The 126,911-nt window shown below is 34.6% G+C and overlaps 6 protein-coding genes across 15 annotated transcripts; 3 read left to right on the top strand and 3 right to left on the bottom strand.

The window, feature by feature from the left end:
- The first annotated feature begins 15,045 nt into the window (after nucleotides 1–15,045).
- LOC129002161 (serine proteinase stubble-like) lies at nucleotides 15,046–39,520 on the top strand. Of its 3 annotated transcripts, none has more exons than XM_054429762.1 (11): nucleotides 15,046–15,089; nucleotides 27,306–27,613; nucleotides 28,110–28,418; nucleotides 29,294–29,507; nucleotides 30,286–30,890; nucleotides 32,469–33,362; nucleotides 34,885–35,071; nucleotides 35,705–35,822; nucleotides 36,592–36,898; nucleotides 37,630–37,761; nucleotides 38,585–39,520. In XM_054429762.1, exons 2-11 carry the CDS (start codon nucleotides 27,308–27,310, stop codon nucleotides 38,744–38,746), a joined length of 3,234 nt encoding a protein of 1,077 aa, XP_054285737.1. In that variant the 5' UTR covers nucleotides 15,046–15,089; nucleotides 27,306–27,307; the 3' UTR covers nucleotides 38,747–39,520. The 3 variants fall into 3 exon arrangements, with proteins under 3 accessions (XP_054285737.1, XP_054285738.1, XP_054285739.1); XM_054429763.1 differs by lacking the exon at nucleotides 32,469–33,362 and adding an exon at nucleotides 32,033–32,107; XM_054429764.1 differs by lacking the exon at nucleotides 32,469–33,362.
- Nucleotides 39,521–40,839: 1,319 nt separating this feature from the next.
- LOC129002165 (uncharacterized) lies at nucleotides 40,840–64,953 on the bottom strand. 3 transcript variants are annotated; one of them, XM_054429768.1, is made up of 13 exons: nucleotides 64,883–64,953; nucleotides 62,884–62,992; nucleotides 60,998–61,184; nucleotides 56,996–57,131; nucleotides 55,354–55,568; nucleotides 51,013–51,073; nucleotides 48,575–48,703; nucleotides 47,795–47,898; nucleotides 46,513–46,690; nucleotides 46,162–46,244; nucleotides 45,163–45,229; nucleotides 44,621–44,645; nucleotides 40,840–43,082 (listed from the first exon to the last, which is right to left on the bottom strand). In XM_054429768.1, exons 2-13 carry the CDS (start codon nucleotides 62,918–62,920, stop codon nucleotides 43,048–43,050), a joined length of 1,257 nt encoding a protein of 418 aa, XP_054285743.1. In that variant the 5' UTR covers nucleotides 62,921–62,992; nucleotides 64,883–64,953; the 3' UTR covers nucleotides 40,840–43,047. The 3 variants fall into 3 exon arrangements, with proteins under 3 accessions (XP_054285743.1, XP_054285744.1, XP_054285747.1); XM_054429769.1 differs by having other exon boundaries at nucleotides 46,513–46,687; XM_054429772.1 differs by lacking the exon at nucleotides 62,884–62,992 and having other exon boundaries at nucleotides 64,883–64,937.
- A 2,672-nt stretch (nucleotides 64,954–67,625) lies between these two features.
- LOC129002170 (N-acetyltransferase 9-like protein) lies at nucleotides 67,626–73,183 on the top strand. The gene is made up of 6 exons (XM_054429780.1): nucleotides 67,626–67,833; nucleotides 69,192–69,301; nucleotides 70,955–71,011; nucleotides 71,274–71,414; nucleotides 72,092–72,186; nucleotides 72,991–73,183. The coding sequence occupies exons 1-6, from the start codon at nucleotides 67,757–67,759 to the stop codon at nucleotides 73,114–73,116; spliced, it is 606 nt and encodes a 201-aa protein (XP_054285755.1). The 5' UTR covers nucleotides 67,626–67,756; the 3' UTR covers nucleotides 73,117–73,183.
- A 452-nt stretch (nucleotides 73,184–73,635) lies between these two features.
- On the bottom strand, nucleotides 73,636–87,564 carry LOC129002164 (dynein intermediate chain 3, ciliary-like). Of its 2 annotated transcripts, none has more exons than XM_054429767.1 (13): nucleotides 87,544–87,564; nucleotides 85,394–85,593; nucleotides 82,497–82,658; nucleotides 81,433–81,551; nucleotides 80,881–81,023; nucleotides 80,137–80,207; nucleotides 78,710–78,892; nucleotides 77,813–77,956; nucleotides 76,904–77,112; nucleotides 76,018–76,153; nucleotides 75,131–75,277; nucleotides 74,322–74,516; nucleotides 73,636–73,751 (listed from the first exon to the last, which is right to left on the bottom strand). In XM_054429767.1, exons 2-13 carry the CDS (start codon nucleotides 85,574–85,576, stop codon nucleotides 73,638–73,640), a joined length of 1,806 nt encoding a protein of 601 aa, XP_054285742.1. In that variant the 5' UTR covers nucleotides 85,577–85,593; nucleotides 87,544–87,564; the 3' UTR covers nucleotides 73,636–73,637. The 2 variants fall into 2 exon arrangements, with proteins under 2 accessions (XP_054285742.1, XP_054285741.1); XM_054429766.1 differs by lacking the exon at nucleotides 87,544–87,564 and adding an exon at nucleotides 86,534–86,641.
- Nucleotides 86,961–108,185, top strand: LOC129002162 (dnaJ homolog subfamily C member 10-like). Its single transcript, XM_054429765.1, has 14 exons — nucleotides 86,961–87,337; nucleotides 88,805–88,958; nucleotides 91,359–91,572; nucleotides 92,552–92,763; nucleotides 99,106–99,321; nucleotides 101,617–101,714; nucleotides 102,200–102,320; nucleotides 102,939–103,065; nucleotides 103,691–103,909; nucleotides 104,660–104,938; nucleotides 105,311–105,447; nucleotides 106,228–106,367; nucleotides 107,056–107,254; nucleotides 107,713–108,185. Coding segments are annotated over exons 1-14 (2,334 nt in total). The 5' UTR covers nucleotides 86,961–87,335; the 3' UTR covers nucleotides 107,929–108,185.
- A 2,288-nt stretch (nucleotides 108,186–110,473) lies between these two features.
- Nucleotides 110,474–124,226, bottom strand: LOC129002167 (keratin-associated protein 19-2-like). 5 transcript variants are annotated; one of them, XM_054429774.1, is made up of 7 exons: nucleotides 124,193–124,226; nucleotides 117,957–118,089; nucleotides 115,844–115,876; nucleotides 113,426–113,557; nucleotides 112,271–112,363; nucleotides 111,552–111,611; nucleotides 110,474–111,023 (listed from the first exon to the last, which is right to left on the bottom strand). In XM_054429774.1, exons 1-7 carry the CDS (start codon nucleotides 124,211–124,213, stop codon nucleotides 110,596–110,598), a joined length of 900 nt encoding a protein of 299 aa, XP_054285749.1. In that variant the 5' UTR covers nucleotides 124,214–124,226; the 3' UTR covers nucleotides 110,474–110,595. The 5 variants fall into 5 exon arrangements, with proteins under 5 accessions (XP_054285749.1, XP_054285751.1, XP_054285752.1 ...); XM_054429776.1 differs by lacking the exon at nucleotides 113,426–113,557 and having other exon boundaries at nucleotides 110,475–111,023; XM_054429775.1 differs by lacking the exon at nucleotides 111,552–111,611 and having other exon boundaries at nucleotides 110,476–111,023.
- Nucleotides 124,227–126,911: the final 2,685 nt, after the last annotated feature.

The following is a 126,911-nucleotide window of genomic DNA, read 5'->3' as shown; positions in this document are numbered from 1 at the left end:
AATCTACTTCCTCACTGCCTTCAGCTGGAGCCGGATTTGGTCTGCTTCAAAAGGCAAGTAAAAAAATTACTCCTGGCCAAGAGTTACAGTGCCCGTGAATGTGTCGCTGATGGGTTTAGTTAAGTTTGAGGAGGCTTGTGATTCATTAATCTTGTTAGATTTAAGAACAATGGTTTTATTTCAATTTTTAGACGTAAAGATGTATTTTGTTTGACATGACCAATGCAAATCTGTTTTTGTTACTTTGGTTGAATAAAGGAGTTATTGAGTTATTGAATGATACCTAGCAATTTCATTTTTTATTTGCAGTTACACATTATTGCACTTGCGATCAATTAAATCCGTGATGTAAAGCACACCATTTTTAATATCACTTGGTTTTACTTAGAAACCGTGATCGGAAATGTTTGCAGTATTTGTAAACAACGTTTAATGTAAACATATCAGTGACAGCTAGAAAAAATTATCCTTCCAAACAGAAGAGCGGAATTTCATAAGTAACGTAAGTGGTAAACATTGGGAGAAAACTTAACAAAAATCGCACAAAATTAGGTTTTTCACGTCAGTTATTTTATTTCAAAAGTAGTGAGGCCATATTGTAATGGTTAAATACTCTCGCCAGTCCAGTGAACACAAAAAGACTATTTGAATCCCGACCCGATCGATGCTCTCGTTTTTCAGGGGAAGGCCGCGTAAAATACCTTCTGGGCCGTGACAGACAGACAGACAGAAATTGAGACAAGACCTGTTTCGGCTTCTTTAATGTATAAAACGTAAAAATAGCCAAAAATATATTATTATGAGCAATGTATAGACAAAACACTAATTTCATTTATATAGATAGAATGCTTTGTATATTTTAAGTGTGTGTTTACCCTATTTCCATACTCCAGGAAATGTGTTTTGTATATCTAAATCCATCCTTAGCTATAGACTTTAGAACATATGTTACACTGTTGAGGTGAGGTAGACCTCGGTTCCATACATTACAACATGCGACGTATTGTTGAGGTGCTTATCCCAAGTTTCATGCTGTGTTACACTTACTAAGGTGTATATTTATTGCCGGTTCCACCTTTCCTTTGTCCAAGGTGGCGCGACATGGCATGACTCTGTCTAAGGTTGGTCTCGGATGAAAGTGAATGAGCTTTCACTGAACCCACGAGTCCGACCCCGCGTTCGCCATACCTTACGTAACCACAAGTCATCCCGATATATCGCTAAATGCTCTGAATGCAAATAAACATAATAGGCTGAGGTATTATGTTTTATAAATATTTGTATAAGTTTTCGAGGATGAAAAGAAAAATGTATATAGTTGGTTCTCTTTGAGACATAAAAAGAGGTTTTTCCAATCGTTATATCGTAAAACCTTTTTAAGTATATACTAAACGGACATTGTTAATGGTATTTCCATAACAATATATAAAATTACTTTTACAGCATGTTTACAACGGTATGTCAAAAGATGGATTTATATTTCAAGATTTAGCTCTAATTACTAGTTTGTTTGTATAAGGGCATATTTTTTCGGAAGTTGAAAGAACTCAAGAATAATGCCAAAAATATTAAAATCTGTTAAAAATTGCTGACAATTTTGTTTTGGTTATGTAGATAATACGTTGGAGAAGCGTGTGAAGAAATACACTTTAAAAGTTATACTTGCATTATAAGGGTAATTTTATTCATACCTTTATAGATAATTTTCTTAATAGGTCCATAGAACCCAGTACCTGAAATCATGTCGATTTTTATTGTCGAATATTACATCACTCTTTAAAGTCCATTTGACAATGTGCAATAATTGTAGTAAAGGTGCAATTAATTTTAACATGGCTAATGTAACATCACTAGAAGATATACTATATACCTATGTCTTAATATTTTAGATATAAAAAATAGCATACAGCATAACGTTTGTTTAGATTGACTGTATTTTCTGTAGACTGATACACTTTTTATAAAACGTGTGGTTCAACTTAATGTCTGTCCGTAATTGTTTTTGCGCATTTAATATTGCAAAATATTCTGCCAATCATTATATCACAAAAACATACACTCATGTACACACTTTTTCGTATATTCTTTCTTGATTTCACATATCTATTCCATCATCAGCCCAGCTGACACAGCGTCCAGGATGACAGATGGTGACAAACCTTATGTAAATCTCTGCTAATTGTCACAAACGAAGACCTCAGTTGAGCAACTGACGCTGACGACGCTAGGAGGGACTTCAAGCGAAACGTCTGGTGTCACCACAGCTGTCCCAGAGGCTTGGGTTCGGCTGAACCGCTAAATATAGATTTTATAACATCCTAAAGTTGACAATCACAAATTTAAATTTCCTGAGCTATAAAATCAAACGGTTTCGTTCAAATGTCAAATGTTTCAACAAAACCTACAACTACTGACATTTGTGATAGGAACAGCCTAGTTTTGAGGACTAACAGGTATAAAGTAAAAACAAACTATATACTATCCATTTATTTTTTTAATTTAAAAATAGTGTTATTTTAGACGAGGTCAAAAATTTGAAGGGATTTTAATTACTCTATCTAGACTATATGACATTTAATATATGAAATTAAAATAGGTGACTATTTCATAAATACGTTTGTCGCTAAACATAAATGTAAAAAATTCTGTCATAAAAACTTTCGGCCAGCAATTATTTCTCAAAGCATTATATAAATTTTCAGATCCAATCATCCACAAAATCTCATTTGCTTTCTTTCTGATCTCCTTGTTTACATCTTATATTAAGTATTAGTTACAGCTTGTAGTAGTTTCGTAGTTGCAGAATCGCCGTAAGACTGTTGTACCACATACAATATTTACTCTTTTGTCTGTGGTTGTGCTGTGGGATTGTCTTATGAAACAGAACTAATCAGATCCAGTGTCGCCATTCATCTTGACTTTCTACAAAATCAGGAAACTCTCCTGATCCATTAATATCTGGTTTGCTTAGTTGGGCAGACGTTATACAATTTTACCTTACTAACTGAAAATTTAAAAGGTCGCATGTTCCAAAGCATACCGAGCTGATGGTCTTGCATGTTGCGAGTCGGGATATATTTGGCAAAGGCTGGATAGTACCATTAACGATATATACCTGTAGGTATATATAGTCAATGATAGTACTGGATACATTACTGTAGTTGCTTCATGCAATGTTTGAAAGCAGCAGTGCTGTACCAGCATATGCATACCGAAATAACGAGGACTAACAAATCAAAGAAATGAGTGTTTCATCATCAAGCTTCCTGTTATTCAATTCAATTTACTGTCTTCGCTGACTCTGGTCCGTGACTTCGTATCCTCTTATTGTTACTATACATTGTACAGTATTTCACTATTCCTACTGAGCTGAGAAATCCTTTTTGCCAAGCGTCATGAAAATAAACAATTCGTGAGCAAAGTAATTACATCAACAAAGTTCGTTATCGTGGTAGATAACTAACTTTGTTGATCCCATTCAGTTGAATCCGAATCATATCCAACAGGAAACAGAGATATGTGTCCCTTTGTATCCCGTCGAATTTCAAACATCCCTAAATTTATCACACTTGAATATCCTGATAATCACATTCATCTCAAGTCAACTGAAAGTTAAACTACAATTTATGAGCATTTGCAGAAAAGTTTCCCCAAAAGGGTTCTTTTAGCATCACACTATCACATACCGTTTACCATTTTTCATACTGACAGTGACAGTATATATTTGTACCTTATCGGCTTCCAAAATAGCCCGCTCCATTTTACAAACCCCACAAGTGAAGCCTCGACGAGTCATCTGCATCTCAACCTTGGGTTACGTCATCACTTTCTCTCCTTGCTGTCTTTGTCTACTACGCTACTGTCTTGACGGGCACTGGAGACAACAATATAAAGCCTTGGAAGATAATTTTGGACATTACAGTGAAGACATGACATGTTGGTATAATATTATACTATTAGATTTGTGTAATAAAAGCCTTAGTTTCAAAATAGAATATTGGATGTTTCTTTTGTTTTTAATATGTAAACTTATCATTTGACATTTTTGTGATCCCATAAGTTGTTTCGATAAACATAAACAGAAACTACGGTATCTTTTACAAGCTATTTTCGAAGTTCAATGATTCAGAGTTTTAAAATATCGTTATGTATACTAGAAATAAATAATAAACCTAATTTTAAATTCTAATATTTAACCAATATTTGAATTTGACATCAAGTCAATATTTGTTATCACTCACACTCACATTTTGAAAATATACTCCAAAACTATTTCTAAAATAGAGGCATTGTTTTTTTAAATACACCGGTAAGGACAAAACTCCTTCTGTATGTTTAGAAAACAGCATCGGCTATCCTAGCTCGACTCAACTGCCTCAAGGCCTTGAATGATCAATCTACGTATGTAAGGTTAAGTTCAGTGATTAACAGGGTCGTCAACCATGCATGATTCATGAATTTCTCTATCATTCTCGTTGACTACTGAATCATGCGTAGTTTAGGTGTACTATCGCATTGTTTGCCTTAGAGACGCGGTTCTTCGATAATGTGGGTCGAATGGTTTTATTACTAAGAACTACCTTCAGCTGGGTATCTGGGTGTTTATGGTGCTCGCGGTAACCAGAAGGTATCCAATCGAACTCTGAGAAAAGTCAGTAGCTTTTATGGTTCAAAACTGGGCCGTGCTATCCTTGGTCTTTGATAGCTAATAAGCACTTGGTTTTAGTTAACAGAGCTACATTTCTACACTCTCCTTGTATTGTATTAGCTCTGGACACACATTGAAACGAAGCTGTTTTGATAAAGGCATTAGAAGTTCAGAGTCTGTAGTATGTGTCAAATTTAAATACTCCAAATGATAACAAAGCTTTGAAATGGAGTAAAATCTAGGTTTGCAAGATGATATTCGTTTTGTAAGTACACGTGATGGCTAGAGGATTTACCCAAAACATCCTAATTGAAAGGTTCACTGCAGAAACAAGAGTTGAATTTTGAGCGGATTATAGTCATTAATGTATAAGGTATGTTTACTAATTTCTCTATGATAATGTGAGAACTTGACTCAAATATTTATTATGTTAGTAGTTGTCGTGTGAGTATCATTTTTGTTACCATATTTGATTAATTATTCTTTCAAAATAATTTAACCCAAACCCAAACCATTTCGTCCGTGTAGGTGAACGAAATGAAAAATCGTTATAAATTAAATTAAGAGTACAAAGTGGACTTTTTTAACAACAATGAAATGTTTCAAATAATTTTAGTGCACAGAGTAAATAAAATAATCATTATTAACACTATTATATTTTAAAATGATGATCTAATTGCCTACAATTCCTTTTTGCACGCTGGTTAACCAGGTCAGCCGGACTTGCCAGCTGCCAGCTATAACTGTTACTGTGGTGTTAGGTCACTATAATGGCAGAAAATCGACTCACGGATCTTCTTGCGTCACAGTGCCAAATACTAGGTCCGGTATACGAATGTTGTTATTTGGCTCTTAGGTCGTCTTCAAGTGTGATGCATGTTTTTACCTACTTGGATTATATGGATTTTAATTACGTATTAATTCAAACCTGTACCCACAGGTAAACACAGCAAGGTACGTTTTGACAATAAATGTGAATACATCATGAAAATGCATTTCTGTTGGAGGATGCCTACTGCTACCTTATCGCCGTTTTAGCCTAGTAATGCCCTTAAAAAGGTCGAAATTACTTCCCAAAATGTTTTTTTTTTACACAAATACTATGACTTACAAACGTAATAACTTCATAATATGAAATAAGTATTTTGTATAGATTTCACTGTTGTGTCTATTCATTGTTCATCGCTACTCATGTACTTGGTACAGTATATAATTCATTCAAACTCAAAAACACTGACTAGATTGTAGAGTAATTGGACGATTATTATCAGAATGTCTCCAGATAAATCTTGACATGATTTGAAACATTTGAATGCTCGACGCGGCACGCTGCAGCCAAGATGAATGGAGTAAATGTGTAAATGTATGTCTTTTACTCCATACATCTTGCGCTGCTGATACTACGTTATTGTCGTCTCCATCTAGACTAAGGAACCACAATGGTGCTCTATTATCAGTGGTACTAGGCAACATGTGAGAGCATCTTGGTGATTGAGTAATTATAATGTTGGTCTTCAAATCGTTGCTGGGCTTATCCCGAGTAGAATCGAAGCCAAACAAAAACTAGATCAAATGTAACATTGGTGTCTTACAATGACGTTAAAACACTTGACGTTCAACCAATTCCTGAACCTCGAGTACATGGAGACTCAACTAATGAATTTTTAAATCTCATACGCAATACTTCTAGAGGAACAATGCTTTACTTGTTCTAATAAACAAAGACTGTTCCCAAAACCAGATCCATTCATCACCCGTGGAAGGTTCAAGGCCCAGCTCTGTCTTTAGCTCGGGAACTGGAAGGGGTTTGGCGGGCCGCAAGACGGGAATCCCCCTTACGTAATAGTTGCCTCACATCAGTGGGTCATCGCGGCTATCAGATGTAAACAATGCGGTGACTTACCTGCCAAACGTGCAGTGATATTACTTCATCAAGTAACGGTTAGGACTTACCAGATGAGCAGGATGTTACAATGTTTGTGATTCTATTATGTATGAATTCAGTTGAAATAGATGTTTAGTACAGTAAAAATATGTTTTGACCCCAAAAAAATTAGCACAACAGGGGAATTTGGTACAGATGTTGGGTGTACCTTCCTTTTGAACATACTAAAAGTCCCCTAAAATTGAAGCTGTGCTACGGCCGCCATATTGGAAAATGGCGGCAAATTTCTGTATTTTTCGCTATAGTGACTTTATTATTAGAGATACAGGAAAAAGCTAAATGTACAAAATGTAGGTCATCTAAAAATACACATTTTTTGTATTTACCATCTTTCTCTAAACCCAACGGTTTTTGAGTTATTTGTTATTAAGTATATTTAGTTTTTTTCTATTTATCAAAAATAGGTGAAACACATGGAAATTGACCGTTACGTTAATTTATCCTATTTAGTTAAATAGTGTGATACTATAAAATCTAAAAATGTAAGCTTATTTTATGAATAAAAAAACTCCGCCACAGCAAACCTGCAGACTCAGCAAATTTCCATTTGATTAGATGTTTTATTAAAAAATGTATATAAATAAAATTAGGTTCAATAGGTACTTAGGTTTGCTACTACAGGTAGGTTATAATAGTGTGTTTTTTAAAAGTAAAATATCAATACCTTACTATAAAATAACTAATTTTCCAAGTTTGATCAAAATATATCTATAAACAAGCAAACTGCAACGGTTAACTAATTCATAAGAATAGCATGGGAGTTTTAAATTTACAATAAACAAATATTTGAGTATACAAATTTTGGTCGTGTTTACTAAAAAGATGGCGAATGGTCACGATTAGAATATTAACCAAATGGGTTTTCAAAAGGAGATGGAGCCTGTTATTTAAGTAATATTAATTCGTACCAAGCACCGAAAATATTGTATGCAGTAAGGTAATCTACCATATTTTGTAAAGTACACAATAGTCATATTAATATTTTATCTTCATTTTTTACCCATTTAATAGTTAACATTTTAGTATTTTGATGGCACCACCACACTAACTAACTATACTTGACATCCCATTGTAAATTTGGAAGGGTGTTTTTCGTGTCTAGTTCATGTTGGTGACTAAGTATGGTATAGTATAGTTAGTTTTATTTATCAAAAATCGGTGAAACCCATCGCAATCGACGGTTACTTTCAAGGTTTACGACAATTATTCATCCCACTTAGTTGATATCAGAGTGATAGTAGTAGTGCCATCAAAATATTAAATTGTTATTTTATTAAATGGGTAAAAATGAGTATAAAATATTATTGCGTAGTTTACAAAATATGGTTGATTTCCTCACCGCATACAATATTTCCGATACTTGGTACGAGTTAATATTACAGTACTTAAATTACTTGCTTCATCTCCTTTAGAAAACCCCTTCGGTTAGTATTCAAAACGTGGTGAATAATCGCCATATTTTTAGTAAACACAACCAATATTTGTATATTTAAATTTGTAAATTGTAAATCTTAAGCTACCATGCTATTATTATGAATTAGTTAACTGTTTCAGTTTGTTTGTTTATAGATTTGTTATTTTATGCTAAGTTATTGATATTTTACTAAAAAAAAAAAAAAAAAAAAAAAAAAAAAAAAAAAAAAACTATAATAACCTACCTGTAGCAGCAAACCTAGGTACCTGTTGAATCTAATTTTATTTAAATACAATTAATAAAACATCCAATCTAATGGAAATTTGCTGAGACTGCAGGTTTGCTGTGGCAGAGTTGTTTTACTCATAAAATAAGCTAAAATTTTAAGATTTTATAGTATCACACTATTTAACTAAATGGGATAAATTATCATAATCCTTGAAAGTACAGTAACGGTCAATTTCCATGTGTTTCACCTATTTTTGATAAATAGAAAAAAACTAAATATACTTAATAACAAATAACTCAAAAACCGTTGGGTTTAGAGAAAGATGGTAAATACAAAAAATGTGTATTTTTAGATGACCTACATTTTGTACATTTTTAGCTTTTTCCTGTATCTCTAATAATAAAGTCACTATAGCGAAAAATATAGAAATATGCCGCCATTTTCCAATATGGTGGCCGTAGCACAGCTTCAATTTTAGGGGACTTTTAGTATGTTCAAAAGGAAGGTACACCCAACATCTGTACCAAATTCCCCGGTTGTGCTAATTTTTTTTAGGTTTATGGAATTTTTATCGTATTTTTACTGGACTAGTTATACTTATCCAAGAAATTGGGACAGTTTTACAATTAATCTTCTAGTGATTCCACAACAGCTGTTCATTTATGCTTTTGGAAACCAAGTAAAAATAATTTTTAAAATAATTGTTTAAGTGTATGGAATAAAGTAATGGTTGTACAACATGCGTACTTTGTACGATATAATACAGACAATACTCAAAAAATATTGTATATAGCACACTACCATTAAAATGTCAATAATGGCACTTGCCTCTCACTAAAGAAATGTATAACAAGCTATGACAAAAAAATCAAGAACCATAGGTTTACTCAATTATTTCTGTTTGCTAAAGGGTATAAACTTTCATATAAATGCTTAATGACTAAAGGAAATTCTTTGAAGTGTATTGAAAAGTGTCATCCTACAACACACACAGGATGGCCACATGGAATTTCAAACATCATTCAGCAAGAGTAGTGAAAGGGTGGCCAGCTTGTACGTTAAAATGTTTCACTATTAACTACGTGAGCAATAGTATAACCAGAACTTTAGAATAATCAAAACAACCACGATAAGTTGCTGATATTGACTCATTATAAGGTTGCTTCTGTATCTGTGCAATTACATATTTATAAAAATTAATGGAGGGTTATCACCTACATCATTTGTTAAGACAAATGACAAGGAACGCAGAATACCCTGTTGTTTACTTTAAAAGATTAACGTTCCCAGCTACACCTCCACGTGCACCTCCTGGTCGCGGACCCAGGAGGACGAAGGCCTGACGGGAAGTCCGCCTCCCAACTAGGTGAAGGTCTACACTAAGGCGAAGAAAGGCCTTCTGGAATCCCGAGGTTCGTGGAATGTTGCGAGTGCTAGATGTCCGAACTGTAATGAATAATGTTGTAAACCTATTTTCCGTGTCGAGCTGGTTAAACCTAATTTTGTAAGATTTTGATTAATTTTTGACAGTTTTAGTCCTTTTGGAACTCATCTCAATTTTCTGTGATATCGACCATTCAAATAAACATGCTAGACCAAACTAACGTTAAAATGTCACAACAGTCAAAACACAAACACTTAGGCAAATACGTTGAGAAACGCTTATTGTCATCTCACAGACTCATTCGCCACTTTCTCAATTAAAAGTTTCTCAAGTCTATTATCAGCTGAGCCATGAGCCCTGAGTCACACATGACAGTGACATAAGATGTTGTACAAGCTTGTATCATAACAGCTGACCACAACAATGCCTCCGGATATAGCCCCGGGTACTTCCGCTGTCAAGTCTTCACTTTCACTCAGTTCAACATTGGCAACACTGATTCCGTTTTGCCACTGCATCCGTTGACTTAATGGCTTGGTAAAGCTTTTAGTATGGTGATATGGTTAGTTGATAAATGATGTGTCGTCCTAGCCTTTTGCCGTCGGTCTAGTCAAAAGCGTTAGGTTCAGTAAAACAGCTGAAGCCTAAATGGAAGATTGACGTTCACGCGCAATTTTGAATATTTATAGTTACCTCCACAAGTAGTTCTTAACGCAGAGTAATCATAACGTTAAAAATCTGCAGTTAGGATCTATTTTGGATGAGTAACGATTGGGCAAGTCGTGGCACAGGGATGCCCAGAGGGGGGGGGGGCGCTCAGATTTTTGTTTTTTGGCGGGGATTTGGGGGGGGGGTTATTTTAAATTGCCATTAATAATTTAATAAGATTTTTATTAAGTAGAACTAAATAGTTTTGTTTTGTTAAATACATACACTACTTGGGGGTGACGATGTATTCGCTACCGCGGAGGGATGTCAAGATATTCCGCTGGCAGAAATTTTGTTCTATTTTCTTCCGTCTCGAAGCGGCTACCTGGTCTTGGGTTTGGCCATTTGTGACTATTTCTTAATTTCAAAATTATCCAATATCTTTCGTGGCTGTTTCATCGTCCCCATAATTTTTCTATTGGAATAAGAGCGCTCCTAATAAACATTTTTGTATTGACAAGTTATCTGGATATTATATTACGTATTTCCTTAAGAAAATCCTTTAAACGTTGGTTTTAGTGTGGGGCAGGTGGCTATTTTTTTATTTGGGGGGGGGGTTAAAGAAAGGGGCAGTATGAAATGGGGGGTTGCGCCCCTGACCTTGGGAAATGGGCTCCTCTGATAATAATATTAATGATGCTATTTAACAAAAGGTCAATGTTAGGTAGTAACAAGACCAGGATTTGGACCCTTCATTTGAAAAAACGTGTAAACATTCCAAAGGCCTAAAAAGTTAGTAATGAAATATAAATAGCACTAAAAGACGATTTTTTTATGAACGCCATTTGACGATTTGACGAAAAACGTATAGTAATTCAGAATGTTAACATCAGGCCACCAATTTACAGTTAACAGTGACAAAAGTACACTTCTACAATGTAGGTATAGAAATTTTCTAAATTTGGGTTTTTTCATATTTCCACCCTTAAGCCATTACATAAAACATTTTGCTTATTGAAACATTGTAGCAAAATTGAAGGTTATGGAGAAAATTGTTAAACTGTACGTTAAATATTGCCATGTTATTCTTATGGGAGAAAGATAGCGGTTGTTATAATTTGCTTGTTTAGGAATATATTATGTTGATCAAAATTGGCAATTTTATTTATTTTATCCCGTAGGCTTACTATTAACATTTTATTAGGAGAATTTTCCCTCCCCCATGGGAGAAAACCTAAGTACTCATTAAATCTAATGTCATCTAAATTTAGAACAGATCTGATACGTTAAGGAAATATTTTAGTAATGATATAATCAGGCAACTGGATATGCAGCTTTGCTGTGAAGTTGGTATTTGTTACAGTACTACTATTTCCATTCAACAAAAATTCATATTTAGGGTGCACTTAGATGTATGAACTGATCATTTAAGTTTAATATTTACAAACATGTTAATTATATAGCTTCATGCTATTTTCAAGCATCAACCTTCCTTAACAAAGTTGATCTGAATACAGTACTAATAGGTGTTAAAGGGGTCGTAAAAATGTTACTTTTAAAAAGCGTTCACGCTGTAATTTCTAGACATATTTAAAGACTAAGAATAAGAATTGTTTCCCTATGGAAAAAAATACAATTTTACCGTAGTCACTTCGAAGAAAAATTTGTTTGATTGTACATCAAAAGTTATTTGTGTAACTAGTGGGCGAAGTGTCAAAAAGACAGTTTGCGCTCGCGTCACACATTATATTTTTCCTACAGTTACTATTAAAGTGTATAAATAATTAGTCTTTCAAACACTGTACAACACGTTTTTAGGTTAGGTAAAACAAAACATTGAACGAAATGGGAAACGCTGTACCAGCTGATCGTAGTCGTGGTATCTTCAAGTGTTGCCAACCAATTTCCAAGCGTACACGGATTACGTGCATAATAACAGCACGCTGTTTTGTGTTGTTTGGTTGGAATACGGGAGTGCGACAAAGTAAAAACTGTGCGGCAAAGTAAGTAGAATTCGCAACTTGCTGTACTATAATCAGTGCAAGGAAGCTCACTTTGTCGGGTGACAGTAGAAAAAATATTGTATGCCAAATTTAGCCAATTGTTTTGATGAAATGAAAGATAGCACAAATCTACAACTTTTTTTATTGTAAGAGGGGGTCATTAAAGTGTACCAGCTGAGTAATATAATAATTACGCCGAATTGACTGTTTTAAACCGAATAAAGAAAATATACGGAGAGAAACCTGCTAGTCATATATATATATATATATATGAATTTGAACGGATGGCGTTTTTGGCCTCTAGGGACCTCAAAACGAAAAAGTAAATCGGTCCCGGGTCCAGGTCTTACCATGAGTACTACGGTAATAGCTTATTCCCTATATGGGAAATTCGCTAAAATGAGTGATTTGTATACTTTCCTGTCGTAGTGGGTAAAAAAAAACTTTAAAATGGCACCTCATTTTATGAAAATTGGTGAAGAATTAAGGAAGTTATGGTGTACCGACAAAAACGTGCTTTAGAAATTATAATATATTTAGATTATTCAACTGTAAACATATCACTTGGGTTGTACTATTAGGTATCAAAATACACTAGGTAAAGTAGCATCCGCCCCAGTGTAAGAGCTGGAAGTAAGTTAAATAGTGTTGCTTGAATATAATAATAATTTACAAGATATTTTATTTCATGAAAATAAACATAAGTAAAAGTGGACGAGACCTATGTAACACTACGATGAAACAAAAAGAAGAAAACAACATCCACCCAATGTAAATATGATTTTATAAAACGATGATAATAACTTGGGTTAGCCTCGGAGAGAGAAATTCGAAGGGGACTCTTTTAGAGACAAGAAAAGAAGATAAGCCAAAAGGCATATAAAGATAAAGGCAAAAAGCCAAGCTGGCGCATAAAGATAAAGGCAAAGAGCCAAGCTGGCGCATCAAGATAAAGGCAAAGAGACAAGTTGGCGCATCAAGATAAGGCAAAAAACCAAGCTTGCGAATAAAAAAAGACAAAGAGTCAGGGTGGGGTTTCTTAAAATGCCTCAAAGAACCTGAGTTCATCACCTGAAAAAAGCTCAAAAAACTCAACGATATAAACGGGAAAAAGTTTACGGAAGAATAGAAAAATTTCGGAAGAAAATATGGTAAAAGAAATGGCACAAAGTAAGAAAAGAACCAGAATACAAAGTCCAAAAGGAAGGCAGGAAGATTAAGCCTAAGGGAAGGTTACAAAGCCAGTCAGAAAGCTTACAGATCAACACATGAAAAAGCTAAAAGCCAGGGCGAAGAACCGGAAATGTTTCATCCTAGAAATATCCGGAAAAATTTATATGTAGGCGGATCACCCGAAATAAGGCTCAGAACCGATAGGAGTACCCCAAGAAACCGAGAGAACCGAGAAAACTCTCCCAAAACTAACCAGGTGATTATGAATGAAGGTTATAAATGTGTAAAGATCTACGAAGGACCTAAATGGGAGATTCTGCTGAGAAGCATTGGACCCAGGGGGTACAAGATCCATACAATTAGGGTTGGTTTAGGTTTTTAGGTATGATTAGTCAATTCTCTTCCTGTACTAAGCAAAACTATACTAATAATCTCAATAAAATCTTCATGCATTTAATAATAAAATTTATAAACAATAAAATATGTCTTATAGCTTTGACTAAATGCTTATAGTTAAATAAAAGAGTTTATACCTGGTACTGTAATGGGATATTAATCCACTGGGCTTAAAACCCGTGTTTCTTGATTTTCCTATATAGTGAATAAGCTATTACCGTAGATCTGACGGTGAGACCTAGATCTATGACATAGACCAGGGACCACTTTAATTTCAATTTTATGCCCTAGACTTTTGTTCCTACTCTCTCAGATCCTGGTGACAAAGTGGTTCAGCGTACATGGTTCCTCAGGGTTGCAACAATATTCCAATATTCCCTCAGATCTTGGTGACCCAGTGGTACAAGGTCCAGGGTTACTCAGGGATGCACCAATGTTCCTAGACACCTTTATATCCTAGTAACCCAGTGGTACAGGGTCCAGGGCTCCTCAGAGTTGCATCAATGTCCATAGACTCCCTTAGATCCTGGTGACCCAGTGGTCCAGGGTCCAGGGTTCCTCAGGGTTGCATAAATGTCCATAGACTCCCTCAGATCCTGGTGACCCAGTATTACAGGGTGCAGGGTTCCTCAGGGTTGCATCAATGTCCATAGACTCCCTTATATCCTGGTGACCCAGTGGTCCAGGGTCCAGGGTTCCTCAGGGTTGCATCAATGTCCATAGACTCCCTTATATCCTGGTGACCCAGTGGTCCAGGGTCCAGGGTTCCTCAGGGTTGCATCAATGTCCATAGACTCCCTTAGATCCTGGTGACTCAATGGCCTAGGGTCCAGGGTTCCTAAGGGTTGCATAAATGTCCATAGACTCCCTCAGATCCTGGTGACCCAGTATTACAGGGTGCAGGGTTCCTAAGGGTTGCATCAATGTCCATAGACTCCCTTAGATCCTGGTGACCCAGTAGTACAGGGTACAGGGTTCCTCAGGGTTGCACCAATGTTCCTAGACTCCCTCAGATCCTGGTGACCCAGTGGTCTAGGGTCCAGGGTTCCTCAGGGTTGCACCAATGTTCCTAGACACCCTCAGATCCTGGTGACCCAGTGGTCCAGGGTCCAGGGTTCCTCAGGGTTGCACCAATGTTCCTAGAGTCCCGCCTGGACTTCCCTCACTTTCTCCACTGTATAAGACGCTGCTGAGCCTAGCGACGCTCAGTCAGTGGAAGTGTCTAGTGTGAGAAAGGAACCCGAAACAGGTTTGTGTTTTTTGTTTACTCTCTTTGTTTATTATTATTTTGTGTAAGTTAATTTATAAAAATGGAAATATTTTTAAGTACATATTTTTAGAACCAAGCAAATAATGTATGCTGTTTATGTTATTTAATTATTTTGCCATACCTTTTAGGAATTAAATGCGATGTTAGAACTTATTAAATTTAAGTAAAATGCGTGTAAAAGGTTGTATAATAATATTTGTAATTTTAATAGATCTTTAATGTAATGTGTTAAATATTATTATCACATTGATTTTTTAAATAATATTAGGCAAACTAATTTATCAAAGGTGTAATAGTTGAGGACTAGTAACTAATCCTTTGATATCCTAATGTATTGGAAAACTAAATCAATTGTAGAAAAAGTTCGTAACTATACGCTCAAATGTTCAATATCTAAAGCTAAAACAATCGATTGGCTATTTTATTAATAGTTGAGAATAACTTAGTTAGGAACTATCAGTATTTATAGTTTCATACTCAATATAGCCATTAGTAAATCAAACAGTTCAGCTTTGTTAGTTTTATTAAAATAAGGAAATTAATCATTAAGAGCTTTTTTGTGAATCAGAGCCCCTTGTTTCACGATATGATAAATCAACCAACCATACGAAGCACCATAAGAAAGCACGAATAAATAAATATTAATCTAATTTTAACCTAGAAACTTCTTTATTACCCCCATAGGCCTAGAAAAGTTTCGTAAGCATTGAAATTACATGTAATGAAATAAATGTTGTGAGTGTTTAGTAACCTAATATTATAAATGTTTTATATAAAAGAATGTATTGTTAAATATGTTACCTCAGGGTTCCCTGGACTGTTTATTAGGCGAAAGTACGATAACTGCAATGAAACATATTGAACATCTGCAGTATAATTAATCAAACTAGTTTTTTTTCACAATCACAGTGTAAAGGTTTTATGTACTATGTTTTCTCTTTATCTACTTATTTATGTAAAATATTTATGACAGGAGGAACAAGCTTTATTCAAACACTAACGTTGTGGTTAATCCAACCAAGAGTACATTAATTATAGGACAATTTGTGTTAAGTTTAAAACTACATCCTTAAAAAAACCTTTAGTGATTATAAAGTATTTATTCTAATCTTTCTTATTACAAAATCTAAGATTTGCGTTTCAGAGGAACCAACCATATTCCTAAATTTTAGAAATTATAATACATTTATAAAGTTATTCATTCGCGAAATGAAGACGGTGATGATTTAATTACTGAAAACACAATGAATAGGTGGATTATAGTTTAATAGTATTCTACCTTCTTTGACACCGTCTAAAATCCAATCTAAAAAATTAACTTGTTAATAAATACACCCTCATCAATAAAATAAATAATAAATAAAATAATAATATAATATAAATAATAATAATAAAATAATAAATAAATAATAAAATAAAATAATAAATACACCAAATGATCATATTATTAGTAGGCCTACTTTGTGATGTTTTGTATAGTTCAAAATAATATAACAGCAATTTTATTATTCTATTACTTCTGATTAACAATATAGAAGCCCAACCACCATACTAAATACATTAACGGTATTATATACTTGTATAGCTACATTTATTGCATCTTCTTTGTCGCACCTCAAGTGATTGTTCATTATATTCATACTGAAATATACTGTAGAACTGGAGTTTTGTTATTTATGTTACTGCATTGTTGTTATTGGGAAGTCAAAATAATATAAGTTATTGCTTTAAGCTCAACTATGGGGCGACTTAGATTTTTTAAGGAATATGAATTCTATTGAGCCCTCTGAAAACATTAAGCCTATGTATATAACGGGTAACGTTTCGTGATTAATATCGATGTCCTGCACGACAGTTTTACGGCTTTATGATATCTAAGTAACTGAACTAGTACACACCGTAGTCAAAATAGTTTGAATTTTAAATCATATTTACTTAACTGATGTGATATATATTGCCTGTTGTAAATTTTTATTAATTAAAATTGTCTTTGAAACAGATCGGTATTTACTCTTATTTTTTACGCTAAGCTTGCGTGGTTATATCTAAACAACATTTTGTTATCCCGTTTCTTAAAGTATTTGTTCGGTTACCATTGAACTCTACATCCAAAACTTTAAAACCACACACTTAGAACACCTAGAATAATACCAAACCATTTTTTTTTTACTTTCAGATCTTTTCTCAACAATGTGTTTTCCTCTGTCACGTCGTAGTGGTAAATTTTTCCTCGTCTTGAATTCCAAACGCAATACACTAATAACAATTTTCCTATTATACGTTCTTCATTGTTATATCATACAAAACATATAATCCATGAACACTAGTCTACCCACTCCAATTCCCCATTTCCCCAAATTGTTTCCCCATTTCCCCGCATACATGAGTTTATCGGGTGAGGAAGTATGGTCGTGTTTACTTGAGATGGGTTGAACGATCGGCGAAAGTGACTCTCTCACTTTCTCGTGGCCTTCAGCCTTCGTCCGGTGACGCGGGTCGACCATGGCCAGCCAGGGAGGGGACAGAGGGGAGGGAAGCGGTGATCTCAGACTACGCAACTGAGCTTTGAACAGGAAACGTTTAGCGAATAGCGGTAATAGCGGAAACATGTCAAAGGAAAGTTATTGAATCATAGACTGTCATGCTGTGTTGCTAGAGCATATACGATTACTGAAATAAGGCTCGGCTACTTTAACGAGGTAGCGGACCAAAAGTAGCTGAATGGAAGGACACGAATGAGACATAATTCTTATGGGGTAACTACACACGGTGAAAGACTGCCTTTCGAAACTGTGCTTTTAGGAGTACGTACGTGCAGTTGTCTAGACGATCAAGCAGACATGAAGTAAACAATTTAACTGCGAACACGTTTCAACGTATTGAATATATTACTGTATTGTTTCTTAAGCTGTTTGTCATCATAATATTTGTACCGTACGGAATGAAGTGACTGTAATTACGTTCTTTAGTATATTTATTTTTACTGGTTCGGTAATTCTACAACAAGTCTACTAATTTATTTCCAATCAAATAATCAAACTAATAATAAAATCTACTAACGACTAAAACAGAATAATGTGTTATCTAAAAACCACCCAATTTTAAAGAAGTGTCAACAAAACAAATTTTTCAGACCAAGCATCTATATTCATTATTGGATGAAATTAACAAACTCTATAAAATAGTATAAATTATTATAGCCTACTCACGTGATTTCTTCATAAATTGCTAATGATAAAAAAGAGTTATTCTATTTAAATTAAAACTTATTCTTAGTATAAAGCAACGAAATTCATAATTGATACGATTTGAACTTCATTCTTTAATTAACCTATAATCAGACACAATCCAATCCAAAACCACAACCATATCCCGATATTTGCCCTATTTAACACCTAGAGACTACGACGGGTGGTTTGACTGAAGCGCTTCAACTGTTGTGTCGACAGATTAATCAGAAATTGTTACTCAATTGTTTTATCTTTTCTCTGCGTTTATGATTTTCAGCCAGCAGAATTTTAATATCATAAAAAAGTTTCAATTTTAATATATTTCGAATAATATATCGGTGTTCGTCAATGAAACGACGTGCTTGGGAAAATACACACTAGACTATATTATTCATGCATGCTAGTAGATTATAATAATTATGATTTACGACCACTGTAATATTTTGGGCTAATAAGCCAGACATTTTTGGTTCAAGTTCGGCTATTGCGGTCCCTACTTGTTAATGTGTCATCCTTAATTTCTTCACGGTTTTTAGGTAGCAGAACAGACCAATGGTCTCTGGAGCAGAGCACTTGAGATTTCGTTTTAAGCATAGAAAGATTATGTTTTCAAACTTTTTGGTTAGAGATCTGTTGGTTCTGATATGATTTCAGTTGCGGAAACTCCAAATGCATTTATTTTATCCTTCCCTGTGATCAATGCTATAGGATCTATACTACAAATTCCCACTGCATTTTTTTAACTGAATTTTTTTGTACATTGATGAATGTATTTCGTTATGTTTCAATTCGGATTAAAATCATTTGTCCATTGTACAAAGATATTCAAAAGAGAATATTAATGTATTTACACGATAATATTACTCAAACGTAATAACCGTGGCAGTATCATTGTAGATGTTAGCCTCCAGATTGCCAAATAATATTCAAATACCTGCTAGAATCTCTAGAATACTACATTTTTGTATTTCGTTGATCTGTTTTAACTATTTTTCATTTGTCTTTTTAAATTGATAACAAGATTCCAGTTTGCCCGCCAAAACAACGTAGTGGTTCTAAAAATTCAAACTATTCACGAAATATGCCTGTAGCTGTACACAACCAAGCATTTAAAATTGTGTCGATTGTATAAAACAGATGGACTGAAAGTTTGAACTAATTCTAACACCAGAGAGGTACAAGGCCTAGACGTCTCGTACGGTACACACACACACACACACACACATCCACAAACTCTTTCTCTGTCCTTGACCACTTCATAGACTCTTTCTTGATCTTGAGTCTTCCCGCAGGGAAAGTGCTGACCCATTGTTAAATGTAGTAGGCAGATAAGTTTCTCCTCGTTTCCCATCTATGATAACGTGGGATTGGTCTTTGTCTCGATGTGGAGGCAGACAATTTGGCACTAGAGGTTTGTAGTCATTGCTAAATTTATATGTTCCTTAGATTACTATAAGATACAGAAAACCTGGTCTCATTTAGTAGGCCTAAGTGCATTTCTTTTAACATTCAATTTGTAAACTGGTTTTGCACATTTAAATTTTGATTAGTGTGAAACTTACAAATTGTCATGGAGACTATGCACGAACTGCAATCTTATGTACAATATCATAATATTGGGTCTGACTTAGGGGAGGTACAAATGAGGCATTTAGTTCAAAATTCCTCCGTGAACAGCGCTGTAGTAGAGAGCACTTTGGCAATAAAGGTTTACTAACCTCAAAAATAGTTCTGTTCATAAAATAAAATTATAAATGCCTCAAATTCAATTTTACTATTTTTTTAATTATAAAATTAAACTATCATAACCTAACCGAACTAACCAAACTTGCTGATAAAGAAATAATATAACAACAGTTTAGTAATCGGAAAAATAATTCTGTTTATTAAATAAAACTAGAAATTGCTCAATTAAAATTTTATAATGACTTAATAATAAAATTAAACTGTAATAACCAAACCAAACCAACCAAACTTGCTGATAATAAAAAAATCTTGGGCAAAAAGTTAATGCTATCAGCGGGATTCGAACCCGGGACCTACAGTATATCAGCCTGGCACGCTAACCATTAGACCACCGAGGCCGATGGTTAACGATCGTTTTGTTACGGTAATGGCGTTCCCTCAGCTAATAAGAAGCCCTCAGCTGTCATCGTAGCCTCTTCTATACCTCCCCTGAGTAAATACCCATAATATTTATCAACATTACGAATTTTTGGAACCGGTGAAATTAAAAGCGCGTGCAAACAAACTGAACTGAAGCACTATTCCACCGACAAAAGCTATACTTTTTTTGACGTTTTATTAGCAAATTGTGGTGGTCATGTTTTTTTTTATTTTTTATATCTGAATATAGACTGAATTGTTCTATTTATATATTTATAATTTCGGTCGAATATAAAATCAGTGTTTCTTCCCAACAAATGTTTGAAACTTAAAAACTACTGTACCTAGAATGTTGCTTAATATTGACGTAATTGAATTAAACTTGACAGGCTTACCAATCATTATTATTTTACTATTATTATTTACTATTATTATTTTTAATTTTTATTTTTATTATTTATTATTATTTATTTTTTGTTATTTTTTATATTTTTTATTATTATTTGTTATTATTTACTAGATAGATTTATAGAAGACTTCCCATTCTCATGTTAAGCTGTAGAAGTTTTATGGTAAAAATATACCTAGTTGAAAGAGCAGTAGAGTGCTCTAATGTCAATTACTGATTTTTTTCGGATACGCCAATTTTTTTTTATCCAAGCTAAACCGAAAGAAACCCTTACTGTAGACTATAAAATCTAGTATGTCACATCAACGATAATAATACGAAAAACTTAGCGAGAAAATATAATTTTGACTGTAGTATACTACACTCTTTGAATGGCTTCAACAAGCCATATGCGAAAACGAAATTGCTTCAGCTGGTCCATGGGTCATGATGTATGAGATGAGTTTATCAGTAGGTACCTACCTAAAGGTCAATAATATTAAGTACAACAAACCATTATGTACCTACTCTAGTTCTCTATCAGCTCAAAGTGTCGTCATAGCTGTCATTACAGGAGTTACCAAGCTGTGGTCCTCTCCTTGCACCGTGGTTTCTCTCTGATGATATGGCACAAGGATGCACTTATCAATAACAGACTCGAACCTTGAACTGCGAGTGTTCGTCCGTGTAATCGATTTCGACGTCCTTGTTGCCGGAAGTCAATTTCTATTTCCACATCCGGTTTGTCTGTCTCCTGCACGACGTCCGGTGAGAAATTGTATTCATTGACTATAGATACTTTACCGTGAGGTAGACATTCCATCTCTGAGTTAAAAGTTGTAGCTAGTTTATAGAATAAATTAACTTAGTTCGATCGAGTTACTTAATGTGCAAAATCACCGAATTCTTGTATCGGACTGTCTGGGCAACTTTCATGTTGCCATCAGGTACAGTACCTCAGTAACCACGTTTATACTTCAGTATGGAATCTAAAAGAGGAATCCGAATTTGAATAGTAGCTTACTAGTTACTGTATGAGAAGCTCATTCGGCTATGGGTTCTCTTTTATTAAAAATTTTAATCAGCATTTGGGATGTGTGCATCAATATCTAACGCCAATGGTTGTATTCAACAATTAAAACGAATATGAATATGAACGTGAATGGAAATGTTTTGTGTTGTTTTTCATCGTAGGCAGTTTATTTTTGAATATTGAACATTTAATTCAACATTAAACGTTTAGGGAATGTTAGACTGCACATACTAGGCTTGTATTTTAATTTGCAAAACTGTGACCTACTAATAAACAAACAATGCCAAAGTAAGCCCGGTGTTATCGTCTTGGGACTGATGAGCTAGACACAGCTGTTCGAAACCATCGAAGTATATAACACAACATACTTCGATGTTCGAAACCCGCCTTCTCACTGTCGTATCACTGCAGTCACCACACCACATGTTTGCGGGGTGGTGGAATTTTATCCCCCTGGAATTTCACCCCCTGAGCAAACCTGACGTCCCAGCTTAGGGGGTAAAATTTCGGCCGCAAACCTTTGAGTTGCACAACATGAGAAATGTGGACTTAAAGGTAAATTTTCACGGTTGTGAATTTAATCAGAACAAATCAAATTACAAACCCTATAGAGTGGACGGGACGGAATTTTGTACCGGGAATTTTATAGAATTTAATGGAAATAATAAATTTTTACATAAATGGCGTTTTTAGAAAATGACGTTTAAACAATTAACTATTATTTACCGCTTTTTATTAGCGAATTTCCCTATAGGGAAGTAGCTATTACCGTAGGTGGCACGGTAAGACCTAGACCCGGGACCGATTTACTTTTTAATTTTGATGTCCCCAGAGGCCAAAAACACCATTCGTTCAAATTTGTATATTGTATATATATAGACTTGTATATATATATAGTATATATATATATTGTGTATATATATTGTATATATATAGACTTATATATATATAGACTTATATAATATATATATATATATATATATATATTACTAAGCAAATCAAAATACCACAGTACCCTAAAAACATTTTATTTTATTTATTGAAACTAATAGGTTATATACTATACTGTGATCATGGCATTAATGTCCGAAACATGTAAGTAATATAAAATAAAATGTTTTTAGGGTACTGTGGTAATTTGATTTGCTTAGTAACATTTAAAGTAGCCCTCATTGATGTATACAATAACAAAATATATATATATATATATATATATACGTCCGTGAACGCGATAACTTGAGTAATTTTTGTCCGATTTTGATGAAATTTGGTTTAAAGGTGTAAAGCGGAATAAACTTGAATGAGTTCGCGAACTAGCACGATCGGACCATGGGAACGGGGCTTTACAGGGGGTTTTATGGGGTAAAAATTGGTTTTTCTTACTTTTGACCCTCAAAACACAAAATTTCCCGATTTCTCTTTAGACCTTTTTAAAGAGCTTAAAAAAAACAAATAATTTAGTATATAAAAGAATTTTTTTTCGATTATTAGTAACGGAGAAAATTAAAAAAAATTGTAAATTTAAAATTCCCATGTTATTCTTATGGAGAATATTGTCAAATGTTGTAATATGCTTGTTTATGGATATATTTTGATGAAACTTGGCAAATTTATTTATTTTGTACTAAGCTATCAATATTTTACTCAAAAACACACTTTATTAGTTTCCCTGTAGCAGCAAACCTAGGTACTCGTTAAACCTAATGTTATTAAAATATATTTAACTGAAAATCAATTCAGACAAATGGAAATTCGCTTAGTCGGCAGGTTTGCTGCGGCGGGGGTATATAATTGTGTCATTAATTTGTAAACAAAACATTGAAGTAATTCAATAAATCAATTATCAATGCATGTACAAACTTTAGTTGTCCTACTGTTTCCGTGAAATGCAGTAAAACAATCGCCATATCCTCAACACTTAGAAAATTCTATGACAAATCCTAGGTTGATACTGCAAAGGTTGTTGTAGAGTTTTACTTAACTCCATAATCAATGAAACAATCTAGAACAAATCAATCAAAACTACCCCATGTGCTTAGATATGGAATTTAATGGTTTGGACCAGCTGTCTGAAATTGCGCTCTGTCAATTTTCATTAGACTCCCAAATCAACGAGGGTAAAATTCCCCCGCGAACAAACTTGAGAGCGCTCAGACTGCATCATAGTGGCATCAGATCTGCTCTGGGGGTAACATTCCGGTGACCCATGTTTGCCCGTGTACTATATAGTAACGGTACTTTACTAACTGCATATCGAGACATAGACAAATTTAGTTTTGATAAATCATCAATGTTGAATAATGAAGTTAACAACCAAAAGTCAAAAAGTATCCAAATGTTTACAATTTACGTTACTTTTAGGTTGTTATTATCTCTATATGGCTTTTGTCTGCTAATTAAACTACAAAAGACAGTAAAAGATTTTATAAAAATGTATTATTTATCTTAAACTCAAATGTCGATGGTTGAGACTTAAAGAACAATGTTACCTTTTGAACTACTACTTCGATATATTTAGTTTTATCATGTCAATCTAATTACAACGGAATTACATTGCCGACACAAATACATTCGCAAATGCAGTTATTTTTGGGCAGCGATTAAACTCCTACCCAAGTCAGTTGAGACAATCATACAGACATATTCACTGCAATCACAACGGGTCACTTTCGATTAATGACATACAATTTCTCCGTTTGACAGAGCAGCACACATCAATTTGCCAACGTCATGTAGGAGGACAAAGCTGTATTTGTGTCATAGGTAGGTGAGACAAAACTCTCACTGTTGCCCAACCTGGCACAACAAAACGTCCATTACAGCTGTGGTTGCCAACAGATTAGCACTTCGCAGCCAAACATCGGCTTGTTGAACAAACAAAATGCACTTCCGCTGCCGGGTGGCGAAATATTGGCAACACTGTGACATCACAGTCATTTGATCCAAGCATTTCCCGCTTCACAATTGAGTGATTTGATTGTGTAAAAACTAAAGTTTGTTGATTGTTTGTATAGATAACCTAAAGGTAAGAAAACGTATAATTTCGATCATCACGTACCATCTTTGATATGTATTTACCGTCTTGTGAGTCAATAGTATAGGTTTAAATCTAACAAGTGTTATTAGACGTATTTTTTATTATTTCAGGTAATATAATAACACGTAACGATGCTGATCAAGAAATTATTTTGTTTGTATGGACAACAACAGAAAACTAGTAAAACCCTAGGTTCAGAAATGGATATTTGTAAATTAGAATTATTCCTCCCACTTTTATGTATAACTGCGATATTGTTTGAACGACTGAAGAAATATAGTTCACCTTAAACTGGTAAATTAATTCTCAATAATTAAAGGAGTGACGAATTAGGCCTACTCATAACGATTAACATACCGTTACGCCTAAAACTGCATGGGACCGGGTTCCGGACCTTTCTAATCGTATGTTTATAAAAAATGTAATACAATGAAATAAAATTAACTTTCATAAAAGTAAAGTTAATACTGTACTACAACACGCTTGGATCATGTCAATACATTCATATAAGATTACGAGTCTTGAACCCTTATACGAATACTACTGTACATAAATTTAAATAATTTGTATTGTGAAATAAATATTATGATTTAACCGAAATGTTTATTACTATTATGGTTTAGTAAGCTTAGAAAAACTCATTAACGACAGTAGCAAACAAAATAGATTATATTGTTTGCACCATAGTTTAAAGAAATATTTAATGCATTGTTTTTGCATATTTATAAGGTTAGTAGGCCCACATTTTCTTTGTATAAATTATTGTGCCGGTTAAGTGGGTCATAGCAACTACTAATAACTCATTTACAACTGACTTTTCCTAACCAAATTATTATATAGATGTATTCTTGAGGTGATCGATAGTTCTGTAAACAGCACACTTTGAAAGCCGCTTTAGGTGTTAATTTAGGAACTTTATACAATTTAGAATTATATAATTTAATAACTAAGAATAATATTAGAAGGCAAAAATAAAACTAAAGTTTGAAATATGATAGCCTACATTCTTGTTCTATAAAAACTTATGTAGTTCGCTCCCAACCTCAAATTTAGACCCAGATGCATAGGCTATTGTTAAATGATTGATATGTAGTTTACAAAGACCGGGTTTGTAATATCCTACGAAAAACGTAAAACACGCTTAAGAAACGTAGACTTCAACTTCAACATACAAGGAAGACAAGTCTATAGAAATCAAAATCTCGACCGCCTACACATTCAACTCTAACGGTCTCAAATTTCGCGCCAAATGAGTTTACACGCGAATTGCGATAAGACTGGGCGGCTAAAGGTGTTATGGGCAGAACAGCTCTCACCAGCCCACGCGGGTTTCTACCAGGAACTGTTGCATAAACTGATCCTCCTACTGTAACAGTTGATGTTTCATCAAAACTTCGTCACTTTCATCACGGCCCAATAAACATGAGATTGGCCAACCTATGTCAAATGATTGATCGAAATTCAAAACTTATCTTTAATGTCAGAATAGTCCTTAATTTTCAAAAGTCTTTAATTGTAAGAGATGAAACAGCGAATAAAAATACTCGCGAAAGATTTCAAATAGTCAACAATAGGCTATTGTAATTTTCTGTTTAATACCGTTTTTTTACACTTGTTTATAACACGAGATTGCAATTTTCCTGGTGTTTGGTGTTTGCCAATTTTCTCTGAGAGAACAAAAAACGTTCTACTCTCATCTCCATGGTTTGGTCGTCTGCGTAAAAACTATTATCCTTTAGGAGCAACCACGAATACTAGAACGTCATTTGTTTATGTTTATGATCCATACCGGTATTTTTCTAGTATTCGTGGGAGCATTCTACAAAATAGTTTCTTTACTCACGTGCACATGACCTGAGTGCATCTAAGTGTCCTGCTTTTAACTGCTTTGTTACTGAACTCTTTGAAGAGCACTTTCATCTCTAGCTTATATTTATGTTTTCTCTGGTTAATTAGTTTTTACACCCAATAATTCACCTACCAATCTTGATACCTATTGAAACTTAACCCTTCAGCAACAACTTCCATTTATATATGTACCAGCCTATATTGGATGAAAAACAAAAAAATACTGTACTTAATTCTGGCAGTCTGTATAAGAGCATGTTTTAAAGTGTTTATTTCTTTATTAAATAGTTTATTAACTCCAATTAGCAATGTATTACAAATTATACTCTGCCATTGTCTGTAAGTGTTTTGTCCTATGCACTTTTTCCTAAATAATGTTCTCAGGTTAGAGTAAAATTATGAATACATGTCCACTTTGTAAGACACTCCCTTACGAATCACTCTCGATCCAATACTCAATATTATTCATGTTGAATTTTAATCAAAATCTGCAAATTGCTTCTAGTATCTTCACCGTGTTCACCTAATATCTGACCTCCTGATATTGTTACAGACATGAGACTCCTGGCACTCACCCCCCTGCTGCTGCTGGCCTCCGCTCTAGCAGACGATGACTCCTGGTCCTGGGGCAAGCAGAGGTCCGAGCCTGGAGACCAACTGACTTCCGCCCCCTCCGCCTCTGGCTCCACCTCCGTCACAGTCATAGAGGACATCCTAGAGTCTGGCCGAGCGGGCAAGTCCCTGGAGGGGTTCGGCCAGATCTACGAGGACCCTGATGTCCAGCAAGCAATCACAGCTGGCAACGAGACACAGGCCAGACACTACATCAAGGAGCGACTGTGCGGTCTTGGGCTGATGGCGGTAAGTTGAAGTTTTTTTTTTCTCTTAAAGATTGGATAACAAGAGTTGTTACAGTTGTGGTGTTTTAAGCTTCAGAGGAGTTTATCACAATTAAGTAACCTAAAGTCTTATATAGCAAATTAATTCTTTAAAAATTATTATAGAAAATTCTTATGTAACCAGTATATCTCAAAAAATTAAGTAAAACCAACATTATACAAACTCTCAAATGTTTATGAATTTGCTATAGATTGAGCCTGTCCTATCGCACCAAACTCCGAGTTGCTACAAGCAAGTGGCTAGCAACACACCCTTATATTAATACTGATTGGGTATTCCATTGGTCTGAAATGTAAAAACATAAAGACAAAAGAAATGTTTATTACATCATGTTACTTCCTCCATGATAACTTAACAGCATCAGTTACTAATGAATTGTGTTTTCATGTTGTATTTTATCCCAGAGTGTTTTTGACAAAAATAGTGGTCCAGTTCTAACCTTACAATGATATTCCAGTGTGAGTTGGATGCTGAAGGCAAATACCTTGCACCTCAAGACCTCATCTACGCCCAGCCAGTCCACATCAAACCTGTGGGTCGACCCATCCCTGCCGTGCCAGTAGGGGGCACTTCTGTAGGGGGCTACGGTCCCCCACGACCAGTGCCTCTTCCCCCTCGCCCAGGGTACGGCCCCCCGCCTCCTCCACTGAGACCTTACCTCAAGAAGCCTATTTATGAGCCAGAGGACAAACCTGTGGTCGTGGTGGGAGGCACAGGTGGTGGAGTACAGACTCATGTACACCATCACTACCATCATGGAGACAAGGTAAACAGCAAATAGGCCTGCTTGATCAAATAACTTACACACTGTGAAAAAAATTACAAATCCAAACTGGGATGTACAAAATTAGTTATTAAAACTGGTCTTAGTATGTAACAGAACCAAACGAAATCCCACTTCATTCTATACTCACATTCTTATCATTCACTCATATTTTGGTTTTAAATACGCCGCGGGTGAATCACGATCTCAATGGTATAATATGGTGCATGGATTGTATTATACTTTTAAAGTTTATTAGGCAGATAGCTGAGTGATTAAAGTGCTAGCAATCAAAAGGTCACCGGATTGATTCTGAGAAAAGTCAATAGCTTTTTTATGGTTTGAAACGGTACCCAGCTGTTCCTGATCATTGTGCCTTAAATAAATGCTCTTGACTGTTGAACCAGCTTATCTTAGTCAGTAACAAAAGCTACACAGATCATCTTGCACCATTCAACACTCATTCTTCACTCATATTTAGGTTAAAATACGCTCCTACTAAGGAAGGTGGCGTCCCCATCTAAAATAATTAATCATTGATAGGGAACTATCCAGGCCAGTTACTTCTTGAAACCAAACAAATTTGGAGGTGACTAAAACTCTTACTGCTTAAGACATAAAATAATGATATTTTGTATTTTGTTCGAAAATCTCCTACCTAAACATGAGTTGTGATATATTCTGAGGTACAAAACATCTTAACCATAAATGATTCCGAAATTAAACTTTATGGAATGTGTATTTTAACCAATAATTCTTTATCTCATATCACTCCGATAACAACTTTATAAATAATATAGATATACATATATATACACAGAATATTCAGGTATCCACTCTTGACTCACTCAACCTTCAAATTCAATATTTGTCTCCAGGTTGGTCTTACCGGTGTGATTGACACAACTCTCGACACAGCTCCCTACGGAAGCTATGGAACTCCTTCCATCTCCGGACCTCCTCCTCCCGGACCTCTCTATGGCAACTCCATCTCTCCCACTGGAGCAGGGGGACTCTACCCTAGTGGATCTTCCTACGGCAAACCTGACTTCTACAAGAAGCAGCTCAACCTCAAAGGCTCTTACTCTTCTGGTAAGTTCACAATGGTTTCTGTAGTGACTCCATATACATAAACTCCTTGGATTAAAAGGCCATTCAATCTCTCTATCAATCTATTTTAAATCTTCTTTTGCCCATTTTCAAAATTTAGCTTTATCCATCATCGTATCATTTTCTTACTTCTTTAGTCCATATTCATGGGGCTATCTCAAAACCTCTTCATGTTTTTGAACTCCAGTGTTGATCAGACTAAGCATTATGTTCTTTCTCTGATTAGTACCTTAATTATAGGTACCTAATTTGAAAAGACACCTTGATTACTTGACAATTACAATGAAAGATGCACTGATAGTCAACCCATTTAAATTATAAGGACAAGTTAAGTTTTGGATTTTAAATTTACAAGTATATTTGCCAAGCACAGTGGCTCTGATAAGGCAGACAATGCTTGAGACTGATCTCAGGTACTGCTGTATCTTATCTTATCTCTGTCGTCACCACTGACTAGTTGATGTGGCTTTGACTTAATGACTCTGTAATCTGTAATGGTGTTTTGCTGTCCTTAGATCACCACACAGTAGTCAGTACAGTACAGTAGTCTATGGTGACAAGTAGTCAAGGGTTATTATAATTTGACAAATAAATACAAATTTTATAAGTTCTGTTAGTTTTTAATAAGTAATAAGTAATAATAGTTTACAAAAAGCTGGTATGGAAAGGTGGTATGGAACAAAAAGCTTGGTAATTATTAATTATAACCAGTCGTAAATTGTATAAATATCTGTTGAACCCTAAAATTGTATGGTTACAGGAAACGGATTGACTGGATCCAGTTCTAGCTACTCACCTCCTTCCAGCTTCAACCCCAGCAGCAGTTACAACCCCTCCCAGACCTTCAACACAGCAAGTTCCCTCTATAGTTCTGGAAGCTCTAACTACAACCCGGGAAGTTCCAACTACAACTCTGGAAGTTCCAACTTCAACTCTGGAAGTTCCAACTACCCTGGAAGTTCCAACTACAATCCTGGCAACAGCTACGTCGCTTCTACCAACAACTACAACCGTTACCCGAACTACGAGAGTCCACGAGTGGACAGTGATTGTTTCTGCGTCCCGTTCGATCAGTGCTTGCCTCACGAGATTGCTCGGAAGGAGGACGGATACTTCATCGACCCAAGGACCAACGGTGGTTCTACCATCGAGGCTTTGGGACCAAACGATGTTGTGATCACAGACGGAAACGGAACCATGACTGTTGTGACAAAACCTAAGAGAGAGGATACGGAGAGCAAGAAGGAAACTGAAGAAAAGAAAGAAGAGGAGAAGAAGGAGGAGAAGAAAGAAAGAAGAAGGAGAGAGGCTTCTGATGACGCTGTGGCAGAAGCAACAGAAACTGAAGAGAGAAAGCACAAACCTGTAAGTAAACATCAGCATGACGTAGCTAGATCTTGAATAGATTTTACTAGTTAAAATCTCAATTTTTATGAAATTTTAACTATGTTTATGATTAGTAATGTGTGTTAAAAAAGTTTACGCCACACTACATTATTTTGACGAACTTCCCACGCAAGGATTTAGTCCAGAAAACAGCTGTTTGCCGCCAGCTTATTCAAATGGGGTTTCATTGCGTACTACTGTGCTGCAATGAGTTTTGCCGGACACCAATCAGCTGATTATACTATATTTAGGTGACAATGAATGGTTATAAACAAAAACATAACCTCTCTTAGAGGTTTTTTAGTCCTTTAGTTGGTGAAAATATATTAGGATTTGTACAGATTTAGTAGTATGGCGTAAACTATCGTACGTAACTCGTCCAAAATGTGTGTACCGGACTCGTATGGTAATCCCGTACTCGACTTCGTCTCGCACGGGAACGACCACACTCGTCCGGTAAACACTTATTTTCAGGACTAGTAACGTAATATACTATTACCAAAAGGTAAACTAGAATAACTAAAAAAGTAGATATCCATATGCCATATCTTAGTTTAATATAACTGTAATTCCATAATAAAAAAGAGAATGGTAGCCTAATTTGGGTAAAAAATTCAACCAACTGTTTAACATTTTTAACCCACTAAAAAATTTTTGGGGAGAAGTGCAGCTTAAACTGAATAATATATTTTATGATAACAGACTATAAGAGATGGTATCATTGTGTTTTTGTTGGATTAAGGGTAATGATAAATGAGATTTTACTTTAGAACAATGTTTAGGTTTTGTAAAATATTTATCATGGATTAAAATCTTTTTACTTGTCTGTATTTTTTGTGGTAAATTTCATTGGTAACACTGTGTTAACTGTGAAAAATTACAATAGTAAAAATTGATTATACGAATGTAATGAAAAACATTTTTACAGACTCATCACTATAAAAAAAAGTTAAAAGTGTTATTTGAATGGTATATTTCATATTTTGTAAATTCTAATACTTATTTTTAACTGGTAGTAGTGCACTGCACTTAACTCACTAGCACAGTAGTTAACAGTAGAAGTGTAGTTGTGCACCTAAAGCATTTACAGCAATTAACGCACATTTTGGCTTGCTTGGCAGCGGGAAGCCGTCGCGGAAGAAGCGTCTTCCAGATATGAGGTGACAGAAAATGACGTGACAGCAGAAAGTTCTGGCGTAAGTTCCCACTGTTTGAATTCAACTCAAGATTCCTTCTTCTGTTTTCATTAACATCATTGGTTAAGGGTTTCATTTAATTCACTTCATCACCTCCCAGCGTAAAATCATTGTGCTCATTTAAACACCGGGTGTATATTTCCCCTCCTCCAGATGGTGCCAAAGTTCACTATATCCCCATGAGTCCTTTTATCAAAATTATTTAATTTTAAATTACGAGAATTTGTTGTAAAGTTCACAGTATTCGGAAGACACGTGGGAACACTGTACAGTACGAACTCACTGCGTCACTCTGGCATGATGTACAAAGTTGGCACTGTTGTATGGTTGGCAAGACTGAGAGAGAGGTTAATGTTTGCAGCGCAAGTTCGGTCTTGGCGGAGGCGGAGGTGGAGATGATGATTCAGATTCCGATGGCTCCGGCCTCAAACTCCGTCCAACTTTCGGTGTTTCCTTTGGTCTTCCCTCTGGAGGAGGAGGAGGTTATCCCATTAACCCATATGGTCCTAACCCCGCCATCAACCCTTACTATGGCTCCGTGGGAGGGAACGGTCTAGATTTAGGACTAGTCAGTGTTAATCCCCTGCTTTCAGTTCAAGTCACTAAAGATGAATACGGTGAAAAGGTCGTTAAACCGTTGGTCAACCTTCACGTAACTCCTAATCATGGTCTTATCCATAAAGTAGGTCATATCATTCATAAGTTCAAAGAGCCTCACTATGGAGGTTACCCTGGTGGTTATCCACCTTATCTTCATCAGCATCATCACCAACACTACCACTCACCCCCACCCCCTCCAATCTACCACCACAAGCCCAGCTACTACCCTTACAAGCCTTCGTACGGTCCCCCTCCCAGGCCTTACTACGAACCTTATGCCCCAAGCTTCAACAGCTTCAGAACCGATAACGGACCTTTTGGTTATGACAATGACTACAAAGCTTCGTCATCTTACGATCCTTCCTATGTTGAGTCCGACTTCAAACCCTCCCTTCACGGACCTTCTCACTACGACAACAGTTACGCACCCAGTTACGACGGCCCTGGTTATGATGGCCCCGGTTACGATGGACCCAATGACTTTCAAGATGATTATTACCGCAGTTCCAACGTTTCTTCCCACGTAAACTTGGGAGCCTCTTCCTCCAAAGAGTCCAAATCCAACCTAGTCCAGTTCCCTAGCGACCGCAGAGCCGGTGATAGACAAAAACGTGAAACTTCACAAAACGAAAGTGAGAAGGTACAGCCGGAAAAGGTAAGATGGATGTCCAATGCCACTAACCATAAACTGACATGACTTTGTACTTTACAGGTAACTCTGAAATCATTTTAGATTAAATTCTATGTTGTTCATACAAACTTGGTTTTAAAATAGTTTACAATATCTGAACCCAACTGATTATGTTAAACTTTACCAAATTTTGAGCACAACTAAAAAGTTGCACAATTTTAACAAATATTTGTTCAGCAGCAAACTCTATAAAACATTTGAATGTAAGAGTGGCTTGAATAACAACTTGCAAAAATACCTTAAATCAACATGACTTATTTACAAAAACAATATCAGATTAAGATAAAGCCCAGTTTTCTTTTTCAATTCAAAGGTAGAACATATGAAAACTGACCCAAAACTGTCCTTTTTCATTTGAACCCATTATGTTTGAATCTGATTTTATTGGACTTGACACCTTTTTGGTTGGTACTAGTATTCAACTTGACACAAACAACCAAAACCAGAATATGAGACTCTAATAAACTTTAAATAATCATGTATTGCTTTGACGAAAACACGGAATATAGAACTTAAAATATTACCAAAATATTATATGAAACATTTGAAACATTGCATTTTACTTCTATCTTATCAACATGTACTTGACTCATTTGTGATAAGTTTGAAGCTTTTTCACAGCAACAGAATTCAAAGTCACAGCTTTGAAAGTTACTCCCACAACAAAATACGGTGACCAATTGTATACTTAAAACTAACTTTCCTTTCACTTAACGTTAACTCTCTACTTTACTTTACTGGTACTTTACTGTCTTGGTGATTCGGAATCTTTTTGGCCATAAACTGTTTTGTACTAACATAGGATAATCTAGATTAAACAATCTCAAATTTTAACTTAGGAAAAAAACTTGTAGTGCAATTTCTTCATTCTCCATATTGTAGACAAGATATATAAGTTGCCATGTACTCTTAATATCATCCTCATCTCATACAATAATCATACATTTCCTTAAGATACATTGCCCTTCAGCGTAATAAAATGATATGGAATGATGAAATTTGTGTTTTAGATGGTATTTTTTTTAATTATAGGCCTACTTTTCTTGGCATGCATTGCTTTTGAGCATGAAAAAGTGAAACAAATGATGAAATCATTATTTTAGATAGTAGAATTCTCAATGCTTTTTTGGAATGCTGTTAAATCAATGCTGCAAATCTTATGAATGGAAAGAGTCTCATGCAGGCCACACAATTAATTAGCATGAAATTGTATTGCACATGAATGAGCCTTGCCAGCGCTTTTGAAAGGTCAATAGAAGTACCAGACCACAAAAAATGAAAATATTTTATTTAATATATTTCTGAGTTACATTTTTGACTAGACTATCTATTTTCATTTTGAGATTATAAATTGTCTCAGATTTTTACCAACATCTTGTATATTTGAACAAAAAGTTTGGACTCATTTCAAAGAAACCAAAACTAAAACCGATTGCTATTTAAAACTTTTAGCACTATATTTGACTAACATACCTCTCACACACAGCGTCAAGCCTACTACCCTGGTGGTGGAGCTGGTAGGTGTGGCCCCCGCCAAGTATGTTGTCGGCGCCCCCTTCCCCCCGCCCAGCAGGTCTATCGCCCTCACAATCCTCAGTGTGGAGTTAGGAACACCCAGGGTGTCCATGGTAGGATCAAGAACCCTGTCTACGTCGATGGTGACAGCGAGTTTGGTGAGTTCGTTCTACACGTTTTTTAACTGACAGACAGAAAGGATAGTAGAAATTGAATATTGGTTGTAAACTGATTCTAAGGTTTTACCGACTTAAGAAGTCTTGATAAATTAAGAAGTAAAAGTAAAAAACACACATCTACATTTAATACAGTGAAAAGGTAAAAAAATAACTTGTAGCCTATGTTAAGCGTACTAAAATTGAAGGGATACAGCATGTAACCCAACCCACACTCAGCTCTTTACTCATATATGGGTTGAAACTCGCTCCAGTACAAGCTATATGTTAATCTTTTGGAAAAACGTCATTAGCATTGCCTAAAAATTCAACAGTATTTTTATATTTACTGTATCACAATGTTGTTGAGTCGGTGGCTCAGTAGGTAGCGCCACAAACTTTTGAACCAAGGCAGCAATGTCATGGTCATGGGTTCGAATTCTGATACCTGCCACTACTTTTTATTAGTACACTTCACCCCCTTGTACTGTACTGGCTCACCATGCATTCCATGCACAGATACGTAGTCTATGTGGATGGGCAAAGTTGTAAGAGACCTACCAACTTCTTAAAAGGAAAACCAAAAATACCTGTAAAATACCAGAAATATTTCTTAAAGCCCCCTTCCTCTTACAGGAGAGTACCCTTGGCAAGTGGCTATCCTGAAGAAGGACCCTCAAGAGAGTGTGTATGTGTGTGGAGGAACCCTCATCGACCACCAGCACGTCTTAACAGCAGCTCACTGTGTCAAATCGTGAGTATAATACAGTACTACAAGTAGGCCTAGTGAAAACTAATGACCCTCGTTGTCTTACAGTGTAAAATTGAAACTAATAAGAATCCTCTTCATTTAAAAAATTATTGTTGATGCTGGTTTTGAGACGTAAGGTATCAGAATATGCGAGTTTAAGAACATCATATTATTTCTATACTATTTTCTTAAACTTTGCATTTAATCATTGACTATTGGATACAGAAGTTAATAGTCAAAGATTTAATACAGCTTGAAATATTACAACCTTCAGTTTGCTGATATTTTTAAGTGCATTATCCTTCATTTTCTGTGTTCTTTACTTTTGAGTTTATTCAACAGTTACAAATTAATATAAGTTGATCAAAGGTTAATATAAGTTGATATAAGTTTGAGTTTTTAACACAACTTCATGTGACTGGTTTTTAATTTTTTTTTTACTACTAGGACTAACTAAAATTCATCAGGCCTCTCATAACCCCTAATCAATTGCCTTAAAATACTTCTTAAAATGTTATTTAAGGTAGTAATATAGAATTGTTTTCATATTTAATGGTCATTTTTACACTGGTGATCCTTTTGTTTCATCTTCCTCTTAATTATCATTCTGAAAATAGTATTTAAAGTTAGTACATGTAGAAGACCGAGAGAGTGAGGGTTACGATTTGATTGGGGAAATATTGTAATAATTAAATATAATAATAATTTTGAAAAAAGGGACTCTTGGGGATATAATTAAATATAACATAATTAAATCCCTCAAATGCAACAGTTACACCAACTTTGACCTCCGTGTGCGGCTGGGAGAGTGGGATGTGAACCATGATGTAGAGTTCTACCCCTACGTAGAGCGAGATGTCTCGGCTCTCCACGTTCACCCTGAGTTCTACGCGGGGACGTTGTTCAATGACATCGCTCTGCTGCGCCTGGACCACCCCGTGGACTTCCAGCAGTCGCCTCACATCAGTCCGGCCTGTCTGCCTGAGCCTCACTCTGAATACGCTGGACATCGCTGCTGGACCACGGGCTGGGGCAAGGACGCCTTCGGTGACTACGGAAAATACCAGAACATCCTCAAGGTAGTAGAGAATGAAAATTGTCAGTCCTAGCTTGGGTTCGCTCGGTGATTTAATCAAGTTATAACGTAATAGATTTTTCTAGACTTTAATCTTCTTTCACTTTCCTGAAGTGGAGGTGCATTTCTAAATCATTTTTAGACTGGCAATGATGTATTTATTTTTTTAGATCATTGTTTGGTCTTTCATATGAAGTGATTTAAATTGGTGGGAGGAATATAATAGTAATATTCAACAAGTGTTTTTTTGTTTTTTTTTTGTTGTTTTTTTTGCTAATGTTTGGAAAAGTAGATTGTGGTTGTGGTAAGACCAAGATCCAGAACCTCTGTATTTGAATTTTGAAGGAATTTACCTTCAGGAATTACTTCAAAATTATGAGCTCTTAAGAGAAGATCATCTGTAACTGCAATTTCTTTGGTCTAACACTATGAAACCCTACCGAACCAACTATTGACCTTCCTGGCAAGGTCAGTTATCCTTGCTAAAATCAAATGCACTTCTGCTTGGTTACAATATGCAATTCTAATAACTCTTTAGCAAATTCAAGTTTTGCAATTTTTCTTACAGCGAGATGTAAGATTTATGAACTCTTGATCAAGAGTATAATAATCTGAATCTGTCACTTCTTTTATTGAACACTATGAAAGGATATTCCAAATTAACTTCATCTTTCATATATTATCCACTGTCCACACCCAAGTCAAGTGCCTCACTATTCCTGTTTGTTTGTTCAGGAGGTGGATGTGCCGGTAGTATCACATCATCAGTGCCAAGCCCAACTACAGCAGACCAGGCTAGGGTATGACTTCAAGCTGCACCCAGGCTTCATCTGTGCTGGCGGAGAGGAGGGCAAAGACGCATGCAAGGTTGGTACCGACAACTGTTATCTATTTCATCTCTTATCTATTTTATATATTCCAAACAAATAAATCAAAAACCCTGTGATACTTCAAAGTTTACAAAATTTAAAAACTGTTGATGTCCTAACACTTTTACATTAATAGAAAATTCAACTCAATAGAACTGGCAACAGATTTATGAATAAAAACAAAAGATTTAAATGCTCATCTACAATCTTGGACAATCAAAGCTTTGATTTGTTCTGACTATTTTTTACGAAAATACAAAATGATTTTCCATTCACGATGATATTTTCAGTCCTGCAATAAGCAAACATTTCTATTACCGTGTCAATGTAGTAATCATGCCATATCAAAACTTTAAAAAAATGCTTCTAAGTCCTGTCTTTTATCTAAAGTTCATTATTCCATCAATGATAATAAATTAAAATTACAATCCGTAAAGATGTTTTTTATTGTGTCCTACTTCTCTTCATGTTTATTTAGTTTTAAGAATATTAATAATGATACATGTTTTCCCAGCTATGCTGGAACACTGAAAATGTATGATTATTGTAACAATTAAGTCGCATTCTGTTCTATTTAATTTGATGTAAAACAGTTAAAAATTAGATTGATGTCTGGACGGTTATTGACGCTGTTTAAATTAGTTGCATGACAATAAAGATAAGATTTCTAATTTCTAAAGGATAGTTTTCAAAATCTTAATCCCTGAAATGTTCTTTTTAATCTTCTGGTTCACTGATCTTCATCTTAAAACCCACTTCCATTCCAACACACCTGATCTAGTTGAATCTCCAAAAATTTAATTTGTTTTCTTCTCTCGCAGGGTGACGGTGGTGGTCCGATGGTGTGTGAACGAGGAGGTACCTGGCAGCTGGTGGGAGTGGTCAGTTGGGGTATAGGCTGTGGACAATACGGAGTGCCAGGAGTCTACATCAAGGTCGCGCACTACCTCGACTGGATACGTCAACTGACTGGACGTTTCTGAGGGTCTGCTCAACCACAGCATAGACATGCTAGGACACTCCGAAGGGTGTGAAAGAAACATATGTGAGGATTGTTGGACATTTTTAGAAGCTAAATAAGCTATTGCAGGTAGAGAGGTTATTTTTTATATGCTCCTTTATACACACTGTCAAAGGTTTATTAAGTGAAAACAAAAGTATATTGATTTTAAAAATTGAGTAAATATCAACATTACCTAGAATAACAAACCATTAGAATCTAATGTAAATAGTTTGGAGGCCCTTAAAGTGCAGTTTATAAATTTACTTAGGATGTCTTTCTTAAAAGTACAGCTATGTAAGATAAAACGATGATTGAAATGATTGATGAAACTAAAAAGTACTAAAACCTCTCTCCTTGCTTTTTTTTATTGGTAACCTTCCCAAAAGGATTGTATTATAAAACTTCTCCCTAAATTCTTCTGCCAGGTTGTGCCTGTTTTGTAAAATAGCATTAATATAGGCTAAAAATACAAACTTTGGGTTTCTTGGCAACGCCATTCGTCCGAAGCTTGTCAAAACAATGTGATACGTGAATGCCCTTTTCAAGAAACCTAGAGAGAAAGTAATGCATATTTCATGCTGTATCGGTACTCGTTAGCTTTAGACCAGAATTTTATTTTTTGTATTATATTTATGAGTAATATTCTAATAGATGTTTTCTATGTGGACTATTATTAATTTATTAATGATGGTAACTATTGTGAATTTATAATGATGGTAACTTTAACTTATTTATAATTCACGTCGTACTTAATGTTGAGAAATAAAGAATTGTTTACAAAACGTTGTCTTTATTATGAAAATGGAACCTTGGACACCTTTGAAATACTTTATAATAAATAGTTAAGATATATTGATTTACAAATCTGGAGTTAAAAGAAACCATACATCACAATTTAGGTTTTGATATTCGATAATCTATAATTTGTTGACACAAAAATATAACATTTAGTAACTGGAGAGGATGGTGGCTACCTAATAAACATACTTACTTACTCTTACTCCCAGGGCCATTTATATCGGAGGTGATATTTGGCCGCACCAACAAATCTTCGCCAAGTTAACCGGTCTTTCGCATCATCTTCCGTTGCCCCAATTCTCTCCAAATCTTCTTGCACTTGCTTCCACCACCTCTGCTTAGGTCTTCCCCGGGGTCGTCTTCCTGTAGTGTTTCCCTTTAAAACTCTTCCCAGTCTACAATCTTCATCTCTTCTTAATATATGACCAGCCCATCTGATTCTTCGGCACTTGATTTCTCCAATTACATCTGTGCTATTATACAGTTGCCTTAATTCCCTATTGTGTCTTATTCTCCATTCTCCTAGCTCGAATATTGGTCCAAAAATCTTCCTTAAAATTTTATTTTCGAATACTATTAGTTTCTTTTCATCTCTTTTATTTAATTTCCAGGTTTCTGATCCATATAGGAGAACTGGGCAAATTATTGTTTTGTACAGCCTGATTTTTGTTTTCCGGGACAAAGATTTTGATGAAAGTAATTTATTGCAAGTATGAAAACATTTATTTGCTGAATTTATTTGGCTTTGGATTTCTAGTTCATCAGTATTTTGGTTGGATATAATTACTCCTAGGTATTTAAAACTGTTGACTTTTTCAAATGTATGGCCATCAATTTCTATTGGTTCTTCAGTATTATCCAGGTATCTTGAAAAGTGCATGTACTTAGTTTTTGAATCGTTTGTTTTTAGGCTATGTTTTTAACCTAATAAACATGGGAGAACTAAAACTAAATGTGGGTTTTAAATGTCCAGAATGCCCCAGATTGGTCGCAGATTTTTGAATCTTAAAAACGGGATCTCCTTGCTTCACATATTCAGTTACTGAAATATAAAATGTCACTAAATATTTACGACGCAGCTAACTAACCCAAATGGTTAAAAGAGGATTCTTAATAATAAGAATTATTGTGAAGATTCCAGAAATAACATCATTGATACATTTCTAATTTAATTATTTAATATAATTAGGTTTTTTTGACGATCAAGTAATAGTTGGGTAAGGATGTTCCAAATGCAAATCAATTGGTAACAATTCAAAATACTTATATATTGACAAATTGACAAGAATTCAAATAGTAACATGGATGTGTACAGAAAGTCTTTGATGTACATTAACACAATTACAATACAATCTTCTTTTATACAATACTGCAAATATTATATTACATCAAATGATCAGTTATGGCTTTTGATATTTAAAAACACCAACATAATCCTCACTCCCTTAACTTAAAAAATTACAAATATTCACTTGTTCGATCGACAAAATTGTGAAAAAACCCCTTTTAAATTCTAAAAAATAAAGTAACAAATACACCACCCTTTAAATTCTCAATAAAGCTAAATTAGTGTCTTTTATTTGATTACTATTTCCTAAGAATTAAACTACTGCACACACCTTAATAAGTACAATAAATAAATCATTCTTGTTTACCACCTCAAAACTACACTTCATGAAGACATTTTAAATTATATTTCTTTATTGATTTATGTTTGTTCTTGTATACAGCAACTGATATTTTTTTTATTTTATGTTGATTGCTTTTAGAAAAACAAAAATATATATTAATTTGTAAATATTGTCTAAAATGAGATTCTATTCTACAGAGAACTTATTACTAATTAACTTACAAATAACAATTTAAAGCTCAAAGAACACAATTTGAGTTATACAGTACGGTAACCCCAATTTACTGAATCAACATTTTTTGGAGAATTAATAAATATTTAAATTAAAATCCATACGGATACACACTGCACACACAGATACGGATATACAACTGTCACAGATGATAGGCTGAAAGTGTAATGATCAAACAAAAGATGAGGACCACAATGAATAAATCCAGCGTAGAAACTGAGGAAAGTAATGGCTTCCAACAATTTTTTCAAAGAGAACTATATGACCAACATAATCATTTAATTTTTGTACTGTTTGAGTGTTGAATGAATATATCCATTTTGGGCCACCCTGAACCAGTTTTCGAAGTGATGTCTGTGTGTGTGTGTGGACGTGTACAGAGCGAGCTACAGACCACACCTGTGGTCCGATTTTGATGAAATTTTGTATACTAATCCACGGTACCTCCAGGCTTTTTTTCATTTTTTTGAAATTTTGATTTTTAATGGGGGTTTCCCATAAAAACCCATAAAATAACAGAAAAATAGGATTTTCTAAAAAATGGCCTGAACGATTAATAGCCTATGATATAGTCCTTTAAATTCTGAACAAAATTGTGCAAATCCCATTTCCGTAAAAATTGCGGTTAAAAAGTTATTGTAACTTATGTTTATTTTCCCATAAAATAAAATAAAATAACGGAAATTTGGATTTTTTGAAAAAAGATGGTTTTGATCAAAATATTATGTTATGGTCCTTATAATTCTAAAAAAATGTACAACCCCCCATTGCTGCAACAATTACAGTTCAAAAGTTGATGCAACTTTTGTGATTTTTAACTATAAAATATCATATTTACTCCCATTGCTTACCCATGATAAAAGTTGTTGACAAGCTTATGGGAGAAAGTATGTGTCAGAATGCTGATACCGTTTATTTACTTATTAATTCAAAAGAAGTCAATCTATTTTCAAAAACAGGATTGGTGCTTATTTAGGTGTTTTGCATGTAATAAAAATGAAAGATCATATGAAAACCACCTAACCATATTATCTACAGCTAGGTATCACACAAAAACACTACAGTTAGGCCTTATTTCGCAACTTGTTTCAATAGTATTTGAAGAGTAAGATTTCAACAAAATGTATTATGATTATGTACAACTGTTGCTTGTTGATATTAACAAAAATAATTGTATAGTAACTTTCAAAAATTTTAACTGAAACAAACAAAACACTCTAAGGTTTGAAAAATCAAGTAAATATTTAAGATGACGACATAAATTGGTAGCCTAACTAAAAACGTTCAATCATAATTCTTTAACAATAATATAACATGTAATACAAACTATTTCTTTGGTAAGTTCTGCAAAACAAGTTAGGTCTATAGATTAATTTAATACAAATAAATTTCTACAAAATATGATATGTCTTTTAAGAATACAGTACAAGTCTTTAAATGACCAGACAGTTAAAATCACATTCTTTAAGCCATGTCTACATCACACAATGTTTACTTGGCTAATTAGGTCAATACTGTGATTTATATGTTATTGTGTCAAGAAGAATCAAGGGACCAGTCTAAATTGTAAAGCCAGGTCATTGTAAAAGAGCAAGATATTTGTAGAATCATTGACTAAACACTAAACAGCAAAATGTGTCCTCTTGAACCCTTGGCCTAGAAAATACAAAGTTTATTTAGTATACTTTTTGGTTGGCTTGATTTCAATTTATGATTTAAGATTGGGGTTTCTTTAACAAACGGCCTACTTAAGTAGTTGACTGAAGATAAGTAGGAATAATTGTGGCAAGTGCACAAAAAACTAAAACATATACAGTAGACTCCCTCTTATCCGGACTCCTCGGGACTGAGGCCAGTCCGGATAACGGGTTTTCCGGTTAAACCGACGTCCCCAAAAACTCATTAAACGGACCGTTTAAATGCATACTGTATACAGAATTTGACTTAAACTTAGGGGAGCATTGTTAGACACGTGATTGCTGGTCTGGAATCTTTCCCACGTCGTTTCACTACCGCCCATTTCCTGCCGATCTAGTCCGGTTAAACCGATATACTGATAAAAATTGTCCGGTTAAAGAGATGTCATTTCCGCTGAGTGTAGTCCGGTTAAACCGATGTCCGGTTAAAAGGTGTCCGGATAAGAGGGAGTCTACTGTAGAACCTTTCCAAAGCTATAGTAATCCCTTCAAGGTATAGGAAATGAATTTGGCTAGCTTTGCAATGCTTAAAAGAACAATATTTTACTTTGTGTCACTGTTTGTAAATGTCAGTACAGTAAAAGGCTGCTAATCCGATGCTCCAGTACTTTCAAAAACACGGTATCAGTATACAGGTCTAAAAACTTTTAAAAATTCCGTTTGAAGCCATATAAGTGCGTTCAACAGAGTTGGGAGTGATCAGCAAACAACAGGAGTGATCACAAAAGTCAGTAGCAATCTGAAGAGTTGATAGCAATTGGCAGACGTTTGTAGCTAATCGGAAGAGTCGGTAACGATTGGAAGAGTTGGGAGGGATTGGCAGACATTGTGAGCGATCGGCAAAAGATCTAACATAAGCAGGATATTCGCTCGTCTTCCAATAACGACTGTTTTTGTTTTTGATGATGTATAATAATCCTGCATTTTTAATCATCTGGTATCGCCAAAGTCCTGAATGTGCTGGCTTAGCAAGCGTCTAATATAATATTGATCTGTTATATGTTTGTGAAAACTATTTTCAAAATGAGGAAATCAAATTTTATCAGGATTTGATATGAATAAGAAATTTTGGATCTTGTAACACACTTCTAAGAGTGGGATTTTGAGATTAATGGGGTAATGCTCTGTGATTGAGTGATCTCATTTCTTGTGTTAATTGCTCTGACAGCATTAACTTTAATTCCTTGCCTGAACTGTTTTGTGGATGTCTGGGCTAGGTAACAAGAATAAACAAAACTGTATTTGTGGCTGGTAATTCCATAATAGTCTTGAACTAGGATTATTTTGTCTGATAGAAGGTCTCTGATTTCCTAAGAAGTTATTGAATTACATTTATATTGGATGGCTTGAGAAGCCACGAAATTTGAGAGTGATATTTCATTTGCTGAGCAAAAACCAAAATACAGTAAGACATCTCAACAACTATCAACAAGCAATACTGCTATCCATATTTGAACCATATAACTATTGTGAAGAATAAATGGATAGATTGCTTACCTATGCTCGTTAGAGTGTAATCAATCTGTAAACAAAATCATTTTCATAAATTATTGGTTCTTTATGAGGGGAAGATACACTGAATTGTTTAAAGTGGATATTTCATTACTTAAATTGAATAATATAGTAGGATAAAGTAATTGAATCCTTAATGAAAATCAGGTTACATGAAGGTGAATAAATGTAACCTAACTTACATAAATGAAAATATTGTGAATAATAAATGTATTTACAAAATATAGTGAATCATATTGTAGAATCTACTTATTTATAAAAAGTCAGCACCATTCTAGGATGCCACTGAATAAGGGGCCAAACACTGATGTAGCCTAGGGTAATACTTGGTGGTTGCATGTATGTCACTAACACAGACAGCAGCTATGTGTAAATTTATCAGATTTCTCTCAGTCATAACTGATTTTCAACATTTTTTCGTTTTTTATGAGGAAGGATTTTTCATTTTAGAGGAAGGTTATTAAGCTTTCACTTTGAAAACTCTTTAAAAAAGTTTTTAGAAATGTGCTTTAAATAAAATTTCTTACCAGTTCTTGACTCTCTGCATGAAATATGTGGCAAACAAATCTGTTGTCAGGATCAATATCTCTGTCTCTGAAAAAAGAAAAAACGAAGATAAGAAAGGTGATTGGTTATGGTTAATTAGGCTAATAAACAGGTATACTTAGCTGACTTGTTTGTTTTCACTTTTCAGCTATAAAAAATAAATTGCTTGTGCAAACTTTTAATATTCAACCAGATTACCTACTCATAGTTGATTGTCACTGGGCAAAACGATTTAACACAGAAACATTTTATGGTTGACTTGAGTCTTTTCTACTTAGGTTCATGCGTACTGCTATTCTTCTCCTCTGCATTCATCAAGATTGAGGGAGGCAGCTTCTTTTTCTTTTTTTCTGGTTTGGTTGTTTTGTTTCTAGTTTCTGGTTCTAGGGTTCTTGCAGTTTCCTAGTCTATGCTGTGATAAATTAACGTAATTTTTTCTTCTAGTAGGTATTCTGGTATGGGTTTCAGTTCGTTTTATGGGATCCAACTTTATTGCTTGAATTATTACTTCAACCAAGTACAAGGATATTAATGTGAGATTTTTAAAGAATAGTTTGCAGTGTTCTTGATAGTGGAGATTATTTAGAGTTCCTATTGCTTCTTTTTGTAGTACAAAAATTGATCGGAAAAGGTGTGTACTTGCTCTAATGACTTTGGGATACAGTAACTATGTAACCATATGCTATAAAATTAAATACATAAAAAATAGAGGGTGATAAGCAATTAACTTTGATCATTTAGAAACCATTTAAGGTTTACCCACACAAAATAACACATAAAATCACAAAAGGGACTCCTTTAAGAAACAAAATATAAAAGTGTTTCTAGCACCACAAGATCTTTCACAACTACAGTATTTATTGATTTGTGATCCATCAAGTATCTCATTAATCAAGATGATGCACATTTGCAGCATTCGGCATTTTTGAAGTACAGTTAAAGAATTATATAGAATTAATTTAATATAGACAGAAACTTACTCTACAATGAAAGCGAAGTAGTTTGGCACTTGAACAGTACAGCCACATGACGAGATGTGCATGTAGAGATGCTTCATGAGCACCTGCAAGACAAACATGCATCACAACTACAGTAACGATATGATATATCTACGGCAAATTACCGTTACTTTTGGGTCAACAATCATACCACAAAAATAGTACAACATTTCAGTAACTTTGAGAACCAAAGTGACTTTCGAAAGCCCTGAGGGTGGATTTATTTCCTGGAGTAAGATCATTGTGTCTAAAAACACATCTAGGAGAGAGAACTTTTATTTTTACAGTATTAAAGTTTTTTTTTATTACAAAATATATAGATTGAGATGATACCTTGTTGTCTTCCCGCTTTGTCACAGTGATGCCCATGTCTTGACACTCCAGACTGACTGCCACACACTGCTGTAGTGAGGTATCTCCCAACAGCTGGTTGATGGCTCTCCTGATCTCCTTCACATCTCCTCTGTCAGCCGTCAACACTCGTCCCATATATGTCATCGTCCGCTGGCTGCTACAACATAATTATTTGTTTATTTCTTTCTTTCGCATCAGTTTCTAGCCTGGAACTGTTTAAAACTTTATTTGGGGCTAGGCCTGGAGGGTCATAGTATTTTCACAGAGCCATTGGTTATTGGCGGGATTTGAACCCAGAAATTTAGAAACCGAGGTGTCGCACTTCACCACTCGTCTAGCTACCCACTACAACATAATGTTGATGACATCACAAGTAGCTTAGCCTGTTTTTCAATGTCACAGATTGACACAATTGAATCAGGTTTATAAATGAGCAAAATTGTAATACTAGTTCTTCTGAAATCACACTAGATTATTATAAGCCGTTACTATGATAGGTACTTTTGAACGTATGTACTGCCACAAAAATGAGAGATTATCAGGCTTCAGCATAGCTTCTACTATTGAAAGATGCTTGCATGTGGGAATTTGAGTGTTAGGAATAAAAAGCATTTGTAGCTACTTCTAAACTTTAAACCTGCTGTTATTTATTTTTGTGCCCCAGCAACCAGACAAGCATGAAACCTTGAGACCTATTGTCACAAGGTGTTTTCAATCTCAAATACGAAGAGAGAAATATAAGTACAGTAGAACTTCAACCATCCAAACTCTAACTGCTTACAGAAATATTTAAAAAACCTAAAACCACAGTGATAAGAATTGTTATTAAAGAAGGCAAAAGCCGAGATCAAGGCAAAATTCTAATCTCTCTCGAGGTCAAGTAGACACCATGACTGACTCCCACTGTCACAGAAACATTGTCATCCTCATAGTTTTATGGGGATCGCGGCAAAATCTTGAATAACATACACAGTCTAGTTGACATCATCATCCTCTCACATGGTCATAGAAACATCGTCATTGTCTTCCATGATCAAGGCAAAACTTTAAATATATCAATTCAATTTATTTATTTACGGCAAAAACCATTGTTTAACAAGTACCATGCACAAAGATACAAAGTTATAAATCAGTAATAGTACGTGCTCACAGAAGAATTAATATGCGTTTGAAACAAAATAAATAAGACTTAATAATAAATAGTACCAATTGATTCGGTTAATTGGAGTTCTACTTTATGAGGAACTATAAGTAAACTTACTCTTGATTGTCTTCACAAGTCTTCTTCAACAGTTGGTTGGGGCTGAGGCCAGCCCTGCGTAGAAGAGGCACTAAAGGTCCGTACAATCCTTCTCCATGTCTTGCCTGGAACAAGAAACAACAGATGTTACATGCTAAAGAAAAAAAAACTTGTGCCATTCCATGTTCCAAGGTATCTTCTGCGACAATCTGGGTTTACATTTGAACATTTTTACAAGTAAGCCCCCTAAAGAATAAAACAGTACAGCCACATATTATTTACCAACTTATAACACCTCTCTTGCCTTTTTCAAAGTGTATTCAAATTCATTGTGAAGAATGAATAAAATTAATGCAGCATTTAAATCATAACTAAACTAAAGAGAATAATTGTATTTACTATGATCAGTCTATAGCACGTGCAGTAAAAGTGGTCTTTAATCTGATAAGAGTTCTTCCTATAAATTAAATTTCTATAGTAAATAGAACATGAGTTTAAGGAGAGCCTTGGTTAGTTAGAAAGTACTAGTTCAGCATGGACATTCACCAAATTTAGTCTTAGTGTGACATAACCGTGAAAAATCATGTTTAATCCATCTTCCCCTTCCTAAATCATAAAAGCTCTCTTCTCGGATGTTTGTGTTATTTTCACAACTACTTTTTACAACCTAACTAACCATAATCGTCAAGTTAAAAGGGAATGTTGTAAAACGTAACTCAAAAGCTAAAATATTCTAAAATACCTTAGCTCTCTTAAAAAAATTTTGATTTTTAAATGGCGTAGACTAGGCCAGACATTTACCTTGACTACATATGCTGTGATAGGATGTCCTGCGTTTTTCCTGAGCACCTGTATCAGACAGCCCTGATGTCCTGTTGATATCACAACACCATTGAGCTCATCTAGAACATCCCCCACTTCTATCTGATCCTGCAAGAATATCACCACAATTTAGAAACTATTATTTTTGCAATTGCCTGCTGGGTTAGTGATCCTATATTAACAGCAGAATAAGTTACTATTATTGCATTTTTATATCCAAGTACATTACGGAAAGCAAGTCGTCTTTCTCATCAAAATATCTGTTGTGAGTGGAAAAGAGAGTGAAAATTGTGCATTGTAAATATTTTTACAAATAGATTTTAAAAAGAGTGATTGTAGATAAAAACAAGTATAAATATTAAATATCCAAACAACAGTTTGATTTCACCTCCTACTACTGAAACATGTTTTGAACACAGAAACCTTCATTCATTCTGACCCCATTCAAATGGACTTTACCTCCATACTCTGTGACAGCCATATGATTGAAGTTTGTTAACATTTTATTCACCTAAGTTAGGAATGAGCCACTTTAAACTACACATCTTTGTTGCACAATTGACAATGCTTTAGTAAAATGGAGCTGTCTGTTGGAATGTAAAATAAACTAAAATAAAATAAGTAATTTACTTGATTTTTTTCATACTTAATTTAGATTTTCCCTGTAAAAAAAGTTTCACTATTCATTTTATACAAGGGGTGGGCCTGTTTCAGTCAATACCAAAACAACACTGAATCTTTTGAAAGATTAAATTTAATCCAGATAACTAAATTGGATTAATGTTAGATGATTTCCAAAATAATGAATCCATATTAGTGAGGGTTTAATGTTATACAATTTTGTTTTTCCAAAGAAATATAATATTTGTAGCTAAAACAGCTATTTAATGTCCTATAAGATTGGCTGAATGTTACATATTCACTGAAGCTTTATTTGGAAAAAATCTATTTTTATTTATTTAGGGGCCTATTGTTTTATCACACAGCCACAAAAAAATTATTCCTCTAAACAATTAAATAGCTAATAATGTAATCAACTACTAATCTTTATTGGACAACAAATTTAACTTTCCTTAGAATTATATGTTGTATAAATGAAATAAAATTTAACTAAATATAAAACATTGCTAAGTAAAAACTAGAAGTGTGAGGATACCAAAATTTATCGATTCTCGATACCAATACCGATACCTGAAAAATCTATTTTCAATTCTCGATAGCAATACCAATTTTTTCATTTTACAAAGTTTCCAAGATGGATTGGTTATACTACACCAACCTTTCTTGAGTCTTTATATGCCCTTCACAAAGAAATTGAAGGGAATGTTTTTTAAAATTAGGAAAACATTAAGGTAGTGATGACAAATTCTAACTAGACAAATCAAGGTTAAAAAACCCCTTCATACCCTAAATAAATACTGTATCAAAGGTAAATAAATATCTTGCAATCAAATATCAAAAAGAAAATTTTATCACTAGAGGAGTGCCAGCCTGATATTTTTGATCAAGCCAATCTCGAAATATCATAAAAATCAGGACCATCTACTGCACTCATAGAGACACCTTCATCATCTTCTGCGATCTCTGCAGGAACCTGAATATCTTTTTTAGTCACGGAAACACCATCACTGTCTTCTGCGGTCACAACATAATCACGAATATTGCTGAGCCGCAACAGAAACATAATCATAATCACCTTCTTCGCCATGAAACCTTGAATATCTCCTGCTCTCATGTAGATAACATTGTCTTCTGAGATCACAGCAATGTCCTTAATATCTCCCAAGGTAATAGAAACATCACCATTGTATCCTACAAAAGCAGCTAAATCCTGAACATCTATCAACGTGGTGTGGTGTTGTATACATCATCGACATATCCAACGGTTACGGTAAAATCCTGAATATCTCCTGCGGTCTTGTAGTTATCATGGTCTTCCACGATTGTGGCTAAATCGTAAATATCTCTCGCAGTCACAGGATCATCAGTCATCAACTTCCTCGATCATGACTTGATCATGAATATCTCCCGCAGTCGTGTGGACATTATTATTGTCTCCCACAGTCAAGCGTCATCATCCTCTTTCACGATCACGGTCAAATCCTGAATGTCTTCTGCGGTCACGAGATCATCATAATCGACTTCAGTGATCGCAGCATGATCATAAACATTTTCTGCGATCAAGTAGACATTATCATTGTATCCCGCAGTCATGCAAATCTCATCGTCGTCATCAATAATTGAATCAAAAGGGTAAATTTTTGGGAAGTAGGATCTTAGGAGACGTGTCGGGTATTGGTATCGTCATTGACTCTTGACAATTGATTCTAGATTCCGATAGAAATGTCAAAGAATCATTGGTATCGAGAATCGGTATTAAGACTTGACACATCCCTAACTAAAAGCAATTAACTCACGTCCTCAGAAGCTACGCTGTCTGGTAAAACTTCTACAGCTATTGCTTTCCCCTCGATAAACCTGTAGTAGACAAGACATTGATCAAATATGTGGGTGTAAGGTACCAATATTTTAAAAGGGGGTAAAAACGTACCATGAATAAAAATGCACTAGGACTTACCTAATTAAGTATTTAAACACATACTCACACGATATATCTATACTTATAAATTTCAAATACCATTCACTGACTCACTGACCACTGCATCTCAAAAACCATAAGAACTCAGGAATTGGCATGGAGGTTCCAATCAACCTCTAGGTGTGCAAAAAGAAGGGTTTTCAAGAAATTCCATCATGGCGCTGCCCCAGTGGCTTTTAAAGTTCCCATGTTATCCTTATGGAGAAAAGATTTAAGATGTGTTTACATTTTGAACACATTAATACTTTTGAATCTGCACTATTAATTAAGGGAACAGCTGGTTATGTATGGTATTACATAAAATGAAAATATTTACATTATTTTTGTGGCTTGAAATAGTTATTTGTGTAACTAGTGGTGAAAGTGGCACTTTGCTGCACACGAGAGCAATGTTTACGCACGAGCCGCAGGTGAGTGCGGAATGATCTCGAGTGCAGCAAAGTGCCACTTTGCACTCGTGTTACACATTATATTTTTCCTACAGTCACTATAAAGCATATAAATAATTAGTCTTTCAAACACTATACAACACGTTTTAAGGTTCAGCTGGCAACACAAATAGGTGCCCTAGAGAAAGTAGTACCCGCGGTCTGTATCACTCCGCTATTTTTCCTCGGCAAGAAATGTGCTCCGCGTTTTGAGAATATAGTTCCGTATGTTTTAGCGAATTTCCCTATAGGGAAGTAGCTATTACCGTAGGTGGCACGGTAAGACCTAGACCCGGGACCGATTTACTTTTTCATTTTGATGTCCCCAGAGGCCAAAAACACCATTCGTTCAAATTTTTATATATGTATATATATATATATAGACTTATATATATATATATATTAAAATTAAAACATATATAACAAAGTACCCTTTTCAAAAACTTTGAGAAAAGGGTACTTTGTTATATATGTTTTAATTTTATTATATTAGTAGCCCTAAAAATGCAAGAAAATAATATATATATATATATATATATATATACGTCCGTGAACGCGATAACTTGAGTAATTTTTGTCCGATTTTGATGAAATTTGGTTTAAAGGTGTAAAGCGGGATAAACTTGAATGAGTTCGCGAACCAGCACGATCGGACCATGGGAACGGGGCTTTACGGGGGGTTTTATGGGGTAAAAATTGGTTTTTCTCACTTTTGACCCTCAAAACACAAAATTTCCCGATTTCTCTTTAGACCTTTTTAAAGAGCTTTAAAAAACAAATAATTTAGTATATAAAAGTATTTTTGTTCGATTATTAGTAACGGAGAAAATTAAAAAAATTGTAAATTTAAAATTCCCATGTTATTCTTATGGAGAATATTGTCAAATGTTGTAGTTTGCTTGTTTATGGATATATTTTGATCAAACTTGGCAAATTTATTTATTTTGTACTAAGCTATCAATATTTTACTCAAAAACACACTTTATTAGTTTCCTTGTAGCAGCAAACCTAGGTACTCGTTAAACCTAATGTTATAAAAATATATTTAACTGAAAATCAATTCAGACAAATGGAAATTCGCTTAGTCGGCAGGTTTGCTGCGGCGGGGGTATTTGTAATTTAAAGTGGTTTCCGCGCCTAAAAAAAAATGCGTTAAAGGTATTTTCTTGTTTATTAAGATCGTAGGAATGGTTTAAAAACGTTTAAATGAAAAGTCCAGAAAGTTCAGAAATACCTAAACTATAAACACGAAATGACAGGTTAAATCGTAGTTATAATAGTCAATCAGCTGCTCATAGTATTATTATCTTTAAGTGTTGCCAACCTATTTCCAAGCGTACACGGATTACGTGCATAATAGAACCACGCTGTTTTGTGTTGTTTCGTTGGAATCCTGATGTGCGGCAAAGTATAAACCGTACGGCAAAGTATAAACCGTACGGCAAAGTATAAATATGCAGCAATTAACAGCTTTCTGTACTATAAACAGTACAAGGGAGCCAACTTTGTCGGGTGACTGTAGGAAAATGTGTTTTACTGCATAACAGATTTTTAATAGTTAAATGAATAAAAAAATCAAGTGTAGGCCCTACTCAGGTTGAACATTTAACTTAATAGTTTAAATTTTCGTGAGCGAAGCCACGATGGGTTTGCTAGTTTATTTATAATAACACTCGGAACTCGGAACCAACCTTCACTTGGTGTTCAATTCACTTTAAATTGTGTTGACTTGATAAACACCATTTTACAACTAAATGTGGTAAGTGTGGTTAGTGGGGGGGATGGGGTGTAAAACAAATTTTTTTAAAGAGAAAGATCGACAAACCAGTTCCCTACTTTAAAATTAAATTTGTTGTAGAACACACTTTTTACTTTCTCCCCCTATACCATATATGGAGAAAGTATTGTTTTCGTCAAAATTTTCGAGTTTGAGTTTTGAGTGGATATATTCGTTTTGGGTCCCCCTGGACCCAAAAAAGTGGTTTTCAAAGTGATGTCTGTGTGTGTGTGTGTGTGTGTGTGTGTCTGTGTGTCTGGATGTGTACAGAGCTAGAGACTACACCTGTGGTCCGATTTCAATGAAATTTGGTATGTAGGTCCTAATCCATGGTATCTCCAGGCGTTTTTTTCATTTTTTTGAAATTTTGATTTTTAATGGGGATTTTCCCATAAAAAACCGGAAAAATTGGATTTTCTCAAAAATGGCCCGAACGATTTTGATAAAAATTTAGTATGTTGTAGCACTTTAAATTTTGAATAAAATGGTACAAATCCCATTTCTGTAAAAATTACGGTTCAAAAGTTATGGTCAAATATGTTATTTTCCCATAAAAACCCCATAAAATAACAACAAATAGGATTTTAGAACAAAAATCCTGTTTTGATTTAACATAGTAGGTTATGGTCGTTACAATTTTGATAGTTTTTTAATTTTTTAGAAATTTGTATTTTTTATGGGAATTTTCCCGTAAAACCCCATAAAATAACTGAAAAATAGGATTTTCCCAGAAATGGCTCGAACGATTTTGATAACAATTTTGTATGTTATATTCCTTTATATTCTAAACAAAATGGTACAAATCCCATTTCTGTAAAAACTACGGTTCAAAAGTTATTGTAAATTATGTCATTTTCCCATAAAACCCCCATAAAATAACAGAAAAATCGGATTTTCCCAAAAATGGCCCGAACAATTTTGATAAAAATTTTGTATGTTATAGTCCTTTAAATTCTGAACAAAATTGTACAAATCCCATTTCCGTATATTTACACCACTTACACATATAAAAGGTTGTTGAACAACTTATGGGAGAAAGTATGTGTCAGAATGCTGATACCGTTTATTTCATATCCGTTTGTCCTTTAATTTTTTTTTATTTATCACTGGGCAGTGGGCATAGTACTACATAGTGTTACATGGTTACAAAGTCTTTTGATAAATTTTTTAATTGATACAGTATGCTACTTACTTTGTCAATTCAGCTATTTAAATAAAATGAACCTCTATAAACCTTACGGTGAACCTAAAATTAAATAAGCATGCTGTATTATTAGGGGTCAGCGGGATCCTGATATTTTTGGGTCAGGTAGGGCCACCAGCTGGCTAGAGAGGTCTGTTTGGACCAGAAATATTTTTGGGCCAAGCTTGGGTCGGCTCGAGCAAACACAAGACTTTATTAATTTTAATGATTGCAGAAAGTTTTTTGGTTTTAATTTTTTCAATGATGCATGATCAAAAATCAACAGTTTCTTCACAATAGCGGGTGATGTTCACAGTTTTGACATGACTGAGAAAGATGTTCTGAATTTTGAAGTGACCATGGAAGATACTCTAGATTTTTCTGTAACTGCAGAAGATGTACTCAATGTTGTTGTGACTGCAAAAAATGCTCTTGAATTCACATCAACCGCAGTGGACATTCACAATTTTCATGTGACTGCGGATGATGTTCTCGATTTTGCCCTGACCTCAGGTGTTCATCGATTTCATTGGAATGAAAGAGATGATGCAGGATATTTTGTAAACCGAATGTAATATCACAATTATTATTTGTTTATCAATCCAAAGCAACCTGATCTTTGCCTGTAACCTTATTACCATATCACATATAACCTGACCCTAAGTAAATAAGTATGGTCCACAGAACCCTAGAATTATCGCTAAAAAATTGACAAATAGTTAAGTTAAACAAACAAAGGGAAGAACTTTAAATTCAACATATCGCACTCACGTCAATGATAGTCCAAGTTGACTGGCAGGTACAAAAGTGAGTTGTCTGGAGGTGGGCAGCTCCCAAGATTCATCCAAGAATCTGGCATTGTCTGAGTCCAATGAGAACCTCAGTCTACAAGGCAACAACAGCACTGACAGCAATATCTGTGACAGGATCTCACTTCCCAACACAGACTCTCGTCCATAGAGGTGCTTGAACTGGCTGGTCTGTAGCTACAACACATACACTAATAGAGGTTGTCTGTGTCCAATGAGAACCTTAGTCTACAAGGCAACAACAGCACAGACAGCAATATCTGTAACAGGATCTCACTTCCCATTACAGACTCTAATAGAGGTTGTCTGTGTCCAATGAGAACCTTAGTCTACAAGGCAACAACAGCACAGACAGCAATATCTGTAACAGGATCTCACTTCCCAACACAGAATCTCGTCCATAGAGGTGCTTGAACTGGCTGGTCTGTAGCTACAACACATACACTAATAGAGGTTGTCTGTGTCCAATGAGAACCTTAGTCTACAAGGCAACAACAGCACTGACAGCAATATCTGTAACAGGATCTCATTTCCCATTACAGACTCTAATAGAGGTTGTCTGAGTCCAATAAAAACCTTAGTCTACAAGGCAACAACAGCACTGACAGCAATATCTGTAACAGGATCTCACTTCCCAACACAGACTCTCGTCCATAGAGGTGCTTGAACTGGCTGGTCTCCAGCGGTCAAGAATTCCGTTTCCAAGGGGTCGTCCCCTATTAAACCCATAGTCATCTATTGATATGTATGGAAAATAGTTACTGGATTTAAAAATTATGTAAATTGTGGTGGAAAGTTCAGATCCCACCACAAGGTCATGAACATTTGCACTATGAGCCTTCTGTTTAGTGACTTAAGATGGGGAAACTTTGGATACTGATCTCAATATGACCATGTCAAAAATATCTAACCTGATTGTAGACATCTTCTAAGACTACCATGGACAATAGTAAACCCTAGGTAGTGTAAAATATGCAGATGTGTAAGCAAAGTTTAGTGTCACAACAGAAACTGATGAATGCCGACTGCCAGCCTCGTCTTGAAATGGTCTCTACGGCCTCCTGCAAACTCCCTTCACCCCTCACACTCATATTTTATGTCTACACACTTTACTCCATAAACATCTTTAAACCAGCAGCAATGGATTTCAATAGGAGTAACCCCCTTCCACAGAATCTCAACATAAGAAGCAATTCAAACTCTGTGAGGGAATAAAATTTCTACATTTAGCTGCTAAAGTAGAATAGTAGTGGGGGGGGGAGGCTGGTGATAGATTTGAACTAGCTTGCTTTGTTGTGATGAGAGCTTGTTGGAAACGATTATTTACGGACCAACCTCGTACATTGAATTATAAAAGCATAATAGTTTTACCGTGGACTATTTTCTTGTATAAAAAATTAAAAGGTCGAGTTTAATAATAAATGGAAAAAACTTTAACTTCAAATTTTTATGACCTTAAAATATAATAGGCCAAAATCTTTCCTTTAGCTTTCTATAAGAAAAAACACAGCTCTCTTAGACCCTGTATTACCCTGTGTTATAGTGGCAACAAACTTGTTTCTATGAATCAGAGTAACAAACATTCTCTGTTGATAACAACTCACCAACAGCTGGAAGGGTATGTGAAGACATCTATTGTTCAGACAATGTCTGATGAGCAGTCTCATCCGTCCTACGTGAGTCCTGACTTTCTCACACTTGCGTACCTTCTCCACAGCCAGCTGGTACATGTACGGGGCCCTGCAAACACATACAGTAACATAACACTTACATGAACACCTTATAGCCGGGCTCACAAGCATGGCTCTGTTTAATGTCCTGACACTTTTTAATTCCTAACTAATCAACAGTTAATTTCTCACAATAAATAAGTTTAACTTTAAAACTAGTCAAACTTAGCCTTGGTCAAACTGTAAATAGGTTAACTTGAGATTTCTCTAGGGTAGGAATAAGAGTAGGTGTTGTCATCACAATCATAGGAGACGACCTTCCCAAAAGCTCAGCTTGATAGTAAACATCAGGTTTGAACACTATTCAACACTAGCTGTTACCCACGGGCTTCGCCCCGTTTGACATCATAAGTATTAATAAAACTATTGATTGGTTAAGTTAACCTGAAATAAACAAAATACAGTAAAAGAAACAAATAATCACACCTGATTTTAATAAGGTAATAAATTGAAAGAATAACAAACAAATAAGTACAGCTAAGGTATTTTTAACATTAGGTATATGAAAAGTTCCCTTTAGAAAGGAATTACGACCTTAACCTCTTCAGGGACGTTTTTTGAGATTCAAAGACATTTGAGATTTGTACGCAAATGAGTACAGATATTAAAATCAAATTTCTGGTTTCGTTTTAAAAGATAATGTAGTAAACTAAATATTATTTGAAAGGCGAAAGCATAAAATATCATAAACAAAAATTATTAAGTGTATATGTACATTATAAATGGGTTTCAGAACACATCAAAATTCGCAAATTCACTGATTCACACATAACCTCACACAGTGTCCCTTTCAACTGAATATTTCGTTGCCTTAGAAACATGTGGGAAGGAAAGGAATCAGTGCTACCAACTTTTGAGAAGTTAATGTAACCAATAGTAACCACTGTACAAATGTGGGTGTTTGAGAATAATACAAACAAATTGAAATAAAGTTAATGTACCCATATGAGCCTTACTCCCTGAAGAGGTTAAAGGGCAATTTATGACATAATTGATAATTTTGCGCAAGGTTTCTCGTCATGACGAACATTTTAAGTATATGGTTTATGGGGGTGTGACTTGTAGTTTTCTCAAAAGTTCATGGGTACTTTTGGCTTTATATTCAACATAGTGTCTAGGGTACAATTTTGTTTCTATGGAAACAAATAATTTACTTATTCCATCTTTGGCATTCAAATTTGTTCAATTTAAGAGCTTATGATAAATCAAGGTAAAGGGGAAAACTAAACCAAAACCAAAACCAGGATCAGAATTGAATGATTGAAAATGAGAAGAGCAGTTGAAATAATAATACAATTCAAGAAATACAGATGACTAACAAATTACCTCAAACTTACAATGATAAGAGAAGAAAATTATAAATTCATTTGAGGTTCAACAACGAATAGTTGCGAGTTACAATAAATAAGAGGAAACATAAACAAAGAGATTTTTTTGTCAAGTAACAATAAAACTGCAGGAAGATGTAAAAGAGTGGATACATACTCAAACTGAAGAAGGATTAAAGAACCTGAATGAACGACAAGGTGCATTATAACTTGCAAAGGAGTGAGCTAAAAAAAAGTAAGAAAAACTAGAAACCTAAGAAGACCCAAAGTCAAGGAGATGAATCAGTTAACAGAAGACTATTTAGTTTTAGTAACTTACATTTTAAGTATTGTACATTAAGTATTGAATGGTATGTAATTTAATTTAGTATTACTCAATAGTATAAAGTATTAAGTATCTTGTAACGTACTAACTAGTATTAATCTGACCGAGTGAGGTAGTATCATGATAAAGATGTCACTTCACATTCGGGAGGTCTGATTATCAGACCGGCCATTCTGAGGGAAGTTTGTATGGTTTCTTTCCTCTCTTAGGCACATGCCAGAATGGTTCCCTGAGGGCCATACCCCGCCAGGCACAATGGAAGATAGGACTTTGTCCTAATTGTGCTTGGTTTATAAAGCACCCTGTAGGTAATAATTTGCATTAAATCTAATATATAAAATTCTCGTGTCACAGTGTTTGTCTCCAAACTCCTCCAGAACGACTTCACCGATCGTTATGAAATTTGGTGTGTAAATTCTGTAGGTATGCGAATCGGACGTAAACTATTTCCCGTTTCGAAATTCTTAAAAGGGCTCCGCCCCAGTGGCTCTGGAGTTTCCCATGTTAACCTTATGAGAAATGGAATTAATGAATCTTAACAGCTGTTTCAATTAAACAAGTTGGTTCTGTTCTATGATGTTCAATAGCATTAAAGTTACAAGGATTACCAACAGGGTGCAGCACTATTATTTCTTTTACATTTATGACAACAGCTAATTTGCAACCAAAAGGTGAGTGAGCGTAGCGAACGAATTTCAACCTGGAGGCGAGTGAGCGTAGCGAACGAGCTAACCTGAAGGCAAGTGAGCGCAGCGAACGAGCTCCAACCTAAAGGTGAGTGAGCGTAGCGAACGAGCTCCAACCCAAAGGTGAGTGAGCGTAGCGAACGAACTTCAACCAGGACGTGATTGAGCGATGCGAACGAGATCATCTTGAAAATTAAACGTAACGGTACTTTCTTTCCATCGGTCTGTCTTAGGGGAAACCTATAACTTAGGCGATACGAAGTTCGCCGGGTCAGCTAGTAAACTTATATATTTATTTTAAGCATTTTCTTTTTATTTTAGTATTAATTTTCACCTTTAAATGGGTTTAAAGTAAGTTGGCTGTCCTACCAGTTACTAAATAAAAAAATCTAAAACATAAAAAATATATTTTTTTTAATATTGAAATATTTTATTACACTTTTAAGTGGTGCTCAATCAGCCTCCAGTAGGCTAATCATAATTTACAAAATCACTGTTTAACATTTTTAAAGACTGTGTTTATCTCTTTTTAAAGAACTTATAAAATAAACACTGAATAATTTACAAAACTATAAACTAGATTATTCTAAAGATATTGTGTACGTTGTCTCTTATTTGCAACAAAAGGTCATTAACTTTTACGACTTCAATATGTTACCAGCACACAACTGTAGTGATTATCTTTCAATTCAAAAGGCATTGTGCTGTTGATAACACACCTGATGACATGACAATGTCACATTTGTCAATCATTTTGCAGGCACCTGATCAACCACAGCCTTTTGAACCAAGTTTAAATAGAAACCCTCCAAAAATATATTTGGTTTTTACCTTATAGGCTTGAATTAGATTATGATTGTGCCAAAAGATAGATGGATACAATTTTATGAATAACTGTGCAGTTAGCATTAGAGGGCCTATGGATATATTTTTTTATGGATGCATAAAATTTGTTAAGAAATCTGTAATCTGTATAGAATACCTACATTAAATTACATATTTAACAGCAGTAAATTTTATTAGTCTTATTACATGTCAGGGAACTTTACTCTTTTAGTCTGTGTTTTAAAATTGTGTCAAACATTTGTAAAACGATTCTTAATTTTCTCAAAGCTGTTGATCTCTGTATTTATTGGTCAATTAAATTGTAAGTAATCTACAGTATGATCTCTGTATTTAACCCCCAGGATGGCAAATTTTATTAGTAGCTTATAGGTCTCTCTTCTAATTTGACACATTTTGACATTTTGTACAATCAAAACCGTTTAAAACCTCACCTTAACATTTGCTAAAACTGTATTTGCAACACAACATAATATTCAATCCAAATGTCTATCCAACAAGATTCACATCTATAAAAATTACAAAGAATAAACCTAATATTTTCTTATACTTGCCTTGTCCTATTTCTATAGAGAATGTTGTGCATGTATGTAAAATTTCAGGAAAACTTTTTTTGTCTACCATGCTCTACAACTGGTGGCTACTTTAACCATCATAAATGATTTGAGCAAAATGAAGTTATAGCAAAAATTACCCGAATTTGCTAAGAGCAAGCCGCTCCATCCAGTTCCATGGTTCAGGATCGCGCCAATAGCCGATGGCATTGATGCGGACCAGCAGACCTCTCTGGAGGATACGCTCCAGCGACTCACAGAACGGACGGAGCGAAGGACTTCCATCTGTGATGGGTTGTGGCACACTCAGGAACTGAACCGCACACCCTGCACATGTCATGAGAACAGTATTGATACAACAAACCATATTGACAATATTGTAACTGTTAGCAGGCTTGACATTATAACTTTTCCTTAATCTCCTGGTAAAACCTGAAGATGAATGTAATAAATTATCAAACTGCTTACATCATCATGTAGGCCTAGCGGAAGTACCCAACCATTGGTATTGGTTACCAGCTGGGTAGCAGAGTGGTTAGGGTGACCCGGGGCAATTCTGGCAGCCAGACGTGAACCTTAACTTTAACTGCTTGTACCGCGGTGAACATATTTTTCATTTTATTTTGACAATTACCATAGTAATTCTATGTTATTCCTCTAGTGTTTTCATATATTTAGACAACAATCTCAAACTCCCCTTAAGGGGGTTTGAGGTTTTTTTTTTGGAGTGTCAGATGCCAGAATTGCCCCAACCTTGGGGCAATTATAGCAATACCTTATATTTTCCTTATTGTTTAAATTGCTCTGACATTGGGGCAATCATGGCATAGGCCTAATTTAGCTGTTTAAGATGGTGTTTTAATTTTTGTTCTATCTCTATTTATAAGGAAGTTGTGAATAAACCGGTAAGACAGTACAAGCGTACAAGGGCCTTAACCTCAAAACTTCTAGCAACAATAAACAATAAAAATAATCAGGCTGCCATAGAGTAATCTAAGCAAAAGGTGTTTACAAAGCCATCCAAATGAACTGAAATGAAACATATTACACATAACACACGTTGTTATACAATTTATTCTTTAATTTATACATTATTTGTATAAAGATATATAGCTGCCATAATTGCCCCGGGTTCTTTGCCACAATTGCCCCATAGCATATGAAAATGGGGCAATTATAGCACCCATTTAAATTTAAATATCTTAAAGGGATAACTGCTATTACTATTTTTGTTCATGAAGTTTTAAGTCTGAACAATTATCTTTGTGTATAAAAAAAAATAAAATATAAAATTCATAGGGGAAAAAAATTAGCCGTGTGCGATGTTTCGATATCCTCGGGCTGTGGAAGAAAGTACTTTTTTAATCGCTAATAAAAATTACTGCAAACATTTTATTTTTACAAAAATGCTTTCCTATATATAGGAGGTATATGCTGAAATAACAAATATTGCTTCACTGATCTGTAAAGCTGAAATTTAAAAAAAATATAGGCCATTGCTATAATTGCCCCGTGCCAGAATTGCCCCGGGTCACCCTATAGTGCTCGCCTACTAATCAAAAGGTCGCCGGTTCGATCCTGAGAAAAGTCAGTAGCTTTTTGATGCTTCGAAACTGGACCCAGCTTTTCCTGATCATTGGGCTTTAAATAAATGATCCTGGCTAATGAAACCGCTGATCTTAGTCAGTAACAAAGCTACAGAGATCATCTCACACCATCTACACTCACCCTTCACTCATATTTGGGTTAAAATACGCACCTAAGTGGCGTCCCCATCTTAACGATTGATAATTGATAATAATAAATAATTGAGATGAAGAATTTGATAATTTGAAGAAAGGAATTTAACAAGATTTTGTAGAGTCTTGCAATACCTCCTTAAAAAACCAATGATACTCCTAAAAGTTATAATCAAACAATCTCATACTTAACTGGTAAGCCTGAAAATTAGAGGACATGCGATTTTTGTGAAACCCAATCTAAAAATCTAATTTACTGAAAGCTTAGCATGGAGAGGAAAACGTACCTTTAAGTTCTTTTATCATAGGATCAGACACTGACATTGTCTAGGTGTTAGTGGTTGTACAAACATGCAGTTAACAGGTTAATTTGTGTGAAGCATTAATCAATGTGTCCTGTAAAAGAGTTAATTGTTAATCGACAATGTAGACAAAAGTGTGTTAAAAGAACTGCATGGAGATATATCAGAGATACATCATCAATGAAATAGTTATTCAATTGCAGCTTGTTATTTAAACTCTTGATACTTAAAACCTAGCAGGCCAAAATTTCTTCTTCTTAACAAGTCTAAATACTAGGGTGACTTGGGTTTCACTGTTGTAAACACAGCTTGAGTTAAACCAACCCTTTATAAGGTGCACTTGCGGAACTTCAATGCAATCTTTGTAACACTCAATCTCAATAACGGCTGAACATATTTTAGCCAAACTTACCAAGACTGTTTTATAAAATGTTTGGTTGGTTAAGACGTAAACAATTTCAATTTTTGATAATGCCCAGGGGGCCTATATAATTTTAAAATAACTCAAAGTTTTTAAATTTTAACATTGGACTTGGTTTTGTGCCATTATGGTTACAAAATAACGACGTAAATGTAAACAAAATAAAGAATCATAGCACATGTTAAAATCAAGACACAACCTAAACACAGTACAAGTAGGCCTACCGGTACAGGGAAAAATTCAGATGATTACCACTGATCAAATAATACAGAGAAAGTCTTAGGTTTGCATTTAAGTCGCAATTTGGAAATGACCACTGATCGAAAAAAAGGTAGGCCTATACAGTCATAGATAAAACATACTTCTTTCTAAGAACATTATTTAACAGATTTGATATATGTGGCTCAATGAGGTTATAACAAATAACATTTTATCTTAAACAATTTGTCGGTGAATCACATTCATGGATCCATCTCATAAATGGTCAGCTTAAACAAGTCCACGACGTAGGAAGTGGTGAAGGAGGTAGTAAAGATTATCTAACTACCACAAACGTTCCCCACACTCCGCACTTCTCGCCTTTACCTCCTTCACCACTTCCTACGTTGTGGACTTGTATATCTAAAAAAAGTACTAAAATGCTATGGAAAGGGGGGGAACAAGTCCACGACATAGAAAGTTGTGAAGGAAATAGTAAAGGCTGGCAGTGCGGAGTGTGGGGACCGTTTGTGGCAGTTACATGAATGTATCTGCAATACTAAAATGCTATGGGAAGGGAGGAAAACAGGTCCATGACGTCGGAAGTGATGAAAGAAATAGTAAATGCTGGCAGTGCAGAGTTTGGGAACCGTTTGTGGCAGTTACATTAAGGTATCTGCAATATTATAACGCTATGGGAAGGAAGGAATACATGTCCAGGATGTAGGAAGTGGTGAATGAAGTAGTGAAGGTTAGCAGTGCAGTGTGTGTGAACCCTTTGTAACAGTTAGATTAATGTATCGGTAACCCTAAAATGCTATAGGAAGGGAAATAAACAGGCCCACGACAGGAAGTGGTGAAGGAAGTAGTAAAGGCTAGCAGTAACTTACTCTGTGAGGGAACATTTGTATTTTGTATTATAGGCTATCTCTAAACATTTTTTGAATTTATTGCTTTACATAGATATTAAAAACCATGTAAAATGATTGCTCCGCTCAACTGGCTTTCACTGCTATGAAAGCAATCCTAGTTATATAGGCCTAATGAAACTGTCATATACCTAACCTAACTAACCAAACTTGCTGATAATGCAAAAATCACATGAAGGTTTACTTAGTAATCGAATCAATAGTTTCATTCGATATTAGCATAGCCCAGTTAAGAAACTGTACCCTTAAGTACGGTAGTTAACGGTTAATTATTATTTAGTAAATATGCATTTTAGGATCTGCATAGTTTAAATAATTTTCAAAGTCGAATGAATCTTCTTTTTCGATTGAAGGAAACTGACACTGTTAAATGACTGTTAGACTATTAATGGAGGGATAGCAAACAAAATTATTAAATATACAGAAAATACATTACCTTAAATTTGTGTTACGACGACTCCATATACTCCAGTCTTCATCGTCAACCCTTCCTTCCCAAAATCAAAATCCAAACTCCAAACGTCAAAACAAAACAGAGCTGTACGTCATACTTGACGTCAGTCATGGGATTGGCCAGCCGACAAGCACTAGCAGACGGACGACGGACAGACTGACTGGACTGAGACTGACTGAATTTTTGAATGAAATAAACTGAAGTTGAAGACTGAAGTGAAGTGAACATCTGATTTAAGTTTACTTTTACTACAGTCAAAGACAAAAAGAATCTACAGTACAGCTGACTGTGCAGGGATTTTTTTTAATCCTCCTAGTTTTCATCATTGTTTTCATCAATGAATACAATTTTCATCTTTCATCCAACAATCCAACTCATCCAACTACTATTCTTAAAGGTTATTACTGATTAAAATAACATATTAACAGGCTACCAAGCTACCACGAAGCTTTGATTCCGGAATTTCTTTAATTGTTAACTCATTCCGAACAAGTAATAAAATACCCCCGCCACAGAAAACCTGCAGACTAAACTAATTTCCATTTGCCCGACTGGATTTTCAATTAAACCTATTAAAATTGCATTAGGTTTAACAAGTACCTAGGTTTGCTGCAGTTGTGGTTCTAGGACATCGTCAAGGAGGCGGGTTTGGAGCACCCCTCAATAAAGTAGGGGGTCCGGGGGTTATCCCCTGGGAAAACTTGGAATTTCCAAAGCCAATCATGGGTGACTTTCTAAAGCCATTTTAACACATAAAACTGTGTCCAATTGTCCATAAACTCCCATTTCACCTGTTGTTTGTCATGAGCAAGTATACATTTAAAAAATTAAACTATGACGATTACATTCACATCTCAAAACATATTGCAGGCTACGGCTATATCCTCCTAAAAATGCTTACTGACTTTCTAAGGGTATTATGAATGTCTATATCTGTGTCCAACTGTCCAAAACCCTCGACCATTTCACCTGTTATATTTGTCTTTGTAATGAACAAGTAGACATTAAAAACAATTCAAAACATAGGCCTACTAGACTATGAAGCAATCTTCTAAAAATCGTTTGGTGACTTTATAAAGCCATTTTAACGTCTAGAACTGTGTCCAAAAATCTCCCATTTCAGTAGAGACACGTTTTTTAGCCTTACGTGTTTCTCCATTTCATAGATCTGTCACAATATTTGTATAGTATACACTTGTGTTTATAAGTCAATGAGGCTTTCCACCATGGAGGCTACTGGTGCTACCGCTGATGGCTGATGCCTGTGTAAGTTCTAGCAGACAATTTGACAACTAGGAACATGAAATCAGCTGTTTCCCCGTCCTCACTGTCAAGCTCGCTCGCGTCAGCTGGCTGCTGTAAAAATTGGATGATGCGTACAACTTACCATAGCGTAATATAAAAATTATTTCATTCGTCGAGCTATCACCCCACAAAGTTTATCTATGTTGAACCATACGGAATGTTACGGAAGTTTTGTATCTATGTTGCACCGGTTGTAACTTACTACTCGACCTGCCATCGCTCATTAATAAAAACTATATTGATATCTGTTTTATAACATTGCGTGTTTTAAGGACGAAATGATATTTAAATTTATTTTTCCAGGGTCCAAGGGGGGGCTTTAGCCCCTGTAGCCCCCCCCCCCTAGGGACCGCCACTGGTTTGTTGCTACAGGAAGGGTAATAAAGTGGGTTTTTTAGTAGAATAACAATAGCTTAGTATAAAATAAGTTGCCAAGTTTGATCAAAAGATATCCGTAAACAAGCAAACTAAAACAGTTAACTTTATGATAATAGCATGGTAATTTTAAATTCAATAATTCTTTTTACGTGACCAATAACCGTAAAAAAAATCAATATACTAGATTATTTGTTTTTTTTTTAAGTAGTGCTAAGAGAAATTGGCAAAATTATTTTGTTTTGAGGGTCAAAATGAGGAACCCAATTTGTACCACTTCAGAAACAAATAATTTTCATTCTGATCAATAATACATTTCCAGCCTCTTAAAATCAATCTTTTATAAACACTCAGTGGATACTGCTCCCCACGTGCAGCTCGGAAAGAAATTTCCCTAAAAAGTCTTGAATTATTGCGTACTACAGATACTTAAAATGTACCATACTCATCATATGACATTTTCCAACACCTTTTTACTTTATTTATTAGTTTATACATAAGGGTAGAGATGTCTGCCTAGTTTGAAAATGAACATTTAAGTTGACAGTTTAACGACAGTTTCAAACGTCCCAAAATCCCAACTCACACCTTCAATTGATATATCCAAAAATTCACAACTTTTACACTTTTCAAAGGTAATAGTGAAGTGGTCACGATACTCATTCTTACAAATATTCTTACATAAAAACCTTTCCCTGGCATCTAAGGAACACATAAAAAGAATCATCCAATTCAGTGCACTCGTTAGTCGTTCACGAGTTATGGATTGCCGTAAAAAAGGGAATCGTTTTTATTTATTTATATAGGTTGTAGTGCAATAAACTATTTTATTTGAAATAGTTTAATCTCTTAATCTATGACCATACTTGAATGAGTTGCAACAAACTGAACTACAAAGCTTCACGGGATATTTTATGGCTGACACTTTTCAGACTGCTGTCCTGTAATACAAAAATAACAAACTTAACAAATAATAATAGTAAACAAACAAACATTTTTGAATAATTAAGATTGAGGTTATGTTATGTAGGACTTAAAAGAGGTTGACGTTCTCTCTTCATTTTAAATGATGAGTCAAATTTTATTGCGAAGATGATTTCTATTAATGTTTCGTTTAAGTTTACGCTTTTGATTAGTTGGTACTAACAAGAATCTCTCATTATCCTGAATCTGAAGATGAGGAAGAATTCACAAACGAAAATAGTTGGATCAAATGTGATTCTTGTCCCTTACAGAAGAATCCATGTACCAAAGTAAGATGGCTAAAGCCACAGAAAAAATACTATGTTTTCTGTGCTAAAGCTCATTTTTCTCCTAACATGGGTACACTTCATATCTGTCGGCACAAACAACCGAATGAAAATATCGATCGATTATTCGATATATCGTTTGGTTAGTTAGGTAAGGTTAATCTAACCTAACTAACCAAATGATATATCGAATTAAACAATCGAATAATCAATATTACTCATTCGGTTGTTTGTGCCAAAAGATATGGAAGTGTACCCCCTAACAGGTATACATAAGTCTTAACAAATATAACTAGGCCTATAGTAACTTAGTAAAGCGTCCAATGATATATAGGCCTAAGGCCCGTATTACACTATCATAGTTCTATGACATATATCTATTATCATATGTCTTTGATGAAAATTATTACAGTGTAATGTACCAACTATTATAATGGTTTTGAACTATGATAATATGTTCTCCTTGAGAGAACATATTATCATATATTTGATAATATAATATGTCATAGAACTAACTTATGATAGTGTAATACGGGCCTAAGCAATTTAGGACTAGCCCATTTGACGTACAGTATGCTAGAAACATTGATAGCAAGCTATAACAATTTCCACGAACCCTTTTGTATAAGTTACAACTTACTTTGATGCTACTTTATATTACATTTCTGTTGTTTTTTCTAAGATAGTCTATTAATTAGCTATATAGCCTAGGCTACGTGTACATTGCCACCAAGGCGTATGAAAGTGTTATATCTTATTCGTCGTGTTACATATTGACTCGACGTCAAACATTAAATACAGTAATAATAAAGCCTTAGAAGGGAAGCATTATCTTAGAGCATTAATGTAGAATTATCTTTCATACGCCTTGCATTGCCACAGGCAGAGCTGGAAGCAGGCTGAACTAGGTTATGATGGACTGACATAGACTCTGGGATTGTAGTGACTGGATTCGTAATTGAGTTTTTCGTTCAAAATTTGTGCTGCTCTCCCGCAAGGCCTAGTTTTATGTATGTATTTGTAAATTTTGAATTCATTCCTAGTAAGTTAGGTACCTACCTATTTAATGAAATGTTCTACTAAAGTAAGCATGGTTTACTAACTGAGAATAAAAATATATATTTTGGCCGATAACCCGAGGGCTCGGATAATCAAGAGTGTACTGTAGATTGATACCATCATTAATTTATAGCTGAAAGACAAACAGAATCTCCAGAATTTATGTTGCTTTGAAGTTAACCAATTACCTTTGGATTTGAAAATGAGCACTCAGTTATAAGCACTTGGCTACCCAGACAATTAGGATTTAGATGTTGAAATAACCGCTGTCTTAAGAAGTGATTTAAATGACTGTGTCACAGGTATCACTGTTGGATGCAGTCTAAAGAATTACAGGAGCTCACCGCTTCAGAGCCTTTAACAGAAGAAGAGGAGTTTGAGATGCAGCAGAGCTGGCTGTGTGATGAAAACAGTAAATTTACCCAAAGCGTTGATTCATTTTTGGTCTGGATTAATGAATAATATTTTATTGTCCTAGAAATACCCTGTTTGCCTGTGTCTGAAAGAAAGCAAATTCATAAAAAAATGTTTATCTTGATTAGCCTACGAATTAGCCTAATATTTAGCCTAACAAACAAATGGACTCAACTCATTGTGAGTCCATTTGTTTGACTTTACAGATGTTACTTACAAAGTGTTCTTGTCCTTCCCCAAAATTTATCCGGGTACAGTTTCTTAACTGAGCTATGCTAATATCGATTGAAACTATCGATTCGATTAATAAACTTTCATTAGATATTTTCATTACCAGCAAGTTTGCTTGGTTAGGTTAGGTTATGACAACAGTTTAATTTTTATAATTGATATAATTTAGTTAAAAATATTGATTATTAATCGATATTTTCAATTTGATAGTTTCGATAGTTTCAATGGATATTAGCATAGCCCAGTTAAGAAACTGTACATACAGGATTAATCAATATTATAGTGAAAGTTTGTTTGTTTGAAGTTTAATCACCCATTAACTACTGGTCGGATTAAGCTGAAATTTTGTATGATGATAGCTCACATGGCGATTAACATATAGACATATCCTAATCTCAAAAATCCTTTCGGGCTCCGCCCCAGTGGCTTTGGAGTGTCCCATGTTAATCTTATGTATTCATATCTAAAAGGAATTAAAGAATTTTGTCAGCTGTTTCAACTAGCCTACACAAGTTGGTTCTATGATTTCAATATCATTAAAAAGTCATAATAAGGTTTATCAATGTGGTGCAGCACTATTAATTTTTTTTTTGCATTGATGACTAGGTAGTTAATTTCAGCTAAGCAGCGACAAAAAGCTGTGATACACAATGAACTGTCAATGTAGGAGTATTTACAGTTAAGTTTATGTTTTTAATTTATAAATAATCTTTTGATATTGTGCAAATCTTTGATAATTTAATTTTTGTTTGTTTAGGTGTAGTGGTAGAACATTATAGCTTAAAACTTATGGTAGATGTGTTATACTATAGCATGCCGTAAATTAAAAGAACCAAATTTTCTCAAACCGTGTCCTCTCACATTGTAAATGCAAAACACGAGTATGCAATAAGCATTTTACACACCACATTTGTACGAAGGACAGGTATTCTGGTAGTTAGAATCAATTTTTAACTTTAATTTGGGTTTATAATCATGGGAACTAACAAAATGTATGCTCTGGCATTTTTTTGTTGTAAAATAAGATAAGAAGGAGACAACTTTCAGCTGTAAAGTAACCATTAATGTCTGGATATTCTGATTATTATAAAGTTGGAAGTTTGTGCTTTGTTTATTAGCGACACAAAATGTATATGGTGGTTTGTTGGAATTTTAAATTAAAAGACCCAATTTAGAAGTCTGAGAGAGCTAAATTTGAACTGTACAAATGTGGGTAGGCTATAATTTTTTTCCCTTAATTTCATTAAAACTTTTACTTGAATCAAATTACGGTATATTGACATAGAACGTTACATCAACAGCTAACAGCAGTAATTAGTATTTCATCAACTCATTTTTAAACAAATATGAAACAGAGACCTAGTTAAAATATAAAATAGTTGTAGAAACAATTGGTAAAAATAGTCTCTTATTGTTCCAGAATGTACTTTCATAGTTTTAGAACGGAGAATATATGATGAGAACCAGAATGAGATAGGTAAGATGAGTTATTCTGCATTATGTCTATCAAACAAAATTGTTTGCATGTTAAAAAATCTGCATGCATATATTTAAAAAGTTAAGAAAAATTATATGAAAAATTCAAATTTTAAAAACAGTAGATTTCCTTAAGCTTTGTTTATTATTTTCTAAAAGTTCCAAAAACATTTCCATAATACTGCTATCCAATTGTTTAATAAGCTTGTCATATTATTTTTATCAAATCTTTAATGTTTTGGTCTTTGATATTTTTACCGTAGAAGCCATGATTGGAGACACCAACCTTTACCTGATAGAAGAGGACGGAAGTCTCATCGGAGAGACTGGCATCATGATAGCAGAAGAGTCAGTTAGAGGAAGGGGACGGGGGAGGGAAGCAATCCTGCTCATGTTGAGATATGGTAATGTCCCAACCCATTTATACAGTACGGTAATGTGTTTATGTGTTTTTTATTTATTTCCAATTTCCATTTATTTATTTAGTTTTCTTTGTGCTTTCATACAGGCTATAATAGTAGTAAAAAATTGTACTGAGTAGGCTAACTATTTTGTTTGGTTATGTATTAGGCCTAATACAAAAGAGTTTTTTGTCCCACCAAAAAAAAATCCTAGGTTCTAGCCTGGAACCGTTTAACACATTACTTCAGACTATTCCTAGAGGGTTGCGGCATTATCACATAGATCAAATCCATTAGTGATTGGCAGGATTTGAACCTGGGACCTCGGCCTCCGAAGCCCCACGCTACTCCACTAAACCAGCTAAGAGGGAAGAGTTGTACCTATCAAAATAATAATAAAAACAAATCTAAAATTATCAACTTTTACTGCCACTCAAAATCCTGTAAATACCAGCTGTTTGATTAATTATTACTAACACACTAGAGCAACATTGCTACTATTAAATGTTTACCCAACATAGTTTTAAATCTACTTCCTAATACAAACTTCATAGCTGAATTTTTGAAGAGGCAACAATTTTATTTTGAATAAAAAACAACAATTGGATTTATCTTAGGTTATGTATAGGTTATATTTGACTGCTTAAATTCCTTTAAAATCTTGTCAAACATTTATTCAGGTGTCGAACATTTGGATGTTAAGAGGTTTCTTGCGAAGATATCTCTTTCAAATGAAATCAGCATCAAAATGTTCAAGAAGTTGGGTTTCGAGGTGGTAAGTTACATGTTAAATAGCTTATCTATATAGCATGCCTATTTTAGTATTGGTCACGTTAATGTTAACCTGATGTTTTAACATATAAATCAACTCAATTTTGCCCTCCTAAAAAATATTTTAGATATTGATTGTAGTAACAAACAAGGCATTAGAGGACCATACAATTATTTACATCTGGTAGCAGAACCATTGATTATAGTCAATGGTAGAACTCTAACAAAAGGTTGGGAAAGATAACGAGAGATGAGTTGGCACCATCACAACTTTTTTTTAAAGAAGTATTTTGGTAAAGGGGTGTAGGACAATATAAAGTAATTACTGCAGGTTTTTAGAGGGGAGATACCTTATTGCAGAAGACATCTGCGAAGTTTGTGTGATCGAAAATACATGGAGCACATTACAAAATCGCCTGACAAAAGTTTGTTAAGTACGTTATACCACAGAGAATAATTAAGCAATCTCTACTTGTTTTGTGCCTATGCTTGTGGCATTTATTAAAGAAGGTGTTGGAGATACATAAACAATTTTAGAACAAGCGGTTCGAACCTTTTGTGTAACTATGTTTGATTTGCTTTGTAATCAGAGGACATCTAGTATGCCATCATCACTTCCTTGGTACTTCCCTTGTGATTTTGCACAGAGCAAATGATTTGTTTGTCTCACTTTAGTACAATTTCAATTCTGACACTATTTATAGGTTATGGAAAATATGCACTTTCATGCTAAAAGTAATTAAATCTATCAAATTACTGAAAATATTCATTAATTCCTATTAAATCTTGTGAAATGTTTATTTTGCAGGAAAGTGAAAGCAGTGTGTTTCAGGAAGTGACTCTTTTTGTTGATGTTTCTTCTTCTTGGAGAACCTGGCTTAAAGATGAGACAAACCACTTTTATATAGAGTCAGAGACTTCTAAATCCCTATGATTTTATGTGATAAAAAAATTGTAAATATAAAAATGCATATACTAGTAAAGTTAATGATGATATCTAATCATTTACTTTCATTGTTGCTATCCCCAAACAAAATTAGAATGTAATTTTATTGAAGTTATAAAATACAAAATTTATTTTTAAGATAACCAGAGGTTATCCTGTTTTCAAAGTGAAAAGTAACTCCATGAAATATCTAAACTACTTTTTCTGAGGAAAGATTTAAAGAAAGATTTTTCTCACTAAACGATTTTTCTAAGGATAAAATAAACGTTAAAACAATGGTAGAGATCATAATCTTTATAACTTTATACAATAAATGGTTTCTCTTCAGCATAATTATATCTGCTACAAATACACAAAAATGTAATTCAATGTAATTGAGGATGTAATTCAATGGAAGTATTTTTTGTTAATTGCATAGAATTAGCCTAAAGGTAGAATCCATTCAACATAAACATATATCTATATTTTACATACATTACAGAACTAACAACATAATGAGGGGGGGGGGTCTATTCAGAGGGAGGTGGTGGGGGTTGTGTATCCTTCCCCTCTTTCCCCTCCTCTGGCTCTTCAGTCACAGATGCTGGCATTTCTGGCTCCTTACCCAAAGCTTTAGCCTCTTCCTGTGTGAACATTAACTTAACGTAAGTACCTACCCACTTTATAAATAATTATTTTGAAAATTTTTAAGGTAAATTTCAATGTATAGAAAAGGAAATATTTCACAAAGTAAATCAACAGTATTACAAAATTGTTACAACAATTTTAAGTTTTAAGGAAAATAAAATAAAAATAAAAAACCAATGCCAGTTGGTGATAGTCAGGACATGTTGTTGATGTTACAAATCGTCTAAAGTTTATGCTACACAATACAGCATACCAAGAAAATATTTCTGCAATACTATAGTTTACTTTAAAAATCCCCTTGTAACTACAAATAGGTCTGATTTGTGGTAACATACATAGATCTCACCCATTCTGTAGATTCTCTGTTATCACATCCTAATTGACAGTAGTTTAAATATACTCCACTCTGCAGAGACAATCAATACTCTATCCAACACTTTAGATCACAGGTTGGTTACTTATTTTGACATGTAATATGTTTTCCTTGTTAACTGCCAAGAACTTAAAATATTTATCAAACAGATACACTGATCAGGATTTCACTAGCCTACATAAAATATTTGTACCTCTTCAATGGTCGTGTGAAATTCCTCCTCCGCAGTCTGCAGTAGCAGGTCTGCCGCAGAGGGGTGGGTGACGGAAGGTCGACTATCTCGTGACCCTGCGCTGTGAGCCTCACTCTGGCGTGTCCGCACTCGCAAACGGATCTCCCGCATCTTGCCCTCGATAATCTTCTCCCTCCTACTTTCCCTTTCAAACATCTGGAGGTGGGAACAGAAAAAAATCATCACCTTACCAGTATTATAAAGTGCAGGATTTATACTATCAACTAAACTGTAAGGAGTTGACCAAAGTTATCATTGTTTGCCTTTTAGGTGAAGAAGGTTTTAGGCCAGGTTTTACAAATCGTGGTAGACAGCCTCACCTGCTGAATTGTATTCTTAAAGTGATAGAGTTTTGATTGAGAGATGTACAAACTAATGTAATCTTATAACAAGTGTCACATTGACTTGAACTTATTTGCAATGTTAAAAATAATTGGGCGAAGATCACTGTCTGTTATTAAAAAAAAGCTGTTCTAGAAAACTCTCATGCTAATTAATTTATACTTCGGAATTACTAATACTAAGGACAATATTTTTGGGAATCTGCATTTTTAAAACCAGAAAAGAGATAATTAACAGATTTTTTTTAAGCATAGGGCCAGGCTTATGAGTGCACATATGGGAAAGAACTTATAATCATTGTTTGAAAATAATTTAGAAACATTGCAAAATACCTAAATTAAACTACTACGCGATTTTACTTTAAATACAACCTAGAAGGTTGAACCCATTGAAATATTTCAGTTGACCCATCATGACTATGCACCTACCGCAGTAAGTAAGGACTTGTCATTCTTTGCTGACACTGCTAGATTTTCAGAGAACTCTACCAAGTACGCAGTGCCTCTGTCATTCCCCACCGCGACCAACTCTCCGTACTCATGACACCGTAAACATCTCAGGGGTTCATCACACACCTGTAACATTAAGCCACAAACACATTATCATAAGTTTTCAGTTAAAGTTTTGCAAGATTTGAGTTTTTATTGTTCATTCACAGAATCTTGATTAAATTTCTGTTCGGCTTTTGTAATATTTGTTGATCGCATTTTATTCAGAACCTTAAAGTGGATAACAGTCTAAAGCCGTCCTGACATTGGAATTTGTAAATGGAAGTAAGTTGTAAGTTGAATGGATTGACGAATATTGCAATCCAAACCACTACAGTTTTGTTCAGCAACTTTCTGTGCTTTGTAACCGATTTTTTATGGTTTTTCAAGTTAAGTAAAATTTTACTTGCACCAGAAGTTGGGTCAAAGAACGTTGCCACCTTTGGTTTGCAATTGCATTGATTCTGAGATGTTAGCAAAAGTGGTCACAATCTTTTGATGATATACTGTATGGAGATCTTATGTTTGTCACTAAACTACATAAAGCATTTTTTTTAATAGTACATTTTTTCCTTCTAGTTTGGTTAGAATCTAAAGTTTGCAGCTGAAGTTTGAGATTTTTGTCTACAAGCGGAGTTTCAAACTCCGGTGTAAACACAGTCTAAGGAACATGTCGGCCTTAGTAACTAACAAGACTACAAGATCGCGCCACTCATCCTACACTCATCCTTCACTCATATTTGGGTTAAAATAAGCACATAGTGGCGTCCCCATCTTAAATAATTGATAATTGATAATTGTCCAATAATAGATAGACCTAAACCGACCTTGACACTAAGACAGGGATCTCGCTGGTTCTGTAGGATGTCCCATGCGTCCACAGTGCCGTCCATACGAGTGGTGTAGAACACCGAGTACCTGGTGGGACTCCAGCTGCCACTGGTCAGGAATGAGCGATGGTAGCTGATAGAAAAACAACCAACTACACTAACTGTCATAGAACAACCACCAACCATCTGATTGGATTTTAAATTGCTGGCGTAGTGATACATACAGCATAGCCAATAGGTTACAGGCTTTTGATTTGTCAAGTTTTTTGTTTTATAATTGTTCTATTACCCATTGTGGTTTTTGTAAGGTGTTTTATAAAAAAATGTAAGAAGAAACAATTTGTGCAGCTTGAAATCAATTGTATTTTTATTTTACCATTTATTTCAATATTCTCTGCCACATAATCCTTTACAAGCATTAAATATAGGCCTAGCATATCAGTTAATTTGGAACACCTGATTAAAAATACTTTCCGCAATCAGCTATTTTACATTATACAAATTCAAATTAATTGTTACCTCAATTTTAGTGAAAAACTTTAACTAACATCTGCTGCCCTTGAGGCTAACCTTTTCACTAGTGAAGAATTGAAAACTGTTTTAAGTTGAGCTTTATCCAACGGAAACAACATTTGACCGTTTATTTTAAATAGATATTGAATCTAGTAATTTGTCAAAATAAAGGTTAGTAATTTTTTATACCTTCACTATCTTATTTTTTAACTAGGCCTAAAACAATTGACTACTTCAATTTCAGTCGTACCTTTAGCATTCTGTGACTGGCTCACACAACTACATTCTTTTATAATAAAAAAATTGGCTACAGCTGGTCCATATATAAGATGGGAAGTCTACTTCAGTATCCAATAGTCAATGGTTGTACCTTGTCCAAATGATGGAAGACTCCTTGCAGTCCTCACTCCAAATGCGAGCTGTCCAGTCACCAATGGTCAGGAAGTTCTTGACAAACGCGGGGTTGCGCTGCAGCGCGTACACCGGGCCGTGGTGTGTCTTGTAAGTGGCTCCGAGCTTTTCCAGCGGTGTCTTACCTTTGCGGTTGCCGGAAATCACTATCCCGTTCTCTGTGCCAATCTATTTATCATAAATACTAAGTTATGATAAAAATGGTAAAGATGAAATGACAGATAAAGAGTGGGTTAGTGGAAGAAATTTAATCCTTCTATGTGCTCTCAGAGGAGGAGAGTAAGGTCACTGTGAAAAATGAAGTACCAAAATTGCACAAAGAAATAAATGGCATTTGTGTATGGTTATACTTTCAAAGAGTTTGTGTTGTTGTCGTATGATGTTACAGTGATTGGTTGAAAATAACCAACTATTATGGTTATATCAAAACAAGTAAAAATTACCTCTATTACTTAAACAAATTTATTTCCATTCTTAATAATAAATATAGGCTATATATTACAACAATTTGTTCTAGCAAAAACTGATACTTCATACAAATTTTGTTGTCAAGAATGTATAATTCTAGTATTCATGTCTATATGAATTAAAATCGTAATAATATAGGCCTACTGTTGAATCAAACAGTACAAGAAATATTTTTTTTAGATAAAAAAAATCACATAGAAAAACCCAAGACTGATTTTACTAACACAGTTGTTAAGTAAAACAGGTTTGGGAGAACATATTTCAAAAATATATCACTGGATATTAATTATGGATTCAATGTCACAATCAATACCCAAATAAAGAAATGAGGCCTTTTTCCAGGGAACTAGTTCACAATCCCAGTAGTTGTATTCTCCCAGTGTGTGTACCCTTGACTTACCATGAAGCGTGTAGGTATGGTGGGCTCATACTCCAGACAGCTGGCTCCCAGGGCTCTGTTGAGAGATTGTTCTTCTCCCTTGGTCATGTCTAGGATGAGTGTTTCCATCGGCTCACTGAGCTTCCTTACGTCCCACCACTTCACCTGTAAACAAAAAACAACACAAGAAATAACTTAGATGACATACATCGACTGAATCAGACAAAGTGGAACTGTTAAGAGAAGCTGACAATCTAAATTAACCTCAATAGACCACTGTGAACGAGATGCTTGTCTTCTGGAATAAGGTCAAGTTTAAAATCTACAATTGCAAACAGAGCTAACAGTCAATTTGTTAATTTTCTACGTAGCTTTTGGTGAAGGAATATGTCTCAGTACAAAAAGACCAGCCAGTACCTCCTTGATTTTCTAGCTAAGTGGTCCTTCTAATGTTAACTCTGAAACACCAGAGATTAGCGTATATTATTACATAATTAACAAGTCATATACATTAGAACCCAGACCTTAAGAATAACAGTTTCTAACAATCACTAAACTACCCCTTGAGTATTGCATCCTCTAATATTCATTTTCGTCATTTTAGTTTGGTATGTAGAGTTACTATATGAAGCCTCAAAACTGGTCGTTCTTTAGCATATGTAGTGGACCTCCCGTCTGCAAAAATCATAAAATAAAAACCACCCATCAAAGCATTGCTGCAATTTGGATAGTATAAATTTCTTATACATTTTTCAAAATGTCTTCTGACAAAATGACACTGATGGTTTCCAACCAGTTACCATGCATAGGAACAATACAGATCAGTAACTTATAGATGTAAAAAAATGTGTGATGACGAGTTTGAATAAAAAAGTGATTTCTGAACAAAATTAAATATCTCTGAATGTTTTACAAGACCTGGCCGTCTGAGGAGGCGGAGAAGAACTCTGTGCCACTCTTGGAGTTGATCCACAACACTTGGTGTGTAGGGTCCCTGTGTGACGTGGCCAGAGAGCTGAGCTCCACAGGGTCGCCACCACGACGAGTGTCCCAGAACGCCACCTGACCGTTGTGTAGCCCACTGACCAGGCTGTGTGGATCCTGCAGACAGTTTCATTTGTACAACAACCTCAACTGCCCACTGATCTATGCAGTATCTAAAGACCATGAAGTACTGTTACGGTGTTGGCTAAGTCATATGGACAACCGAGGCAGTGGTGACTGCAGTGAAAAGATATAATGCAAGCGGCTGGGCTTGAACCATCAAAGTATACCTGTAAAAAGCATGCAAAACAGCTCGCGAGCGGGAATTGTTCGCTAATCAGCTGATTTCACAGTTGTCGTTTCTACACCAACCACAACCGCAGATCTGGTACGATACCAACTCGTAAGCTAATAGCATAATCTAAAAAAGCAAACGTAACCTATATCTAAAAATATGCTTTACCTTCGTCACTGCAGCTCAAATTCTTGTGGTGTAACTATGTTACGGCCGTTTCGGCATTACAATGCCATCGTCAGACTACAAAAACACAAACTCGGCTGAAGTAGCGTCGTTGAAGTTTAAACACGTAACACATACGAACAATAATATACATTTAAAATATTTACAAAAACCGAACAGGCCTGTCGTACTAACGGGTGACATGTTCCCGTTCCGAGCAAAAACCGACAAAGTCGTATTAACGGCCTGTCGTATCGAACAGGCCAGTCGTACTAACGAGAACATGTCACCCGTTAGTACGACAGGCCTGTTCGGTTTTTGTAAATATTTTAAATGTATATTATTGTTCGTATGTGTTACGTGTTTAAACTTCAACGACGCTACTTCAGCCGAGTTTGTGTTTTTGTAGTCTGACGATTGTAATGCCGAAACGGCCGTAACATAGTTACACCACAAGAATTTGAGCTGCAGTGACGAAGGTAAAGCCTATTTTTAGTTATTATACAGCTCAGGGGCTAAAACATGGATTTTAAGTAACCTATATGACATTTTATACTATATAACTTACAACTTTAAAAAGTTAATCTATGTGTTGATAAGTGAGTTGTAGTGGTAGGAAAAAACTTGTGTGTTAAGAACGTATCTAGTTCTCATCTATAGTGTAACATCTAATAGTTCTCGAGCGGCAATGACATACTTTGAACTCGTAATAGGTACACACCGTGTATGTGTCAATGCATTTGTAACATTCACAACCACGTTCACAACTGTCTAACCACTGTGTTTAGTCTAAAACAGTGTAATCAATAATCATCCTTTGATATGTTCTTTTTTACTTAGTACAAGTTACAGTTATTAACTGTATTTGTTGTGTTGCACATTATGAACAATGTTTACTTACCTTTGGGTTGTACTCCAAACAAACTATAGGAACACTTGGCTGCAGAACCAACTCTGGTTTGTTAGGGTTTTCTGAAAATAATTAGTTGATTTAAAAAATAGAATTACTTGTTGACAGATATTTTTTTAGCTCAAATTCTCTGATAAATTTTCAACATTACCTATTAAAACTTTATTTTTTTGTCAATGCAGGTCTATACTTGTTATTTGGCAATAATTTTCCTTTAAAAATATTAACTGTAATATAAAACAATTTTCATCAGGTTATATCAAACATTTTACGTAGGAATTTAGTAAACCACTAAAACATTGCGGAATTACATTCTTAGTTTTGCTTTGTTCTTGTATACCAATTCAAAACCTAATGTAGGCGTAATACACATTAAAATACAAATTAGGTACCACAATAACTTTACAACACACCCTGTAAGCAGGTGCGCTGAATGCACTGATGCAGGATGGATCTAAAGCCGGGTTTTCCTAGGCGCGGAAGCGGAGAGCGGACTCCACTAGTCTTAGGTAATTTAATGTTACTGTTTTCCTAGAAGCGGAGTGGAACACCATGTTAATCTCTTTTCCGCTCTCCGCATTCCTCTCTCCGCTCTCCGCTTCGCGCTTAGGAAAACCTAGCTTAAGATGAGTGGATGATCTATATTCAATCATGTTAAACATGTAAAATTGTCATAGTGAGTAATATGTACCCTCGCTGCTCTAGTGTTGTTGTAGTGGTAACACTGACACTTACCAACTTGCCAGATGTACGAGTGAGTACTGAGATCTGGTGGAGCTCGTTGGAACTCGAGGTTACAGTGAGTCACGGCCAGTCTAGTGCCTCCGTCAGGCGACCATGACAGATGATGGATGGGTCGCTTGGTGGCACTTGGATCTCTAGAAAAACCAGGTTAATACTCTAACTAAAACCCTTCATAATGGAGAATTATAGCTACTAAGCTAAATTCTATGTAGGCCTACCTATGATGTAACTATTATTATTGATAATTGATAATTTTTCAAATATATTTCCAGTTGTGAGTAGATTACTAGACTTTTAATCATAACTGACCCAAGATGTCTATTTCCTCAGCAAATCTACCATATCCTCCAACAATTAAGAGGTTGAGCAACACTTAACAATTTGAAACAAATTAAAAAATAAACTATAAAGTTAAAGTTGCCCAATGTCCAAAATAAAGTTTTCCATTGTATTTAGTTGCTGAAAATTAAACATAGTAGTTACAAAGCCATACTATCCAATAAATCATATGAATGAACCAATGGACAAATTCTGTTTAGTTACCTGAAGACATTGACTGTTCTTGATTTGGAGCGTTCAACCAAAGCTGACTGATCGTCATCAGCAAAGTAAAGCTCGTAGATATTCACAGCGTTGTTCTGGAATATGCAGTGTTCCATTGGCTAGAAAAATATGAGCAAATCGCACAATATTGGAAACAAAACATTATAGGTACATTTGATATGGAAACCATTGACCATTTATTTGTGATTATATAAAATTTAAAACTCCGCTCTGCTACCCTACAACAAGTTTAGGGATCGAGCTGGTCTTGTGGTTAGAGTGCCTGAAGTAATGTGAAAAACAATTCCGAGCTTGTGCCTAGCGTCCTAGGACAAAAAAAACCTACAACAAGCTTAAAGTTTGTAATAATTTTTATTTAAAACCTTCCTAAGATTAGGATGAGAATAACAAACATTAGGTTTGTACATCAATAAAATACAACATCGTTCGAGGTTTCTATTGTAAAATCTGCTCCAGATACATTCAACTTTTGTCTGTACAAGGGCTATTCAGAAAGTAAGGAATGTTTCGTTCTGACCCCGCCAGGAACGCACCAATCTCGTACATTTTGGTGTATGAACGCTCAGCAACTCGGTCGGCGTCCAGCCGTGACAACGGGAACGTCCTCGCGCTTCCCGTTTTTTTTGCAATTTCAACTTAAGATGTGCGCTGCGATTGAAAATCCCACCAGTTGTGAGGTGCGGTCAGTGAAACGGTTTTTGTTGGCAAAAACTTCAAACCAATATACCTTTATCGCCAAATGTGTGAAGTTTACAGAAACAACAAAATGAATAAAATTTCTGTGCGAAAATAATGCATTCAGTTTAAAAATGGTCGAACTGACGCTCATGAGCCATGACAAAGCGACAAGCGGATGCCCGAGCATTGTGATTGATGAAACTAGTCTCCAAAGTAGATGAAAATGTTTGCGAAAACCGACGATTCACGATAACGGAGTTTTTGCTTTGTTTCCCTCAAGATCACAGACTTTTTTGTTTGAAATATCCACACAAAACAGTTTACTATCTCATATAAACATAGAACATCTCAAATTCTCTACTCACATGAGACAGCTGAAGCACAGTGTGAATGTACATCTCATCTTTCTCCACCTTCTTCCTGAACCTCATAGTCTGCTCTATGTCCAAGGGGTTGATGTCCTTAGGCCAGCCACCCTCCGCGTGGTTCATGCTGTGATGGTCATACTCCGCTCTGATAGTGTTCAACTGACAACATTGTCTGGTCAAATGTTGAACAATAACCTTCTCTACATGTCAATTTTAATTATTTGTTCAGGATTAAATAGTCAGTGGATAGTGGTACACAGCAATAGTGTAGTAAGTTTCCTGGTGAAAATATCACCTTTCCATAAGGTATTTTTGAAAATAACATTACTCCCCTATGTTATCCCCAAATGGTTCATCTTTGCGGAATTGAATAGGCCTATGCAATACTTCATGATTTTAAACAAGATGTACGGATATTTTTAGTTTGGTAGAATGCATACTGCAATCATCTTTAAGTTAAAGAGCTGAAATATAATTAACTAAATAAATAATTAACGTAAGAATAATACCATCCATTTCCTTATAGGACATACACATGGTAGTACTATATTTACTTCAATCAGGTTAATTTTAAAGCTTTGTTTATGTATCTTACCACAGTGTTATTTTTAACATCAGTAATCTTATCTCATTCATCAGAGAACCATATAACTTCTAGGGAGCTATGTGAATAAAATAGTGTTGAGGTTATAAAGAAAACTGTTTCTAAAATAAGAATGTGAAACTTGAGTAGTTAAAAATATTATCAGGATAAGAGAGGGTCATAAGTTTGAATAATGGTAAGTCCCTACTCAACATTAACAAATGAAGTTTACTCAATAATAAATTATAAATTTAAAAATGAATCTCTCCTATCAGAAGTTTTTAAACCGACAAAAAATGTCACAAGTGCATGGTCCTATGAAAGACTTGAGTTTTTGGGTGATAGTGTTTTGAATCTAGTTGTTTCAATCATTCTCTTTGAGCTTTACCCTTTTGAAAAAGAAGGTCATTTGACATTACGCAAAAATGATCTAGTAAGTGGACAAAGGTTGTCGGAAGTGTGCAGATCCTTGAATCTCATGAAACTCCTTCCAGAAACATCAGTAAAGTCATTGTGGCGGGAAAGTGACACTTTGGAAGCCCTTGTAGGGGCGATATTTCTTGACGGGGGCTTTACAAATGCAAAAAAGTTTATTTATTGTCATTGGAAAAAACTTGCTAGGCAAATACATTTTGCTCCAGTGGATGCTAAAACTCGCCTTTACATTTGGACTCAAAAGCGGCAATTGCCTCCACCGAATTATGAAGTGAAAGATGAGTTTCAAGAAAAGGAATTGTTTGCAATAACACTCAAGTTGACGGGCACTCATGGTTATGGGACTGTTAAAGTGTCAAACAAATTAAAAAAGCGAGGGGAAATGCTTGCTGCTGAAATTATGTTCCATAGAATTGAAAATAGGGAAAAGTGGAAGAACCTGTTAAAATCTACTGGGGACTATATTACTGAGGAGGACTTGATAAATAGCCGTAAAGATTTCAAAACAAGGCTTAATCTTTGGTGCAAAGCCCACAAAGTTCGTCTACCTTGTTTTGGCACTATTGAAAAAAAGGTTGATGGAAAAATTAAATACAGGTCTTCAGTTATCTTCAACAATGGAAGAATAATTTATGGAACTAGTTCCAACAAAACTGCAGCTGAAAAGAAAGCGATGTTGAAAGCACTTCTTGAACTTTGTGATGATGAACGGGACTCGGCGGCATTCAAGAACAAAACCAACTCCATGCAAATCGATTTGTGTGAGCCAAAAAACTTCAAATCAATTCTTGCCGAATGGGTGACGAAAAATAGGTTTGGACCAATAAAGTACAATGAGGTTAAACTTGATGGAAAACTTTTTAACATTTCACTTACAATTTTGGAGAGTGATTTTGGAACAGTGAGTGTAATCTGTAACTGTAAAAGATACGGGCGGCAACAAGCAGCAGGAACTATGATTGAAAAAATAATAAACATGAACGGTTTAAATAAAACTGAAAGAGACATTGATACATTTTCAAATTATAAGGATGAACTATACAAGTGGACTCGAAGCAAAAATCTTCCCAGTCCAGAATACAAAGTAGTAAACATAACTGGTGTTGGACATAATTTGCTGTTCACAGTGTCAGTAAGTGTTGTGGGGCAAAACAAAACATTATCTACTGGATACACTAAGCAGTCTGCCCAACAGAGAGGTGCTATGTTAATGCTGGATAAAATAAAATAATTTATTACATTATGTGGATCTTTGGTAAAACCTGGTTCAGAAACAAATCATTTAATAACGGTTGATTGTTCTAGGTAGGTATTTTAATTTCTATGTTTGTAAAGTGCTGTACTGATTGAGTACTAGCTTGCCCAAACTATCAATAATTTATTTAGTGATTTCGCTCCTTATAAGTATCCCAGGTAGTGCTGAGCTAGCAAATCAAGAAAATAATTTTGAGTGATTTATGCGCTCATTTTTTGTATCATCTCTGCTGTCTGTTAAAAATAGTTAAATGTAGGCTAGCGTTATTGTTGGATGGTATGTTTTCATCAACCTACCATTGCTGAAAACATAGGTACCAGGTCATTGGCTAACAAAGGAAGATATTGGGAAGACTATTAGGTACTGTTAAAGAACCTAGCATGAAAATGTTTTTTATATAGGTTATTGTTTCATATTGGAAATGAGTAACACAACAAACGGTTTACAAATCTTAAAATATTAGTACAACTGTAATTAACTATTACTGACTTTAGTTAAACTGTAGATTTTTTCACTATGATGAAAGGAACTATAAGAAAACTTAACTAGACTAACGTTTAAAATAAATTATATTTTTTAAACAGTTTCTCAACTTAATGACAGAGATCATCCTCAACTAACCTCATGTTCGGCAAATAGTTTGCTGCATTGGACTCCACGGTGTACAGGGTCACGCAGAATGTACTCATCCATGAGTGATCGGTTGGGTAGCAGGTTATCAATATTATTTGGACCATGATCACTAAAGAAACACTGCCTCCCAAACTCACTTCTCTTCTTGGTGTAGACATACTGGTTTTCCATAATGCCTTCTGTTTTTCCTGTAAATAAATTACAAAACTTTTGATAATTTAAACAAAATACTTTTTGTACACACTATTTTTTGTAACAAAATTAGTTACAGTAGCAGGAAAGGTTGATGTAAAATAAACCACAATCTTATGGTTTACTTGAACATATATAGGCCTATACCTATGTGAATTAAAATAAGATCTAATCTAAGGCCTTGATATCTGAAGGCGTTAAGAGTTATGGCATCAACTCATGACCTTGAACACTGTAAACCTCTTTTTAAAAAATTTAGAATCTTCACAGTATACAACCAGTATATTTTCAACTCTCTAAACTACATCAAGCAGAATATCAATCTTTTTAATGACAGAACAACCATACATCAACATCGAACTCGTAAAGCTCAAAATCTGGAAGTCCAAAGATGCAGGCTGAGCAAAACTCAAAAATCCTTTCCAATTGCAGCCATAAAACTATTCAACAGCCTCCCAGCTGACGTGAAAAGCCTCACAACCTCAAAATTCAAGAACCACATCAAACATGAACTACTAGAATGGCCAGTATACACCCTGAATGATGTAGAAGGAATCCCACTATTCACGGGAAAGAAATAGCCGAAAGGCATATGACGCAGTCAATCCCACAAGCTGGGTCAAAGACGAAGACATCAAGTATCAAGTAAGTATCAAGTAAGTATTACACTGGCCTATTTTGTTACCTATTACGCAGCTTAATTATTTCTATGGTGTTCCTTTTAAAGGTATCAGAAATAATCTTGATTAAGTTTTCAATCAATTAAAATGGTTTGCTGACACAGGATTAAAAATATATAAACAAATGAAAGAAGTATTGTTTGTAATAAATGTCTATTATTTGACTTAAAACAAAATTAGACGGTTAGTTATTTTTAACCAAACATAGTATTCTCGTCTAAAAATACTAAGTAGTTGATAAGTCTCATCAACTTACCTCTAAAAACCCTAAACCATAAAAATTTGTTGTTTTGAAAAAAGATTATTTGTATTGGTTAACATTCTTTAGAAGTTTGAAAATGCTGCCATAGAAACCAATGCCTTCTTGACTGTACCTATGCCTGTAGAAATGTCTTCAAACCCATGATTTTTAAGATGTGAATATAATACTATGGGTGATCTTAAAAGTTTTTTAAGTTGGAAATCTATTCTAATGAGGTTGTTTGTTGTTTCTTTCCTTAAATTTTAGTTCATTTTTCCTGAGTTTAAAAACTGAGCAAGGTAACTTTGCCCATCAGCTGATGAGATGCAGATTGACCAATCTCCATTCCACTGCCAATGAGATAATCTGCAAACACTGTGCAGTGCAGACAGAGCAGATATTCTGTCGCTCTCGTCTGTCATCAGCCGTGTTTACTAAATTGTTTTCTTTCTGCTTCTGAGTTCTGACTGGCATAAGTCGGCTGCTGCTAAGTTAGTTGTATTGTTTCCCAAATTGTAATTCTATTTCTATTCTATTCTAGGCCTAGGTGTGGCGTGCAAGACCTTCCTCAATCTTGTATTTCCTCTTTGTTAATAATAATTTTGGAACGGAATAATTTTCACTCAGTTGGAGTTGACTCAAGTGCGAGCGTAGGTGGTTCTTTGCTGTCCTGTATTCGTCAGATGAAGTAGTAAACATGTCAGTATAAAGGCTACTAACTTGTTCAACCTTATGCTATGCATTAGCCTATTAAACTAACTGGGGCCTACATAATAGTTCGCAATTTTGAAGACCAATCTCGCTTTCCAACCACAAAATGTAAGTGACATTTTAAGTTTTGAGTCTTTATTTAATAAACCAAAGGTAGGCCTAGCAAAAATATAACCTCAAAAGTGCACCTTAGAATTTAGTTTTATGTCATAACTACCCTGACTGTAATTAATGTCCCCTCCCTGATGTACCCAATTGAAAATGTGGATATTCATATTAATTAAATTTTAAGTAGGACTAGGCCTATAACTTACAACAGATTTTTTAGTCCTAGGACGCTAGGCACGAGCCTGGGATTGTTTTTCACATTACTTCAGGCTAGACCTAGGGGTTGCGGCATTATCACTTAGATAAAATCCATTGGTGACTTGGCGGGGATCGAACCCAGGACCTCAGGGACTGAAGTCCACTACGCCAGCTCGCTACCCCGCCTAAAACAGATTAGATTTATATTAAGTTACATTGACACCCTAGTGGGAACAATTATCAATTAAACTTAGTGCTGAATAAGCAAGATGACAGATGGCAGCAAGCTCTGTTTTGTTACTGCCCAAGATAATTTGGTTTTTTGACCAGTGGTATTATATTTAAATTCCATTAATCAACTGTGTCACGAGCTATCTACGCTCTTCTGACTTCTCAGGATTTAACTTATCCGGCAAACTTCTTGTTACTAGGTTAGGGTTATTATCCGTATCTCTCATTCCTTTAACTATTCGGTTGTACCAAATACCAACTATGCTGTTAAAGCGATTGTACTTAAGTAAGTTAGGCCTAACTAAATTAATTTAAGATTCCTAAAGTTCAGTTTACCCCGGAGTTAGGAACACATGATTACAACAAATTACAACGAAGAAACACTAGCCTACTTTTAAAGGTAGAATTTTGATGTTAGAATCAGTTTTTTAGTGTTTACAACAGAAATTTTGTTACCCACCAGAAGTCGGTAAAGATCAAAGGGTGTTCCAAACATTATTATAAACATTATAAGTACTTAAACAAATGCTGATCGAACACAATGTTTCTGTATGGTACTTCTATACTGTTTACAATACTGGTACTTCCCTGCCACCCCCGCGCCTACCAACCACCACGTGACTACGTGCCACGCCCTCAGTGTCAGTCCTTTTGCTCCCATGCTGTCATTAGCTTTGACTCAGTGCACTGTCTGCTACTGTAATTCAAAATTAACTTAGCACTAGACATTCTCAAAAAGTTTTGAAACTCCTGTCCGTCCGCAGTTCTCCCAATAGGAGGTCGATAATCATCTAAGTTAACTGGTCATTGGCACTGTATTTTGATCTAGCTTGCAGTGACGGAGACCAATCATTGTCTACTTAAGCCTAACCCCACCTAAATTTTCAAAAGCCTAAAGTCTTTGAAAGCATGTTTGGTCACTTTTGATAAAGAAATAGGCCAAGTCTATAGTGATCCTGAGTCCTGATTGATTTTGAAAAAAAAAACACTTAATTATTTTAATAGTAGCCCATGGATAAAGTTCTATTCCGTTTCCAGGTTGGTCACTCAGTTGTTGGTATTGCTCTGCATTTCACTGTCGTCGGGTACAGATTATTATGAACTTCTCGGAATCACAAAAGATGCTGACAACAAAGAGATTAGGAAAGCTTTTAAAAAGCTGGCAGTCACACTGCATCCAGATAAAAACTTGGTAAGTAGCTCTTAATGTAGGCTAGGCCTATCTAGTTATTGGTGTATAATGGTATATGGTAGGCATATATGGAAGATTGATAGATATATGGTAGTGTGTAATTATGGTTGTAATGAATGTTAAGTGTTTGTTTTAACGTAAACTAAATTAAAATTTTTTAACAGAATAGGAGGTATAAAGTGATAGGCCTATCCATCAATGGACGAGACAGCTGGGTCATACTGTACTAAAAAAATGTAAGATACAGTACTCCAAGTAATACATTTCACTAATAAATAAGAAGATCGATAAGATTAATTAATATTTGATATCATATAAATTTGTGTTGCCCTAAGATGCTAGGCTCTAATCCGGAATTGTTTTTCATATTAATTAAGTCTAGACCTAGGGGTTCGGCGTTATCACTTAGATAAAATCCATTGGTGATTTAGCAGGATTTGAACGCAGTACCTCAGGAATCGAAGTACCGCTAGACTACTAGGACAGCTCACTCCTCAATATAAAATAGTTACTTACTATAAAATTTATTTACTTATTTGCATTCCAACGGTGTAACACCAATATACAATTGAAAGCAAACTTAGATGGCTAACAAGAAAAATTGAAAATACCACACAATGCTAATACAAGACGATGACTAATATGGACTGTGCAGGAATATTGAAATGAAAACATGCAGTAACAACTTTGCTGCAGTGACAGTACATGCATAACACGATGACAAGATATGTAGACAGTTTCATAAAATGATTTGAAAGAAGATGGGTGCAAGCTAATAATAAATGCAAAAATGACAATGTTAACAAAACAATAATTATGACAGGACTGTATATTCTAGTGCGACAGCAATGTATGTAATAAGGCAACAGACTGAGTGTTCTTAAAAATAAGAAGAGAACAATAAAAAGTTATCTTTGGTGGAAATCTTAGTAGTAATTTGTGGACTAACAAGTTCAATGGTCTTGTCGCTGCCCTTTTTCACATAGCCTACTATTTTGACTTATTACTATAAACCTGCTGCATGTATTATAATTAAAATTAATTATAAGCCTATACCGTGACTTAAAATATGTAAAATTATAACATCTCATTTCTATAACTTTTTCTTAATCTTTTTTACTAGGCCTAGAACTTTCTAAGTAACAAGTCCTGCTACAGGCTTGGTAAATATTCATCAGTTTGTACTGTTATGGAAATAAACCTTTGGAATCTCTGGAGAGATGTTGAACTGTTTCTAGTTTGTTGTTGCATGACGTTCACTTAGGCATGTATTATGTCTGAAGTACGTGCTCTATCTTCTGTAGCTGCTGAGCTTTAAAGCACTCGAAGAAGTATTAGAGATTATCTTAATACCTACCGGTACTATCTTTCATAGTGATTATAAATGAATATTCTGATGTTTTAAATTACATCTTTTACTAACTCAGTTTTTATTTATTAATTTAAATGGAAACTTTTATTTACAGCCTTATATGGATTAGAAAAAACCCTTTTGTTTTATTTAGCCTGGGCCTTAGCTAATAACCAAAGAGAATTTAAAATGATTTAGATTTTGTAACTAAATTAGGTAACTTGTTAGTTTAGTTGATTATTTATTCATGTATTTGATATGCATGTTATCAACTCAATTTGTATATGGTTATCTCTTATTTATTGTTGTTATAGTTGCATATTCTAAGTTGTTATTATTTGAATTTAATGTTATTTGGCCAATCTACTGAGGTAGGTAGGCCTAGCCTATATGTAAAAAGAATCTTCTGTTAGTATGTGAATAAATTAGTAGGAAAAGTTAGATAAACTAGAAGGAACAATTTCACAGTGTGACTCAGCTGTCATTTATTTATTTATTTTGACAGCAATCGCCATTTTACAAAATAATACATGAGATAAGATATACAAGCAAAAAGATACAAAAGAAAACATGATATGGATGCGTAAGAAATTATGGTGGTGGTGGTGGTGAACAATGTGGGTGAAATTACAACAGTTACAACATTGTGAAAAATTAACAACAATTAATAACAACTACCTGTGTAAATAATTAACAATAATAACAATCAGTAAAGTATCAAAAAGACAACGTTGTGAATTTAAATTGAGTTTTGTGTTGCCGTTGTGTACAACTGTAGTGGGGCGAGAACACAAAAAATTCATTGTAGTTCAACCTTACCGAGAAATAAACTGCAGAAGCATAGATTTTAAAGCAACATCATTGAATAAATTGGATCTTTCCAAAAATAGAGGTTATACCCTCAACTTTTGCAATTGGGGTATGAAACTATCTGAACCAAAATAACGTGGAAAACTGGTTCAATGTTCTCATGCAGATCAGCCGTACATAATAAACAATTATTTAAAGGAAAGTTTACCTTAAATATTCAGTAACGGTATTTGTCACAGGATGACCCAGACGCCAACGAGAAGTTCGCCAAGGTAACAAGAGCATATGAAGTACTGAAAGACCCTAGTCAGCGGAAGCAATACGACCTTCACGGGGAAGAAACCCCCTCTTCATGGAGTCAGAGTCAGTACCACAGTTACTCTTACTACAGAGATCACTTTGGCATCTACGACGACGACCCGCAGATAGTTACGCTGAACATGGCCGATTTTGGTGAGTATTTTTGTAGGCCTAGTCTGTTTGTTTCGGGTGATAGTAAATGTAATATCAAGTCACAGGTAGGGCTATTAGTTTAATTTTTTTTTTATTTAGTGTGAATAACAATTGGTTGTCAGAGCCTTGTAACAATTGTTGATAAATTATAACAATTGTTGGCAACAAGTTCATTTTAAAAATCTCCTATTTTACGATTATGTTATTAACGTTTTACTATTATCTTTGATATCTCAAACCTCAAACCTGGGGTGCTAGCTGGTCTAGTGGTAGAGCTCAGTACTTCGGAGCCCGAGATCCCGGTTTAAAATCTGCCAATTTTAAATAACCAATTGAGTTTATGTATGTGATACTGATAATGACATGATCCTCTAGGACTAGCTTAAAGTAATGTGTAAATCGGTTCTGGGTTAGAACCTAGCGTCCTGATGTCTCAAACCTCAATAAGAAGAATTCTTTTATGACCGATCTGTCACCAGTAATTCAGTCTACAGTATTTCAAATCGTAATTGAGATGTTACTGTAAATATTGTTGTTGTAATTTAGTGAATGTTTAATTTAGTAACAAGATTTAAATATAATTAAACACTTAAGTATCTATTAAACACAAAAACAAAGCACTGATTTGAAATACTGTAGTAGGTTATGTTCGAAAGATAAGTACAGTAATTGCAGCCCTGGTGCAAAAGAGTATATTTTTGACCAATCAATTAACTTTTGTGGACGGTATGTTTATTTATTTTACTATAACTAACTTGTTGAAAAAGCTAAAAACTTAAAACACAATTCTGTGCAGCTAACTAACATGTTTCTAAAACAGTAATTCCAGTGTTCCACTTAAACTTTAACACGTTCACTGATTATAAAATCGAATCGTATTGCTGTTACTCAACCTCGATTTTGAAAAAAAAAGAAAAATATTCATATGCAGTCAACAAACCTGTACAAAAGAAAAATTAAAAAAATAATTTTCAATCAGACTCCCTGGTGACCAAGTCCGGAGTCCAGTGGTTTGTCAACTACTACTCTCCACTGTGCTCTCACTGTCATGACCTCGCTCCCGAGTGGCGTAAACTTGCCTTGGATCTCGAGGGTGTCGTCATGTTCGGGGCCGTCAACTGTGAGGAAGACTGGGCCTTATGTCGGCAACAGAACATACGCTCTTATCCTTCACTCATCATGTATCCTTCGGTGAGTAGATAGTTCTTTGAATTGTATCATTGTCCAAGGACATGGATACCATGGATAACATGGAATAGTTTTTTGGTTGGTGTAGGCCTAATATACGAATATCAATTGTTTCAATTTTGGTTTAGTTACTATTTGCACATCGTGCCAAGTAACGATAAAACATCGTACAATTTTCAATAAAGGCATTTAGTTTCAAAATATCACCTGATAGGCTACCCTCTCTAGTTCACCTACATTATATGTCAGTCTCCTTCCCACAGTCAACCTCCACAGTCTAACCCAAAAAACCTGTGTGTGTCTGAGTTATATCATTGACTATAACAGAAATTATTTCTGTGTATAGTCAATGGTTATACCGGGTGTCCAAAACCACCTGTACACCCCTTTAAAAACGAGGGAAATCTATTCTTACAAACAACAACTAATACAGAACTAGATAAATTGGGCACGGTCTACCAAATGGTGATATTTTCAAATCCAAAATCACACCGGAAGTGGCTTTTTCAGACCGGTAGTTGACTTTTTTAAACGTAAACTACCAATTTTGATTACAGAATCGGATTCTACGTTAAAAAATACACAACTTTTGTCTGAAACATTTTTTGAAAAAACTTGTTTTCTACCTCTAATCTCCCTTTAAAGTCAATAATTTTGGGTCATTCATCTGTCAAAGTTATTCGAAACAATAATAGAGAAAAAAAATAACAAAGATTACATAAAGACATATGATGAATAAAATCAGCTGTTTATTGTAAACACCTTAGTAATTGAATAACAGCTGGTCTACACATTGCTTGATTAAATTTTTTTTTTATCTAGTCCGGCAGCCAAATGAAGATTTTGTCCCTAACCTGGTTTTGTTCTATTAAGTTTTTTTTATTGTTGTTTTGAGTTATTTGGGGTATGTAGACCATAAAACCACCGGTTACTTTTTTGGTACCCTTGGGCAATAGCCGCCATCTTGGAAAATGGCGGAAAACGTAATTTACAGTGTAAGCTTTTACTTAAAACTATGTTATGAAAATACCATGCTACCTACAGCAGTGCAAACACTTTTAAAATACTCACAGTGAAATTCTATGCAGGAAAATATCATATTTTAACTATATATTGTGTGTTTTAAAGCCAGTATTTCTTTTCAAAGTTAATCATTTAGATAAAAAATATGTTCTATCCCTACTTTTTTCATCTTTGTGCTAAAATCTCTGAAAAAAAGCCATGATACATGTAACAAAAGTTGTAGATCTTAAAATTGTGCATCCAATGCTTCTATAGGGATCTTTGTTGGATCAATGATAACGTCACAACAATGTGTAAAAAATAACTTTTATTTATTTTTTTCTATGGCAAATTAGGGGTTTCTAATAAATGAACATAATTTATATAATCCTTCCTAAGAATATTCTGTAGTTCTTTTCTACTGTTTTTGGTATCAAAATGCTCAATAAACCAACGGCTTTCATTTACGCTAATTAAAATTCAAATCATAGGATGTAGCTAGTTATGGGCCCCCCAAAAAGAGTAATTTTAATTATAAAAAAGTCTCATCGAAGCCCTATATCTTTAGTGATTGTTATGTTATGTTTTATGTATTTATATGAACACAGTCGGTAACGTACTAGCTTTCATGGAAAATATTAATTATTGGGTTTCAAAAAATTTTAGGTATAGACCATCAATCAATAAATCAATAATTTTTCTTGTAATTTGTTGATTTGTAAATTGGGAATAGTCCGGCAACCAAACAGGGAATTTTCCTTGAACCCTGTTTTGTTATATTATGTTTTTTTACCGATGATATTTTATTTTGGTAGTATATAGATGCAGAAAATAGCGGGTACTTACAAAGTACCTTCAGACAACTTCTAGAATTTGAGATAATAATTGTCCATATTAATAAATAAATCGATTAATTTAAAACATGGTAATTAGGCTATGAGCTATGCGTTTTTAGTTCGAATATCACGAAATTTAGTATGAAACCTCGTTATAATGTTACTCATAAATTTACCAGAAATTAGCCACATCAAAGCTGTTTCAAACTGGCGGCGGAAAACGTGGTTTTTATCTTTAAGAATTGAATTTTTTGCCCAATAAAAAAAATGTGTTATACGACCTTGTTTTAGTGTTGCCTATAGCGAACATAATATAAGTTTTGCCAATTTAAACCTGAGCTTCTATAAGTTACTAGCAAGACACATTCTTAACATAATTATTATGGCATGTAATAATAATACTCGATTATGAAGTTAACTGAATTCCCGTAGCACTTGTGGCTATGCTTGTTAGTATTTGCGTTACATTGAAAAAAGACAACAAGTTATCAAAATTAATAAAATCGATTTCAACATAGTTGAGTTTTATTATTTTGTATTGTAACATAAATATTTTATTCATGTAAAATTGTAACTTACATAATAGGCCTACATGTAGGAATAACTTGTAAACAACGTTTCAGTAACCTTAGTGACTATTAGCGATTTCTCTATAGGGAAGTAGCTATTACCGTAGGCCTCATGGTAAGACCTAAGCCCGGGACCGATTTACATCATTTTGATGTCCCCAGAGGCCAAAAACACTCTTTCGCTCATATATATATATATATGTATGTAGAAAATTTAAAAATAGTTCATTTAAAATCCCATGTTATTCTTATAGAGAATATTGTAAAATGTTTTAGTTGGCTTGTTTTTGGATACATTTTTAATCAATCTTGGCAGATTTTTTATTCTATACTAAGCTATAAAAATAATAATAAAAAATAATAAAAATAAAGAAATATTTTAATAAAAAATACACTTTATTAGTTTCCCTTTAGCAGCAAACCTAGGTACTCGTTAAACATAAATGTGAATTTAATAGATTAATTGAAAATCAATCCAGGCAAATGGAAATTTGCTCATTCGTCAGGTTTGCTGCAGCTCGGGTATTAACTCATTATTCTACACTGTCATAGTCTTCACTGACGTCTTGAGTTTGTATTTTTCAATTTAAACAGGTATTATATCCACAATGACAAAATACTGTGCAAGGTAAGCCTGAATTAACGCAACTACATATTTTTCAATTCTGTTCACTGGTGCATATCAAACGCAAAAAAAAAAACTTGATAGGAATAAACCAGGTTAGGTTCATATCTGAGTTTACCCATAGCTTACCGAGGTTTTCTTCACCGAAATGAATAACACAGCTCATTTAGATCTTGAGATATAGATCTATAATAAAAGACAGTCCTTAAAAATTGAAAACCTCATGTTAGTTAGAGGTCTACAACTCACCTTAAGCTCTACATATTTAAATGAAAATTGTCTCAAATGAAAGTTCTAAGTTGACCTAGTGTTTTTAGATCAGAACGAATAACATAGTACACATAGCAGCTGAGAAATATGTCTTTAAATACAGAAGAAAGTTAAGAAACAACAACTTTTATTCTACGTTTAAGCTTATAACTCGCCCCAAACACGTCAGATTGCAATAAATAATAGCTGAAAAGAGAACCGCATTAACTCACTGAGTATTCCCATACCACAACATACAATATCACGTAAAAATAACATGAGACACAATCATTAACTAAAGATAAATTGTAAAAAGAAAATCAAATTTTTATTGTTTGGGGTCCACAACTCATGTTCAACTCAGCCAATTTGAATAGTCAATGGCTTGGATTAAAGCCAGTAACTCACTGAGTATTCATAGTATATAAAATTTCATATAACGTAATTATAACCTGAGATAATATCTTTAATTAAAGACAAATCTTGGAAAAACTAAAATGTTATTTGGTTAAAGTTCTATAAATCCCATCAAACCCGATTGATTTGAATGACCAATGTCTCAAATGAAAGCCAGTAGTTTGCTGAGTATTTTATTATAAAAAAAACATAACATCGATAATCAGTACTCGAGGTAACAATCTTTTTTTCAAAGAAAATTATACAACCATTAAAATCTTTGTTGGTCGAAGTCTTGTAATTCACCTCCGACTCGTTCGTTTTCAGTGATCTACATGTCAAATGGATGCCAATTGTTTACTGAGTGTTTTTATTGCAATACATACAACATCTAATAATAATAACTCAATGGGTTGGTCAAAATTCAAACTTTTCTTTTTGAAAAAAAATATTGTTTCTTTGGAGTGAAGATGAATAGATAGGCCTTAAAGTCCTTAAATATAAACAGTTAATAGTTCAAATTAAATTTGGTAATTTTACAAACATTTTAATACCAAAAACAGCCTGAGAGAAGTGGCGGATGGTCTCAGGAAAGATGTTACAATTTTATTGAACATATAAAATATCCTTATTTTACATTGAAAATCAATAAAAAAATTATTTTCTAACGCTTTGTTCTGGCGTTACCCTTGATCCAACAAATATCCAATAGATGTATTCGATGCCAAATTTAAAGCTCTACAAACTTTATAACGTATATTATAGTCATATTTTTAGTAATTAAGGCTCAAAATTGAAATAAAAATAAATATGACATTATTTTTTTATAAATTATAAACTTTGAAAAGTAGTACTGACCTTAAAACAAATTATATATATTTATTATATGGTATTTCTGAGTAGGGAATTTAAGCATAAACATTTTAAAATAACATGCATTGTTCCATCTTAAATAGTTTTTTAATTACATTGGATTAAGTAAAAGCTTACACTGAAATTTACGTTTCCCGCCATTTTCCAAGATGGCGGCTGTTGCCCAAGGGTACCAAAAAAGTACCCGGTGGTTTTAGGGTCTACTTACCCTAGATATCACATATCAACAATAAAAAAAACTTAATAGGACAAAACCAGGTTCGGGTCAATTCTGCCGGACTAATCATTTGTTTTTACATTTGACCACTTTAATGTAAAAACAAATGATTTATTTTTAAAATAAAATGAAATTAAGCAATGTGTAGACCAGCTGTTACTCAATTACTATAGTGTTTATAATGAACAGCTGATTCTATTTATCACATGTCTTTATGTAATCTTAGTTATTTCTTTTTCTCTTTTATTGTTTCAAGTAACTTTGGCAGATGAATGACCCAAAATTATTGACTATAATAGGGGATTAGAGGTAGAAAACGTAGAATAGAAATGTTTTTTTTTTTCAAAAAATGTTTAAGACAAGAGTTATGTATTTTTCAACGTAGAATCCGATTATGTAATCAAAATTGGTAGTTTACATTTAAAAAAGTCTACTTCCGGTCTGAAAAAGCCACTTCCGGTGTGATTTTGGATTTGAAATTAACACCATTTGGTAGACCGTGCCCAATCTAGCTAGTTCTGTATTATTTTTTGTTTGTAAGAAAAGGTTTCCATCGTTTTTAAAGGGGTGTACGGGTGGTTTTGGACACCCGGTATAAATGTTGTAATGGAAGGGGTCGAATATTGTAAAGAGGAAGTGTTTGGCAATGTTGTGTGAGTAGGCTGGTAGTGTTGTTAAACAATAACTTGTTGTGCTGACCTACTGAAGGCTGTTGCTTTAAGTAGGCCAGTGCACTTGATCAAGGGGTCAGTTTTGGTGGGTAGTGTTTGTGTGGTGTACCAGAGGACGGGGTCCTGCTGGGGGAGCTGGAGCCCAAGGCCCTTGGCCTTGGGTCCAGGTAAGACAATGTAAAGGGTTTTCAAAATTGGGGTTTAGAGTCTTTTCAAAATTGGGGTTTCAGTTTCTAACTAAATGATTACAGTTCCAGTCTACTCTACCTTTTTTGATTGTTAGTTTAGCTTTGTGTTCTTTGTGTTGTTTTGAGTAATTAATAAAGTTAGGTTTTGTAAGCGAGTGCTGAGTTTCATTCCTGAGCTACGTCACCCAAAGTAACAGTACGTATTCCAAGAGGCAATAACTTGCTGTTAATTGGTGTTAGTGTTAATTGGTTTTATAATGATAAGGTTTGGTTTAGTGTTAGGTGTTAATTGGTGTGTTAGTTGGTTGCAACTATTTTATTATTCCGTCCACTTACCCAAGTCTGACTAATGTTACCTAATGTTTACCTTATAAAACACGACAAACTAAACAAGGATGGTCACATTTGTACTGTGCAATGCAACTGTTTGATTGTGCCGTGTAATGTAAATTTCTAACAATGAATGTGAATGTCTGACGACAAAGTAAACATAATACCGTCATTACACAATAGTGATGTTCTAGGCAATTCCATAAAGGTAGGTATAATTGGCATGATCAAAATGAGCAGGTCCTGTTGTTTTTAGGTAGGATTCTATTGCCAAGATTGCTATTTGAAATACTTAGCATATGGATGCTTTGTACTGCACTGTGAATGTGAAATGGAACAAGGGATATAATTTAAAGACGGCTCTGACCTTGGCACTGTTTCTGTTGTAGAACGAGCGCTACGCAGGCTCCCGCTACAAGGAACCACTGACAAGGTTTGTTCTGGACCGGGCCAAGACAGAGGTACATGAGATCAAGTCGGCAGACAACTGGGCAACTTTGACAGGAGAGCCAGGGCGTCACAGCTGGGTGTTACTGTTGTGTAATGGACAGTCATTGCCTGACTGTCTAGCAGATGACGAGCGGACCAGGCTGGCAGCGGCTCTGGTAGGTGATGATCGATTGAGTTTTTCATTGTGGTATTTAATTATAGTAGTTCACGCAACGATTGCGTTAAGTTAGTCTTTACGACACGAGTAGAAAATTTAAGGCACGAGCCTTACGAGTGTTGTAAAGACTATTAACGCGAGTTGCGTACACTAATTTACCTACGACCGTTTTTTAACTAAGTACAGACAATCTGGTTTTTGATTACTAACAATCTTTACTCATAACTTCTTAGAGAGGTTATGTTTTCGTTGATTGTCATGCCACTGAAAGTGATGTAACGACTTATTGTATAATTAGCTGTTTTTATGTAATTACGTGTTTGTAAAATTTCATTAAATAATACGTTACTATTTTTCAGGCAATAGCTTCTGCTAGCAGCATTCTTACCATAAATACTGTATCAGGTACAATTAGAGAAATATTGCATATTTCTTTTGGACAACTGAAAAATATAGTGATACAGTTAGTTTACAGTTAGATCTCAGCATCGAATATGTGGTCCACAACGAGTTGGGTGAAGCAATGGTTAAGAGGTTTTCAAAATAAATCAGAAGCACATTTTCATTTATCAATCTAACCTTATTTTGTTTCGTCCATTTGCTGCCTTGCTGGTATGTAATTTCATACCTTTGTTTTGATTTTGGTGGCATAAGATTAGCACAAACAGTTTGTGGTCTCATTTCTATCTCATTAACTTCACTTTCACTAAAACTGAAATTTTTAAATCAGTTTAATCTACTTTCCTTTAACCACCAACCTAGGTTAAAATTACGCGAGTATCAACAGGAACAAGACGGATCAACAATTAAAATTGTCAACTGATCAGCTGAACAGCTGATTAGTTGACGTTTGAAGCATTACAATTTTACTTCTTTTCTCTCAATCCTTGAATCTCATTGGTCCGTTACCCGTGTTGTTATGAGAAAAACTATGCTGTTATGAAATAAAACTATGCTGTTATGAAATTAAACAGCTGTTAAGTGAAACTTTTCAATTCTAGGAACTGAACTGAAATGGCTACTTTAAAAAAACGGTCGTAGGTAAAGGTATACCACTATCATTATTTATTGAGTTTTGGTGAAATTTACATTGTTAGCCTCTGTAACCATTGCACAAATTGTATTTTTAAGAATCCATTAAGATTTAGAAAATGTGTATAAATAAGGCTGATCAAGACTTAAATTTAGTAAGATGTTATGGTTTTAAAAAAACTGACATTAGTAAATATATTTGCTTCATACGTGGGACATTCTTTTTTTTACTTGTTACGTTTTGTGTTGATGTTATACAACATTGATATCAACCTACTGACACCTGATATAAAATTCTTTTTTTAGTTTTCTATTAACGTTTTAAAATTGAAAAAATTACATGTATGCAAAATTTTTAGTTCAAAACACTTTTTGTCTAAGAAATATTTAGCAATGAGTACATTATACTGTAGAGTCCCATTATTGTGTACTAACTGGGACCGAATCTTGTTCGAACAAGCAGGAATTTTGAATAAGCGGATCTCTGGACTTGTTAATCACGATCGTCTAGTCAATGATGTTCACGGTTTTGTCACAATTACTGGAGACGATGGTGGCGTCTCTGCGACTGCAAAAGATGTTCAAACTTTTATCTTGACTGTAAATTATGATTTAAATTTTGTCGGGCTGAGCTTTTTTTTCTCAATCATAGAAAGCCTCTGCAAATATATGTGCGAGCAAACATTTCGTCATAACACAATGATAATGTCTCTGGCGTCTCTGCAACCGCGGAAGATATTCACGATTTCACGGTGAATGCAGAAAATATGCTCTATTTCGTGTAGCTTTGTACTAACGTCTTGGGTTTTTAGAATAACGGGATTCGGAATATCTGGACTCTACTTTAGTGTAAGAAAGGGCCCCAACTTTGCCTGGTACAATAAATAATTTTTAATTTAATTTCATTTACTTTATTTTGAAAATACTTCCTGATAGATTTGTCATTCTTGTGGGTGGATCAGCTGTAGACAATTATGAGGTATGTTTTTGTCCAGTAAAGGATGAGTGTGTTTGATGTTAATTTTTTGTTTTTTTATCAACCGTACAACTTGTATAACTTTATGAAATGATAGTTTGTAAAATACTGGTTATAATATCCTCTCATAACCGAAGGGTAAGTCGACATCAGTGGCCATCAGTGTAACCAGGAAGAAACTATCAAAAAAACAAGACTTAAGATTTTACAACTGGATAAGAAGTAATTGTATTATCCAAAGTCAAAGTTACATTTTGTCATTACAATGATGCTTATCTGTTGTAGAATGGGGTGGTGGGTGTTGCAACAGTAGAATGTCTACTAGTGCCAATCTGCCCTCAGCTGGTTCAGGGAGAGTACACCAGTACTGTCTTCTGGAGAAAGTAAGTTATCTCTCATAGTGATGTAAAATGGACGAGAACGATTTCCTGTTGAACGATTTCTTGATTTCACATTTCCCAGATATCATCTGTTCTATTTTTGTGTGTTTCCTCATTAAATAGTTAATACAAATTATCTTACTTAGATCAATGTTGTTAAAGCCATTTTAAAGTCCTTTAGTTTCAATGCATGTAAAACTTGACTTTCTATAAAGTTGTAATTTTTTGTAAAGTGGACCCTGAAATACCCTCATCAGATTGAGATTAGAGCTATTGGGGATTTGCACGATTTTAACCCAGACCTGTAAGCCAATCTTGCACTCTATTCACTAGATCAGCCTTGTCCTTAAAGTTTTAAGTTTTAATAAAAAATATACATTTTAATGCCATTTAGACCTACCAAATATTGATTTAATAATCATTTAAGAGTTGATGTTATTTATACTGAGTAAAGTGTCAGCTACCTATGTTTATCGTTACATTTCCAGGTCGCCAGACGGAGACAGTTTTGCCACCAGAATAGTGATGAGTGACAATCCTAGAGATATGGTGAAGGAAGTTTTTACTTATCTGCCGGACCTTCAACAACTTGACCCTGAAAAGTTCCATGTATGTTCAAAACCTCTTGTTTTGAATTTTTGTTGCTAGTTTAAGTCAAAGTTAGGGACTATGAACAGGGCAATCCTTTCAAGTTCTATTTCCAACAGTTTATTAATTTTTTGTATATTATTTTAAAATTGAATTTTTGTCAGGTTGAGTGTGGCTACTTTTTAGATTAGTTCTGTTAAATTTGCAAAAGATTTTAAGGATTTTTGTGAGGATTGCAGGCTTACCGGATGGCAAAGTGTCCACTCTGGCACACAAATCACAATCTATGCACTATACACAAAAAATTAAGATACTTCCCTGTAACTGGCAAAAGCCAACAATAATTCCACAAAATCCTTAAAATCTTATCCCTTGTGAAAAGTTATACCCTTAACCTTTGTGAAAAGTCTGTTAAAAGTTAAAATTCATTTTGGAAATTGTTTTTGTAATACTACTTACTTACAAAAGCAATACTATTAGCTAGTGCTACTAGTAACTTAGCAAAGAATTTTCCTGTGTAGGCTATTTTTATGTACGGTACTGTATTTATCCATACTGTGTTAAAAGACTGCCCAAAATAGAATGTAAGTAGACCTTATTCAGTATAATAATAAATGTTGATTCTTTGTTGTGTTTTAGGATATCATCACTCAGTTAGAGCTTGGGTCCCGGACCTCATGGTTGGTTGATTTCTCTGTTGGAGCGGACAATGAACTTGACTTAGAAATCAGAAAACTTCCATCAATGTTAAGCGACATGCGCGTTGGTCAGTAGTAAATCATGTTTAGATACTTTAGCATTTTAAAATAGCAAACAATGCTTGTTTGGTATGTAAATAAATATGTTTGTTTCTTAATGTGTGTTTGGAGGCATTTAAGATTCAGTGGTTCAACACAATTCATCCTGCAACAAAGATTGTTTGAAACAAGTGATTTTTATGAACATGGGAACTACCTAACACTTATTTTAAGGGTTCAATTGATCTTGGTGATTTAAATTTTATGATTAGTATCCAAAGAAATTTTTGGCAAAGTTTTTTATACAACAGTTTAGTTTAATCATGCAAGCAAATCTTACTCATCTATAATGTAATTTTTCCAAGCAATGAATAATTCTATGATTTTCTTCATTAATGTCAGCAATTCAGCTATAAAAGAAGCTCAAAGCTCAAACCAAAAGTTTTCAGTTAAATTAAATACAACTGAGTAGCAAAAACCCTTTAAGATGAATATGCTGAGGTATTAATTTTTGGTTTTAATTTTAATTTATAACCAAAGGTAAAAAAGGAGACTTCCTTACAGTGGTTATAAACATTGTAGACAAAAAAAGCTAAAAATAATTTTCTCTTATATCTTGTGAGTTCAGAGGAATTATACTTTGTTTTGTCACAGGACGTGTAAATTGTGCTCGACACCGTCAGCTGTGTGAGGACTATTCCATCTCCCGCTACCCATCCTTTGCCGTGTTCAAGCCTGGAGGAGGTTACGAGTTCTTTCACGGAACACCGTCCGCCATCAGTGTGTCACAGTTTGCCAGGGAGAGTGCCAGTGCTACCAACCTACGCACACTCTCACAGCAACTCTTCCCTCAGCTGGTCACGCAGGCTCAAGGTTGGCAACACTGGTTGTTCTTTGTGATGGATAGTTATTAGTTCACGATCCTATAACCTCAGATATTAACAAATGCAAGATGTAATAAAGATCAATATTGCTTATTTTTGCAAGAATCTAGAAAGAATATTTAACTAAATATGATAATTATACCTTATGAGTTATGAGTGTAATGTGGTTACTGGTTACTAAGATTTTTGTTTGAAATTTAAATGTAACACCACATTATTAAATAATGCTTTACACACAGACCTGGAATCCTTGTAGACAGATAAAGTCATGTTAAAGATTATGGTATTTTAAATTGTATCAACTAGTGATAGGTTGGTTGCTGATATCATTAGTTTGGTGCAGGTTCAATTTTTTATGATCAGCTTTAGATGTTTCCCCTTAAATTACTTGCTTATTTAAAATGAATTTTTCTTCTTACTTAAGCAGTGGCAATACACATGTTTAAAATTTTGTAACTTGTGCTTTATGTGAAGGCCATTATAATTTTAGCAAGATTAGGTAGGTGTATTAAACGATAAATCCCTCATGTATTATGTTTCATTGTGTCTCTTGCCGCAGACAGGTTACATGACTTTCATCTCTTGCACGACTAACAGATTTTTGTTTGTAGTTTATTTTTAATTTTACAAAATTTGGTTCATTATTCTTTAAAAGTTGTCTTTCCAAGTTTGAGTTATTCCCGGTCTATGAAATATATACCACATGTCACATTCCTACATCAATGTATATCTGTCACAGATGGCGACAGTGCGTGGTTCATAGACTTCTACGCACCGTGGTGTCCTCCGTGTCTGCGTCTGTTGCCTGAGCTGCGTAAGGCGAGTCAACACTTCTCTCCTGTAGTGAGGTTCGGCACAGTGGACTGTACGATACATGCGGCCCTGTGTCGTCAACACAACGTACAGTCATATCCTACAACAATGCTGTTCAACCAGTCCCGACCTTCGCAGACTTTCCGAGGCGAACATTCTGCCAGCAGCATAATAGACTTCATACAGGATGTCATCAACCCTAGAGGTAACATTTCAGTTGTGTAGTATTTTTGACTGTGGACAGTGTGGATAGAAGTTGACATTTCCATGATAAAGTTTTAGCAAAACATTAAAATAGTTAAACAAAAGCACTGATGTAAATAGATTTCTGTAGATTTTCTGCCTTACTGGTTTCTGTCGACTTTTAAATCTAGCTAAATTGAAAGGACTACTTTTTGTAGAGTATAGCATGTTTTATGCAACATGAACAGTGACAAGAATCAACAGGGAAAACCAGAATTTGCTGCCAGGAAAAGTGTGTAGGCCTAAACTTTTTTCCAGGAGTTCTGTAGCCATCCTGCAATTTATAAATTGTTTGAATTGTTGTTTTCTCCTATCATGTAAGTTTATGTTGCAGTTATAAAACTGACAGAGGAGACCTTCTACACATCTGTTGGCCGCAAAACTCCAGACTCTGTATGGCTTGTGGACTTCTTCATGCCTTGGTGTGGGCCTTGTCAGCAGCTGGGACCTCAGTGGAGAAAACTGGCAAAGGTAGGCCTACTCACATAACATGTTACTGATGCCTCCAGCTGGTAAAGTTATCTGTTAAATGAGGTCAGGTTATTATAGTCTGTTCACAAAATGTAGGCGGTTTAAGGGGAAGTTCCCCTACCAATTTTTTTTTTAAATGTGTGTTGCAGCTGATTGACATATTGAAAACCTCAGCTGTTGAGCTATTGCTTTAGAGGTAAGATCAAGGAGGGGATGAATTTCTTCCCCTAAAATCGTTTAAATTTTGTGAATTGAAAATAGTAGTCATATTTTTAAACCACACCAATATTTAAATCCCTCAATTACTCTCAATGTGTTAGTTGGAAGATTAGGTAATCCAAAAGTGATATCAGGAGATAAAAGATATTATAAATATTTTTTTTTGTCCTAAGACGATAGGCACGAGCCCGGGATTGTTTTTCACATTACTTCAGGCTAGACCTAGAGGTTGGGGCATTATCACTTAGACAAAATCCATTGATGATTTGGCGGGATTTGAACCCGGGACCTCATGGCCCGAAGTCCCGCGCTCTAACCACTAGACTAGTTCGCTCCCCATTTTTTATCAGTATGAGATGGATCTAAGGGTTCAACCAAAAGAATTATTTACTTACACCACACCTAATTCCAACTATACCCAAGAATATATTTTAACCTCTCCAACTAAACATCTCCACTTCTGCTGATCTAGTACGCCTTCTTCATTGGGTCTTTAAATCTTTTAAAGTTATTTTATAACCCGAACATTTTCTTTCTAATGTTTCTTTGGTTTGTCCTCAGATGGTGTCAGACATGGCGAATGTGTTTGTCGGAGAAGTGAACTGTGAAGAAGAGACAGACTTGTGTCGACAACAAGGGGTCCACAGCTACCCCACCATCAGACTGTACCCCACGGGCAGTACAGGGTTCAACACTGTAGCGTAAGTTAACCTCCATGATATGTGTGGAGTTTTAAATGTCTGACTTCTGTAGTAGAAGCCTTGCAACAATATTAGTAAAAAAAAAAAAAAAAAAAAAAAATAGAAATAATTGCAATAATGTGTTCAGTAATACATAAAAGAATAACAAGTGAACTTTTCTTCTGGCTATAATAATACTGATGATCATGAATCTGATTGCTTTGTCACCAATTTACAGCCAGAGAGAGATTTCACAAGATTTTGTTATCTTTTACAAGAAATGGGTTCGAATAGGCTCTATAGAATTGATTTTATATCGGCATACAACAAATGCACCTGTAGGATTATCTCTTTGACGCTGCAAATAGTTCATAACAATGAAGAATTATGTTTGTCTAAGCTATAATACATAGCCTTTCTAAGATTACCTATTTTCAGTAATCACTAATCACTCATTGTGTTTGATACTAAGTGTGGTAGTGGGATGCACTCAGCACAAGAATCATTCTCTTATATAACTTACTCTCTATCCTTAGTTATTTTGTTCAGTCATTTCAACATTTGATTGTCGTTGGATTAATTTAATACCACTTGCGTCTAGTGTGACTCTAAGTGTTGTTGGAAGCCTTTCCCTCATCCCTGTCACACGCAATCCTGATTGAAATTATCCATACCAACACAATATCTCTAATCCTTCGTGTCTATGCAGGATGTACAGTGGTTATCACAGAGATGCCAAGTCCATCCGCCAGTGGTTGTTCAACTTCCTACCCTCGGCCGTGGTAGAGTTGACAGCTGAGAGTTTCGAGGAGGTTGTGGAAGGCTCGGACCCGTGGTTGGTGGACTTCTACGCTCCGTGGTGCGGCCACTGTCACTCCTTCGCTCCGGAGTTTACCACTGTCGCTAAGGTGGGGAAATCAGCTTATAGGGACACTGTTATATGTTTAGAAATATAGGAGTACAGCTTAGTAACAATGAGTTAACATTAGTAACAATTAAACATTTATCATAAAGAAAAAGTAACAAAATGCCTGATTGGAGACAAAAAATTTCTCCTATTATAACTGCCGCTTGATCTGTATACCGGCCATGTTATGTGGCCTCTCCCACCAAACTCTGCCACATATAAGCAGGTGAGTTGATTAAGACGGGAGTTAAATCTTCATACAGTGCTTACATAAAGCTGGTGGCAATAGTGGTGAACCCTAGAGTAGCGGTTAGAGTGCAGCACATGTCAAGCACAGTTTTCAACCTTTTCAGTTAAGTTATGCTTGCGTGACTAGTTATAAAAGTGGGTCTCGTTTTATGTTTCTTATAACACTTAATATTTGGGTCTTTTAGGCATAACAGTTGCACCTATTTTCAGAAACTGGAGGGCCGAGTGAAGTGCGGGAAGGTGAACTGTGACAGCCACTACCAGGTGTGTCAACGCGCTGGAGTGTCTGCGTACCCAACTGTGCAGTTCTACCAACCGCAGTCTCACAGTGCGCGAGGTGTGGAGATCACTACACAACAGGCTGACAAGATCATCAGCTTCGTCGAGGAGAGACTGAGGCCGTCACAAACACATGATGAATTGTAACTGTGATACTAGCTGTAGATGAATGTGTCAGTGTGTAGGTAATGGTCACATCACACATAGGCTAAGAGTGAATGAGGTTAGATTAGTGATCCTACAAATTTGGTCTTATACTCAATTTATTATTTTATTGAAGATGAACATACTTTTATGTGAGCTTACGCGTTGCTTATAAAGCATACCAAGTTCATGCTATAAATATTATACTAATTTGTTAGAAGATTGATACAAAAGACAGTTGACAGGCCCTCGTTAAAAATTAGGCATCAACTTTATTTCTATTCATATTTTGCTCTAGTTTAAAATTCCTTATTGCTTATTTATATGCTTGAAGAGCAAAATATTTTTTAAAGTTCTTTGCCTTTACAAATTTTTAGCCTTAGTAGCTTAGGTTTTACAATTTAAAGTCAAAATACACTTGCTACTTTTTACTGTTTTGTGCTTAATAACATGCAACATTTTTCTAACGTCTAGTCAATTCTATATGATTTTGATATTATGAATTTATATTTTCTGGAAAGTGTAAACATTTTTATTGCTGAAACTCTTGCATTAGGGTATAGCTTGTTTTAATTCTGTTTTAAGGGGGGGGGGGGGTTGTTTTATTTCATAATATGAAAACTATAGGGTGCTACTACTAATTATCTTTAAGATAGAAAAATGATCCTAACATAACCTAGTTAAGAGTGTAGACGATAACGTCATAAAAATGAAGAAATTAATTTTATATATTACATGTTTAAAATTTGTGTAAAAATGTAGTTAAGTATTATTGCCGCACAAAATTATTGACTTGATTACAAATATTTAGTTTTATAAATTTTTCCTGATGTTTGAATTAATGGCAAAAATACAGTACACATTAAGTTAATTTAATTTTCCTAACACTTCTATCTTTATTTAAATATTTAAATCAAGTTTAGCCAGCCTCCTTAAAACCTTCACCTTGCCACTGAGCCTCCGGGGCAGTTCTGTGTGAGGAACATATCAAGCAGTGCATGGGGTCAACTGGTACTGAACTGATCAATTCTAAGCGACTGCACCAAAGCACAAACCCACAATTTTGTGCATTGGTTGGTGGCTCTTCGTTACACCAACTGAGCCACTGACTCACCCACAACAAGAGGTTAGTATTATCCTTAGAAAAAAGTGGCATTCTTCCTGCCTAAAGATAAATTTAGTTACATTTTATTGGATTCAAATAAATATTTGAGTTTTAGGTACGGATTGCTTTGTTGATTTGTGCAAATTATATGGATAATGTTGCCTTCTACAGGGAACAATCTCTATATTAAAGATCTTAATTAAGAACCATTTACTTAAGGTATAGGAATCATTATTATTACCATGCTATCCTTAAAAAAATGTAGCTTTTTGTGTTGCTTCTCTTGAATGATTTTACTGATATTTATTGTGATATTACAGTGTAAGAAAGTATAAACAACTTTTTAACCCTCCAACTGGCAATGAATTTTCAAAAGCATGACTGCAAAATCGCCAAAAATGCCTTGCCATGACAGAGTTTAGTTTGCCCATTGCCAGTTGAACGGTTAACAATGTATGATTCCTATAGATACTTATGTTGTATCCTAAGTGTGTTATTTTATCTTTATATATTTTCATGTCTTCTAGAGCTTTTACTTTGTTAAGTTACTTTTACAACTCATTTTGTTTTTCACAAAAGGTACAATACCTTAAATTAATTATACATTTTAGTATTTTAAAGCTAATCAGTCATGTACGCTGAGTTTTTTTCAGGCCTTCCCAAAACTTGTTTCAATGATTCAGCATATCTTTATGTGGAGGCTTTGATGTGATTAAAATATAGTTTACAATATATTTAGCTAAGGTGAACTCTTACACCTGTCTTGAAAGTAAACTGTAAAGGAGATAATATTTACAAAATAACTTTATCTCTGAATGCAAAGACCACTAATTTTTTGGAGGTAGTTGATTTGGAGTTGGTACTTAAACTTAACATCTCATGACACTACAAATTTATTTAACAAAAAGAATAATGTTCGGTGACAACTCATACAAAAACAAGTATTCAAATTTGTGTACTATGTAATATTTAATTTGTTCACCAGTATCTTCAAGATTTTAAAACACTAATGTTGTATTATAGTTCCTTGATTGATAATAATGTAAATAAAAATGTTAAAACCGCCCACACTACCTTACCTCAATCCCTGATGATTTTATTTTATTTCTATTATTATTAATTAAAAATCTTGAAATGACACAATTTATAGCACCTATCTACTTTTTCCATTAAGTAGTTTTAATGTAACTAAGCTGCTAATAAAATTAGTTAGCCCACATTGCTTTTGATTGATTAATGATTTTGGAAAAAAATGTTCCAAATTCTATCCTTTTACTTATGATCTGTTAGCATTAAACCAATGCAATCACACAACAGCTCTTACACAATTTTTTAGTGAAATATCAAGGTAAAAACATATCGTCTTTTAGTAAAAAAATTTTTATTAACGTAGTACCTAAATAAATAGCTACTTTATACACAAATTTACACTTTGGTCTCTGATTTACACATAAATAGAAACAGTTTCTGGTTCATAAGGTAACTTGTGACTGAAGAAATATTTTAGAAAACAAAACTCAAACTGTCAACTTTTAAAGTTCTTAAGATTGTCCTTAGGGATATTTTCAACCCCTGTAGTTTGAGTAACCGTCGTATCCTCCTCTGTATCCTGAGTATCCTCCGTAACCACCATATCCTCCTTTGTTGCCGTAACCATAATCTCTGTCATAACCGCCGTACCCTCCTCTGTATCCACCATATCCTCCGTAACCGTCAGAACCATATCCTCTGTTTCCGTAGCCACCATACCCATAACCACCAGAGCTTCCATAACCTCCGTAGCCACCGTATCCACCATAGCCGCCTCTGTTGGGATAGCCACCATATCCATCGTAACCGCCTCCATATCCTCCGTAATTTCCTCCATATCCTCCGTAATTTCCTCCATATCCTCCGTAATTTCCTCCATATCCTCCATAACCGCTTCCGTACCCTCCGTTGCCGCTTCCGTATCCACCATATCCGCCATAGCGATTTCCGTAGCCTCCGTAACCTGCAAAAGATTAAGTCAGTGTCTAAATTAATTTACCAGATTTTGGTGTTCGTTATTTGTTTTTTACTATTAAATTGTTTCTAACATAACAACTACCTGATAACGTGTAAAAAACAATGATAGATAGATAGATTTATTTGATCATTGTAGTGTTGCAAAATAGACTTAGTAAATAAGCAATTCAAAAATTACAAAGTAGTAAGTAGTCTGATTAAAGTGGCTATATTAATTATTTTATTTTTAAATTGCTAACAATGTGCTTTCAAATCATGCGAGTGATAACATGTGCCTAAAATATCTAAGTGCTCCACATTTAGAAATCAGTGTTTATACCTATATTCTCAAAGTTTTAGCTAGAAATGTTATTTTCAGGTGTGACTGTGAGTACAATGACTGCACAATTTAATCCTAATACTTTTGAAATGAACATAGTGGTCATAGTGCTAGTATGATGAGTGATTTGGTATAAGTGATTATATAGATAGAACATTCTGGTGCCAAAATGTGATTCAATTATGAAACTTTAACCTGAGTTGTAATAAGTTTGTCTACTAGCTGGCCCATCGTACTCTGAAAACCTTCCGAAACCTGCAAATTTTTTTAAGATTCACAATTTATAGGCTTACTCTAAAATAAAGTTCTTAATATCAGATTTTAATGGGGGTTTTCAACTGTGTTACCAGTTCATTAATTTAGTCACAAGACTAGTTCTTCACTGTGAACATAATTTCTAACTCAATAAAATTCCAAATCAGTTCAACAGGAACTCACTCTGCTTTAACACAATCTTTCTTTAACTTTTATTATTCATGATGATAACATTTCAATAGGTAAAATAAATAGCTAAATTCTATTTTGATGGCAAAATCTACAATAAACACATTTAACCGATGGTAATTTTAATTTTTATTAAACATCACAATTCAATTCATGAGAGCACAGAATACCTCAGTTGAATCGTACTCAGTGCCACTTATCACTTCCACTGAAACTCGGCTCAAAATGTTTCTGATTTTCTTTACATTCCTTGTATTATACACCTGCTGACCCAGTATCGTACATTTTCCACAAACGTTTCTGTGTGCTATGATTTTAATCAAAAGATCAGTAGATCATTGATATTGATAGTATTTGTAGAAAAATCTCAATCTAATGATTTGATGATGGTTTTTGTTTTGGGATAAATTGTTTAATTTATTATATATTTTTTAAATTTCATCAAACGATTATTCTAAAAATCTACAAACCTGAGCCGTAGCCAGGTCTACCGTAAGGGCCTTCATAGCCCCCGTAACCCCCATAGCCTCCATAGCCTCCATAACCACCATAACCACCATAACCTGGAACATAAATATTATTAAATAACAAAATAGGTTTTAAAACAACATTAACATCTACATGAAAAATCAACTCATAATCTACCATGGTGCTTTATGACGAGTTTGAAATTAATTTTAGGTGCATGTAAAAAAACCAAAATGCTTCATGGACAGTTTGAGTAGTTTCAATCAAAACTTTGTGCCTGTAAACAACAGCAACATAACAGTGTTTTATTTTTCTATTTGTTGCATTGAAAAGGAAATATGTTTAGAAATTATTGGTAATCTTTTTATTAAAACACATTGATTCTAAAAATTGTGCTCTAGTTGTTTTCCAAAATTTGTATCCATTTCTTTTACTTAGTACAATCTATTACTTGCACCTTGTTCCTTAGTACAAAGATAAAATATTATTTTTCATAGTCTGTGCCTTCTTTCAACAAAAATTAAGTAAACACCAGCACCAGATGTACTTCTTCTGTATTTGACATTCATTAAGGTACTTGCTCACTCACTACAGTACAATATTCAGTACATCGATCAATACAGTTGCTATTTGTTTGTGAAATATATAATATGGACATGCTCTACCAAACACCATTATAAACATATTTTGTTAAATTTACTTAAATTGCAATGTAATTGGAACACTTTTTTTGGAATTTGTTTAAAGGAAAATGTTCACACAAACGTCAATGGTTTAGTTGGTAGCTCAATAGAAAGCTAGATGTTTTGTTAGTTGTTGTAATGACCAAGCAATGAATTAAAACTTATGCACCTATGGAAAACATCACAAGTTCCCAGAAAAGCTGCGCTATATTATATTACCCTTCTAAAGTTCAGGTTTACAATTACATGCTTTATTCAACGCTGTCCATCAATTTAATTAATACCTCCCAAACTTATGTCTTAACAATATACCCATATTACTTAAGAGGTTACGTTTCTACTAGATGAGTAAATAAAACCACAATCCAGTAATCCGCAAACATAAATCTAGTCAAATCACACCATCCAGTTTCAATCATCCCAAAAATTAATTTTCCATCCCCACTCCAAATTTATTGTGAATCAAACGTTAACCTCCTGGATATGGTCTGTGATGTGGATGGTACGGGCCATAGCCGCCGTAACCATAATTAGGGTACGGGCCGTAACCGTAACCATGGTATGGGCCGTAACCATAGCCTGGGTAGTCTGGACCAAAGAACTTTCCTGTAAAATCAGTCATGGCTGTCATGATCTTAGACAGTTACTAAATTATTTTGTCATTCAATCCAAACTCATCCTTCAGTTATCTTCACTGTAAAATAGACTTGGCTATGTGGTGAATCATTGCAGGTTCATCCTTGTATTGGGGCGGGGGGGGGGGGGGGGGTATTTTAATTTTCCAATCTTTGCAATTTTTTTAAGAAAGTAATTGAATACCATTTGCTAATGGGTGAGGATGCAGAAGAAAATAAATTACTCCATGTGGTTATTATACATACATTCTACTGTAGTACCACTTGGTTTTATAAAATTCCCTTTGGTTTAATTAAATGAGCTGTGTGCTACGGGATAAAGTTCACAAGGCATAGCCTGCGGGGATTTAAGGGAATTGTCTTGGCCTCATAGACTCATAATCTAGGTGTCTAATTTCATACAATTTGATTACTGTAGTTTTTGCTTTCCCCCAGAAAAAACAGACAGAAACTATGGTGTTTAGATGTCATGATACCACCTTTATGTTATGAAATAAAAATAGTTGCTCTTGCTCATATCATATATACATATACAGGGTGTCTCACGAGAGGTGTCTCAAATTGATTACGGAAAAACGGCTTAACTTACAAGGATGAAGTAAAATTATTTCCCGATAAATCGACCCCAAGGAATAACGTAAAAATATTTTTAACTTTTTCCCACTACAGGGTGTGCCAAAAACTGAGGGTCACTAGTTCGAATCTCGGAATTTTCAAATGTAAACATATGTCATGTTATACATCATTTTAAAGGTATTTGATAGGCAAACATTTTGGCGAAAACAGAAATAAGTTATCTTTTCCCGTTTCAAAATGGCGGCAGTTTTTTTTGGAAAAAATCTATATTTTTTTAATACTCTGTTTTTCCTATACAAATGCATTTATCCCTTCTCCGGTTGAATTTTCTTACTCGTTATGAAATTAGCTTTACTTTGATATGCTACAAGTAACGGTTTTTTTAAATTATAAAAATTCCAAAAAAAATTATTTTTGAAAATTTGCAAATGCTCATTTTTCAAAAATTTCAAATAGCAACATATGTCAAGTGGCACATCATTTTATAGGGCTTTTAATTCCTAACAACTTCGTAATTTACACTTACTTCGTATCTCTTTTAGTTTTTGCGTAAATAACAAAAAACCTAATTTTCCTATATCAAATGAATGTAATTTGGGTTTGACGTGGTTTAACATTTAATCTAATTGGGCCTTTAGTGTTAAACCCAAATAACATACATTTGATATAGGAAAATTAGATTTTTTGTTATTTACGCAAAAACTAAAAGAGATACGAAGTAAGTGTAAATTACAAAGTTGTTAGGCATTAAAAAACCTATAAAATGTTGTGCCACTTGACATATGTTGCTATTTGAAATTTTTGAAAAATGAGTATTTGCAAATTTTTAAAAATAAATTTTTTTTGAATTTTTATAATTTCAAAAAACCGTTACTTGTAGCATATCAAAGTAAAGCTAATTTCATAACGAGTAAGAAAATTAAACCGGAGAAGGGATAAATGCATTGGTATAGGAAACACAGAGTATTAAAAAAATATAGATTTTTTCCAAAAAAACTGCCGCCATTTTGAAACGGGAAAAGATAACTTATTTCTGTTTTCGCCAAAAGTTTTGACTATCAAATACCTTTAATATGATGTATAACATGACATATGTTTACATTTGAAAATTCCGAGATTCGAACTAGTGACCCTCAGTTTTTGGCACACCCTGTATTGGGAAAAAGTTAAAAATATTTTTACGTTATTCCTTGGGGTCGATTTATCGGGAAATAATTTTACTTCATCCTTGTACGTTAAGCCGTTTTTCCGTAATCAATTTGAGACACCTCTCGTGAGACACCCTGTATATATATATATACAGTCTTTATGATTTAGCTTATCAAAAAATTACACTGAGCGTGCACATCCAGTTCAAGTAATTAATTTTATACATTATGAATACAAATTTAAAACAAAAATACAAGCTGTTGATAATAATTTACCCTCACACACCCCACTTCATTTACTTGCTTTATTTCAACTTTTAAAAAAATACACTACCAATCATGATGATACTGTTGTATGAAATTATACAACCATTCAATTGAATAATAAAATTGACAAGATTTAACATTGTGAAAATTAATATATTTCCCTACACAAGCAGTGTATAGATTAGTTTGCCTTGCCTAGATAAATTCCAAAAGAAAAACCATTACCGTTGTTAGTTAAAGACAACAGAATTTCAAGAATAATTTACCTCCTCCATATCCTGGCGAAAATATTCCAAATGCTGAAATATAGAAAATAAATTTAATTTACTTCAAAAATTTAGTTTAAAAAAATTTACTATGAAAACAGATATTACCATTTTTAAACACTTTTATGCGTTTAAACTCATTTTTTACCATTACACATTGCAACTTAATGCCTATTTGTTTATTTTAAAGTGTACTCTACTAAAAAAAAAAAATAAACAGCAAAACTATAATAGTTGGCCTATTACAAATTTCTATTGTATTGTGGCTTTGTTGATGAGCCTGGTTAATTTGAAATTTGTATAAGTGACCAAATAAACATTTTACAGAAGAGTAATGGGAAAAGGTTCAACTTTTACTCCCATTAATTGCACAATTCTAGGGAACTTAGGAAATCATACATTATAAAAAGATTGACAATATTTTGTACACTGAAAGTTGAACTAATATAAATTATACTGGTACTAGAGTTTATTGTAGTATTATTCTTGTTTCTGGTTTAAGCATAAAAATATTAATATTACACTTAAGTAAAATTAGTTAATTGTGGAAGACACAATAGCAGCAAAAGTGACTTTTTATTCTCCAAGTATCTCAGTTCAGTGAACTTTTTACTATGGGGAGGGGAACACTATCCAAGGCCTTCTAGAGTGTTTTTGCATGTCGCTCACAGGATGTCACAGTTTTCTAGATTATCTCGGCCATTGTTTTGTTATGCAACAAGTTACAGAAAAGACTCCCATAAACTTCTTTACAGTCTTTGTGTCCAGTCAGAGATCAAATGGGTAGAAAATGATTGAGTAATTTCATGATTAGGTCTAGTTGAACATTCTGTTTAATTTGTGTAAAATTATTATTGGATCGATTTTTATTTTGAACAATTACAAATTTTTGTTTGAAGATTTTTATAGTTTGTTGTTTGTTGATAAAGTATTTTTTAAAGTTGTTGTTAAAGTAGATTGTCAGTTGTCACGAGTTACTCGCATAATAAAGATAATAAAATGGGTTAAAATGTTGGAACACATTTCCAAACAGCATCCAATCATCAGGTTCACTTGCTGTACCAGTAACATATTTTGTCCAGATGTATTTAACATTTTGTGACATCCTTTCTATCTAAAGCCGGAAAATTGTGTTATCATGTTTGAAATTATTAGCAAAATAAATCTTAAGAAGAGTACTGGACAAGAATATCTTAAGAAAATCTATAAAAAATTGGTTTGGAACTAAGTTTATGTAACTTTTCTTTCTTTCAACAAGATTTCTGTTAGTTTTTAGATATATTACAGAACATTTTTGCATGATGGCTTTGTTGATGACCCTGTCCATGCACAATGACCATGGGAAGTAATTACTGATGGATGGACATCTAGATTTTTTACCTTGATAGCTGCTATCGTATATAGCAATAAATATACCAGGATTCCCCACAAACAATAGTTAAAATTGCAGAAGTGAAAAATCGGAAAGTTAACATATTTTCTGGGTTTTTAATCGTTATTGATGGTCCAGATCTTGTACTCTTGGTGAGACAAATACTAGGACTTCAGTCCCATGTTTTAGGCCTATTAAAAGGTGAAAATTATATAAGTTGATCTCCAATATTTTAGTTAACAGACAGACGATAAACTTTACAATACATTTTCAATTAGGTTTTTCATATCCATGGGAAATATAAATGTTCAAAAGGTAAATTCGACACTCTTACGAGCAGTGAGATGAGCTATAAAACTATTTTAAAAACCATTAAAAATTCAAGGTGTGCCATTTTAATTTAAAGGATAAGATTAGTTTTATATCAATAACCGCAGAAGAAAGGAACTAGATGAGGATATACCAGTAGAGTGGTTTGCTCAAATGATAGTTACAACAGAAATAACTTAGAACTAAGTACAATCAGGAATGGACATCAGGAGTTTTACATTCCAACTGATTCTCTCAGTGGGGCCAAAGACCAAGATACATATTATAAGTATCAATAGAAGCACCTTCTTTTCACTTTTTCTGTGTTTTTATTCAGAATCTGTGTAATCCGTAGGTGTTATTCCGATTTGATTTCTGTCCTCATACCCACCAACAATGGTAAACCATACAATTCATCAAACGAGAACTTACTCCTGGCAGTAGACTCTGAGGCGTCTGTCTTGAGATCAGCTGAGTCGCTACTCCTGGCCTGAGCGTGGACCAACCTCTCCTTGGTCTCCTCAGCTGCTGCAGCCACTACCAGCAGACATAGCAGTGCTACCACCTGTACAAAAAGTACCAATAAAAATCACTACTAATAGTTACTGAATAAAAAAACAATTTCCCTTAATACTGTACAACTATACCGGCATACCGCAGATCAAAAATAAAAATTTAGTTTTATTTAACGCAAAAACAAAACTGGCGGGAAGTATAGTGTTTTCAAAACTGGCTCTAAACACTAATTATGGTGGATTGTAGTTGGAGGGCAAACATTGAACATTCCAATAGTATTTAAATCTTTCTTTGCTAAAAGGACCAGCAGGTACCAGATCCGGGCCCAGTAATTGTGAAATATTTCACTAACTGAACGTTCAGGTGGTGCATATTCTCAATCGAACAGTGATAGCTAAACTAAGGATTTTCAAAATTTTTAGATTATGGAATTGTTTTTCTATTCTTTAGGTGAGGTTAATGATTTTGGGATGTTTAACATGTATATGCGTTAATATTGCATTCTCACATGTTTGCAAGGTTCGCTGGATGGAAAAACTAGATGCTAGGTTTTGTGATTAAGCTAAATCATAAATTATAATCTTCACTTCCGAAGCTCAAATTCCCGAGTTTGTACAGTTAATTCAAGATACACAATAAATTACATATCAATAACATCTATACTCTACTACATTGCGTCATACTTATTAAAAACAGTAAGTAACTTTCAAAAACCAGTAAGCAATCAAGCTCCCAAAACGGGAAAAGCCATAAAAGTCGTCATCTAGAGCGGGATAATTAACATTTCGCAAATGAGTGGCGAGCGGCGACAGGGCAACACAGGGGCGTAGTTGTATACTTGTATAGAACACTGGGTCAGGGCAAGGGGCTTCCTACGTACAGTACGATGGGAGTTTATACGAAACTCCACCAATGGTCATTGACCAATCAAAACTGGCCTTGGCTAGCCACCCACGACGTACAAGACAACAAATACATCATAAGGTGCCGATAATAGTCAGATTGGGAAACATTTTAATTTTTGATGGTAGGTTCTAGGGTAGGTACCGGTACCAATATTGAAAATTGTGTAAATATCTTTATTGGCTATCCCTTAAAATGCGGTAGTGACTGATTTCGACCCAATAGCCTAATCGTAGTTTTTCGTTTGTTAAAAACGACGGTCTTTATCTTTGCTCATTAATTTAGGATTTAAAAATCATACGGGCTAACGGGCATATTAATTTTGGAATGGAACTTAGCTGTAGATGACGAATAAAGGATGTCCGCGTAAGGGTAAAATATTGCTCCGATATGACCGAAGGTACAGTATAGTTCCTGAACGCAAATCAATACGGATTGCTAATAGGTAGTGTAATGGAATGACATGTTTTTAATTCTATCTTTACAGGTAGTTTACACAACTAATTGACAATATTAATTTATATACCTGTTTTTTTTTTGTTTTTTTTTATCACAAAATACACAGAATTGTCAAAGCTTGCGATACGTCATGCATTCAAAAAATAGTTATGAACAAAAAACACAAAATACAAACTAAACATAAACTTTGAAACGAACAAAGATTAATCCTATAGGCCTACCGCTTGCTGTAGTAGTCACAGCGGCATTCTATCGATGGAAATTTTGACTACACACGGAGGGCAGAAGGAAGCATTTTTTGTCAATATGCTGTATAATATAAGTTTAAAGGCTATAAAATATGTTTTCATGATTTTATTACGTCACTTTAACTACGTTCGTTCAGAAATTTAAATTTTTAGCTTAAAAAAGTACTAAACACGGTAGCTACGTTTACGGCAAGTACTGTCATGTTATACAGTATTTTTAAAGGAAAAGATATTTCAGGTTTCTGAAATATCGATTAAAGCATCGCTATTTATGTAAGTAAAGAGTATATTTTCTATTGCTGTATTAAATTATTATGTATGTATAAACGTTTTCACGTTAACTCTAAATGCATGTGCTTTCAATGGTATTCCTTGGTCGCTGATTCAAAACAACTGCTTTATTTGTCGCAATTAATCTACAGTGTGGAGTGAGGTTGCTTTACGTAGTTTCCTTTTCGGCATGTATAACTTATTTATGTTTAAAATCTTTGGCCAAGTATGAGATACAATTTCCTGTAACTTTATAAGGTGGATTTTTACAGTACAAAAAATATATAAATCGCAAGCAGGTGTTTCGTACGTTTTAGAATAAATGTTGTCAAAAATTTCAACTTCGTAATTAAATATGCTACTTAAATATTGTATAACATTAGTGGATTTTCAGCTTTAAAACTGTAATAATGACTTGTTTGATGTTGTGTAAAAGTACCGTTATAGCGATAGCATATCTACAAGCTACAAGCGTTAGCGTGATCGATCGTTATCAGTAATATCAGCTTCCCGTGACCTTCATGCTTCATTGTAGTGTCTAATAAATACGGCAATATCTTCATTGTTGTGTCTAATATCTTCATTGTTGTGTCTAATATATTCATTGTTGACCGCAATTAATCTGCCGAATTCTCAAACACTGTCTGTTAAAATTGTCACTGTCTGCGCGGTTTGACATTTTCAAACCTTAGTTTTTAGCGAATTTCCCTATAAGGAAGTAGTAATTTTTGTCCGATTTTGATGAAATTTGGTTTAAAGGTGTAAAGCGGGATAAACTTGAATGAGTTCGCGAACCAGCATGATCGGACCATGGGAACGGGGCTTTACGGGGGGTTTTATGGGGTAAAAATAGGGTTTTCTCACTTTTGACCCTCAAAACACAAAATTTCCCAATTTCTCTTTAGACCTTTTTAAAGAGCTTAAAAAAACAATTAATTTAGTATATAAAAGTATTTTTTTTTCGGTTAATAGTAACGGAGAAAATTAAAAAAAATTGTAAATTTAAAATTCCCATGTTATTCTTATGGAGAATATTGTCAAATGTTGTAGTTTGCTTGTTTATGGATATATTTTGTATTTTGATCAAATTTATTTATTTTGTACTAAGCTATCAATATTTTACAAAAAAACACACTTTATTAGTTTCCTTGTAGCAGCAAACCTAGGTACTCGTTAAACCTAATGTTATTAAAATATATTTTATTGAAAATCAATTAAGACAAATGGAAATTCGCTTAGTCGGCAGGTTTGCTGCGGCGGGGGTATTTTAGTTACATTATTATGTTTTATCAATTTATAGTATTACGTTTATATTATGGCACCTTATTATGTATAGAGATCTCGATTTCTTAATTTACAATTCTGATTATTTTGTCTGATCGCTGTCTTTCATTTATTTTTTTGGTTATTTTATAATGAAGGAACCCCCAAACAGGCTTTGCCTCGGGGCCCTACATTTTCTCCCAATAAATTGCACAAAAAAGAGAATGAAATTAAAATAATCTAGGTAAAATTCTTAGGTTTCTTTTTTATGTTAATATTGTTGTGAATAAGCCAGTGTTTTTTCTTCTTAGTCAGTCTGACACGTGGGACATATAGTTTTAATAGAATATTATATCAATTTCTTTTAATTGTGTTGTGCATTGTAATTTTAATTATTGTAATACTTGTATTACTGGGAGGAAATAAATATTCTTATTCTTATAAATTGAAAATATGCCAACTACTTTTAGGAGGAATGAACCGCCCGTGATTTTCTTACACTGAGTTATATATCCTTTACAAGTACAATATGAAATAACATTTGCAGTAATAGTATTTTTCATCACGAGGCGCTAAAAGGCTGCTGAATCGCGCTGAGCTTGAAAATATGATTAAAAGAAGTAGATAAGATTGTAGAAATAAGATGTGATATAAGTACCAAAAAAAAGACACTCTCGCTCCGTGTGATGAACAACTATTTACACCATACTGTGTAAATAACCTTCTAACCTTTACAAAATTAGATCACATAATTTGAGGTTATACACAGTTGTCATCAAGGCTTACATTTCTGTTGTTTAAAAACAAAGCTTTAAATGGCGTGTATTAGCAGCGTTTTCAATGCACTGTTAAAATTGTTGAATTTAATTAGCGAACCAAATAATTAACTATATGATTTTTTCTGTTCCCTATATGAAGTTACTCGAAAACGAGGATTTTTGTGGACGAGAGAACTAAAAACGGCTGCTTTCCGGACAGTAGGATGGACAATAACTATTTTTTTTCAAAAATGGGATTTATTTACCAACTAGCTCCTTCCCATTTCAAAACGCATAATTTTTAAAGAGACATTTTCAGTGCTATGTTCAATGAAACCCTTTGATTAATTTTGAAGAAATCTTTTATCGAAATACAGAATTGTTTATATTATAGTTTGACACTTTTCATGGAAAAACCTCCTTGACCTCGTTTTTAGTTTACGCAAGTAACATTTTCAAAGAAAGAAACTCAAATTCTTTTCAGACAAAGCGGTCCAAACACCTCAAAGTTTTGAGGATATCCCGGTAAAAGAACCCGTCCCGCTCGCACTGCACTCCGGGAACCACGCGCCTGTTTTCTGTGTTTAAGAGCCACAGAGTACAGAGAAGTAAGGTAAATAGCATGTCTCCACATGTCTTACTTCTCTATGATACAGCCTTTTGGTATTGACAAACTCAGTCCAACCAGATAACACGGTACCATTGTCGGCATGCACAAGGAGTTGGCGCGGACAGTAGCTTCAAACAATGAGTTACGGTTTGGCAATGATGCGTGGGATAGTGCAAAGTTTGGCACGTGTTTCGCACTTAGACACTTAGGCACTTGCTGGGCTAGTAGCACACGGAACCGTTGTGAAGTGTATCGATGAGCTCAAAGAGGAACAATGATTTGGTAGCTTTTTGTTCCCTTTTGTTAGGTACATTAGTAAAATGACTACAATTATAAACAATACAGTATAAGTTAATTATTGAACTATGAATCCTGACAATCACTTCAATATATTAAATTATTTGTTTTTTAAGATCTTCATAATGGTTTAGAGATATTTATGTTTCGAGGATAAGAAATTAGAAAACCCAATTTTCCCCATAACAAAACAAAGATCGTATTCATGGTCCGATCATGCTGGTTCGCGAACTCGTTGGAATAACTGTGGGTTTATACGTGTGTACCAAATTTCATAAAAATCGGAAGGCCGGAAGGTATAATCGGAAAATTGGAAGGCTCGAGCCGGGATTAGGTCTTAAATGAGACCTACGGTAATAGCTTATTCAATATAGGAAAATTCGCCATAACAGCGTCCGGCGGGCTTTAAAAATCCCGCCTCAAAGGGTTAAATAACTCAGCGTGTTAAATTAATGAATACAATTTTGAAATAAAACTCGCCCTTAAGGTGTGAAATTTACACAGAGATTTCGAAGGTTGTTAATTTACTACAGTGATTAATTATAAGTTCTGTTTGGACAAATGCGTTGACATAGGAATATTTTTGTTGAGTGAAAGGCCGCTTAGAATCTACGCGTGGGTAGATTTAAACACTTCATCTAAACTGCGACTGTATCTGTAAGTGGGTCTGTATGTTAAACCTGTGTGTATACAGGGAAACTCATTAACACTAGATTGGATTAGATTCGATTTTTTAAATGCACTAATCTTTTTTAGGTTAAAAATGTTGGCAAATACAATATATGTCAACCAAATATAGTTACAATAAAAAACGTTATTGTTGTTTAACTAAATTAAAAATTATATTCCTACACCACATTTATGTGGTGAGGATTAACTGTAAGGTGAGGATTGCACTGTAATGTATATTTTACAGTGTTCTAGTTTAGTTTGAGAAAAATGTATGCAACAAACTTTATTTCCTAGAATATTACTAACTATTCAATTTCTTATATAGCGATTCATAATGAAAACGACATTCCACACGCTATGAAGGTAAGGAGTTCGGGGTTAAAACAATTCCTAATTTCCATTCGTTAAAGTCTCTCAGCCAATTTTATGTTGTTATTTTTCATCAACACTTTTGTAACCAACCTAAACCATTGATTATATTTTTTATATCAAATATATCTACCATCGAGATATTATATATATATAATTACAAATATTTTCCAAACGTGCGTACAAAGTCATGTTTTATTAGTTCAGTTTTATCCATTCATGATGGAGTTTAGGTAATTAAAATTTAGTTATAGATCAAAGATATATTTTTAGACTTAATAAAAAAATCATTTATTTGCCTACCTGTCTCGGAGCGAAGTACATGGTATCCAGTATACAGTCCACAAGTACCATGAGTGGTCGGGAGGACAGTTTTATATGATAGCCTCAACAGCCTTGGGCCCCCCCTCCTCCATAGTGTATACTGATACGTGCATTTGGGAAACTATGAAAACTGATACATTAATAAACTAGGTGGCGTTCGCAGAGGCATCCACAAAATTGAGCGGAGTCATCAAGGGTTCATATTATATTGTTTTTGTCATACTGCAGTAAAAACAGTAGTTGTTAATGCATGCGTTGCGGGTCTAAAGTAGCATTTTAAATATTAAGGGTGTAAAAATAGTTGTTAGCCTCTACGGAGTAAAAATCAGCTGTTGTCAATTCAGTTGTAAATTTCGATTGTAAACGATTGCATGTATAGAAAATATGTATCGATTCGTGCTTCGTAATCATTTTAACATAAGTTACAGTCTACAGTCTCTTTCCGTAGCATTTTAGCATTGCAGATACATTAATCCATCCCCAAACTCAACACTGCTCACCTTTACTACATCCTTCACCACACCCTACGTCGTGGACCTGTTTCCCTCTCTTCCCATAGCATTTTAGGATTGTAGATACATTAATGTAATTGCCAAAGACAGTTCCCACGCTCTGCACTGCTAGCCTTACTACATCCTTCACCATTTACTACGTCATAAACCTGTTTCCTTCCTTTCTCATAGCATTTAAGTATTACAGATACATTTATCTAACTGCCCAAACGGTTCCCCCACTCTGCACTGCCAGCCTTTACTACTTCCTTCACCACATCCTACGTCGTGGGGCCTGTTTCCTTCCCTTCTCATAGCATTTTAGTATTAAGGATACATATCAATCTAACTGCCACAGACGGATCTCACACTATGCTGATGCTCATACTTTACTACTTCCTAAGCCACTTCCTACGTCGCGGACCTGTTTCCCTCCCTTTCCTTAGCATTTTAGGATTGCAGATACCTTAATCTAATCGTCATAAACAGTTCCCACACTCCGGGCAGCTTGCCTAAACTACTTCCTTCACCACTTCTTACGTCGCGGACCTGTTTTCCTCCCTTCCCATAGAATTTTAGGAATACAGATACCTTAATCTAATCGTCATAAACAGTTTCCACACTCCCAAAGACAAAGTTTCTTTGTGAGCCTCCAAAGTTGCCCCCAAAGTTTCCAAAGACAATTTTATTTATTTATTTATTTATTTATTATCCCGACTGCTCGCCTTTACTACTTCCTTCACAACTTCCTACGTCGCGGACCTGTTTTCCTCCCTTCCCATAGAATATTAGGAATACAGATACCTTAATCTGGCTGCATCCCGAAAGCCACGAATGTTTATGGATATAAGCTGGGGAACGAAAGCCACGACAATTAGTGAAGGGTCGAAAGGGTTTTAATCCTGGGGCCGTAAGCCACGACTACGAGCCAGGTAGACTGCTGTCAGGGTGGCAGCTCACAGGGAGAACGGGAAATTTAAGCTCCCTGTTATTTACAGTATGCGTCGCAAGCAAATTCGTCAATCGTCAGTTCAATCTGAATCCGCCGTGCTATAAAGGTTAGAAATATACCTTTGAGCTATACTACTGTTTCACTGTTTGTTTTTTTATTATACTGCCTGGTTAGTGTGCTGTAGTTGTTCACTCATACAATTGCAATAATTAATTTCAAGCAAATAATAACTCGGGATAAGCCATTACCATAGATAGTACGGTAAAACCTAAACTCTAAACCGTTTTACTTTTTCGGTTTTATGTTCTCAGAGTGCAAATTGGTATTAAATCTACTCATTTATTCAACAAAATTGGTTATTAACGTGTGACGGACGATTACTGAAGGGAAATAAGGAAGAATTAACCACCAGGATCATCGGACTGATCACTTTGAAAATATCTTAAAATCATGTTTGTTGCTAGAATACTACTCCAGATGTATAACTTAGGTTTACAAGTTTAAACATAATTTTTGTAATAGTAGGCTACAGTTAGTTCCACCATAACTGCTTTGAAAAGTTATATACAAATTTAAGTTACATAAACACCGTGTATGATGTTTTACACCGTGTATTATGATACTTATAACTCCCAGCGCCCTAAACAGTTACAGGCTCTCCTCAAATTTCCAGTAAAAGGTGTCATTAAAACTTGATGTCATGCATATACATTTCTCTACAAAAAAAATTAAAAAATTTCGTAATTCACTTCAACAGCTTATACTTGACATAAACGCCAAAAACATGAACTACCATTATACAGCAATTGCATGATTTTTACATTTTTAGTAGGTAGGCTATAAGTAGGAATGAACGGGATTGCACTTATCAACAACTTCTAATCTTTTTTCTTGAGCACCCATGCAGTTAAAAAAAAATAACTCCGCACAATCTTCTCTGGCCTTCACGTTTTGAATGTTTAGGCAAAACTGATGCAGTGATGTGAAATCCTAAATATGCCGAAATTTAAGGGTGACGCAGTATTCTAATGACTAATTCCAAGATACCTCCCTCTATGTGTTCCTTTTGTAATCAGGTGTCAACAACCCTAAGCTATGATGTAACCAACCTATCCCGTAAAAATATTACACGCACTGGTATATAGTACTGGTCCTTTAAAGTAAAATTATTAATGCATAAATTTATAGTTCAACCCAAACTATGTTAACCACATCGTGCATGCAGATGCATAAGAACGGCTGTTACTGAATTTGC

This window comes from Macrosteles quadrilineatus, unplaced genomic scaffold, assembly GCF_028750875.1.
Source record: "Macrosteles quadrilineatus isolate MER2022 unplaced genomic scaffold, UCM_ALF_1.0 Scaffold_9__3_contigs__length_116548681, whole genome shotgun sequence".
In the NCBI taxonomy this organism is placed as follows: domain Eukaryota; kingdom Metazoa; phylum Arthropoda; class Insecta; order Hemiptera; family Cicadellidae; genus Macrosteles; species Macrosteles quadrilineatus.
This window is presented reverse-complemented; position numbering and strand designations above follow the sequence as displayed.

What these genes read in the sequence shown, in the direction of transcription:
- LOC129002167 (XM_054429774.1), bottom strand. Translation starts at nt 124,213, where the DNA reads ATGTACTTCGCTCCGAGACAG. An exon ending in CTCAGAGTCTACTGCCAGGA is followed by an intron (nt 115,877 to 117,956) that starts GTAAGTTCTCGT and finishes TCTATATTTCAG; the next exon opens with CATTTGGAATATTTTCGCCA. An exon ending in ACAAACTTATTACAACTCAG is followed by an intron (nt 111,024 to 111,551) that starts GTTAAAGTTTCA and finishes AATCTTTTGCAG; the next exon opens with GTTACGGAGGCTACGGAAAT.
- LOC129002165 (XM_054429768.1), bottom strand. Translation starts at nt 62,920, where the DNA reads ATGTCAGTGTCTGATCCTATGATAAAAGAACTTAAAG. An exon ending in CAACTTGGACTATCATTGAC is followed by an intron (nt 51,074 to 55,353) that starts GTGAGTGCGATA and finishes TGTCTACTACAG; the next exon opens with GTTTATCGAGGGGAAAGCAA. An exon ending in CAAAGCGGGAAGACAACAAG is followed by an intron (nt 46,245 to 46,512) that starts GTATCATCTCAA and finishes TTTGTCTTGCAG; the next exon opens with GTGCTCATGAAGCATCTCTA.
- LOC129002161 (XM_054429762.1), top strand. Translation starts at nt 27,308, where the DNA reads ATGAGACTCCTGGCACTCACCCCCCTGCTGCTGCTGGCCTCCGCTCTA. An exon ending in ACTACCATCATGGAGACAAG is followed by an intron (nt 28,419 to 29,293) that starts GTAAACAGCAAA and finishes ATTTGTCTCCAG; the next exon opens with GTTGGTCTTACCGGTGTGAT. An exon ending in AATACCAGAACATCCTCAAG is followed by an intron (nt 36,899 to 37,629) that starts GTAGTAGAGAAT and finishes TTGTTTGTTCAG; the next exon opens with GAGGTGGATGTGCCGGTAGT.
- LOC129002162 (XM_054429765.1), top strand. An exon ending in GTTAAGCGACATGCGCGTTG is followed by an intron (nt 103,066 to 103,690) that starts GTCAGTAGTAAA and finishes GTTTTGTCACAG; the next exon opens with GACGTGTAAATTGTGCTCGA. An exon ending in ACAGGGTTCAACACTGTAGC is followed by an intron (nt 106,368 to 107,055) that starts GTAAGTTAACCT and finishes GTGTCTATGCAG; the next exon opens with GATGTACAGTGGTTATCACA.
- LOC129002164 (XM_054429767.1), bottom strand. Translation starts at nt 85,576, where the DNA reads ATGGAAAACCAGTATGTCTACACCAAGAAGAGAAGTGAGTTTGGGAGG. An exon ending in CTCGTACATCTGGCAAGTTG is followed by an intron (nt 80,208 to 80,880) that starts GTAAGTGTCAGT and finishes AATTATTTTCAG; the next exon opens with AAAACCCTAACAAACCAGAG. An exon ending in CCATACCTACACGCTTCATG is followed by an intron (nt 77,113 to 77,812) that starts GTAAGTCAAGGG and finishes TATGATAAATAG; the next exon opens with ATTGGCACAGAGAACGGGAT.
- LOC129002170 (XM_054429780.1), top strand. Translation starts at nt 67,757, where the DNA reads ATGAGGAAGAATTCACAAACGAAAATAGTTGGATCAAATGTGATTCTT. An exon ending in CCTGCTCATGTTGAGATATG is followed by an intron (nt 71,415 to 72,091) that starts GTAATGTCCCAA and finishes ACATTTATTCAG; the next exon opens with GTGTCGAACATTTGGATGTT. An exon ending in AGAAGTTGGGTTTCGAGGTG is followed by an intron (nt 72,187 to 72,990) that starts GTAAGTTACATG and finishes TTTATTTTGCAG; the next exon opens with GAAAGTGAAAGCAGTGTGTT.